This window comes from Perissodus microlepis, chromosome 10 (genome assembly GCF_051167445.1).
Source record: "Perissodus microlepis isolate ML-2025 ecotype Zambia chromosome 10, ASM5116744v1, whole genome shotgun sequence".
NCBI classification, from domain to species: domain Eukaryota; kingdom Metazoa; phylum Chordata; class Actinopteri; order Cichliformes; family Cichlidae; genus Perissodus; species Perissodus microlepis.
The window spans coordinates 3,438,453-3,582,631 of NC_140470.1; the positions used below are offsets into that span (position 1 = coordinate 3,438,453).

General features: G+C 41.9%; 1 protein-coding gene and 1 long non-coding RNA gene across 4 annotated transcripts; one reads left to right on the forward strand and one right to left on the reverse strand.

The window, feature by feature from the left end:
• The first annotated feature begins 25,256 nt into the window (after positions 1-25,256).
• LOC146378624 (uncharacterized) lies at positions 25,257-69,945 on the forward strand. Of its 3 annotated transcripts, XR_014801479.1 has the most exons (4): positions 25,259-25,812; positions 56,245-56,317; positions 68,846-68,883; positions 69,506-69,945. It is a non-coding gene; the product is annotated as an uncharacterized LOC146378624 (long non-coding RNA). The 3 variants fall into 3 exon arrangements; XR_014801478.1 differs by having other exon boundaries at positions 25,257-25,812; positions 68,846-69,945; XR_014801480.1 differs by lacking the exon at positions 25,259-25,812 and adding an exon at positions 44,668-44,905 and having other exon boundaries at positions 68,846-69,945.
• A 27,738-nt stretch (positions 69,946-97,683) lies between these two features.
• Positions 97,684-116,570, reverse strand: wscd1b (WSC domain sialate O sulfotransferase 1b). The gene is made up of 9 exons (XM_084941506.1): positions 116,314-116,570; positions 114,645-115,293; positions 108,697-108,811; positions 107,468-107,652; positions 102,278-102,399; positions 101,259-101,436; positions 100,658-100,822; positions 100,351-100,551; positions 97,684-98,500 (listed from the first exon to the last, which is right to left on the reverse strand). Exons 2-9 carry the CDS (start codon positions 115,036-115,038, stop codon positions 98,148-98,150), a joined length of 1,713 nt encoding a protein of 570 aa, XP_084797632.1. The 5' UTR covers positions 115,039-115,293; positions 116,314-116,570; the 3' UTR covers positions 97,684-98,147.
• Positions 116,571-144,179: the final 27,609 nt, after the last annotated feature.

Here is a 144,179-nt window from a genome sequence, read left to right on the forward strand (position 1 = left end):
TTTCAGAGGGTGAACTGGAAATTAAACCTCCTCCGTCACAGAAGCCCACCTGATTCGGTTTGACTGCCCCTTTTCTAGCTTCCACAAACTGGGGGCAGTATTTTAAAGCTCCACCTTCTCGTGTTGGAAATAACCATATCAGGAAACCAGTGCCAAGCTGGTATTGGCTCAACTCGAGGGTAGAAAATGATGAGCATTTAGGGCAGTTTGTAGCCTGATCTTTTGGCACATGGGCATTATTGACAGGTACGCTGACTTAATCTTTGTCAAAAGTTTAAAACATTAAATAAGAACATTCACTGCTTATGAATGACAGTCTTTGAAGTGTTTAGAACCTTTTAAGTACCCATGCTCACTTCCAAGGAAATGAACAGTCTATCATTTTTATGGTAGTTTTATTTTAAAGGAAAGAAGAAAAACACAAAGCATAAAAGATATACATTTACTGGATGCCATTAAGTAAAAAAAGTATTTTATCCCCAAGCAAAACATACAAACTTAATACTTGGTGGTGAAACCCTTGGTGGCAAGCACAGCAGTAAGATGTTTCTTGTAGTTCATCACCAGGTTTGCACACATCTCAGGGGGGATTTTGTCCACTCGTCTATACAGAAATCCTTTAGGTTTCATGGCTGCTGCTTGGCAATTTGAAGTTTCAGCTCCCTCTACAGATTTTCTGTAGGTTTGAGGTCTGCATACTGGACCAACTACTCCATGACCTAAATGTGCTTCTTTTTTAATAGAAATATCCTTTATTGTCCCTCAATGGGGAAATTCACATCTTCCAGTTGACCACTGTTGCCTTGGTGATACGTTTTGGGTTACTGTCATGCTGGAAAACCCACCATGTTCAGGGGAAAAGTTTCTTATCAAAGATTTGATGGTGCACAGCAATGCCCACTGGCTTCTCAATGCGGTGAAGTCCTCCTGTACACTTAGCAGAGAAACAGCCCCAAACCATAATCTTTCAACCTCTGTGCGTGCATGTGATTCAAGTCTTCTCAATCACTTACATATTCACAGGCAAACTTAAGACAGGCCTGTACATGTGCCTTCCTGAGCAGGGGAATCACAGGCTCCTCCTGTGTAGTTTTGTGCTAATGCTTCCTCCATGATCATCCTTAACCTTCAGGCAAGCTCTTTGATGGAGCTCCAAACTGAAGGCGACTGATATATACGATCACAATTGCTGATGGTGATGTGCAGGTCTAAAATCTTTCCTTTAACACCTCTTTGGTTTTGCACATGGTGGTGGAGAAGTCAGAATGGAAGAAATTCTATTGTCAGGTGTGCTTTATACACAAAACGAGATCATAAGCATGAGTAACTGATGGATTGATTGCAATCTGTGTACCACATACGCACACAGCCTATCTGTGTGTGTCAGAATGTAGGGGATCAATACTTATTTCACTAATTGAGTGTCCAGTCTGGGGTTTGGGTCATTCCAGAGGACCACAACATAAATATGAGAGTCTGAACAGTTTGTTGTCACTGGCAGTAGTCTTTGCACTCACAGTTCTATTTCCAAGTCCTGCTGACGATCAATGATGCTTTTCAACACTCAGCTTTAATGTCTGCTCACCGGTATGAGTTCAAAATTCAATTCAATTTTATTTATACAGCACCAAATCACAACAACAGCTGCGTCAAGGTGCTTTATATTGTAAGGTAGACCCTATAATAATACATACAGAGAAAAACCCAACAATCATATGACCCCCTATGAGCAAGCACTTTGGCGACAGTGGGAAGGAAAAACTCCCTTTTAACAGGAAGAAACCTCCGGCAGAACCAGGCTCAGGGAGGGGCGGGGCCATCTGCTGTGATTGGTTGGGGTGAGAGAAGGAAGACAGGATAAAGACATGCTGTGGAAGAGAGACAGAGATTAATAACAAGTGTGATTCAATGCAGAGAGGTCTGTTAACACATGTTGAGTGAGAAAAGTGACTGGAAAGGAAAAACTCAATGCATCATGCAGCCAGTATCATTCTGGCACCGATGTGCTAGCCAGTGTCGTTTCTCTTATATCATCGAAACTGTTAATATTAGTAGAAGAGAAAACTGTAAAGAAGATGGTTTTTGTAACCAAAAGGGAATGAGGTATGCACACTTTGAGTGTAAGGAAAGATTAAGCCACATGTGGACAGGGAAACTGCTGGGCAGGAAAAGTAATTCTGCAAAATAACTTGAGATGACTTGTTTCCACTGTATCACACACAGTGCACTACTTAGAGAAAAAGTGAAAGATTCCCAAATAAAAATGAGCCCTCTTAGGCAATAAATAGAAGCTCACACTATTTACATGAGTTTGATTGTTCTTTAGTATAAAGTGAATAATCTGATCAGGGTTTTTCCCCTTTTGCACTTTAATATATTATAGTAAGACCAAGTTTCAGTATCGTTGCTGCTCAGACTGAGGCCTGTTTGTCACACAAAACCAAATAAGAAATCAATATTAGACAGCGTGGAAATACATTAACATGCTCAAACCAGTCTGTCTAATAAACTACCATCTTTTAATTCCTCTGCTCTGAAATTTTCAGACAAGGCCACCTTGTCTGTGCTCTTCATCACATCTGATCCTCATCTCATCCCACAGTGTTTCATTTCTATGTAAAAATCAATAATCCACCTCTGTTTTTGAATACTTTAACCTCTGTCATAGGACCTGAGAAGCAATATGAGTGTCTCTCTCTCTCTCTGCTGCGTGTGTTATCCTTATTTCACCCTTGCAGAAACAGCAGGCAGGGGCTCTCATCTGCATCACTGTGCATGTGCGGTTTGTGTGTAACCACCTTTGAGTTGGCCTTTTGATTGACCTGTCTAAGTAGACCTTGTTGGGTTGCAAATGTTTATGGGGCATTAATTATCATTATTGGCAGAGGCATCCCCTAATTTTGCTCATTATTTCTATTGACTTAAAGTGGGGCATGAAGCCAAGCTCTGCTTTGATTATAGAGTAGAAACAGTGGCAGTTTATGTGGCCCATGATACTGATGGACAGGCTTAATTAGTGGTTTCAACTGGTTTTCCAACTGCATCCAAATTTAAGCCCCCACAGACCCAATTCATGACCTGCAGTTGTTAATAGGGTAAACAGCTGAAACAATATGCATGCACCTCTGCCAAGTCTGTCTAATTATGCAGTAAGGACCATAAGTATTTGGACAAGGACACGATTTTTGTGATTTTGCCTCACAATGGAGTGAAAGGAGGCCATCGAGATCTTTTAGTGGTTTGACAAAAATAATAATGTCATTTGTTGTGAAGACTCAATAATTCAACAAACAAACTCAATTATGAATCAAAATAATATTCTTCACACTTGCAAACAAAACCTTTGTGATTGCAGTGACTGCCTGAATCATGGAAATAACCAAAAATGCCGTGTTTTACTGATGGACGGATTCTCCTGTCCAGCACCCTGGCACGGATCTTCCTGGGGAAGCTGCGGAGTGTGATCCCCTTCTAGTTGCCCATTTAGAGGCACCGCCGCAGACCTCCACACAATGTTGCAGACACAAGTCAGCCAGGACAGCCCTACGGGGCCTTTAGCTTTAGGAAGCATTACTCAGCCACAGTAATGTGTGAGTCTTCCTCATCGTCCACTGACTCTGCTCCCACTACAGGTGTGTCAGTGGGATTGAGGAGATCCTCAAAGTCTTCTTTCCACTGCCTGACCATATCCTCAGTTGAGTTCAGCACCATCCCAGCAGCATCTGGTGCATGATGAAGACCAACAATAAAACACCATTTGGGTTTAGATCAGGCTGTTCCTCCCAATCACACCCCTCCAGTGTTGCAATGGAGTCTCCAGATGAAGCACTCTCCAGCCCCCACCCAGTGAGTCAAAGGAAGCTGGGCACTCTGAAGCATCTGAAATGAAACACACGGTTCAAAACAAAGCTGATACAAAGGAAGAGGAAAGAAAATAAAGTGATTTTGATTGTAAACGATAGTAATCTATTACACAAAGGCACTCAAGTCTAAGAATAAAAATAAAGCCAATGGTTGTAACAAATGTAACTAACATCTATCGTTCATCTATCTATGGATCTGCCTTCTTTATCAACATGTCACGTAAATACCAGGTTAGACATTATGCTCTTCACATTTTTGTCCATGTACTGTAAACTGTCAGTGTCTTACAAACAAAATCACAACATATGAGACTGGGTGGGAACCGGGTAGATATTTAATATAGAATTCTATGTAATTCTTCTGAATTTAGTGTGTAATCTTCAGTACTTTAAAATACTTGCTGGTTCTTAATGATACTTCAAATGTACTGTACATTGTCAAAAGTATTTGTTCATCTACTTTCATATGCACATGAACTTTAGTGACTCTGATTCTTAATCCAAAGGGTTTAACAACAAAGCCGAACTCTTCCATCAGAAAGAGAAGCGTGATTTGTCACTTTGGAGAATTCATCTCCACTTCTCTAGAGTCCAGTTGTGGCATTTGCATTGTGCCTGGTGATGGAAGGCTTGGGTTGAGCTAATCTGAAGGCCACATGAAGTTTGGATGTCTGTAGCAACTGACTCTGCAGACCTCAGCATCTGCTGACATCACTCTGTGATTTTACCACTTTGTGGCTGAGTTGCTGTCATTCCCAGTCACTTCCACTTTGTTATAATGCCACCAACAGCCTACTGTAGAATATTTAGTAGTGAAGAAATTTCACAGCTGAACTGCAGGTGACATCCTATCGCAGTACTTCTGAGGGCGAGCCATTCTTTCCCAAATGTTTGTAGATGCCGAGGTGTTTGATTTCATACTCCTGTGGCCGTGGAAGTGATTGAAACACCCAAATTCAATGATGATGGATGGGTAAGTAATTTGTCAATATGGTATACATACAGTAGGACAAGGAAGTAACAACTGGCAGTTTGTAAGAGTGTAGGAATAGGATAACTGATAACAGAACACAAACCCCTAATAATACTTGTAGTTCTACTAAAGATATGAAAAGTATCCTTTTATCTCTCGTTCTGCTTTCTAGATGTTTGAGTATTATTAGGAAAAGGTAACTTGGGCTGCTCCCTCATTTTCCAGGGGGTTGCCAAAGTGCATATTTGACTTGGCAGAGACATGACCTTCCTGTCCTTCCTGACACAGCCCTCCTGTTTATCCAGGCTTGGGATCAGCACTAGGAGTAGACTAGCTTATGACCTCCTGAGGCTAAGTTTGTGTCTCCTTGAATCAAACCGCTATTTTTCACATATAAGGCAAATGTTTACCACTACATCACGGAGCCACAAAGTCTATCTGGTGGTAGTAAAAATGACGGCCTCACTTTAGGAGAATTACTGAATAAATGGTTGAAAAGAAGCAGTGAGATGGTAAAATGGACTGATTCTTATTTAGTGCTTTTCTACTCTCCCAAAGCGCTCTGTACAACATGTCTCACTCACCCAATCAAGCACTTTCTTCTTTTTCTTTAGTGCTGTTTAGCAAACATTTACACTCAGATGGCTACATAGTATCTTACCCAAGGATATTTGGCATGCAGACTAGGGGAGCCAGGGATCGAACCACCAACCTTCCAATCAGTAGCTGACCTGCTCTACCACCTGAGCTACAGATGTGTTATGAAGTTCACTTCTTCAACACCACCATCACCAATTTCTCCCGTATGGGTCAGCGCATCCCTACATCTGCACAAGCTCTGCTCTCAACTTTGTTTGCCAACTTTTTTTTGCGTGGGAAGCAGCAGGTGCATGTCTCGAGAGCCTTTGTGTGCACGCAGAGCGTATATCTTCATTTAGTCATTTCGTACAAGCCTCATTTGCCCATTAGAGTTTCAGCGTCGGTTTATCCTCACCTTTGATGTTACCTACTTTTGTCGTTGTTCAGCATGTTGTTAAATGTATGCAGGTTAGACTAAATGAGCTGCAACCAACAGTTTTTGCTTCCCACGCTAAACATGCAGGAACTCACACACTCCCACCCCGTCGTGCTACTGCAGTGACAGTGAGTGAACCCCTGGAAGCTGATAGACAGTTTAGGGTTTAAACAGCTCGTATATGTTACGCAAGCTTCCCTCACCAACTGTGAGACTCGTCTTCCAGCTGAGTCGGCATTGTCAAAGAGTTTTAACTGTAGAAATGTGCAAAAATAAATAAATAAATAAATGTGGAGCGCAGGGGCTCAGCCTTCTGCTGCTGTAGGGCTGATTCAGGAAAAGCTGTTCCAAGATCACACTGCAGGCAATTTGCAGCCGTCACATGAATAGACAGCATCAGAGAGCATTCCTCACATCGCCATTCTGAGCACATATTTAACAGCTTTGTCCACGTAGGTCTTTAATCCCCCAAACTGAATATCAATTAACAGTCGCCTTCTTTATAGTCAGGTTTGAGAATAGCTTATGGTAAAGAAAGGGAGGTTGAAAAAAAGGGAGAAGAAGAAGAAGGGGGGGGATTTTAAATTGCTCTCTGTTCACTTAGCATTTAATGGTGCTTTTCTGAGGGTTCTGCCCTTGTTGGGTTGTGCTTTATGGTCAGATAAAAGTCGTGCAGGGGAAAAATGCCATCTGGGCTCTGTGCCAAGGGGCTGGTGTTTCACAGCAGCTCCAGCCTCTCACCAGGATGTGATGAGAAACTTGGTGGGAGGGTGAGGGATGAGGTGGGGCGGGGAGCAGCCCCTCAAGGTGCCACTTCCATGGAGACGCAGCTGGGCCAAACAAGACTTCCATCAGTCGACAAATAGGAGGTGAGGCTGCTGTCTGGCTCCCTCATTACTGAGAGCCCAGCAGCCTCTGTCAGTCTGCTGAGATGTGCTTCTTTGGGCCGTCAGTGTGGGCAACGCTTATCAACATCTCGTGGTAATGAGTGATGTTGAGTGTAAATCTTTTCTTGTGGGACTGGTTATGTTGTTGCTCTCGGCTCTGTTGCCTAGGAAATAAGCATCTCACTGTAAAGGTGGCGGTCTGCGGTCTGTTTGCCCTTTTCCTCAAATTTTTTATTCGATCGGCTTGAACTTTCACCTCAAAAGTGGACACGCTCTCCATCATTTTTCACCTCTGTTTTGTTTAATATTCTACCTTGACTTTCACGTGTCCACTCAGAAAGGAGGGAGCCATCTCACCTCTCCTGACTCTTCACGTGTTCTCTAACTACACATTGGCACGAAGAATTGAAGGCTACTTGTGTTCATGCTGGTTTGGCGCTGAAGAAGCCACAAAAGATGTATTTAAAATCAGGGTCAGGGTTCACAGGAGAGAGGACCCAAGTGTAGGATAACAGAGGCAGGTTAAATAAACAAAAAGTGAGCCTTTAATGGCTGATCCAATAACCAGTTAAACACAAAGTCCAACCTGCAGTTACAAGGAAACAGGAGTCCAAGAAGAGGCTCATGAAACACAGACAACGAGAGAGCAAACAGGCGACACACAGGTGAAAACAAACAACTAAGCTCCACTGGAGACGCACAGCTTTTCAAAATAAGACAAGAAGTAACTGAAAATGCAAAGGAACCAGAAAACCAACAGAAGACAGAGGGTAATGAGACAATAGATCTCCAGAAACGACTACCTCTGGGAACTTGACCAACAGCTGTGTCACAGACATTTGTACGGGCTGCTGCAAAGCTGCAAATCATTATGCGAATCACAACGAGCGCAAACACAACATTATAAAAACAACAATCGTGAATAATCATTAAAAACAACAACAAAACTTTACTTTTCAACCTTATAAAAACACCCTGCAAATAAATACAAAAATTGCAATAGTTTTTTTTTTTTTTTATTCAGTTCAATTCAATTCAGTTTTATTTACACAGTGCCAAATCACAACAGCAGTCGCCTCAAGGCGCTTTATATTGCACAGTAGATTGTACAATAATACATACAAAGAAAAACCCAACAATCATATGACCCCCTATGAGCAAGCACTTTGGCGACAGTGGGAAGGAAAAACTCCCTTTTAACAGGAAGAAACCTCCGGCAGAACCAGGCTCAGGGAGGGGCGGGGCCATCTGCTGCGACCGGTTGGGGTGAGAGAAGGAAGACAGGATAAAAGACATGCTGTGGAAGAGAGACAGAGGTTAATAACAGATATGATTCAATGCAGAGAGGTCTATTAACACATAGTGAGTGAGAAAGGTGACTGGAAAGGAAAAACTCAATGCATCATGGGAATCCCCCGGCAGCCTACGTTTATTGCAGCATAACTAAGGGAGGATTCAGGGTCACCTGGTCCAGCCCTGTCATGATCCAAGCAGCCAGGAACACACAGGCACAAATGTAATCTTCAAAAAAAAAAAAAAAAGGGTTTTATTATACCCCCAAAAAGGACAAGATGATTACAAAAATTCAAAATATCAAAAATAAAGTTTTTAAGAACCAAGTGGGCCCATAAAAGAGGTTAACTTAACAGAACGCTACTCAAAAGTCACTTAACAAAAACATAACTCAACAAACTGACCTCCCAAATGAGAAACAGCTCCAGTTATATAGCAAATGAATAAACCATTATATACACCAAAGGTGAAAACTAAAGAGATAACAGCTAACCATCATTCAAGAAGAACCCCATTCCCCCTGCATGATCACAATAGATGGTCCAGTCCACTTTAGTGGCTTCTGCATTTAAACCAGCTCCACCCTCAGCCTCCTCTTTCAGCCAAACCAGGAAGGACTGGAGCGGAGGTCAGGTAACTCAGAAAGAGCAGAAATATAATCAATATAACATATACCTATATAAAATAACAAACAATGCAAAGCAAAGTCTATGCCACCATTTGGGCTATAGCTTAGTGCTGTCATGCATTACAGGTAAACTCAAAATATCAAATTAGTTAACTTATGATCACAGAAGCTTTAGAGCATAACGTAAACATAAGACAAAAGACCAAATGAATATTACCTAAGTATCTCAGTTGTGTGGTTGCATGCATCCATCACACACTCCCCCCCTTCAGCAGTGAGCTGGAACAGCGAGAGAGATAGTCCGCTGTGCAGTTGTTCTTGCCTGCAATATGCTGAATGGTAAAACGGAATGGCTGCATCGCAAGGTACCATCTGGTGATTCGTCCATTCGTATCCTTCATTTTCTCCAACCACTGGAGCGCCTTGTGGTCAGTTTCCAGTGTAAATTCCTGGCCTAGGAGGTAATACTTGAGGGAATCAAGTGCCCACTTGATTGCTAAAGCCTCTTTTTCCACCGTTGAATATCTCATCTCTCTTGGGAACATTTTACGGCTAATGAAAGCCACTGGGTGTCGCTCATTGGGTGGTCCCTGTAGAAGAACAGCCCCCAGACCCCTATCAGAAGCATCAGTTTGAAGAATAAAAGGTTTCTCAAAATCTGGGCTATACAAGACTGGAGTCTTACTGAGGGATTGCCTGATGTCCTGGAAAGCTGCCTCAGCCTCCTCCGTCCACTGAATCTGGTTAGGGCACCTAGAACCTGTTAGATCAGTGAGGGGAGACGCCCTGGCAGAGAAATGAGGGATAAATCTGTGGTAGAACCCTGCCATGCCAAGAAATGATCTAAGTTGTTTCCTTGTCTGTGGCAAACTGCAGGATTCAATGGCACTGATTTTGCTCACTTGTGGTTTTATCACCCCATTACCTATGACAAATCCCAGGTATTCAGTTTCAGCCTTGGCAAAAACACATTTTGACGAATTAGCAGTCAGCCCAGCTTCTCTAAGACGCTCTAGTACCTTTTCTAGATGTTTGAGGTGCTCCTCCCAGGTTTGGCTGTAAATCACAATATCGTCCAGATATGCTGCCGTGAACTCTGACAAACCACACAGTACCCGATCCATCAGCCTCTGAAATGTTGCAGGGGCTCCATGCAAACCCAAAGGCAGGACTGTGAATTGGAATAGCCCCCATGGTGTCTGGAAGGCAGTCAGTTCCCTTGAGCGTTGAGTAAGTGGCACCTGCCAATAGCCTTTGCAGAGATCTAGAGTCGTCAGGTACTGGGCTTTCCCAAGTCGCTCAATCAGATCATCAACCCTAGGTGTAGGGTATGAATCGAACTTTGAGACGGCATTCAAGTACCTGAAATCAATACAAAACCGCAGGCTACTATCCTTCTTTGGGACCAAAACCACCGGGTTGCACCACTCGCTCTTAGATGGTTCAATGATCCCTAGAGACAACATTAAATCCACCTCCTTCCTCAATGATGTTAACAGCCGCTCTGGAATCCTATAACTCATACGTCTCACAGACGCTCCATCCTTTAATACAATGTCATGTTCAATTACATCCGTCCTCCCAGGATTCTCCTGAAACACCCCAGAGCTGCATAACTCTTTCACCTGAAGCTGTTTTTCTTCTGAAAGGTGATTAAGGTCCAAATGCTGGAGCACACCTGAAGGAAGATACTGCTCCTCTACCTCTTCCTCCTCATGAATCTCCCTTATCAAAAGAACTTCTGCTCTCTTCGGCCTCTCCACCCACTCCTTCAGGAGATTTACATGCAAAACTCTACTGGAGCGAGAGTGACCTGGAGTTGCCAGCCGATAGGTGGTAGCTCCCAGTTTCTGCTGAATCTGAAAAGGTCCTTGCCATTTAGCTAACAGCTTACGGTCATCACTTGGAAGGAGTACAAGTACCTTTTGTCCAGGTTCAAATGACCTCTCCCGAGCTGACCGATCATACCAGACCTTCTGATGTTGCTGGGCAGCTACCATATGAGCTTGGGCAAGCTCAGTCATCTTCTCAAGTCACTCCCTCATCTGTATAACATATGAGATGACATTATTAGCCCCTGCCCATCTCCGGTCACCCTCCCACATTTCTTTCAGCAAAGAGAGGGGCCCCCTTACTTCATGACCATATAACCGTTCAAAAGGTGAGAAGCCAGTAGAAGCTTGGGGTACTTCTCTATACGCAAAGAGGAGGTAAGGCAGCCACTGATCCCAGTCAGTACCAGTGTCATTTACAAACTTGCACAACATCTGCTTCAGGGTCTGGTTAAAGCGCTCCGTCAGGCCATCTGTTTGAGGATGGTATGGAGTAGTCTTTAGCCCTTTGATGCCAAGAAGCTGGTAGACCTGCTTTAATAAAGTTGACATAAAATTAGTCCCACGGTCTGTCAGGATCTCACGAGGGAATCCCACCCTTGAGAAAAATTGCACCAGACAAAAAGCCACAGACTTGGCCTTTACAGATTTCAGAGGAAAAACTTCAGGGTACTTTGTGGCATAATCAGTTATTACCAGCATGTAACGGTTTCCTGCCCTGCTTTTCTCAACAGGTCCGACAACATCCATCCCCAACCGTTCAAATGGGGTGCTAATAACTGGCAAAGGCTGAAGTGGAGCTCTGGAGGGGGTTTTGATGGAAGTCTTTTGGCACTGAGGGCAGCTTTTACAAAATTGGGTCACGTCAGCACGCAGGCCCGGCCAGTGGAAATGCTTCCTAATGCGAGCCATGGTTTTATGCTTCCCTAAATGTCCTGCCCACGGCACAGAGTGCCCCAAATTCAGTACCACCTCCCTGACTCCACTAGGAACCATCAGCTGTACCTGTGATCTTTGCCGGCGATAAAGAATGCCATCTTTCAGAAAAAAATCCTCACTGCTGTTAATATCTGGTTCCATCTCATGTCCTTGCTTTTTGGTTTTCTGAAAAAAGGGTGCTAATACTGGATCATTGTGTTGCATCTCAGTGATATTAGCTGGGACTTTAAAGTCCAAAGACATTTCAGGCTCACAGACAGGAGATGCTTTCACAATAGTATGATGAAATTTGTCTCGCCTTCTCTCCATGCGGGACTTGCGCAACTTCCCGGGTACTGTCTCTAATTCTGCCTCATAAAATGGCAGAGCACTAAGGGTCTGAGTGGCATCTGCTGGCTTCATAGCTTGAGCCCTAGTTACTGCAACATTGCATGTGTGGCTATAATCCAAAAGGTCAAACAGCACAGGTAGATCTCGGCCTAATATAACAGGGAATGGCAAATTATCAGCAACCCCAATATTCAGGAGATAAACCTGTCCTTGCACCTTGATGTATAGGTCCGCTGTTGGATAAGGCTTTTCATCTCCATGAACACAACAAACAGGAATCGTTTCAGTCATATTAATACTATTTAAGGGGACAAACTGTCTGTGTACAAGAGTCTGTGTGCTACCTGTATCAATTAGTGCCTTTAATGTATCACCATTAATCTCAACTGATGTCATCTTTAACCCTCTGTCTAATTTTATCTCAGAGTTATCATGGTTTCGAGGCACAAAGCACATTTGGGTTAATTTAGCTGAGTTTTCAGGGCACATGGGCTTTGTATGACCTTCCATTCCACAAAGATAGCATACCAAGGTTTTGGCCGGGGACTTCAAAGACCCATTAGGTGGGTGGCTATATGAAGCCCTACTCACATTGGCAGCTGGTCTTTGCGGGAGTGATTTCCGGCTGTCCTTCGTTTTCCAAGCCATGAAGCTCCAAGGCTGTCCCTTTTTCCGTGCCGCCACAAAAACATCAGCCATCTTTGCAGCCTCTGCAGCAGAGGGTGGATTATGCTCTTTTATCCACACCTGCAACTCAGGAGATAGCATTCGTAAATATTGCTCAAGGATGATGATTTCCCCAATGTCCTGAACGGTTTTATCTTCAGGGTGGACCCATTTTACATAAAGCTCCTTCAGCCGTGCATACAACTCTTTAGGGCTTTCTGCAGGGTTTACATCAAGAGATCGAAATCTCTGCCTATAGGTCTCAGGATTGATATCATATTTATAAAGAATAGCTGCCTTAACCTTGTCATAATCCAAAGAATCATCAACATCCATATGTACATATGCCCCTCTTGCTTTGCCCGTAAGCAGCGGTACAAGGTGAAAAACCCAATCATGTCTCTGCCACCGACAGGCCATTGCAATGCGTTCAAAGGTAATCAAAAAATGTTCAATATCATCCTCGTCGGTGAGTTTTTGTAACTTAGGCTCCAGAAAATGGGACTGACCTGATGAACCAGTAACTGATATACTGGGACCAGCTTGAGGAAGAATGTCATCATCTAGAGATTCTGGATCAGGTGATTCAGCTGCCTGACCTTCAGGCACTGGAGAAGTGCGGGCTTGTACTTCTACCTGTAACAACTGAAACTGGTGTTGAAGTGCTTTAAAACGTTGTTCTTGCTTTGCACTTTCCTCCTTCTGTTTAGCCTCTCTGGCCTCCTGCTGGCCCATATGTGAACGGAGAAGAGAGATCAGATCTGATATCGTTGGCTCCTTACCTTGGCCCTCAGTGCTGTCTACCCCTCCAGAAGCGCCATTCTCCTCTTGTTCTCCATCGACTTGTCCTTCTGAGCCCATTTGCTGGCTTGGTACATCTCCTCGGACTACTCTCACACTCCTTGCTCCTCTCTGCATGGTTTGATAAGGAGTGAAGAAAAAAAACAAAAAGAACTGTGCCTTTTTTGTGTGTGTGTATTTTTTTAAACTGGCTGTATCCCACTGCTGCCACCAATTGTCATGATCCAAGCAGCCAGGAACACACAGGCACAAATGTAATCTTCAAAAAAATGGGTTTTATTATACCCCCAAAAAGGACAAGATGATTACAAAAATTCAAAATATCAAAAATAAAGTTTTTAAGAACCAAGTGGGCCCATAAAAGAGGTTAACTTAACAGAACGCTACTCAAAAGTCACTTAACAAAAACATAACTCAACAAACTGACCTCCCAAATGAGAAACAGCTCCAGTTATATAGCAAATGAATAAACCATTATATACACCAAAGGTGAAAACTAAAGAGATAACAGCTAACCATCATTCAAGAAGAACCCCATTCCCCCTGCATAATCACAATAGATGGTCCAGTCCACTTTAGTGGCTTCTGCATTTAAACCAGCTCCACCCTCAGCCTCCTCTTTCAGCCAAACCAGGAAGGACTGGAGCGGAGGTCAGGTAACTCAGAAAGAGCAGAAGTATAATCAATATAACATATACCTATATAAAATAACAAACAATGCAAAGCAAAGTCTATGCCACCATTTGGGCTATAGCTTAGTGCTGTCATGCATTACAGGTAAACTCAAAATATCAAATTAGTTAACTTATGATCACAGAAGCTTTAGAGCATAACGTAAACATAAGACAAAAGACCAAATGAATATTACCTAAGGATCTCAGTTGTGTGGTTGCATGCATCCATCACAAGCCCTAACTATATGCTTTAGCTAAAAGGAAAGTTTGAAGCCTAATCTTGAAAGTAGAGATAGTTTCTGTCTCCTGAATCCAAACTGGAAGCTGGTTCCACAGAAGAGGCGCCTGAAAACTGAAGGCTCTGCCTCCCATTCTACTTTTAAATACTCTAGGAACAACAAGTAGGCCTGCAGTGTGAGAGCGAAGTGCTCTAATAGGGTGATATGGTACTACAAGGTCATTAAGATAAGATGGGGCCTGATTATTTAAGACCTTGTATGTGAGGAGCAGGATTTTGAATTCAATTCTGGATTTAACAGGAAGCCAATGAAGGGAAGCCAAAACAGGAGAAATCTGCTCTCTCTTTCTAGTCCCTGTCAGCACTCTTGCTGCAGCATTTTGGATTAACTGAAGGCTTTTCAGGGAGTTTTTAGGACTTCCTGATAATAATGAATTACAGTAGTCTAGCCTGGAAGTAATAAATGCATGAACTAGTTTTTCAGCGTCACTCTGAGACAGGATATTTCTAACTTTAGAGATGTTGCACAAATGGAAGAAAGCAGTCTTACATATTTGTTTAATATAATGATAATAATAATGGATTGGATTTATGGATAATTAGCTAAGACAGCTGGGTCTAGAGATGCTTTTTAAGTACAGGTTTAACTACAGCCAGCTTGAAGGCCTGTGGTACATAGCTGATTATTAGAGATAGGTTGATCATATTTAAGATTGAAGAATTAATTAATGGCAGGACTTCTTTGAGCAGTTTTGTAGGAATGGGGTCTAAAAGACACGTTGATGGTTTGGAGGAAGTAATTATTGAAGTTAACTCAGAAAGATCAATTGGAGAAAAAGAGTCTAAATGAATATCAGTGGTACTGAAAGCAGCTGTAGATAATATTATTATAATAATATTATAATATTATTGGTAATTTTTTTCTCTAATGATTAAAATTTTATTTGTGAAGAAGTTCATGAAGTCATTACTAGTTAACATTAAAGGGATGGTTGGCTCAACAGAGCTCTGACTGTTTGTCAGCCTGGCTACAGTGCTGAAGAGAAACTATTTCTCCAGGCTAAATGATGATCCTCTAAATTTGTGACATCCATTTCCTCTCCAGCTTGCGAGTCATCTGCTTTAGGCTACGTGTTTGAGAATTATACCACTTCTGATTTGAGGCCTTAGTTTTCACAGGAGCTACAGTATCCAGAGTCGTACGTAGTGAGGAGGTAAAATTATTAACAAGATATAATATCTTGCTAATATATATTGTCTTTTTGGTAGCGTTGTTCTTTTGTTAAATGTTGCTTGTGTGTTTTATTTAATGTTGTATTTCCTGAGATGTTTTTGTGTTTTTCTTTTTGTCGTTGCTTAATTTTGTGTCGTTGTACTTAAAATGACACCGTAATTTTGACACATTGCTAACCAACAGTAAGGTAAAACAGGCCTGGTATGAATAAAATGTGTTCAAGAATAATGTGTACAAACTATGACTGTAGTTACTTAAAATAAATGCACATCAGCGTTCAATAGTGGCAGCTGTTACATGTTTTTTCACGACTGTAATTTGCCACTTCTTAGTCACTGCAGTAAAGCACATTAGTTTTTCCGGTTAATCTCCTGCACTAAGTTTTTAATTGGTCTCTATGAGGTAAGGCTAAAGTGGCAGTGAATCCTTTTCCTTTTTAGAAGCAGCCGCTAAGAAATAAAGTCACAAATGCACAGTGAAGAGGCCGCAGTGAGTACTCCAGATGTTTAACATTCAGCTTCCCATTTAGGCAAACTCACAATCAGCAAAAAGAGCGTCTTGGCTTCCAGTCGATTAAAAGGGGAAAAAATGAAGATGCTATTAATACATGACGAAACATTTGCTGGATCCCGGGACCATAAATCATTACCTTAAGCCCTTTCGGTCCACGGTGTTCTTCTTTAATTTGTCCCCCTCCCCCCACCAGCTCATGGCCCAGATCACCGAGGAGCTCACTAAGAGCATTGTCTTCCTGCCAGCTCACTTAGCATATCTAGTTTTATTTTGAACCCTCTGGCTGTTTGGCAGGAGGAGGGAATAAGCAATGTTAAAGGTATTTATGAGGCTGTCCTTAAAGAACCTTTCTTTATATCAACAGTTTGACTAATGCATGTGACAGGGAACTTGATATTGGCAGCAGCTATGAAAAACTTGTCTGCATGACTGATGGTGGGTACGATAGCTGCCAAGCCAACATGTATTAATTATAGTAGCTTTTAAACACACTGATTTTCACTACGTTTGGGAACTACCTAAATGACCGGGCCATTAATAATTACAAGTCTGCAAGAAGCTTATAATTAAGACAAAATCGATATTTTTTTATGATGGCTTATGTGTATAAGCAAAAAACAGATTGTTGGACCATTCTGAAAAGCGAAGGGAGTTTGAGTGTTTGAGTGCAGGCACTTTTTTATGGAAGGTTTTTAGGCTATTCTGGATATATACAAATACCTAATCCTGCTCTGAAGGAATCTGGATATACTACCCAGGGCACTTTGTAGGTATGAAGAATGAATGAAGGGTGGAGGCAGAAATAAAAGGCTTTTACACAGCTCAACGGTCTGTTCTTTTTTATTCCTCTTTTTCTTCACACCGGTGAATTATTGCAACAAGTCCGCATCAGGCCAAGCTGAAGAAAACCTGAAGTTATGAAAAAGAATTCAGCTAGTGAGAAAAGAATAACCGGGACTCTCTAACTTCACTTCGAATTTGGTGATCCAAAATCAGATCCAGTAACAGGGGAAGCCGTTTTGCACCTGGCTATACCCCCATTTCAGCAGGACCCATGGCTGCACAGCTACTGTGGCCTGACACAAGTGCAGTCTGAAGAACATTACTAACAGACTAACATTTGTAATCAGACTACCTTTGACATTGTGTATCAGGACATGCAAAAACCTTATTTGGTTTTTCAGTTTTATTTATATAGTGCCAAATCATAGCAACACTTGCCTCAAGGCACTTTATATTGTAAAGTAAAGACCCTACAGTAAAACGAAACCCCAACAATCATATGACCCTTTTTGAGCAAGCACTTAGGCAACAGTGGGAAGAAAAAACTCCCTTTTAACAGCAGAACCAGTTTCAGGGAGGGGCAGCCATCTGTAGTCAACTGGTGGGGTGAGGGGGAGGATTTTTTTTGACCATCTCTGTGTGGCTGCTATGGTTTCTGATCAAAACATGTCTACAGACAGATGATCCGAAGCCTGGGTTACAGTTAAGGAACATGACAATGAGCTCAAGGCGTTGACCTGGCCTCCAAGACACACTCACGCCTCGCCAAACATGTCCAATCCTGGGAAGAGCCTGCAACTCTCAGCACATCAAATTATCCCCACCACTAATCTGACATTACGTGCATATGTGTTTAAATGAAAAAAAGTTTCCGTTTGCTTCACTAAGGTCTGACAAAAAGGTTATTAATAGGCGTAGTTATGTTTTATTCACACCTCTTTCACAGGCAGCAATGTGACTGCTGGAGTGGAGCCCATGTACGTACCTGTGAGCTTTAAATGCATTCCTGTTGTAAATATTTATAACACATAATTAATAGTATTCCACACATTATCTGAACTGCTAACAGTTACTGTCGTAGCACATTTAAATGTGTACTGCGCACACTACTGTATCATAGGTTATATATGAAGATTGTAAAATTTTTATTTTTTATTGATTTGAACATTTTTATAGTGTCTAATATTATTATCCTTTTTTTTAAATCAGGTACTAGAAAGTGTTTATTTTTAGAGATTGATGTAAAACCACAGAGGTCACTAAAGTAAAAAAAATTACTGCATAGCCTGTGTAATTGTAGATAATGTAACAAAAAATAGCCTAAATTTTCAAGAACCTATACACGCTCTGCCTTATTTATCCTCAGCACTTTCTCAAATTAAAACTCTACTTCTGCAAAAGCCCCAAAGCATCCTCTACCAATCTCCCTCAGTCAGACCCCACAGAACACCTCCAGAGGTCCCACGCCTCACGGGCATAAGTCCAGCCAGAGCCACTGAATGGAATTTGACTTAGTCAAGGACTCCGAGTCCGACTTAAACCCTTTGTGTTACATCTGAAGTTTGAATTTAAAAAGACTGGCAAATATTTTCACATGGACAGTGTACATGTGATTTCTTGCACTAATGGAAAATTATAGCCAAGCACAAATGTAGTGACTCACACATGTCTGAACCACAGAAAAGAACAAGAGAGAGAGAAAATATAGCACATTTATTTGTGAAAAAATAACTTGGTAGACAGGAGGGATGACTGAGAATGACAAAACTGCAGAATAAGAACCTCCAGGTTTACAGGATACATATTTATTTTGATTCTTAGACAGTTTGATGGATAACTGTACTATCTATGATAACTACTATCCCATTACTTGGGCTCTCTCACAGTTACATACAGCACCTTTGCACCAGGCCCTCTGCTCTGCCTGCTGTGACTGTCAGGTTGATGTATGTACCTGTTAGCCGCAGCTAACCATCTGCACTTTTCACGTCTTTTTTCAGTGTTTCCCTGCATCTCTGAAAGACTCTTAACATCTTATTATGTATCTTATTTGTTCTTTGGATGCTATTTAAAGTGTAAATTTACATCAAAATTACAATTTTATTAATTGTTGCGTTAATTAGCTTAGCTTAAAACTTAGCTAGTTTACCGGATGCATTAGCTATGGTCAGTGTTGGGGAGTAACGGAATACATGTACCGCCGTTACGTATTTAAAATACAAAATATGAGTAACTGTATTCCGTTACAGTTACCGTTTAAAAAGGTGGTATTCAGAATACAGTTACTTTGTTGAAATAAATGGATTACACTGCGGTACTTTCCTGTTTCATTTTGTCGTGGGTCAGGACTGTTTGGGTTTTGTTTGACAGCTACGTTCTGTTGTTCCAGGCGGCAGCGTTACGGTTGCCATGGTTACAGGGCGACGCTCTCTCTCTCTCTGCGACTGTGTGTTTCCTGGGTGAGAGAGCGCCTTTTCGTTGTTGTTGTTGTTGTTGTGCTAAGCTAACAGGCAGAATGCTACAAGCATAGCTCTAAAGAATGTAGCATCATGGGCAGTGTAGTCCGTGTTGCAGGGAGAATGGACTGCCATACACGTTATGGGTCTGTGAGCGCGAGGAGGGAGAAAAAGGGGAGTGGAAAGGTACGAGTTGTCATCGAGCAAAAACGGGAGCTGGAAGCATGTAAATATAATAATAACCACTGTAGCCAAGAAGAGAGCCTGACGAGCCCAGCTGTAAGTAAGCTATTAAGACTCGACTGTACACTGTGTTCGTGTTTTCCTCCGAAAACAATAAGTTCCGTTGCAGCAGTCTTTCAACGCCTCTCTCTGTCTCTCGCAAGAAAAGTTGACCCACACAACAAAGTAAAGCTATTTTTCGGCTACGAGCTGACAGGGACCCCGCCGTATTAGTCAGAGGTCCCTTTACTACAGTTCGGAGTCGCGGACCTTCAGTAATAGTAATAAATCACACAGCAATAGTACATTCACGTTGTTTAAAAAGCATGATAATATATTAAGTATTCCAAAGTATTCAGAATACGTTACTGTCATTGAGTAACGTAACGGAATACGTTACAGAATACATTTTGGGGCATGTATTCTGTATTCTGTAATGGAATACATTTTAAAAGTAACCTTCCCAACACTGGCTATGGTTTGCTTAACGATAAACTTTTATTTTATAGGTAGAATTAATTTGAAAGGTTGATACTGGTGTGTAGAGCAAAGGCCATACATTTCTACAATGAAAAGCAGCATTAAAGCTGCCAGGAAAAATGCTGCATCAGCCAAGAAAGCCTTGGATCCTTCCTCTCCCTCATTTGGAGGAAAACAACAGAGGAAACTACAGGGTGAGTTCAGCCAGCTGCTGTTAGCAGTAAAATATCTTTTTAAATAAATAAATTTTCATCAGATAACTTTTCTTTCCTTCTATTTGCTGCTATTTTTGAGTTGAATTTGTCAAAGATACATTCTGGTCTAATCAAACAAAGGAAATTTGTCTTGACTTTCTGTTTTGTTCTAATCATCTTTGTTAAGGCTGTTGAAGATTTTGGCTTCTTTAATTTACTGAGAGACAGGGTTGAGAAGTTCCGGAAAAATGCAAAATATTTTTTATTTTTGATATCTTTTCTTCCAGTGTTTTTACTTATTCAGGCACACATTCCCTTAAATGTTTGGGATTTCAGTGAATGATTTGAAATATGAATTCCCTGACACCATACTTTCTTTTAGGCCAGAACACCAAACATTATTGTATATAACTCAGGTGTCCTCAGTCATTTTCAAGAGCCACAAAAATAGAAAGAATAATATATAAATGATTGTAGCCCACGGCTTTCCACACACTGTTTGAATGTGTGAGATACTTTAAAAGCTGAATACTGAATAAAGTGAATTGAGGCACTGTACTAAGATACCACACATGACATCCTCTAATCTGCCCTCACTAAATGTCGTTGTTTTCACAGCATGGAGAGCACAGTGATGCATCTTTGCTGTATCATGGTGCTGAGCTCATCGTTCATGTAAACAAGTAAGTTTTTCATTTTTATTGGCATTTGGATATTTCCCCCTTTCAACCCTGGATTGGCTCAGTAAAAGGACAGAGAAACTTTAAGATATTGCTAATGTGTGTTTGTGAGAAACAAAGGGACAGACTGTGTAGACTGCTCCACACATTCCTTTGACTGTTTATGGATCAGGACTTGCTCTGCGTGTAGTATTTAAACACTCAGTTTTCCCATACAGCAGAGGAGGGTTGTGAGAGGTTTGAACACCCCCAATCTTAACAGTGATTGGGTCACACGTTAAGGATCAAACAAACAGATGCTGTCAGATGTTTCCTGCCCATGTTAGTGCAGGAAATTCAGCATGCTCTACATAAAATGATAATGAGAGAATAAAAATGTTAAGCACACAGTTTAGCTTCACTGTGTCCCAGTAAGGTTGGATCTGAATTATAATAGCATATCTTATATTTTTGTAAATATCTATCCAGCCCACGTGCTTTATGAGCTGTATGAATTTAAATTCCTCCAGAAGCACATGCATGTGAACAGTATTGGGACTATTTATTGCTTTTTCTCATGCAGTTGAAACACTGACTGAATTGTGTGGCTGTTCGTTACCTGTGGAGGGCAGCAGCAGGCTAGAGATATATCTGAGCTACCTCCAGAGTGAAAAGAAGAATAAGAACGGCGAAGGAGAACAAAAATCCCAATGCAGCTCTATACAACTTCAAACTTGGCCCAGCGTTTTTAATATTATTCTAAAACGCTACTATATTATTATTATTATTATTTTTGTGTGACAGAGCTGAAGCTAATCCAGTTTAGGCAGACTCGCCATAGGACAATAAGGTTTAACTGTAGGCTATGTATTAATGTCCTGCTCTACATGCTGTTGAAAAGGACTAGCAGAGAGAAGAGCGACCAGCACTTAATAAGAGGCTGAAAATTCAAAAACAGCAGAAAATTATTTTAATTTTATTTTTAACTCCAATATGAAGAAACTGACCCCAGTGACTGCTGGAATAGGCTCTGATCCCCGTGCAACTGTGAATTGGATAAGCAGAAGAAAATGGATGGATGAAGAAACTGGACATTGGTAACATTGGTAGCATCACACGAGTGCTTTCACACGTTCAGTATCTTGCATAAGGATACTTTGGCATGCAGATTGGAGCAGCTAGGGATCAAACCATCAACCTTCCAATTAGTAGATGATCTACTCTACCTCCTGAGCCATGGTCACCTATTTAAACCAACGTCCAATCATATTATTTACTGGCAAGTATATTAAATATCCTTTTATTTGGCACATATAGGAATTTTAGTACTTTCATCCTTATGACAAACACGACTTACCTTAAGTTTGTGTTCAAATTATCCTAATTCTTTCTTTATTGTGGTTAGCATTTAGAGCTGTTTTTTCTGGAATTTCCATTAAGAAAAATTGTGGGGCAACAAATAATTTTCAAAGAAGTTTACATCTGTAGGTAACATGGCACAATCCAAAGCCTTTTACTGTGTAAAGGATGGCTAGCTTTGCTCTGTTTGATATAAGGAAGTATTCATTCAGTATTCGTGACTCATGGCTGTCAGTTTGGTTTCTAGGTGAATGATGATTCTGTCAGCAGAACAATACTACTGATGTTGTGAATGAAATTATGCAGAGAAAGCAGTGAAAGTCAAGGCAGGATGAGGTCCAAGAGACAACCCAAAGTGGTTCCACCAAATTGGACAAAAGACCAGAATCTTCCAGACAGTCATCACTGGTCAAAAACACATGAAAAGGCATTAAACAGAAATGATTTTATGGGAATGTCAATCTGCTGCATAGGCTGTAAAAAATAATATCATTTTTCATAATAGTTCAGTAACCTGTAACAATGTATTTTACATTTTACTCAGAAGATGGTGATAAATAACACATTTTTTTATTGTTCTGCCTTGTGCTCACAGTTTTAAAAATGACTGTGGTCTAACACTGATGATAGGAGTTAATTAGCTTGGTCATCATATAGTGCCAAATCACAACAACATCACCCTCAAGGTGCTTCATATTGTAGGGTAAAGATCCAGAAATAATTATCACGAATAAAGTGGTCAATATTTATTATGATGATTAAAAATAAATTTAAAATTTACAAAGTTTCACAAGAAAATATTCTTGGTTTACTAAACCTGTATTAGGTCCTTAATAGTTAGCTCACTTGTCAGCCATATTGGAAGGCTTCCAGCCAGTGTATATTTGGAATATTGCCTAAATGTACTTTGATTTCAGTGGTAACCAAGACATTAAAACTGCATGCACATAGAGACAGTTTATGAAAACGTTTTTTTTTCTCCAAATAAGAAAAATTTAGAATTTAAATTTTTTTTTTTTTTTTCGGGGCTGCGTCTCCCTCTCACAAAGTCTCAGTTGTGAACCATTTACTAATAAGCAGCTTTCTTTGCTTTAACAGAAATCTTTTAAAATCCTTCTTCTGCTTTCATTGTTGCCCCGAGAGGGCTAAAATGGACTCAAATATAGTGCGATAATATCTGTTTATTTTCACAATCTCTAAATATTTATCATCACACAGGCTAACAGGATTTTTTCTGCCTCTTTGTGAAGCGACTGCACATTAGCACAACTGGCCTGCACTTAGTGAGGGCAGTGAGTGTTTTACAGGGTGACAGGGTGACATGTGTCTTCCTGTTCTACCTGGTGATTTTTCTCTTAGCAGCAAAGCTAAAATCTTTTTAGGGTTATATATGTGTATATCTATCTCTCTATCTATCTCCTTGACAAATATATATATTGTACCAAATCATTTTGCATCTGAAAACAAAATAATGGTTATGCAAGCTTCTTCAGAAATGCAAATATATGGAACCTGGGTTTTATGTAAGCATTCGAGTGTCCAATTGAGCAAGCGTCTCCTTTTATGTGGGGTCCTGTAACCTCATTAAACCTTACTTTGCGATATGAGCACAGATGGGTCTTATAAGTGGATGCATAAAGTAAAGTATGCCTTTCATCACTCAGTCAGTGCTATTCTGCTGGATGGAGACTGATGCACAAATATGAAATGTCAACTGGTAAGTGATACGATCCTTTTTTTTTTTTTAGCGTTTTGCTGTTCCATCACTGATGTGTTTGAGTGTATGTGAGAGGCTTTTCACAACTTTTCCTTGTTAACTATTCATTATAACAGCTGTTTTGCAAACAGCTCATGGAGACTTTTAGTACTTTTTATTGATAAAAGGTGTCCATACGGAGATGGAAGTCTTCAAAACAAAAGTAAATCTATAATATTTGCATTAATGCATTAAACAAACAAAAAAAAAACATCACTTAGTGACAATGGTAAACTGTCTGTATGCCCCGATGCAGTGTTTTTTGTTCATAAGCTATGGGAACTGTGTTCGTTTGAGGGATTGGCAAATAGACTGGAAGGGGGCAGGATGGACCCGTATTAATAGGAACACTTGAATGAATTAGAATAGGTTTTAAACATGCAGGACAGCCACAATACTGGGCACCGACTGGAGGACTGTACCAGCTTGTCTCATTCAAATGATGCAAACCTGCCTGATTGGTGGGATTTAAACGCTTGTTTCAGCACACTGTCCAAGCAAAACCAAGTCCACTCCAGAGTGTGTGTGTGTGTGTGTGTGTGTGTGTGTGTCTGTTTAACTGCCAGTAATCTGAAAGTAAAAAAACAAAAACTAACTTCAGCTCCAGCCGTGTCTCATGTCATCTTTGAATTGCTAAAAAAAAAGAAAGAGGGATCCCATTAATGTTTTTTTTTTTTCATTTTGCATATGTGTGTTGTTTGTGATATTTGCCATTTGGAGTGGACTTTAAACGATGAAATTATGACATACGCGTGTAAATAAATTTTCAAATTGACACTCCTTTGTAAACCTGTGTGATTGAATGTGCTTCACTCCAACACTGTGGGCTGTTCAGAAACAGCAGCTTCTTCAGATTAATTCAGCAGAGCACCACAAGTGGATGTTTTAATTTGAGTTATTTGGTCATTTGGAAAGGTCCAGAACAATTTAATACAATTAATCTTGTTGAGTGAAGGCAGTCATTGTTGCCATGTAGCAGCAGTAAGTGTTACCCTGATTGCGGCAGTGGTGTAAGTGTCCACCAGTATTATCTCTGTCAAGTGGCTGTCCAGGTATGGTTATATGATCTTGTGAGGCAAAGCTGCCCCACAGATTTAGGTACACACAGACACAACTAAAAGCTCCCCACCCCTTTAACGATATATATATATATATATATATATATATACATATATATACACACACACACACACACACGCCCTGCGTCTGACCTGCGGGTCAAGGTGCAGTGACTCTGAAGTTGTCTAACTGGGCCTCTTGAAACTCTTGCTTTGCATTCCTGCACCCAGTGGAGGGGGGTTGCCACAGACAGGGTTATTACTGGACTGAGAGACTGAAAGAAAGACTGATAGAGAGGGAGAGAAAAGCGACGGAGGGAGGGAGGGAGGGAGAGAGGGAGAGAGAAGGGGGGGTTGAAGGAAGCTGGAAGGTATTATGCACTATTTCCTTGCCTTCCTAGAAGCTCTCACTTGTTCCCTCCCACTCGGCTGGCATTCTGTGGCAAAGTAAAAGAAAACGCTGAAAACTTGAACCTGCTTATACTCGAGCTTCCTCGGCCTTCAAACGAGCTCACTTGTTTTCTTTCCCTGCCCTTCCCCGCGTATGTTTCTCGCACTCTTTCTTGCTCCTCGCCTTCTCTCTGTTCGTCTCTCTCCCTCTCTCTCTCTCTCTCTCTCTGGGCTGTGTGTAAGAGGATCACTTTGTTTCCGTTGCCTTTTTCCGCGGTGCTGCAGACACACATGGAGCAGAGGATTGGATTTGAGGAGATACTGACGAAGTGCACAGCTGCAATGGTCCCCTCCATCTCCACACCAGGACTAAGCCCCCCCACCGACCCACCCCAGTGTGTGTGTGTGTGTGTGTGTTTGACTCTCTCCCTCTCTCTGTCGCACTCTCTGCTATCCGGCTCTCCGTGGGGTGGGGGTTGCAATATAGTAACTCAGAAAAATGGAAGTGGATTGGAGATAGACAAGATAGGAAGCTTTCGTTCTTGGGCTCGGACGTCAGGATCTGTGTGGTAAGTGCTTTCCTCTTAGCACTTTTTACAAGTTCTGTCCCTAAGAAGAATCCATCTGCCTGAAATCTCAGGAGCACTCTTCATGGCTCTATTGATTCATTTGTTGCCTGCTTTAACTTCTTTAGTCGGACTTTAAACTCCGTTCCCAAGTATTAACAAAATAAGCCTGATTTTCCTTGTACTTCTTGTCAGTCTTAAATTAATTTGGTGACAGGAGAGGCTAGATCTTTGAATTTGTGTACCAATGATTTTTAATGATTTTTAAAACATTTTTTTATTTTATTTGGTGGGAGGGGGGACGAGGTGGAGTGATGGGGTGGGGGCAGTTGACTGGGGGAAGGGATTTTGAAGAGGTCAAAGAGAACGGCTCGGACAGAACAATGGTTGTGAAAACTTTACTAGTCATTTAGTTACGCCTCTGTGAAACATGTGTCCGTTTGTAGCCAGGGACCTGTGCTCGACTCCAAGGAGGCTTGCTGTGGAGGCCATTTATTTTAGCTAATTCAATTTATCAGCTGCTCAGTAGCTTCACTTTTTTATGAGTTTGGAATTTTTTAATTTGTTTTTTAAATGGGGTGGAGTGCAGTTGTGAGACACTGCACAGTATTTGAGACACCGTCAGCCTCACCAACCGACAAAACTGTTCATGTCTCGTGTATTTTAAACCGTCACTGCTTTTACAGGAACGAAGTGATGAACAAGAGAAAAGAAATGAGACAATGAGCAAATGTTTTGATACAAAATCATAGAGAGAGAGAAAGAGAAGTTTCCAAGTTTGCAGTGGATACGGTGGGCTCGATCCACATTTCATCGGCCTTTGATGAAGTGCTTGAGGAATTCAGATTTTTTGTTGTAGTGCTGTTGAAGGAATAAATAATGCAGATTACAGTGAAAGTAATACTTTACTGCAAGCTCCCCGAATAACTCCAATGTGTGAAATGTTAGGGGGACCTCACATTTCACATATGTGAGAAGCACTGGACCAACATTTATAATGATTAACATTATTTATATATTTGAGATATATTATTGCTCAATAATTAGTTGATAATAATATGATAGGAATTAAGATTTAGTTTGAATTAAAAAATCCTCTGAATTGTAATTTAGAAAGAATATTGTTACCTAATTATTTTAAAAGTAATGTTGTAGCTCATTTAAACTCACAAATGTTGGTGCAGTTAAAAAAAAAAGCTTCGTTTCCTGAATGTAAATCATCAGTTGCATGAAATATATCACTAGCATCATTTAAAATTCACATTTTATTTTACTTTAATTTTTTTTGATGTGCAAATATTCTTTAAGGGTCTGACAAACTATGTAAAGTGTCGGTTTAATAACATAAACCTTTTCACTTATTTGCACAGAGAAAGCTGTGGTTTGTGAGAGTCTTGAGAAATTATCTGAGTTAAGCAAGAAACTCATTTTAGGAAGCTACTGAACTTTAGAGCCGTGATTTATGTGTCTCACCTTGATGGTTCACTGGCAGTTTGGGGTTTTTGACCTCACTCTTTGAGGAAATCAGAACCCGTTTCTCTGACCGCCTCACTCTGTGCCTCCCTCGTTCCCTTTGTTCATTAGACATCTCAGTAACGTGGGAATTAAGTGTCTCGACTGGCTGTAATGGGCTTATTTCTCCTGTGAAAGGTAGTTTTTAGAGCCACGTTTTAAAAGGCTCAGATGTGCCTCTTTTAATTTATTTATGGCGTTCTCGGAACACAGTTGAATTTATAGTATGCAGGATGAAGCCTAGCTGCTACCACAGCTCTTTTATGCATGCACACGAGCTGTGTGCTGCAGGGTCTGGTTCTTTGTTTTGATTATGTGGGTCACAGTGTTGTGAAGGAGCACAGAACTGCACACCTTCTTGGAAAAAAAGTCTGTCAGAAAGTTGGATTTCCAGCTTCAGCAGCGTAATATGAGAGTAAATAGAAACTTAAAGAGACTGCTCAGCACTGAGGATGATTCTGTGGATCGGTTTCTTCTTGGTGAATGGCTCTTTACACACTTTCAGCTTTTGCTTTTCTCTCCCAGTGTTAGCTTGAACAAATATTAAAATAATGTAAAAATTCCAGCTGAGCTCAGAAATATTTTTTGACCCTTTTTAAGAGGTAATGGCATAATTTTTGGATTAAAATGACTTTTTTTCTTTTTTTCAAATTATAAAATGCACTTATTAAATAATAAAGTAAAAATCTGATTTGTGGGAAATGACAAAAAACTTTACTTGAGTTTCTCAGCTCCCAGAATTCAATGCTAGTGAAGAAGACTGCAGTTGTCTTCTATGACTATTAATCAGTTGGTACGGTGCAGTTCATCGTCATGTTTTCCAGTAGTATGTCTGCTGGCAATCTCCACTGCTGTTTTTTAAGCCAAGTAACGACATGTCGTCAGATAACCTCCCTGACCTCCCCGGGCCAATTTTAGCCTCTCCTGCAAGCCTGTTCTAGTTATAAATTAGCCTGGTTCTTGTGCGCAGGCAGTGAAAAGGAAAAGCTCAGTTAGGAGCAGTGATTTATTAGCTGTTAGGCTTCCACTGTCATGTGACTGACAGAGGTGTCATTCAGGATGAAAACAGAAACCCAGAACGCAGGCGGGATCCGACTGGTTCAGGAAATAGGAGGTGGTTTCCTTTTCTGCCACTCAACCAGGAGAGAAGTTGCATGATTTACATTTGAGTATTCCTGCCAAGTAGTGTTTGAGTCATTCTCAGAGCCTGTTAGTGCCACACTGTACTATTTACTATGATTTTCAAGGGTTTTAAGGTAATTGTCTGCGACGTTCCTAAGTTGTTTGTTTGTTAAAATCCATAAGATGAGAGACAAACAGGAAATAAAAATGAAATACTAAAATCTTTCTAAAACTTAAGTCTTTCCACTCAGCATCCACCTTGAATTGTCAGAGGGCATTTATCTAAATTAACTTTCATTAAGAACTGCATTCGTTGAATCCTTAGATCAAACACTTACTTATAAGGGTTTAAAAGCTTTAAAAAAGCCCTTCCACCCACGTCTTCCACCCTGTTTGCTGTTGTGCATTTTCCCACTGACTTCATTTCAGCTATGCCATGTCTCCCTTATGTTTCAGATAAATATGTTTGTACCTCATCATAATGCAACCTGTGCGAACCTGTGTGCTGGTAATCATCTATGTGATGTTGCCCGAAAACCGTGTTTTATTGCTCACTGCTGCTCACCTGGCTCCTTCTCTTTCCAAACACACCACTTTGCATGTGCTTCACTCTATGACTCGTGTGGCAGCTGTATACATGCTGTGCTATATGCTCTATACGTGGTCAGGCTCATCTAAAAATCGATTACTTATCCATTTCTGTAAATCGAGTTTTGCTTACTCCGATTACGGCCTTAATGCAAGTAAGATAATTTTGTTAAGATGTTTGTATGACAGTCCCAATAATGTGAGTATTGTCTTACTCGGGTTATGATCAAATTACTAGAGTGCATGTAAAACCAGTGAGTGGAAGCCCTGTTTGTCTCCGTTCTGTTTACCAAGCAGGCTGCTCCAGTTTTTACCTCTGACACATGAATTGTTGTAACAAAGCCTGGATATCACCAGGCTGAATTCAGGGAGGCTCGTGCTGTTGCAAGTGTGGACAGTAAGAAGTTTTTAGTCGTCATTTCTTTGTTTGTTTGTTTTTGAGAATGGCTAACTAGGAGACAGTTTCTAGTTGAATTTTGCTGACTAATGTAGGCACACAGTGTGGCGTACAGTTAATTCATGCTGTTCCAGGAAGAAATATGATCAAAATAACTCCTCCAACAATGCAGCTGTTCATAGAGCAGGAGTTCGTATCCCCGAAGGCCGAGAAGAGAGGAGCTTTACAGCTGCTTCTTAGGCCTGAGCAATGTGACGATCATGTATTGTGAACAATCTGAACTTGGCATATCTACTTTAAAGTCATAAAGTTTGCGTCATTAAATGACATTCCCTTCTCTGTGTGATGTAGACAAAAGCATGATTGGTTATGACTCCTTGGATCATTAATTAGAGTTTATTTTAAACCAGAGACAGTATGGCGGATGAAGAATAGCAGTGAGCAACAAAGGAGTCCCAAAAACAGCACTTCTGATCAGAACCTTCAAAATAAAAGCAACATACAAATTGAATGCAGAGCTTAGTGACACTGGCCTTGATTCGACTGCAAAAATAGGCCCAATCCAGCGTTTCTGTTATGATACTGATATCTGGGCTTAGGGAATTTCCTGATGCAAGCATTTAATAGTAGTTTTCTTCATTCTGAGACTCTGAATTATTCTAAATTATTGCTTTTATAACTTTATCATCTGATATGTCACAATTTATATCCAAGAATAAAAACTTACTGAATTTGTATTTGCTAGTAAATTAGTAAGTGAAAACAGGAATAATTAAAAAGTAATTACAGCATAAAAATCATTGCATTTATCACATTTCAGCTCAAAGTGAGAGTCTCTTGTAGTTATACTATTTTCCTTTTTTATGTCTCTCTCTCTCTCTCTCTCTCTCTCTCACACACACACACACACACACACACACACACACACACACACACACACACACACACACACACACACACACACACACACTGGGCGTGGAGCTGACATCCATCCATTCATTTATTTTCTTAACCACTTATCCAGTTCAGGGGCACAGGAGGGTTGGGGCCTATTCCAGCTGTCATTGGCTGAGTGGCGGGGTACACCCTTGACAGGTTGCCATCCATTCCATGGTGAAGCGAGCTAATATTAACTGAGTTGACGACAACACTTTCTGTTATTTTAAGTGGAATAAAATCTTCCCTGCAAGTGTTAAAATGAACCAAAGACCTTCTAGCTTCTGTTCGTAATTGCTGTCTCTCCCTGAAAGTTAATGAGAGAGAGAGAAGCCTGTTCAGTTGTGTCAACTGTCTTGACCAAAGTTTGCAGTTAAATAAAAAACTTTTTCAAACATAGAAAAAAAGGAGCATGAAATGGCTCCAAACTACTGCAGCGTTTCAAAGAGATTTTACTAGTGCTGGGCCATATCATACCGTTCACGGTAATACCGGTATAATGTCGGGCAATGATAAGAAAATGAAATATGGCGATAGAATATGGGTAAAATGCGCATGCGCAGTGCCTTTGTTTTCATACGCACATGGCGGCGACGCAGAATGAGAAGAGCGAAAGCGGATCGTTGAATGAAACGGATGAACCAGAACTGGTTTGTAAAAATGCTGCAACTTCAGTGGCGTGGAACTGGTTTGGCTTTCATCTGTCAGATACACAACAAAGCACTATTTTTGGTAGCGCATGCTAGCGGGCCGTCGTTATTACCGTGATTTTTGGAAAATACGTCACACTTAAAATCAATCCTTTGATTTTTCTGAAAATCGTCAGAGCCCCTTATAATCCCGTGTGCCTTATGTATGAATTCTGGTTGTGTTTACTGACCTCGAAACGATTTTATGGACACGGCGCTCGAAAATCTGTGAAATGTTTTAGTGCGACTTTGCTAAGCTACGAAGCCGCACCGCTTGATGGATTGTCGGAGCATTACGGCTATCGTAGGCGGAGCCTCGCGGAGTGATACGTACTGTGCTTCAACATAATGTTACCGTACTGTGTGTGTATAACCTCTTTTTAAGTTCTGTGGATATTATACATGGTTATGCTGAGGATATGTCGGCCAATTTCCACTGAAAATGCCTTTTGGTTAAACTGTCAGCAAGGAATTTGCATTTGCACTGTTAAATTTTTATATAACTTTAATGCACAACAAACAGCTGCTTGTTTAAGTGAAAATACATTGATGTTTTGGGGTTTTTTTCTTTTGCACTAATAAAGTTGTGGAGTTGTAAAGTATTTTGTCTCGTGTCAATTATATCGTCAGTTATATCGTTATCGCAAATTTTCAAATGGATACCATGATAAATATTTTTGGTCATATCGCCTGCTCTAGATTTTACCATTCTACTTTAGCTTTCCATCTAACTGTTACTCACGTAATAAGCAAAGAACAGGTTAGGATGCCTTTATTGATACATGATCCAGTTTTTTGGGTCGGGGATCCAAATATTCCATCTGTGAGTCCCAGCAGAGAGGACCATGTGGTCTACTGGCCAGACTGTAAAGATGGCGAAACACTACCAGCAAGTCGTCTCAGTGTTTACAGATATAATTGGTGCAATCCTGACATCCACAGAAAGACATCTTCAGTTTCTTAATCGAGCTGGTGGCTCGTGCCTCATCCCAATAACACTGTCCAAAAAACACGATCATCCATATGAGCACAATTGCAAACTGGGGTGGGACCACCGTTAAAGCCAAACTTTTAAAATGACTGGCAAACTCTGTCTTTCATGCACCAGCAGAAGCTTTTGAGCGTGCAACTGTTAGTACACCCATACAATGATAAATGAAGGGATTCTATTGCATTCTGTTCTATTCTATTAGCGCCATAGTTTCTGTCCAAGGTGGGAATCTGCTTCTCTGATTGGCTAATGTTACAAACATCACATTATGTTTCTTAAAAAGGTCACCTGCTGGATGTAGTAAAACTCTCCCGTCCTTTAGCATGTGCCCAAACTCTGAGATGCAGGTTTACTTATTTATGCATGCCAGTTTGACAAGTCTGTTTGTTTTACAGAGTTGACACTCCCTCTCCTTTAGTACACAATGCACATGTAGCCCTTCACGAGGATGATGCACCATTAAACTGTTAGTTCACATGTTAGGACGTATTCTTAGGACAGAGATTTCATTTTTAAGTCATCGCTCTGAGCGTGCAATAATTTGTCATTGGATATTTTTTTAATATTTGAGGAAAGTCATAGGGGTTGTTTACTCCTTACATATATGGTAAAAGAAAGTCATGACTTTATGGGCGATTAGCATGACTTACTTTGACAAATAGCACGAAGTGCAGGAGGATGCTAAGTGTCATTCAACACTACAATAATGATGACAGATGATATGCGTCATAAGTCACTCATTATTGAATTATTAATGACCTGAGCCAGGTCTTGAGCATTGCCAATGGAAAATAACACAGATGTTTAGTGTTTGGGATTGTTCGCTGTGATAAATTAATACCCATGGCTACAGTTTTCAGTTCAACCTATTATTACCACATGAAGAAGAAAAGTAGAACAACATGTCGGTCTTTGAACTTAAAGTGATGTGAAAAAAATATTATCTAAAAAGCAAAGCAAGAGTAGATACACACATACACATGAGCACACATGCAGCATTGGATTCTGGCACAAATGGCCCCCAATGGGTTGTTTATAAAGGGGGTGATGTCATGTCTGTGATGGAGGCTGTGTCTCTTTACCGGTGATCCATTTCTTACCCAGCTGTCCTTTGTGCTACTTAGCAGAAAGGAAGAACAAAAGAAAGACGGATATAAAGATGCAAGATTATTTTACATTCCTTTCACCTCCAGCTCACTTTATACCTGCCATTAAAAGGTTTTAGTTATTGATACGATGGGTTTTTTTCTTCATTTGTTTTTGCCCATTTGATATTTTCTGTCCTTTGCTGCACAAATGTAAGGAGGGAAATAAAAGAGCACAAGTCAAACATTGTGTTTCTACTGTATACCACAAGGCGGTTGTTGGAGTGACCGCGTCTAGGACGCTGATTAAACAGCATCCCAGTGATTACTGTGAGGTGCTCACACCAGACTGCTTCTGCAGTTTTGCTATTTGAACACCTTATTTGAAAAAGTGCTCATCTTTGTACTTTCCCTAATCCAATTTACATATTTATTATCTTATTTGGTGTTTCAGCAATTTTATTCTGGACAGTTGCCCATTTCCTGGGTCAAAGGATCATTGGCAATTTGTCTGCTTGTCTTTGAGCCAACAGGAGTTCGTTCTTCTTTGCAGACAAAGGGTCGCGGGACTTCTTTGTGGCATCGTACGTGTGTCTGCGTGTGTTTATGTGCGTGTGCGCATATGTCAGGTCTAGTGTTTCCAGCCCCTCGACTCTGCACTATTTTAAACAGCTTGGCTTCTTTAACCACCGCGCTCTCTATGGCGGGCACGCATATAAGTGCAGTGGGGGGGTTGTTGGGGGAGGGGAGTCCATATAGAGCTCAGGGGGCTCCCTGGGAAATGGTTTCCATACATTTAGCGTTTCCTCTTTGTGGTGCAGCAGGGTTGTCGCGTCAAAGCTGTGGTACAAGGAGGGGTGGAGGTGTTGGATAATGCAGACACAATGGGCTAAGGCAAACATTAGGAGTGAGACAAAGGACGCTCCGCTTAGGTCACAGGGGGGGCAGCTCTTCCCATTATCTAAGGGAAGTGATCTTAACTGAGGGACTTTTTAAACCCATCAGCAAATTAGGGGCAGCGCTGAGCTGCTGGTGTGCGTTCGGGTCATGATCAAAGCCTCGAGAGTGGGTCTGTTTAAAGAGGAAGGCCGTAAAGCAAAGGACAGCAGTCACAACACAGCACAACATGAGGCTGGGTTAGCGCTGAGAGTGCTATCATGACCGTGTTATCATTGTCACAGTCGGGGTATTTACTCATGGGAAGCAGAGGATAACTTCTTTCTCATCTGCACTAAAAACAGCATAAGCACCATATGTCATAAGGTCAGCTGAGTGTTTCTGCACCATACACGTGTTTTAAGGCGAGCCAATCTATAATCATGCTACACCTCTAATAAAAATTGGCATCAGTTATCTTTTTTATATAGAATAACAAAATTGTGTTTCAGTTTCATTGTGTCAAATTATCATCTAGGTTTTTGTAATTGTGTTTTCTTTGGATATAGTACAACATTAGGCTTTACCTATCTAGTATGACTTTTTATAGTTGTTGTCTAATCTGCTGTTCAGAGATTTGGGCTATACAGTATATTTAGCTTGAATTAATAATTTACTTAAATCATTTATCATTAAAATAACCACCAAATGATTTTTTTAACATCACTAATTTATTTAGACACTCCCATATTTGCTAACCACTTTAGAGCTGAGACGTAGGTCAGCTTTTAGTATTTTTTATGAGCTAAGCAGCTTGTCACGTTCCACTCTAATTTATTGCTTGAAAACAGAGTGTCAATTACGTGGTAATTACACGCTGTTAAAGCTACTGCTTAACTGCTGGACATTATGAACATTTATGTCTTTGTTTCTCACTAAACATTTAATTTACTATTGGGGTGTTCAACCATAAGGAAACAGTGCGATCAAAACAATTAACCTGTCGTTAACAAATTTTAAAAAATTTCACTGAAAAATCACTGAAGAAAATTGATGGAGGGAAAAGCTAGAAAAGAAAAGCAGAAATCTTTTTGCCAAAAAGCTCAACTAAATGTCTCCATATTCACTTATTGCGCTTCTCCTTTTTTTTTTTTTTTGAAACCTTATGCGTGTTTGTGTGGCTGAAGGACCATTATGGGACAGGCTTTTAAGGGAGATCTGGGAAGTGGAAACCTAATACTGCCTGACTGCTGCTCTTGTGTACATGAACCCCACAGCTGCTGGACAGAGAGGGAGAGAAACTGGGGAGAGAAAAATGGAGGAAGAAAGGAGGGGATAGAGGAGAGCACGGTGTGCTCGGTAATTAGTTGTCTGGTTTTGTATTGACCAGTCTGGTGCTTGGGCCTTGGGGACTGTTAAATTTGCAATTGAAACTGAAAGGATTATGCATCCAAAAGACATTAAACAGGAGCAATGAATAGATTGTGGGCTACACGGTGGACTACTTTCTTTTTCTTTTTTTTAATCTTCTTCCATCTTCTTAGACGAGCTCGTACTTTCCTTGTGAGAAGCTGATGTTTTACATGTTACAGGTAAATTAAAAAATGTACTGTAGGGTCATGACAGTTTTACATTGTGATAATGGCAGCCCGTTTTAAGAGTCAACCATTACAAAAACAAACACTACACTGGTTCGAGTCATCATTCGGGGTCAGTTTATTAAAAGCAGACAAAGTCTGAAATCATTGCCACATGCTACCTGCTGCAGAGTGCGATGCGGTGCAAGTCTAATGAAATGTGTTTGAATGGAGACGTGGTGACCACGTGTGGGAATTGATGGCTCTAGCCTGAGCTGCCCAGGGGGGAAGGAGGATTTGTGTCTGTGTTTATTGGTGCTGAGGTTGCTCGTGCTTGCTGCAGTGGGCCCACGGAGTAGGTAACACCTTCCAAGTACTTGCTGAATCTTATGGCCCAGAGAGATTCCCTTTAGATGCACTGCCAGCGTTGATTTATAGCGATCAAACTGGTGTGCGTCAACAGTTTAGTGACTTTTAGCAGGGGAAAGCAGAGACGGGCACAGGAATCGCTTCAAACTAAAGTGTAACGTAGCCCCTTTCTAATGACTTCCATTGTGTGTTAGGGTCCGCTGTACCTGCCGTTCTCACCCTTGGGAATGGTGCGGCTTGCCAAAAGTGACATCACCTTTGCCGGCGCAAGCCGCACTTTGGTGTCGTTTCGGCCGGCCGTGAACCTCTTAACCTGCCAACACCACCAGAGTGAACACACGAGTGTACGGTTGTGTCAGTTTTTGCTGCTGGTTTAATGAAGCTCAGAGATTCACAGACCATACAGAGGCAGATGATGATGCCACAGTTTGAAACGATGAGGCTTTGACTTCTTCTCTTCCTATAATGTGGAGCTTTGTCTGAGTGGAAACGCTTATCGTTCAGGTGAACGCTGCAGTGAGTACTCGTGCCCTCAGAGCTGGTATAAATGGTACGGCGCCGTAGCTGCAATGTTACTGTTACTGGCAAGTATAATGGACCCATCAAGCAGGCCAGACCTTACAGTGGGGAGGCAGAGGGTGACTTTTAAAAAGGCAGGCTATAATATGAAGGATCTCTTTGCTTCCATCTGCATCGAGCATTTGAACCTGCTGAACTGTGAGCCTTGAGTGTATCTTGTGGATGATAGAGGGGTGATGTCATGCTCTCTCTCACTGTTTGTGTAGCTGGCAGAGCCCGGCGTGCTGCTGGAGAGAGTCGCACACTATGACTTAGTCGAGAGCAGAACAGGCCTGTGGGACGCTGCCAGAAAGTTCCTGCCTGCTCCAAAAACTCGGTTTCTGCTTTTTCCTCTGATTCTGCTTTGACACGATGATTTGAAATCTTGTACCAACATTCCGTGTTTTTAATCTGTTCGAGTGTCCTGTGACGCTTTGCGACCCAGAGCGGAGGAGGCACTCTTTGTAGATAAAACACACAATCTGGTCGAGATCCCGCTTTGTGATTATCACAACGTAAATACAGGAGAGCCTGAGCACAGGTGGCTGATGCTGGGCTGATGGTAACCAGACCGGACTGATGTGTGCATGGAAAAGAAATCACTGCTGTAATGTCACGCATAAACAAAGGCTATTTTCTAAACCTTGCCATGTTCGCTTGAAACATCATAGAGCTGAGCGTTTTCACATTGCCAGAACAATGAGCCAACTCCAAAACAGCAGCATGGGCAAACCTTCTTTTCTTTCACATTTACGTAAATATTTTCCCTAAACTTACAAAGTTATGATTACACAGAAACATCTTCTTTAAAAATAGCACTTTTGCTGCATTAATGCTTGAAATAAAAAAATGACAACATAAAGATAAAATCAAATCTTTTCAATTGGAATTGTAGTTAAATTAAAAAATAAACCCAAATATACTGCACATGTTAGGTCTTTATTATTCTGTCATATAAATGGTTGTATTTTTGTTTTAGAAAAACAAAAAAGAAAAACCACGGCCTTCCTGCAAAGGAAAACCAGATTTAAAGTACTAGTATTTTTTTTTGTGTGTGTGTGCGTGTTTTTATTTACTTAACAAATATATTTTTGTTTTATACATCCAGAAATAACAGGAAATGCATTGCCTTATAAATAAGTGAGCCAACACAGCTCATTGCCCCAGTTATATATGTTTGTTAGTATATTTGTACTCGCGCCCCAAAGGCCCATTTCTGAGCCTGGACAAACCCTGTAATATCTTCTAAATTGCCCTAAATGTTGTGAGGATTACTTTAATTTTCTGCACTATTAAGCATTTTATCTCAAGAAATGTGTCTGAAAGGCTTTGTGACATTTATTCTGATGATGTTAAATTTCCGGTTTAGTCTGTTCACTTCATCTTCATTCCCTGACTCAGCAGCCAACTCCCAGAGAAAGTTCAGATTTTCTATATTTTTGGATTATTTCATCTTTTTCAGACCGACTGCTGCATGCGGCACTCCATCGTCTGCTCGTCAGAATGAGGCGGCAGGTTTTAAGCTCCTGTGCTCATCTGCAGTTAAGAACCTTGCCAACTGAGACACCCCCACTCCCACACACACACACCCCACCCCACCTTCTATTTGGTGGTCTCTGACTCCCCTCCCCTCATCCCTCCTGGTAATAAATGGCCTCCTCGCTTTGAGCTTGAGCCCACCTTTAAACAGCTAGACAGGACTGGGGTTTGTCTTGGGCCAAGCGGTGGAGTGGAACAATAGGAGTGTGTGACATTGTCTGGTGTGTGTTAGGAGACCGACGTCTGTCTGTAACATACGTACAAACACGTGATGGCGTTCTCTTCACACAGCTGCCTTTACCTGTGCCTGCCAGGTAGCAGAGAGGGAACACGGGACATCCAGGGTATGCACATCTGCACATTTTTTTCCTCTTTTTCTTTTTAAGCCACTGCCGTTTGTCAAACGTGGCTTCGCGCCGAGGCGTCCGTCTCTACATCACGTTCATTGCCGTTTCCATGCTTCCCGCTGTTTGTCTTTGACGACAAACCCTTTGTCTGGCTGAAGCCTTTAACACAGAGGGGCTGGGATGGAGCCTCCGTGGATCTGTTCTTATGCCTGTGTATGTGTTTGTGTCCATTCACGATAGACCATCTCTGAATATGTGTGTGTGTTTTTGATTCATAAGCTGCTAGGACAGTCTGCAGCATTGTCCTTGGCTTCGTTGAAATGTGTGTGAGGAGAGCATTTATGCATGTGTGAAAGGAGTTTTTTCTTTTTTATTATTCTGCCTAAAAGTGCTTATGATGCCACGATTCCTGTAATCTGCAGTAAAGGAGCATGTAGAGTTCTCCCTGCAAATCTGTTTTCCCTGCAGTGGCTCCATGGGACAAGGATCTTGTAGATTTCTCTTTTCTTTTCCTTTTTTTCGCTTTAGCATATTCTGCATTCATATGGAAATGGGGGGCAGATGAGGGACAGAATCTCACATCAATTTGATTGGGCCATGAATAGCTGCCAGTGTGTTTGGACTGACCCAGCACTGCCTTAAAGGCACTGCCCAGCCTCTGCTCTAAGACCGCAGAGCCGAGCACATTTTCAGCTGCGACGCACACGTGTTCGTCCACACACGCGCGCTTCCACCAAAGATGAAAAAGCAGATGCTCATAATTGTACTCATACAATTAGTTACACTCGAGCACTTAGGAAGACAGAACGCTGTCTCATTCTCTGTCACTGTCTCTGTTTTGCACATATACAGACAGCATCGCCAGATCCCAGGGAGACGTTAGTGTCGCAATACGCTCGTCTTTTTTTTTCTTCCTTTCTCGCAAATCCTTTTTTTTCTTTTTTATTAAATCCTCACTCACCCTCTTTTTCCCAGCAAAACGGATGTCATGATGATGGGCCTCCTTTAGCATTATTAAGGAAGTTTGACTTTATGCTTCCATTTAGTTTTGGGACAATGAAAGATGCTTAAAATATTTTATTACAATATTTCCCTACATCTTACAATTAAACAGGACAAATAGATGTCTGTTTACATAAATGCAGAGTTAGAGTTGCTGCAGTTAAAACACAAATATAATTTTCCATGTGAAATATAAAATATGTTCACATTAAAAAAGGAAAGAAAATTTTAGCTTTAAGGTTTTTGTGGTTTTGTGTTATGTAATACTGTAACCCTTAGCAAATGCACAGGCATCGGTTGGATTAAGGTAATATGCTTTTTCTACGCTGTCTGTGAATTAATATTGTATTTGAGGAGTCCCGTTTCTAATAAATTTTGAGTGTGTTTCCTTCCCGGGCACGTCTGGTACAATGGGCCTCCCAGACCGAACTATTGCAGTTGGATCTAGCAGCAGGAATCCATCAAACAAGATTTGTCTCGGTGGATATGCTGGTTTTGTGCTCAAGAATTAGAGCCCACCACCCATATTCAACCCTGGTCTGAGTTACTTTGTCTTTTATCAAACTAGACAGTCCCTGAAAGCGTGGCTGTAGAGTTTTAATTCATTTAGTAATGCATCGTCTCTCTCTTTTTTAAAATAATGTTTTTAAAATATGATAACTGCAATTAGGCTTATTTCAATAACATAGACATTTTAAAAAATAAAATCAAGTAGATAAAGTAGAAAGAACCGATTCATTGTTCTTACTCGGTTTTATTAGGATAATAAAAGATTTTTTCACAAATATTCAGCACCTACTTTAAGATAAATTAATAACATTTATTTACAGTTTTTTTGTGCTTAATATTTAACCTGAAATTAAACTTTTTTTGCTATTAAATTTCCTTCATGAAAGTATTTGTTCTGCTGCTGTGCATTTCATCTGCTAGATTATCTTTGCTTTCTCCCTGGTGGCTGTTTTGTTCTGTTTTCCGAGTTTATGGTTAAATTTAGGCAGAGTTAAATATATGTCTGCTTTAACACCAAGGTGCAGCCTCTGTCTGTTAAAAGAGCAATGTGTTGAAGGAGGGCCTCAGTGTGTGTGCGTGCTGTTTTGTCTCTCCATTAGCACCCATTCAGAGACAAAGAGTTAGAGGAGCAGACGATGGGCTTGTTAACACACAGGCATTAGTGAATTAGTGTGTGTCTTTGTGAGGGAGGGGACACTCCTCTAGTGTTATGGGGCTTTCACCACCGATACACTACACTCCAATACCACAAGTGTCCAGCCACTGAATAGGGAGGATTTGTTGCTGCACACCTAATTAAATAGTGCTTTGGGTAGTGGTTGTGGTGAGGGGCCCTTTGTTCCAGTCCACCTTCTAAAGCACCTTGGAAAGCTTAGTGTTTGACTTTGGTGACAGTGGAGGTTAGCCCGAGACCCAGCCTCTCTGTGACAAAGGCAGCAGCTGCCTTTCATATACGATGATCATAGCTTAAGACTGTTTGGGACCTACAGACATGCCCAGCGAATTGCTGCACATTTTTAACTTAATCACCCAATTAATAAAGTGATTGATTCATTAAAAAAAACAAAAGAAATATGAGTTTGTTTGTTTTTCCCTCCCACAGTGAAAATGTAGTGAAACAATGTGCGATAGATGACAGAGTGAAAATGTTGTGGATCTGCTTAGTATTGTAGGTTTTGAGCAGGACTCACTGCAGAGGGGTGAGGAGATTATGATGCCCTCTGCTTTGTGTAGCAGCCTATGGGCTTGACCTGAGGGAGGGAGACTTTGTGGCCCTGAGAAGGGACAACACATCTGAAGTCGGTTCAGTTAGACAGAGTTTGCACTTTCTTTTGGATAGAATCTAGATTTGAGGTGGTAACTGTTCTCTAAAGTTATATTATTACAGTTTATATAGAATCCAGTGTAATCTTTTTGTTATTGTTTGTTTCTCCCTAAGTTAATTATTAAAGTTTTTGCCATCACCTGATATTTTAGTGCCTAGGAATTGGTCACGTTTCTCCCCTTGACAACCCTAAAAGAATAGCATTAGCTAGCACACAAGATAATATGATATTTCCCTCAGTCCACCTTTAATTTATGACAGTGGTAATCCTCATTGCTTCTGTTCTCCTGTGCACAGCTGACATTAAAGTGAATGGTAGGGTTTTTTTTTTAGATATGTAAGCTGCAGTCACAATCTCTTACAGGAATATCTGACAGGGTCACTCAGCGATCGAGGGGTTTTTGGTTGTTTGGTTAGCTCTGCTGCCTCATCATGAGCTGTGAGAGCAGACGTGGTGGAGCAGCACTCTGGCATTCAGCTGCCACCGATTCCAGGCAGGACGATGGTGATGGTGGGTTGCTGGTTTACCTGTGTGTTCCAGGAAACATCTGCCAAAGCTGCTGTTTGGTTGAGTGTGTGCTGGTAAATGTGTGGTGCAGAGAAATCAAACGCATTTATTTATTGTCTCATTTACTGCCAGTTGTTCTAGTATGAACAGTGGAAAAATGATTTGCTTTTGGATTTCAGATGATAGAGAAGACACACACACACACACACACACACACACACACACACACACACACACACACACACACACACACACACACACACACACACACACACACACACACACACACTTGATCAAAAGGAATAAAAAATGTTTTTCTGTTTTTATTTCATCATGTGGTATTTTGACACACATTCCAGAAATAATTGATTTAAAGAATTCAAAAAATATTTTAACTTTAAGGAAAAATATTTAAAAGGCTTCCCTAATGTATTTATTTTCACATTGTTTCATAATTCTGTTGTGTCTTTTTAAAGATTGGATCGTGTTAGTGTGTAACACGAGACAGGAATGTTGAGCTTGTCTTTGTGGCAGATTTGGCCGACTTGTCCCCGTCACTGTGTTGTATAAAGGTTCAGTGAAGAATCCCCTCCCCTCCACCCCATGGTCCCATCTCTGCCATTGTTCCTGCTAACATCACTCAGCTCTGTTTTCTACATGCAGCCTTTTTTTTTTGTTTCATATCCAGGATGAATAATGTCCTTTTTATTTTCAGGCCTCGTCTCATCTTATTTATCTAGTTTATCTTCCCTTTTATATTATGTTTAATGTAAAAAACAATGAAATGAAAATGAATTTATGTTGCATATTTTACTCTTTTGTAATTTCTTAAAATGTTTTCTAAATAAGATTGAAAATAAATTATAATTTTTTAAAGCAATTTAATAATTTTGAAATTTATTACATTGTATCTGTAGTGAGATGTTTATCACGCAGTTAGCAGCTATTATTTGTTTCAATCAACATTTTAAGAGTTATTCTTGTTAGTTTAATTTTTTCACAACATAAACTGGAACTGAGTTTTAATCATAGAAACCCAGACTACAGAGGAGATGCACTGTTTGCAATCAGCTGGCAAACTGCTTTTTTTTGTCTGTTTAATTATAACATTTAATTTCACATGAAAGCAGATTTTTCTTCAAGCAGGGCGAGACCTCCAGCTGCTCTGGTTCTGTGCTGTTAGGATGTGGGCTCTGGCAGCAGCGGTATTTTCGGAGGAAGGCCCGGTAGTCGCTGTGGGATCAGCCTCAATTGTTGTGCGAACACAATGCCTTTGCGTCCTTACTTCACTGCTTCTTTTGCTTTCCTTCCCCTGCCTTTGAATTTGCTCATTTTCTGCCCTGTTTTGTTCCCCCCATCGCCCCCTTTGATTGGCCCCTACATAGCAACTTGTCACATGGAGCGTGTAGTCTATAACTGCTCCTCTCTGAACCTTTTGCTTTTTAAATTCAATGCTAAGTGGTACATTTGTGCACTTAATTTTTGTAACATGTTTTATCCAATTAAATGCAGTTAGAAAAATTATTTTAGCATTAACTGTTTTTAAGTATTGTTTTTAAACATTTAAAATATTTTTAAAAAGATGTTAACACAATTAAATAAAATTCAAACCACTTATTAATAATGTTAAATCAAAAATAAATTATTGTAAAATAAGTACATGAGATAAAAAAAATCTAACAATTACTTTTCTACTTTCAAAATAAAAAATAATCAAATAAAACCATAAACCCATGTGTGAAATAACAAAATGAGTTTTTCTTTATGAATCACAACAATCACCTTATATGACTGTACAATGCTGATATGTTGACATTGATCGTGCCACCTTTTACTGTCATCAAGCCTCTCACTGCCTTCTCTCTTTGGCCCAGTCAAGTGCACATATGCTCATCCATAACCATTTACTGCAGCAGTTCAATATGTAAACACACACACACACACACACACACACACACACACACACACACACACACACACACACACACACACGACGTTAATAAAAGCACATCGTTTGTATTTAATTAATTACCAGGACTTGACAGGTCGAGTGGTTTTGACTTGAAATCATATTGTCATTGGGTCTAATAATGAGCCAAGTAATGCAGTAATGTATGTGTTACTTAATTTATTTATTTTGTACGTACAGCTAATTCCTCAGAATATAACTGAGCAGTTCATATTTTTTCTATTTTCTATTTTGTATAGTTGTTTTGTTCCTTTACATATGACTGGAGTCATTCATCTAAATAGTTTACATTTGTTTTACAAATGTTGCAATTGCATTAAACAATTAATATTTAAGTGCTTTATGTCTATTTATAAATTTTAGTTGCAGATTTTTTCGATTCAACCAATTTTCCTTTTTGTTTTTTTTTTTTTTTTTTTTAGACAATAAAGTTTTTTTTTGCAGAAGTTTAATTAATTAATAACTAAAAATTCATTTGTAATCGTAGGACGCTAATATAAATATAATACTATAGAATACTATAGAAATCAAGCATGTTGGCTCATCCAGTGATCAGTGAGGGGTGAAGAAAGCAACTCAGCTCTTTTCTGCATTCATCACTTTAACAAAATACCAGACCACATCAGGAATAAACTTGGCAACAACTGCTAAAGATGACATTTTCTTTGCAAATATATATATATATATATATATATATATATATATATATATAAGGATAGATAGATATTCTTACAAGTATTAAGAAAAGGAATCACAGCTCTGGGCCCACAACACAAACCTGAGAAGAGAGGGGAAAAAAAATGCTGGCTAAGCTATCCGTTTCACACACGCAGGGACAGAAGGTTCGATATTCATTCGATCGATGAATGAAAAGGCACAATGGCAAAATCAGACAGGCTCCTTTTCAAATCCACGTCTCCAGTGTCCCCCCCCCCCCACCCACCCACCTCTCCCTGCCGCCCCTCCACAGTCTGCAGTCGCTGGGCGGCTGGTGTGGCAAACAGAGAGAGAAAGAGAGAGAGGGGAGAGCAAGGGTTACATCAAGGCTGCTCTCTGGACCGTGCAAACAAGTCTAGACCAGTGACCTGTTCAATGGCTCCTTTTGAGGAGTGGGGCAAGTTCGGTCAGAGCGAGGAGAAAGGCAGGCACAGCCTCTTTTCACTGCCGAAGCAGCTCACAGCTCGCGATCGACAGGAGGTAAGGAGGGCCGGGAGGGCAGGCATCTGCTTCCATGGTTACAGGCCGGGTATGGGGACCCTACAATTGAGGAAGCTCCGTTCTCATGCTCCCACAGAGGCAATGTCACGCATTTTAAAAATGCGTCAGGCCGGGGCGAGGACCACATCCACCAGCGGCAGAGTCGCTCTTTCAGTGTGGAAATAAAATGATAGCACGTCTGTTTGAGGGGTGCAAAAAGAGTGTGTGGGGGGGGCCTTTGGGATGGGGGTGGCAGCATGTGCTTGGAAAAGAAAGAAATGCGTCACATGATTGTGGATAAACCTAATTCAAAGTAAGGTGTTTGTTTTTTTTCCCGCGAGCTGCAGTGATTTTCACAAATGCGCCCGATGTGTGTTTTTAGCGGCTTTGGTGGTGAAATGATGTTGTTTTGTACAAGTTAGTGGCACAAATGATTTATCCTCAGAGGGAGCAAAGGTCAAGGTTTATATGGTCAGATATCTTAATGAGGATTCTCCCAAAGCAGCAGAAAAATGGAAACAAAATAACCTTTTTTTAATTTCTTCCGCAGGAAAGCCGTTTTCATTCATTTCTTTTTTTTTTTTTTTTTTTTTCCTTTCTTTTTTTTTTTTTTTGCCAGTGATTTCAAATTCAAATCAGCTCTAGTGAAATGTGCATATTTGTTACTTTAGCACAACGTGTGTGACGCTTTTGGATTGCAAACCAGTCAAATGTGAGGAGTCACATCTGTCTGTTTATTTGTTGATTTGTTTGTGTTTGGGCATAAGCTGTGTGTGCGTGTCTGTGTGCTCGTGTGCACGCGTGCGTGTGTGCCGAGTTGAATGGATGCTTTGGGCTTTTCTTCACGAAGGCGGGGTGTGTTGGAACGTTGAATTTGGTCATGCAGCTGACGCTTTACCCCTTAAAACACTCCAAACAGAATGAACAGATGGCCGGCCCTCAGGAAGGGCTCGGGGCGTTGGATTTGCTCTCAGACCGTGGGAAAGTCTTTGGCTGACTTCACCTGCTCGGGGAGCTGATGTGACTGGATTAAATGGCAGTGAAAGAAATGAGAAATTAAAACTAACACAGAGCACGGTGCACGGAGCTTTGTACGATTGCGAGCATTTGCCTCACATCTTGTTTAGGAGTGGAAAAAAGGGACAAACAGAGACCCGCAGAAACTGATTCAGTGTTTAAATTTAGAGCTTTTAAACACAACAAACATGCTTTGTATATTGTTATTTTTCTTCGTATGTGTGCAAAGGAGAGCAGGGTGGATGGGTTCAGTCTATTTTTTTCATATGTCTTTGTAATCCTAATTGGAAACAGTTGATCCTCAGTTTGTTGAGACATTAGACATGATGTTTGGCCATCTCACCCTCTGCTTTTGATCATCTCTGTCTCAGAGAGACAGCCATGTGCAGGCTTTGATTTATTGTTATTAAAAAAGAATGGGGCTGTTTGTCAGCCTTCCATCTGATTGATGCTGAGATGCATGCACACTTCAATTTAATACTCTTAAAAAGAAAAAAAAAGGCCCACGTCTGTGCACTTAATGGCTCATTAATTATGTGTTTGAATGTGCAATAAACTTAGATGGATTATCTGCACTGAAAGGTTGTGTTTTGTTCATTTCATTTAATGTGTGGATGCTGGAATTTATACAGAAGCCACTTAAGGATGTGCTGACAGGTGTGAAACTCCATTTCAGACCTCACGAATGAATCATCGAAAACAAAAATCACTGCCACAGCTGAGATAATGATGGGTGTAGCGTGATGTCCGGACAGGTAGCTCTTTATTCACCGCTCAAGGATTCACTTCCGTGATCCGATTGCAGCTTTCGGCAAAGGAGCAAAACGCGAAAAGATGGTGTCCTTAGGCTTTGTGATTACCAGCAGGATGATTTTTTTCTTTCTCCCACAGTTTTTATTGGTAGTGGTTTTACTTGTGGCAGGGACTTCAATAGATATAGAAAATAAATTTGACAAGTGTCTTTGCACATGGGTAAATATTTGCCATATTGTTGTATTTATGACACCAGTTCAGTCATTTCCAAATGTCAACTGATAACCACAAGAATCCTTGGTTGGTGTTAGTCCAAGTGCTTTGCTCTCAATGAAATACTCCATTTCAGTTAAACTACAAAAAAGTAGAGTGCATAAGAGTTCAATTTAGGCAACAGTCAAGTGCTCTCCATCTGAGAAGTGGGAAGGGAGGAGTTGTTGGGTAGTGGAGGAGGCTGTGGAGGACTAATCAGATGTGTTTATGTGCTGAGCAGCGTAGTCAGTGTTAGACAAGAAATGTGAACTTGACTCCAGAGAGCCTTTGGGAGTATAGGTGCATGTGCTCTTGAGATTTAGCCAAAGTTGGGTTATTTCTGGAAAGGGGTTTGCGCCATAAGGATTAGGTCATCCGGTTGTATATTCCATATTCATTTGTAACACATGCCCTAGCGGAGCAGCGATGATGTGACAGCGTCGACAGCAATTAAAAAGAAATGGTTGTTTCTTTCTCTCCCTTTTTTTCTTTTTCAAGCTCTCGACCCGATCGGTCCAGCTAAGCACTTCATTCAACAAGAAGTGATGTTCCAGCTGTTTTTTTCTCCCTCTAATTGCATACGTGCGAGCTCATCTCTGCCTCTCAAAAATGTCTCATCTAAATTCAAAAAGTTCAAGAAAATACATTTTTCTGTGTGACTGCAGAGCCGCGGAGCATTGATAGAGCTGGGCTCTGACACTGGACCAACACTAATTGGGTTACTAGAGCTCGTTCCCTATTCGCTCATACCCTATATATAAATACACACTAAGAGACATTTTGTGCTCCGGCCCGGCTGACCTGTTCACATCATGGTTTATTTTTATAGTGGTAATTTGCCATTGGCCTGATGGTTTGGTTTCAGAGGCCCACATCATTAATCATGGAGGGCATTACTGCAGTGTAATTACACTTTCTCTCAGTGAACCCGCAACATATAACGCAAACACAGTTAGCTGCAAAGTATGCTCGGCACAACGGCAGGAGAGGGCTGCTGTGTCTGTATTGTTAAAATATTGCACTCTAGTTTCGAATAGAAAAGAACGAGTTTAAAGGGTATCAGTGTGCTCAGAAAATGCAGTGGTCAAAATCCCTTTTAAGTGCGTTTGTAGAGAGCGGCTGTGTTTCACCAGTAACTGTTGCTCATGATTGACTACAGTGGAACATCCTTTTAAGGAATGTTGTTTGAAGGTGGTGTTAAGAGCTTAAGAGTTGACAATAATTAAAACCACAAACACGCCAGGAAACAAATGGAAGTATGCATGTGTGCTGTGGGGGGGTTCACGGGTAAGTTGGAATCAGTGACAATGCCGTATAACCCCTTTAAGATCATTATTCCGCACAAAATGCACCCCCGGGGTGTGTGACACATTTGTGAATGGGCTCTTCCGCGGGATTTAACGGGTTAACAGCAGACAAAGGGAGCTGGGACCATGTAACCCAGCAGGGGAGACCCCAGTGGAAACACCAGGCTGCCTTATAATCCTCATGCTGTCCCATCCCGTTTGCTCTGCTCTGCAATCACAGATGACTGACATGCACCCTGTAAGTCGACATGGCTCTGGGGTGAGAGGAGCCACGTGTTTTCAGCTGGTCTCAGCAGAATTTCCTCCACCAACACACACACACACACACACACACACACACACACACACACACACACACACACACACACACACACACACACACCTCCAGGCTGTGTCAGCACACCTCACGCTTTTGTCCAAGTTGTAAATGAAAAATGATAATTAAAGACAAATGCTTTGATTCCCAGTGGATGGACATGAACTTTGGACAGATGCCTGTCTTTATTGTCTTGACCAGCTGCATGTGATTTCATGCTGTAAGCCCTGATCTAGCACACATATATGGAAGCATCATGCAGTCTATTGTAGGGCAACGTGTGCTGTAAGGATCTGGTTGTGTGCTGGAGATCATAGAGGCCAAGCAGAATAAATCCAGTTCATAATACAGCGTTACAGATGTCAGTTCCACTGATGTTTGCAGTACATCTTTTGCGTGTTATACTTGGCCAGTTACAGTCTGACTTTTTTCTAATATCATAGCCTTTTCTGTCTGAATGAGCAACTGCATTCTGCTAAAAAAGATAAATTGTGGCAGCTTTATTTTCTTTGATTAGAGCCTGCAGAGATGTGTTTTTTCACTGGTAAAAGATCTCTTTGTTTTCAGGCAGTGATTCAGGCTAAAATGTGTATTTAATTCTCGTCTTTCAAATGCACGGCCATGTTTCACTCGTTTAAAACATCGATTTTCACTTTCTTTGTGAGATTATGAAGCAGTTTAGGTCAGTAATCCACATTTCATTGTTAGCAAACTATCTGGAGAGGTTCTGTTTGTCGGCTCAAGGTATTTTAACTAACTTTAGTATTCACGTTCTGCACTGTTTGTAGGACCAAGCATCGCTATGCACACATATCTTGAAAACTCAATTTGGTTTAAACCAAAGGCTCAAACGTTTGCTGTTGTGGTGGATTGTCATGAGAAATATGGTGATATAATAATATTTTGGGCATTATTTTCTATTTGGCAAGAAGTAATTAACTGCTTGAGCGTTGTTAATTATGAGAGGGGAAATGACAATCCGAAACTTGTAATGTTTGCTCATTTGAAATTATTCACCCAGAGAAACGGACGCGGCTGTTTCTCGTAGGATTTCTGGAGCGTAACGGTTTCAAGCTACTGTTTGACCTTGCTGCTCTTAAGGTGCACCGTGGGCATCTTTAGATTCGCGACATGTTTCCGGACCCACTCAGATGTTGCTCGATTACCCCTTAATGGTCATTTTCTTTGGAAGGCAGGGCTGATTCACCTGCTGATTTACCTGCTAGTCCCCGGCTTTATTTGCCACAATAACAGCCGTGAAGGCTTCCCACTGTCTGGTACCCGACTGTGAGCGAAAGTCATCTGAGCTCCAATAGCCATTTAAAAATCATCAGATATTAATTCATCTCCTCTTGCTTTTGAGTTTTCGGCTTATTGACTGGTACCTCCTAATTGTGTCTGATTGTTTTGCAAGGGCCTAATTAAGGTCTTGAATCAGCAATCATTTTTCCATAGTCCTATACTAATTCCCGTAATTTCCAGTGTTCTCCTTCCCATTGTCAGACGATTGCTTTGATAATGAGCGGCTGTGCAGGGGGATTATCTTGGAGAAAGCATTTGGTGAGGACACACAGAGAAAAGGTATCATTATGATAACTGCTTTCTCTGCCTCCTAAATGAGAAGTCATCCTTAAAGTAGTCGATTACGGTCGGCACCTCTAGAGAAAGCCTGCGCAAAATTATTTGTGCCATATAATGTTCTGAGGTTCTGTGAAATTTACACATCTGTCTCTATGATATTATGTGGCACAAAGAAGCATCTATAACTACAACACAGGACTGGATGGTCTCTGTAAGAGATGTACCAACCTCAAACTTAAACTAATAAAGAATAGCAGCGTCGCCCTTTGTGTCTCCTTCAGGGTGAAGTGTTTTGGATATTTTGTGTTTACGAGTCCCTTCAGTTATAGCTCACCTGCACTGATGTTGTGCCTGATAATTTCCCTTAGTAGCAGTAATGCACCTACATATAAATGTTCCTTTGCTTTTTAATGTTGAGCACATAGATCATAGCGCACAGCGTCTTTCTAGTGAACAACAACATGAATGACGCAATGTTAAAATGTTCTGAAAAGCCTGTAATGATCAGAGAATGTACTGAAGTACAAGTTAATCATTTTAAAGCTGTTCACACTGTGTGAATCATATTTTAAAAGGTGGCTGTACTTTAAAAACTGATTGGATTTTTTGAACCGGATTTTTAATAGACATCAACATCTGTGACAAATCACATAAATGTTCACTAGCTCATCAGTGATTAGACCATTAGGGTTCAAACATTAGTGTATTTCTTTGAATGACAACATGTTTGTTTAGTGCTCTTTCCATCAGTATGTAAATGGAACCTGAGCCTTTCGTGTCTCTATTGTTTTTACCATCTGAGCAGCCTGATAGGAGACAGCGGTAATTAAAGTACAGGGGCGGGCCGTGAGGGGAGCCAAACGCACAATAAAAACCTTCTGTGAGATTCCAGGACGAAGGTGCCACGCAGTCCGATCCATTTTAATTGTCGTTTGAATTAATTTGAGAACGCTCAGGTCGATTAAAAAGATGCATTCCTCCGGCTGCGCGTGATGTCATATTCATTGATCCGTAGAGGTTACTTTATGCAGTCGTGTAGGATACGTTTATGCTTCTGAAACTTGGCCGTTTGGAATTCATTAGCTATTGATCCCTGTTAGCGATGGTAAAAGCAGGGTCTGATAGCAGCCTTGTCTGAAGCCAGGTAATCAATTCAGTGCCATTCAGAAAACAAATGCCCTTTTACTTTATTATTGTTCTGCATCAACATTTGATACTGCAGCAAAAAAAACCAACAAAAAAACACCCACTCATATCTCTGTCACAGAGTAACTTTGAATTTACTGTTTATTTGTCGAGCTTTTCTTCTGCCTTTGCATTCTTTTCCCCTCTTGAGTTTGTACGAGGTTCGGTTGTCTCTGCACAGCCTCTTCCTCTCTCCTCTGCGCTCACTGACTGATTCTTGTCCTCCATCCATGCCTCCTTGCGCACTGATTGGCTGCCTGTTAGTCAGTTGCAGCCAATAAGCCATTTTGAAAATCTCAGTGTTTAGTCTGGTGCTAGGCAGTAGGATCAACAGACAGGTGGGTCGGGCAAAGTCATTGCCGTGGCTGGCTGCACAGAAAAGCTGCGTTAGCTTTTAAAGCAACATTACCCTAAGTTAATAGTAACACGGCAGTATTTCTGTAATCCCAAACAGGTTAGCCCATGTTTGTGAGCAACTGCTATGTTAAGCCACAATGCTCAGACGCATGTGCTCGACTCTTTCTTTTGGCTTTTCTGCCTAATTAAGCTGAATTTCTTATTGCTCCTTACACATACATGTGTTTGCCTGTGTCGTAGCAGCAGTAGCAGGTTTCACACGCCTGACCGTGTTGCTTTTAATTCACTTGTTCATATCAGCTAATTGGCTTTTTTTAAAGTCATCTTTTTCCTTTGTCAGTCCTTGTAGCTGAACGCTGAGAAAGAGGCGCCAGAGCAGGGCACAGTAAGATGAGGCCTCTCTACAGGGGAAACAGAGAAAAAGTAAATCCTGTGTACTGCCTCGACTCTGTTCGCTTTCTTTGCCAGTAATAGTGTGCAGGGTGTTTTCCCAGTATACTAAAACACTCAGCAAACAGAGCTATCCAAAAATATTCCATGCACAATGTTAGATTTCAATATTTGGACTTTTTATTGGGTTCTTGTCCTTGGCAAGATCAAGTCTCATACTCAGACACAATGAAGTGGCTGGATGGGTACGTTTCATTAATGCGAACTGCACAAACTCTGTCTGGATTAACCTGTTGACTGTTTTTCTGTCACGGCTTGAGGCAACATTAAATTAATGGCGATAAGAGCTTTGAGCCAAAAATAACCCCCTGTCTCTGGTGTGCCTGCAGAGAATAAAATAGCACAAATTATCTTCCTGCTTAGTTTTGGCTGCCAGTATGCAAAGTTTTGGTAAAGATAACAAAATGTATAGTGTTTTATACACTTTGAAAATGCCAGGTTTCTAAATGAATAGCTGCTTAACACAGCTTTTACATTTTCAAGCTTATAAAGATGTAATGCTTATTTTTTCCTTTACAAAAGGATGTCTCAGGTGGAGTCTGGTTTGGTCGTCATAACCACTGATATAGTGTTTGTGTACCTACACAGATGTATGTTGCCTTCACAGTATAACAGGGTTCCCATCAGTGTATAACAGGACATTCGATAAAAACAAACACTAGCTTTTCTCAGCCTTTCTTATATCCTCGCACATGTAAATCATGTCGTTTCCACCCCCGCTGACTTTATTGCATTTTGTTGATGACAGTGTTGATTTTTTCCACCCCTGTCTGGTTCATAATGGTGCGTTCCATACCCAAGGGAAGTCCTTCAAACCCCCACCCCTCTGGTTCTCATTTGAACTTTGACCCTGGCCTTCTGCCTTTCAGGACATGAACTGACCCCCTCATTGGGGGAATGTTTTGGCTGAGCGTGGCTGACGTATCAGATGAGACGCTCAGGTGGCCGCATGGCCATTTTCTTCTACATCGCAGAGCTAGCTGTCTCGTAGCTATGCAGACCAGTGCAAAGTATGTATTTGCACTTATTTTTCCCTTTCCACAACATGGTATGTGTGAGAGAGTTGTGACATTTTGAAATGGATATTGTGTGGTGGTTAATAAAGATGACCTAATTATGGAGAAAGATGAAAACGGCCCACAGCAGTTTCTCCAAGAAGAACATTAGGATGCTGCCTTTTCCTATCAGTAAATAGCACCGTCAGATCTAAGTGAACAGTCTGAATTGTCGACAGAGAAGTGTCGACGTTTGTGTGCTTGTTTTGCACCAGCGAGGTGTTGACTGCACACGATTTAATAAATGTAACCACATTAGATTCTGATGATAGCGTTGCACAAGTTAGACAACAGGTGTAGCACGCTGCTGTCCTTCTTCTTTCTGTTTCCAGGGATTTAATCAAGTGAAGGTGAGTTGTTTGCTACAGGCTGCTCTTGATGACAAATAATGGGGGGAAACACACATTAATCTTCAGCTCAGAACAGACTGCTTACTGGCATTACAATCCCATTACGCCGGCATCTTTGATGTTGATCTATCGGTTGGAGCCTGATCGAAGTGTTTGCTCAACATTTATTCTGTACCGTCGTGTCAGTGTGGTGTTTCTGACTTGGTCTCATTTGTCACGAGAATATGAAATGGGTAACATTAAAAAACAGATCATTTCTTGTTTTGTGTTTTTATTTGCATGCATCTGCAAATGTTTTGTGCCTCTCCTCCACCTGTGTTCTTATCACGCTGTCTTCTCTAAATTTGATTCTGTTTTTCTTCTTTATTTTAATGCCAGTTTAAAATTGTCCTTTCTTGCAGCAGGTCTACAGTTATAACTTCAAACGATGTCCTAATCCACTATGAAAATTAGCATCATATAATTTAAATAAAGGCTAAGATATGCACAGTAATATTTTATGTTGCCGCTGCATCTTACTGTCTTATCCATCCATACTGGTGAACTTTTCTTTGAATGACTGCTATACTGTGGAAACGAAGGTTTTAGATTATGTGCAAAATGTGAAGTGTTAAATTAAAGTAACACGGCGATTGAAAATACAGAGGTCGGGAGTCATTGCTACACTGATCGTTTCCTTGAAGTCATGAGCAGAGCTGAGCAAGTAAGGCAGATGCTCAACAGTCTGGCGTTAAACTGAGTGAGGAGGCCGGCGTGTGAGATGCTCTCAGCACAGAACTGTAGTGTGGTCTCTGGCGGATACCTTTCTCTTTAGTGAGTCACAGGTCTATGACATATGCTTGTGTTACGGTAACAAACCACCTGACTGTGCTTGGCTACTTTTCTGGCTAAACTGCAGAAGCGTGCGGAGAACACGCTGCTGATGATGCATGAGCGATTGATACACTATATCCCAGCGTGTAAGACAGAGCTCGTCTCGTCTGCTTGAAAAAAACATTGCAGAAGTTTGCAGAACCTTATACTACCGAGTGTCCTTTTTTATGGTTTTTAATACTTTCCAGCAAAGCCACATAAAGTGTTTTATTTGATGTATGACGAATTTGATTCAGTGTTTGTGTCTGTGAAGGTTCTCAGTCATCCAGGTCATCGTAGTCAAAGGAGCTTGCAAAGAAAAGCGTCTGGACTTCTTTAAGTTACTGAAGACTTGGGACTCTCCACCATTTGACCTTAGAACTGAAGAAGCTTCTCGGATGAGAGGTGAAACGTCTTCAAGTAACTTAAAGAAGTCCAGACGCTTTTCTTTGCAAGCTCCTTTGACATTCAGTGTTTGTGTTTACTGAAAGAGCTCACATGATTTTGATGAATAGTGTTTTAAAACAGAAGCATGTGAACTTTATTTCAATCAGGAGGTGCAGTGTGAGCGTGTCGTCAGTTTGTCATGTATCTAGACGATTTTATTTACTTTGTCAAGAAAAACGAAAAATCTGGCATCAGCACTGAAATCTTAAGCAACCAGCACGCCCATGGAGTTGACTTTGGAAGGCGATAAGCATTCCTGCTCCACTCCATATTAGCCCGCAGTGCTCGTGTGTTGGGCAGCCTGCCAGGTAGAGGTTGCTATGGCTTCTAACACCGCCCTTTACACTGCCTAACCCCCCCACCCCCTCCCAGAAGGTGCCAGATTTTGGGAGGGGGCAGGCCACGCTTTGATTTAGACAAAAGATGTCTTTACAGTGTCAGCAGAATACTAACTGGGAATGCTGTGGCTTTCTGGTAGGAAATCATGTGATCTTTCCAGCCAAGGTTTTGTGATGGTGCCAGGCGAGGCAGAGGGAGAGAGAGACTCACACACGGAGGGAGAAAAGGGGAAAACTTTGAATAATGATGCCAGCAAATCATTTTTATACAATTTTTTTCTCTTCTACTTTGTTTCGGAGAAAATGGCGGACAGCACATCGCTGAACTGAAGCCGTGTTTTCAGTGAGGTCAGTTTAGAAGTGTGCCTCGGTCTTTTCATCATTCCTCCATTTAGCAAAGTAATAAACCAATGGTCCTAGCACCCACTGCGCATAGCTCACACCCAAGTAGAAAGTGTGGATACAGAAAGATAGAAACATAAAGTCTGACAGAATAGTAGAGATGTAGGTAAGTGGCATTTTCTGTTCTCTTATTCCAGGTTTTCCTTTGTCGCACTGCGGCCATAGGAATATTCTGTTGTTTGTGGCTCTGTGGCACTGGCACAGTTAATGGTAGCTGACCGTGGCATGCTTGATTACACTGGCATCCCTCTCAGGCTCTGCTCTCTGCTATCTGCGGTCTTGACTAAGTTGAGCTAAGCTCTCACCACAGCCACATTGCTGTTGGCCAGGAGGAGGACCGCTCTGGCAATTCTGTGGGCTAGTTTGGGATACAAGTCCACAGCAGATTGTTATTATTATGGATTTAATTTTGTAGCTGGGAACTGCAGAGACATATGACACTCCCAAACTGAGGCACAGAAACTTACCGATATACACACATTTGTGTTTTTCTTCTTTCCCATGTGGATGTGATGTTGTCAGAACAGTTACTGACATGTAGCTGTGAACCTTTTTTTTTCTTTTCTCACAACGATAAGAGTCATTGTTAAAAGTGAATCGTAGCATTAAGCTGCAGGTCCTGGCAGATGCAAAGCATTGTGTGGTATTTAAAAGCAATTCTCTTTTCCTGTTTTTAGAAAAATAAATGGCCACCCTAGCGAACCCACTGGCCCAGCGACCCATCCTCAGAGCAAGATGCAGCCACGATGGGTAAGTTACCACAATGCTGTCACCATCTGTTTGATGAACTTTGATCGTGTGGGGCGAATGTCTTGCTGCTAGCTGCGGTGTATTCACTGGCACTGCCGTGATCTGCATGAACGCCAGTGTTCAGCACACGCGTCCTGTTTTTTTACGCCTGTGTTGCTATAGCTGCGAGACAGTATTAGTCCTTTATTGAATTATTTTGCTACTTTGGCCATAACCATTTGGCACAAACCCGTAGATCCGATCTTGTGGCAAATCTGACAGCACAAGCTCGCCTCTGTGGGTCTTTGTCATTGTGGTGTGATCGTCGTGCTTGAACCTTTTTTTTTCTTTAATACTTTAGGTTTTAAACTGCTCCATATATTAATATTCAATCTTTCTCCAAGCGTAAACCTGAAATGTGGTGATAGTGATGAGACACAGTTTGGCTTGAGGATGACTTTATTTAGTACATAGACGAGAGGAACCCTAGTTGAAAATGTGTGCATTCGGGTTGAGGTAGTAGGTTGTATGGTTTAGAATTACACCCTGGGAGTTAACTGTACAACCTTCTAGCTTTCCTTGGAGTACACGTATGACATCAGTTTGCAGTTTGAACATGCAGCACCTCTAAAGTGATGCTGATCTTTAGAATAATGTAACTCTGGCTCACATGTGGTTTTTGTTTCATGGTGGGCCTGCCAGCTTGGCCCGAAACCTGCAGTTAGTGCTCACTATGGCCCTGCTAGAGTTCTAGTTAGAACACATTGTACTCAGGCTTACTGCTTTTCTTCATCTGCCTTTTAAGTTCTAACATATTCAATCCTGATAAAAGATGTTAGGAGTTGCTCTAGTTATAAACAGTTGTGAAATTCAGTATGAGTTAAACAGGGTGCTAAAATATAAAAATATGCCATATTGTCTTATTTTGAAGTGCTTTCTACTCGCTGAGGTGTAATTGTGTGGTGGAACCTATTTCACACAGTGATGGCCTCGTGTTTCAAACCGCCGCTTCATCTTTGCGGCCTAGTATTACACGTCGGCCTTTTTATTCAACACGGCTGTGGCGTCTTTCTAATGTGCGCTGCGTGCCAAATATTATGATACACAGAGGGTTCGCTGTAAACACAAAGTATAAAATATAATAATCACACTTGTCATATTTAGCAGATCCTCTGTGATTGCCATTTGCACACATATTTTGAACATCTGACTCAGGTTAGGTCTAATTGACACACCTAACACTTCCTAAAACTGTCTACCAAACGCAGCCCGACTCTATTATTGCAGTTGGATGTTTATAGGTTGTTGCCAAGTCTTGTGATACATTGTCCACAGTTCCATACTATGTGCATTTGTGATATGAGGTCCAGTTTCAGGTTGAAGCTTGCCTCAGCGACACTAGAGTCTCTGTTTACTGTGGACTTGTCCACTGACTGACTGCGTCAGACTACATCTGTGTCTGGCATTCAGCCACAGCTTGTAAAATGACTCCAAAGCACCACACAAGAGAAAAACGGCCTGGCAGATCAGCTTGAGATTGTTACTCTTCAGGACGGTTTGATGTAAGCAAGCTGCCTGCTCGAGCTGGAGCTTTGTTGTAAATTCTGCTGTAGTTCTTCATCATTGTGATAGAGTTTTTTTTATTGATGACACAGATTTTACAATGTTTGGGGCTGAAGCTGAGCAGGCTGCCCTTCTGCAACCTTTGTCATTTATCCAACGAGCTTGTATCTTTTTCATTGTTTCATGCTCAGAGTTTCCATTGAATTGTGCTCATGCTTAGCCAGATATGCTGTCCCACTCTGAAATATTTGATGTTAAGATGTTGAAGAATTTCTTTGGCTGAAGGATTGTCTGCAAAGTTAGCCTGCTTTTCCAGTGTGAACAGATGTGGAAAACCCCTTACCTGTTTCCTATCAGTGCAGCTATTGAATGGAATTAATTGGCTATTTTTAGATCATCAGTAATTAAATCTGGCGTGAAACTAACACCGTTGAAATCCAGCGATCCTTATCAGCATCGCATGGCCGGTAGAGTCACTGTCATCAAACAGGTTTCTGTGTGGGAATATGATCCTGGTAAATCCCTGGAAACCAAAGAAGGCCTTTTATCTTCCATTTTGTAATCCCACTTTCAGGAAGATCACGCCTCCTTATTCAGCTACACACCACCGGGTTTCACATTGCTGCTGCTGCTGCTGCTGCTGCTGCTGTTCTGACCCACTCACAGGAAGAAGAGTCAGAAGTGTTGAAAAGTGGACAGTGTGCTGAGGAACGCAGAGGGGATCTCATGCCAGTCAGCTTGGAATGAAGAGTTAGTTCAGGCAGCACCAAATGTAGCTTCTTTATTTAATCACAAACGCAAACTTTGTTTCCTTCGTCTTTAGCTCTTACAAATTTAACAGAGTATGCAGAATCGAGATGTGCCTCACTAGTGTTTATTTCAAGAGCTGCGATTTTCTCGTCTTTCCTCACCTCTGAACCTCAGTCGTTCCTCCAGATGTGTCGAGGAAAGCATTGCCGCTGAGAATCATGCTGCCTCAGCACTCTTCTGTCCAGCTGGTCATTGGTTCCTGCTGGGCCTTCATTTATGGGATGGTTAAACAAATAAATTATGGGATTAGATAGGGCCGGTTTAGGTCGCTGATTTATTTATTTTTTTCTGTCCCCACTGCTATAACAGCCCCTTTGAGAAGTACGCTGGCAAGGAACTTCAAGGTTCTTCAGATGACTTTAAGAATTAATAAAATAAAGATTGCCTTGATTGAATTTGGTGTGCTGCAGTCCAAATGATGTACAGCAGGAAGAGCTGGCAGCACTGCGCAGACAGCCAATCATGGAGCATCACATTTGCTCTACATTTCATCAGTGAAGGCAGCCAGAAACCTAAAGAGTGCGTGTATTAGACCAGCAATAAGGAAAGTTGCTGAAACCTAGAATAATAATTCATTTTGGATGATTTTTCTTCTTCTTTGGCCAGTTTATAGTTGTTTCCTGTTGCATGTGTTCAGCTAAACACTAGCAAATGCTGCTGCTCTTTAAAGCTCCATATGAAGATAAATCTTACTGAGCTCAAAACAAAAATAAACAGTCCCTAAAGTGAATTTATGTTACCGCCTGTGGAGTGGATGCAGTGTTTACATTGTGATCAGATTGCAGATTGTCCTGCATTTTTGTTTCGATGTCAGAGAAACTGTATATTCAAAGCAAGTGACCCATCACACGAGGCTAATACACTTTGTGATACTCAAAGTTCTGTGAGCCGTTTAGTTGTATTGCAGACAGTGACACTCAGGCACAAAACACTGGAAAATCAGCCAACTGCTGCTTACATCTGTAATCTCTCTGAGAGCAGAGATTGGCTTCTTGCTTTTGACGTCACCAATGGGTGGAAACCTTGGTAACAAATCGTCTGAGACCAGAACGCTGTCGGTTCTGGCCAGAACGCTACTCTAGCTCCCCAACTCATAAAATCTCACTTCCCTATAAAAATGAGCAGCCTCGAGCACCATTTCTTCCCAAGGAAACATATTCCCTTAATGCATTCGGGTTAATGGCAAATGAATAATCATAACTACTTTCACCCGCCCCCCAAACACACACAGACACACACACAGACACATGGGGGTGGGGTGTCATCGATCTGTCTGGAGTGCGCCCCTCTCTGCCTGCTGCATCAGCCGCTCTCCCCCTATTGATACGCTCTTGCCCCTTGACCCCTGGGACAGATCGATGCAATTGATTGGAGAAGGGCAGGGACAAGGGCAAGATCTGCTGACTGGCCGACAGCAGTGTGACAAGACATGATCGTCATTAATGTCCCGCTGGCTGGCTGGCTGGCTGGCGAGGTGCTGTGCATCACATATTCCCCGCCGCCCGCTCTCCTCCCCTTCCAGCCTCCATCTTTCTCCTTCACTCTTCTCTTTCCCTCCTACTTGTGCTGCTCCATGGTCCCAGTCTGTGCTGCTTCAGCTGACTGAGATAACTCCATCAGTGGGATACCTGTCTAATGCTCGCCTGGCATCTGCCAGCACAGATATGCATCTCCAGGCTGCATGGAGATATTCTGAGCTGAGTGTAGAAACATGAACAGTGTCATTGCGAGTGTCTGCTGCATAATGTCTTTGGGCTCATTGTGCGAGCTGCTTACCAATCACAATGGAGCCGATCCTATTTTTGGTTGCTTTGAAAAGCTGTGTCTTGATGCAATTCAAAGCAAGTGTATCAGAATCTGCTTCATCTCTGTCAAAACAACTTTATGCATCCTCTGATTGGAGGTGAATCCCATCCTAGTATTATACACGCATGCCCTGATTCTGAATCTGAGAATATGTCACTGATACACAACAGAAACTCAAACGCATCTGTTTTTTCACCGTGTTTACTCTCATGGACCAGTTTCATCACGCTGCGGGATTCTATTTTCCAGTCTAGACTAGAAACAGGCGATGTTTGCGTGTATTGTGGAGGGGTGATGGGCAGGATAACTCCAGACTCGGCAGTGACACTGCTGTAATGGAGCTGATTGATCACCTATATGGCCGCCTGCTGGCCCCACTGGCTGTAGCATACAACAAAATCCCCCCCCCCGTCTCTGCGTCACCGCCACCATCGCCGAGCCGATCCACAAGGACCAACCATCCCCCATAGACTTCATCCTGGCCACGATTTTGACATTGGCAGCAGGATTTACTTGTGCACCTCTTCGGCGCTTAGCTCGCCATGTTTCTGTGTGTTTCTGCAGGACGGAAAGGTACAGACGAATTTGACATCTTTGATGAAGTGACATTTGCTGTGAGAGCCTTTTTCCTGCACTGCAGCAGAATTGGGAAGCTGATGCTTTCCATTTGAATTAAAGGGCATGATCAATCAATGATAACATTTGCAGACCTCTCTCTCTCTTTCTCTGGCCCCTCTTTGTGACACAGGGTCGTAACCCTAATCTATCCACGGTGTTGAAGGTGATTAAGGTTTGAGATTAGCGCAAGCTGTCAAGGGCAGATCTGGTTCGGGCTGAATGCGAATGAGTAAAATGTCATATTTTTAAAATGTACTCTCTACGGGTTTGTCCCTCGGTATCTCAAACAAAATATCTTAATTACATAAAGACAAATGTATGTCACATTTCTTTCTATTGTTGAGGTTTTTAAACATTAAAATGACCAAATGATGCTTTGGCTACGAACAGTGAAGAATTCTGGCAAACGCTGAAAGTAGGTTTGATGTTTTTGTGACCCTTCGAGTTAATCAGTCTGACTCGAAATGATGCTTGCTGAGCTCCATTATGTATATTTCCACATAGACATAGATGTAGTACCGGGCGGCACAGTGACACATTTCTGTATTTTGCGTGTGATCGTGCAGGATCCAAAAAACATGATCTGAAAATGTAACACTTGACAAGAACGATGAGGAAATTCTTGGACCAGATATTTGCTTTTGTGTCTGACTCAAACAGCCGTGTGCCTTATGCTGCCGCTCGCTGCTGTCAAGCCTCGGTCACAATATTGTGACAGTGACAGTTTGTGTTCGTGCTTGTGCTGACCACATTGCTGTGTGTGTGTCTGTATGTGTGTGTGTGAGAGAGAGAGAGCTAAGCAAAGCAGCTGGAGTGTCACTCTGACTCACTGTTCTCTGTCTGGTTTTTGGGGTGTGGGGGTCTTGTTAGTTTGTTGCTGCCTATGTTGTGTGTGTGCAATGCCATTTGTGTGCTCTCTGTCTGAGATGGTAATTTTGTGTCAGTGGCTACCTCTGCTGTGCATGTGTTTGGATGTGACTGTACCAGCTGCACCGATGCTACAAGACAGTGGGATAGCTACAGTGCATCCTCCACCACGGCCAACCAGTCCACTGCAGTGTGTGTGCATGCGTGTGTGTGTGTGTGTGTGTGTGTGTGTGCTGCTGAAAAAGAGAAGAAATTGATCAGCACAGGGAGGAACGTGTTCACCAGCAAAGGCTGGATGGAGGGTGTGTGTGTGTGTGAGAGAGAGAGAGAGGGGGGAGAGAAAGAGCGAGGGCTGTCGCTGCAGACTCCTGCTGCAGTATCTCACTTTGGGCAAGCAGCTGCAGACAGGGAGAAACAGACAAGCAGACAGGTACAGACCTGGAGTGATGGGAGGGGATGGGTGGTGGGAGGGGGTGGGGTGGAGATAGTAATAGAAGGTAGGGCTTGGGGTGCAAGGGTCAGATGGGGGAGGGGGATGAGTGAAAGCAAAGTAGCGGGTTCCGGCGGCAGCGGCAGCTAGAGGGAGCAAATGTTTTGGGGCTTCTCGTTTTAATTTTTTTATATCCCGTTGTTTGTTTGGCAACGGCAGCGTGTCGCGTCGGACCCGCGATGGGTACGAGAGAGAAGAAGAGGGGGAAGAAAAATAAAAGTAGAGGGTGTAGATAACAGTGTCACGACATGGCTGATGTCCCATCGTCATGAGCAGGTAGGAGGAGAATGAGTAGTTCTGGTGGTGGTATTGGTGCTGTGGAGGGGTGGGGGTTGAGATGCTGAGATGGAGCTGACAATGCAATTGGAAAGGAGGGATGCTGTGTGCTGGGGAGTAGTGGGTGGGGGTGAGGGTGAGGGGTGGGGTGGCGGAGACGTCCCACCTCACTGACCTGCGTCTGGCTGCAGCTTCCCGCGGACACCTCAGCCTTTACCGGCACCCGCGCCGCCCCCCACCATCTCCCCCTCCTTTCTTCTGCCACTGCCCTTTTTTCCCCCCTCTTTCTGTTCTTCATCATCCTCAGCTCAGAGGCGGATAACAAAAGGCGTAGTCGGTGGCAGACAGAAGAGTGAGCATGCGAGGCAACGCGTCGGGTGGCGCGGCGCATTCATTTCCGGAAGCCTCCACTTTGCCTGGCGTTCCCCAGAGAGAAGGAGACAGTCAGAGACATCTATCCGGCTGCTTTTTTTTCTTCTCCTGGTCTGAGGAGGAGGAGTTGTGGGATGATTGGGAGGAGGGGGGGGCGGGGGGAGTGGGGGGGGCATTCACTGGTGTGTTTGGGTACACGACCGGTGAAAACGATATGGGAATGTTTTCAGTATTGCTTTAGCATTTACTGCAGTTTGGCATTTTTAAGTGCAGCTAAGGTCTGGATTGTGACTGTTTGGCTCCGGCCGGGCTGGAGCTGCTTTCCAGTTAATTGTCTCGCTGAAGCGCCGTGCCTTTTGACACTGATAACTTATCGCCAAGCTTGCTGCTGTGGCGGCAGAGTTGGGCTGGTAGGTGGTAGAGTCTGGTGTCGAGGGTATTGCAGTCAGCAGTGGAAAGTGAAATATGGGAAGGGAGGCAAGTTTTGGTACCTGTGCTGAAGACGAACCCGCCCTTCTCTCTCGTCCCTTTTGTGAAAAGATGTTTTTTCTGGAAATTTACCCGCATTCTGTGTAATGCTGAGCAGCTCAAAGTGCCGTGCGTTTTTTATTTTTTTGGATTCAGTGTCTAACCGTACCTATCCGTAGGGGCTGCTGTGATGGAAAGCCAGAGGGTGAGGCTGCTGCTGGTGGCTCTCTGCATCCATCAGTCGAGCAGAGTCTGCCAGCCAGGTCCTGGTCCCGCCACCCTGGAAGCGAGAAATTTAGACTGATGATCAGCTGATGCTCTTTAGGACAAAGGCGAGCCCAGCTGCTTGGCTAGGGGGCTTTTCCTTCCTCAGCACAAAGGCTAGTTAGCACAGAGCAGGCAGTGCAGGCTTGTCTGTTTGTCTGAGCCTCTGCTTCTGCTTCTGTCTGGGCACTGCCACGAAGATCATTTAGGTCTGGCCGTCTCCGGCGAAATCCCTGCTTTGTCTTTCTTTGTCATCTCTGCTGCCTACTGCTGCTGTCTGGTGCTTTGTTGTTTTTTAGTGTATTTAAACATATGCCTGAAAATCTGTCTACCTTTGCAGGTCTTTGTGTGCACAGGAATCAAACCAAGCTGTCGAGAAAAAAAAAAGTTGTCCGCAGTGGAAGAACGGAGGAACGCTGGAGCATATATCTGTGCAGAGCTACTTTGTTTTTTAATTGCAGCCTGTGCCTATAGTTTCAACTATAGACACTTGATAGAAATTTGGTACGTTTAAGTGGCACTGGTTGACGAAGAGACAGTGTGTGTGTGTGAGTGTGTGTGTGCATTTGTGTGTGAGTGAGTAAGAGAGAAAGAAAGGTGTCAGTGCCCTGCAGCTGACTGCGGCTCCTCTGTAGACTCTGTCGTACTTCACCTGCTCCCTGAGACCCTAACTTGTGAGCTCTCTTGATGAAAAATCACGGGTTAGGCTCTTGGGACGCGGGCGGACGGCACAATCGACTTTCTGCCGAATGTTCCACATGGAATCGGAAAGCATCAGCGGCTGATTTTCTTTTAAAAATGCATGTATGGATGGGACGGTGCAGAGAATGGCTAACACACAGAAAGGAAATAGCTGAGCGCAGTAAAAAAAAAAAAAAGCAAAGCACATATGTGAAGGGTTTGTGTTCTGTTGGCTCCTCCGTGACATCGTGTACGAACCCGTTAAGGAAAACTGCAGCACTGATGCGACTACATCTGCAGGGCTGCGCTTGTTTGAAATTTTTTTGTTTTTCCCCCCAAAATCATGAAGGACGCCTTTCGTAATGGCGCCAGTACCACCGCCATTAAAGCGAAAAATACCAATCGATTCTGCACTGGGCTGTCAACCGGCACCGTAATCTCTCTTTGTGTCAACATCTGTGTTTGAATACAATTCTAGTAACACATGATCTGATTAGAAATGACAGGACACCAACCAGTCCAAACCACCACACCCCAGGCTCATGTTGATTAACCCCTGTCACCACCTCCACACAGCCAATATATCTGATCCTCCATTACCAGAGCAGTCACTCTGAAATTGATAAGTCTAGACGCTATAGGAGCAAAAGGACTAATGCCACATCTGCTGCTGCTGTTTGGAGCACTGGAGAGCTAAAACACACAAGTTCAAAAACATTTTTTTCTTTACATTTTTCATAGTTGATAATTTCACTCATCTGCTTCATAAATTGATACATTTCTCAGCCAAATGTCAGAAAGTCTTCAAATATTTTACGGTTAGAATATAAATTTTCTACATTAGCCTCAAAATAATTCTTCTAATTATAATTCACTTCTACCCTTTTTTTTTTATTTTTTTAGTTAGAAGTATGCACATAAGCCAGATACATAAACAAAAAATACTCTAATGACTTTATATCTTTCTATATTTAAATGATTTTAAAAGCTCCCGATTGTTCAAATCAGGGGAAATAAAGAAAGATACCATGCAGTATGTCAAATAAAAACCTATGGCCACGCTTTGAAAATGTGGAATCGGGTCAACAGAAATCGAGTTGCTCTCTTTATCTGAATATTTCTGTTGAAATCTGCGATTGTGGTGAGATGAAACGACCAAATTGGTTAATGATCTCAATCAATATTTAAACGGGAGGCGTAGCTCAGCGCAGACAGACATCGTAATTCATTAAGACAGGCTCTTAAAGAGAAAAGGACAAGATTGAATGCTGAATAGAAAATGAAAACACTGGACCTGTCTCTTATAAACATGACTACAGAAGTGCAATTACAATAAATTAGGTCTGCATAAAAAAAAAAAAATCGGTTCTTTTCCTTTTGTGCCAGAGAAAGGTGTGAATTCATTTACAATTACAGCTTGACCTGGTTTTTAAACTTTCAGTTTTTCCCAAGACGGCATGCTTTTCTGAAAACCTAATTTCTGCTAAATTACTCGTATTAGGAATACAGTTCAAAACAATTGATTTTCTCTCTAATGCCCTCCTCTCCATCTCTCTCCCAGTCTCCAGTCTTTCTCTCTCCCTAATTATGTTTTTTTTTCTCGTCTCCCTATTTGGTTTCATAGCGAACAATGCCGATGCCAACTAATAGTCTGTGCCTATGCCACAGAGCCCCCAGCAACAGCTGAAGGAGCGCCATGCCCCATGAATACCAAACAGCCAGGCACAGTGCGACAAGTGCTGAGCAGTCAGACGCAGCACAGGCAGAGCGGAGCTGGTGCCCACAAAACAGCCAGACAGTTTTATTAGGGTCTGTCTGACACGCAGCAAAGTCTGGCAGCACCCGAGCCCACTGATGAAACAACCACCCCCCCACCCCCCTCCAACAGTAACAAAGCAGCACGCTCAGAGCAATCCGCCAAGGATCCAATAAATATCACCCCGTAAAAATCAGCTCCCAGCTGGTTTGTAACTGCGCTCAATGGGGAATACAAACTTTGTTCAAAGTCAAACTAGTTCTCAATGAGCTACTGCTAAATTGATCTCGATTCTGCCATCCGAGTGACACACACTGCATCGGACGTAGCAGCGAAGACAGGAAGTGTTGTTCAGGAAAATGCTGCTAAAGCTTTAACGCTGTAAAAGTCGTGATTTTATTGAAAGTGAACAGATCCAAGCCTGTAGGCATTTTGAGCAGAGTGCTGAGGGAAAACATTGACACTTTAGGATTAATATGGTCGTCATTAAAAGTCTTTTATTTTGTCAGTGTCAGTTTTGTTATTACTCATTATTGAAGTGTATAAAATGTGACTTTAAAAAATGGGTTAATTTAAAATAAGAGCTCCTGATTCAAATTGTTAAAACTTTTTTTTAAATGAACTCTTAATTAGGTTGCAGTTATAGTAGATCTGAAAGTGTCTGTCAAGGTTGCACTATCTAACAGCGAGAGGCAATATTAGCTTTTCTTTTCTGTTTCTGTTTTAAAAAAACGTGTTTATGCCGAGCCAATCAAAAGACTTTTCCTGGTGCCGGTTTAAACACAGGATGTTAAATATTATGTTTGGACTGATTAAAGCGAAATAATTGAAATTGCTGCACGGATCAGCAGATCTCGTATATTAATATGTTGCGATGCGCTTTTATCTGCACTCGTGTTAAACAAACAGCTGTCGGTATGAGGTTTCTGTTCTCGCCAAGTCTTCAAGCTCCTGCAGGAAACATTGATCCAGACCTTGAATAGGTGGAGATAAACTAAAGACTCCAGCTGATGGCCCGAGTGTGTGTGAGAGATTACGCTCCATTGTTCAGAGGTGGTCATGTAACACACTCCGCCGCCGCGTCGCTCAGCTTTAAAAGCAATAAGGCCAGATTAACATTTATTCGGCACATTAGGATTTGGGCTGGAGCCGACATGGAAATCAGGTGGATTTTGTGAATTAGATGGCTTGTTTTTGATTTTTGGTTGTTTTCGATTGTCAGGCTTTCCTGTTGGAGGATCTCTTATCGCAGCAGGGTGGGGAGGAGGCGCAGGTGGTGGAGGTGGTGGTCGGTGTGTGTGTGTGTAGGTGTGTGTGTTTGGGGGTGGGGGGTATCAGGTATGCCTGATAGTGGGGCAGTACAGAATGGAGGGGGGGGAGTGTCTGAGTTTCCAGACACTGCGGCAGGAGGCCAGACAGTCACCTAAACGCACACACGTAGAAGTGCGTTAGCGACAAAGCGACACACACAAATAATGGAGAAATACACACATTTTTGTACAAAGCCTATTCAATTTTGTTTTTAATTCAATCAAGGGGTATAAATCATAGTGCCACTTGTAATGTAATTATCCTCATGCATGGAAAGCACAAAAGTTTCTTTATTATTCTCAGGGCGACGGGAGATAAACTCCATTAACTATTACAGATTACAGTAAGTGCTGTGGGAGGTGCGGCTGTCTGTTGAAAGGACAAGCGATCTGTGCTGAGACTCGAGGATTTTCGCGGCGGGCCTGTGGGCACGGAGCAGGATTGTGGAAAAGTGGGGCCGATGATTAAAAAGCAAACAACAAAGCTCCGAGGGAGCAGACTGACGGCCTGGCAGAGCAGAGGTCTCGGCTTAGCCAACTGGAATGCTCGCAGACCTGGTTTGTTGCGAGTGTTTGTGCTGTGCGCAGGTCCACAGTATTCGAGGGTGTCTCCTGGCCCTGCTCGGGTCCCGTGTTTTCTCGCCATTCTCTCTCTCTCTCTCTCTGATCTGCGATTCACTTCGGAGGCGTTGCCAGGGAAACCTGGTATCTGGCTAGCGGTTTGATGGAGTTATTGAACTGTAACTGGCTGGGATAATTACGCTCTGTCTTGCCGGCTGGCTGTCCAGTGGCTGGGACTTGAATGTGACCTATAGCTAGCCGGCATTGTCACCGCAGGCTAAATGTTTTTAACCCCTTGGCTGCCAGACATTTGGGCTGTGGTAACTTTGGCACTGATGTCCAGTTTGAGTTTACACTTACTGGAACTCCTGCTTCTGTAGCCACGTCGTTGCTTTTGTAGCTAAAGATTCAGTTAAGCCTACGCCTGTAACTCCAGCAGACACATGTTCAGCGTGCTTTCTGTTCATGCTGAAACAGGCCATGACTCGGAATTCCTCATGTGTCCTCAAGTGTATCCACTGATCCCCTGAGCAGGTGGATCCTTAGATAATAAAACTGTGTTTCTTCAGAGTTTGCATGGATGGATTTGTATCTTTCACTACAAAAGGCTTAACGTTTCACAGATTCTCTTGTGTAAAAGAAGGTTGGTGGAGTTTCTGTGTTCCTACATTTATGCTAAATTGCTATCATTATCTCTCCTCGTCTAGGAGCCCCGGCAATTGTCTGCCATTCTCCATGCTTTAAGGTAAGACAGATACCACTTGCATCTGCAACACCATCAACAAAATCCTTACTTTTCTAGTCTTATTCAGTCTAATCCATTATGCCAGCAGACAGCAGCAGATGAGAGTTTAGTTGTGTGACTGCCTTGTTTTGCTTGCAGTAGACGAGTGAGTCAGTAAAAGTGTCAGACCGCCGTAACAGACGGCCTGCGTGAGATAATTAGCCCGGAGTCATTTGGAAGGCGCTCAGCTCTGCCCAGGTGCCCACTCTGCTCAGAAAGAGACCAGACGACCTTTTACTCAGCTCCGTCCCACTGCAGTCACTTAAAACAGTGATGGATGTTTCCCTTTACTCCCCGCTCCCTACCGGCTCTCATTCTCCTTTCCTCTCCACCCGTCCCTCTCCCATGTCACCATTTCCCTCACTTCTGTCCTCTGCTTGCAGCACCTTGTTTGTCCCTTCTCCTCTCCTTGTTTTTCTACCCTCGTCTGCCTCTTACAGCTCCCATTCTCTCTGTTATTCCAAAGTGATGAGAGGGAAGAGGAGGAAGAAAGGTGTGGAGAAAAGGGGGAAGGGGGGGATTTAAAGTGAAGTGGTGAAGGAGACTTTTTTTTCCCCTGTCTTTTTTTTTTTAATCCTGCCAGTTTGAGAAGAGCAGACTCGAGCCCTGCGCCCCCTCGGATCCTCATTAGTATGCACCGGCTGTCGCTCAGGTGACATGGCCACTGGATTCCATCCCAACTGCAGGAACATCAGCAGCACGGTGGAGAGTGGGATAGCAGGTAAGGACAATGAGAACGGAACGGCGTGGAGGAAAGGAGAAGACGAAAGTGGTGGGATGGGGCATGGACTTGTATACACTGCTGTAATCCAGCTTCTTTAATTAAAGCGTCTACCACTGTGAGCTGAGCCGTGCAAGTTAAGTCATCGTTTGTAAAGCACATCCACGCAATTTTCCTCGTTAATGAAATATCCCGCACTTCTCTGTACACAGTTTGAACAATTCATGAATTCACGAGCATTAAATGTAGATGTTGGAGCGTCTGCTCTTTCTGCTGATTTTAATAAACACCTCTGTTGATTATGCTGCGTGTGTTTGGTTATTTCGAAATATAATATTTTTACTCCATGTAAGCAAACAGCGGAGGAATCCTGCAGTTTCCCTCAAAACAGTTTCATTGTTTTCACTTGTGCGATTTTGATTCCCCGTGATATGTAGGATATTGGTTTTGTTGCCAAAGGCAGCAAATAGAGGGGCGTACTACACAAACAGTCGCACTCTGTACGTGTGTGTCAGAGAAGCCAACAATATGAGAATAAGGAAGGAAAAAAAGTGCAAGAAAGAGAGTGTGTGTGTGTGCATGCATAGGTGTTTGTGTGTGTGTGAAACAGAGACAAACTGTGTGTGTGTGTGTTTGGGGAGCAGTGCGGCCAGGCTGCAGATATCATCCATCTCCCTGTCACAGGCCCAAGGGCTGCTGGGAAAGTGGCAGACAGCTCCCTGGCTATGACAACAGAGGCTGCATCCTAATTTTCCGACAGAGAATGCCTGAAAAAAGCTGCGCCTCTCCTCCCTCACCGCCCAGTACGGAAAGCCATTAACCCCTCGATCTGGGAACAAAGCACGGAGCTCGGCCCGGGCCACCGTTGGCTGCGAGTCACATTGGCTCCCATCATCCTGCAGCCGTAACTCCGAGCAGAAACGTTCCGCTTGAACTCGTGTTTCCGAAGCGCTCCGGGCCTGCAGAGGTACGGCTGAGCACGGCGAGGAGCACGGACCAGCTCTAAAGGTGTATCTGATGAGGAGCTCGCATTACTGACAGATACTTGATGACAGTGCAGTGATTTAATTTGTGAAGTGCATTTTCAAAATAAAAGAGCTCGTGGCAAAAGCTGTTCTAACTGGATTACATGCTTTCTGCTTAGCCATGACTAATTTTGTTATAAAGCTGTTGTCAGATATTCTATGGCTTTTGTTACACACGCCAGCACTCTCTAAGTGTTTCTGCATCTCCTCCCTGGTCCTGGGAGTTAAACACTGGCACCAAGATTAAATCAGGACTCATTAACATGAAGGAAGTGTGTGAACGTTAGTCTTTTTTCCACTCGTGCCGACTTTGGTTTTAAAGTTTCAGCACTTTAAGGAAAACCAAGCATTCAGAGCCAAGTTAAGACGCGCAAATGTTTAATAGATTCCAGGTCTGATGAACATATGATGACTGATCAAACGTGCTTTGAGTTAAACACACAATAGAAACGTGAAAGAATGTTAGTTAGTAAAGCCTTTTTTGTTACATAAGTGCATAGTTTAGTATCCAGTGTGTCAAATGTCTAATTCGACTTTTTTAAGAGTTAAGGTTCATGTATTAATTTCACGAGTTTCACTAGAACTTAATGCTAAAATTACACACAGAGCTTATTTAGTTATTTTTCTGCAGACATAATCACATCCCAGCTCCTAGAATTTCCAATGAAATTGTTTTCTTTGTAAGCAACACTATTGTTGCGAGCAATACACCAAAAAATGAAGTGATTTTTTCTCTCTGAAATTGCACTGCAGGATTTTGCAGTAGGAATTCAGAATTTCAGTAGGAACTAAAAATAAGTCTTTTTTAAATTTTCATTAAAACAAATAAAGCTGAGTGAAGAGTCGATGGTGCCAAATAAATGTGATATTTTCCATGAAGACAGAAGATGGTAGTAAGCAGTGTAACAGAGAGTTTAATCTTGTCCCACATCAGGGCTGATATGGGAACGTACTGTAAAGAGCTTGAATTGATGAATTTATGATCAAAGACGCGAGGACGAGGCCTGCTTTAGATCTTTGATCACTGTTAACAAATCAGTGGAACGCAGCGTCGGGATCAAACGTGTTCGGTACCGAACAAAGACTGCACATGTTGGGTGGGGGGCAGAGCGTGTTAGGCAGGTACTGCAGGGTACACAGAGGAGCCGCCCTCTCCTGCATTCTTATGTTTCAGAACTTGCTCAGTGCGTTTGCAGGCAGATGTAACTCATACAGATAGTGAGTGATGTTAAAGAAAAACACTAATATATGTGTTCAGTAACATTTACCAGTTTGTACTTCATGTAGTAATGAAGTGCTCATTTATACTCTGGACAAACTCTACTGGCTGATGAAAGCCAGCAGCTGCAGCTGGAAGCTCAGGAAGACATCTGGCACGGTAAGTGGCCCTCCAAGATTTGAAACACATTTATTGAACATTTTAGATTTATTTGCTGATGATTTTTTTTTTTTTTTAATCATTTTAACATCTTTTGAGTGTGTGAAACAGCACACACATAAATGCACTTAACAAAAAAGCCATAACATCATCTTGGAAACACATTATTATTTTGTTAATGATTCACTTATTAAGTCGAATTTTATGGTAAAATAAATCTCTGGTTCTTTATTAATAAACGATGAAAACCAGCACAGGTAAAAAGATTTCCTTCTCGGCATTGATGCTGCATTCAGGTCTTAAGGGTTAAGTAGTAAATCAGAGCTTCGTGCTTTTGGGTCATAAATGCTTCATGGGAAATGAGTTTCAGTCATACATGTCGATTGCGCCTCCCGAGTGTCAGCAACTATGAAATATGGTAAGTGGAGGGAGCGAAGTGATACATCCACCTAAAATAAACCCAAAGAACTGCATGACCTCTGTCTCTCTCTCTGCTTTTTTTCCTGACATGAAAAGAGACAAAAACACGAGCGCATTGAGCTTTCTGGATTTGTCATTTGTGGTTTACATTTCTATGTTTGGCTCGCTGTAAAACATGAACTCCCTAATCAAGCGCACATGTGAAGGAGCTTACTTTACACACAGCTGCAATCACCGCGTCACTGCAGCCTCACAGCAGCCTTTATTCCGACCGGCCATCTCCTCAGTCACGGGTGAAGTTGATGTCGCTTCGTGCGCAGCACTCCTCTGCATGTGCACGATGCTGATCGGGTCACAGGTCGGAAAAGCTGAGCCTGGGAATCCGCTCAGCGCAAATGCAACTTTGATTTGTGATGATGAGTCACACAAACATGCTTGTACATGCGATCACTATCTGCTGACTGTGTCCGTGGAAGTGGCCTCGGGGATTCTCACACTCAGACTGAGGGGTTAAAAAATTCTCAGATGTTGCTAATGAGGTCGAAAACACACAAACTCTTCGTTTGCAAAACTATATTCATGAGCGTCTATGCTCAGATGATGAATCCACCCACTTTATAGTGGTAGGAGGACTGAGTAATAGTAAGAGATGATGCAGCAATTCAGGCGGCTCATTTCCACAGAAGATACACAGTGCACAAACAAACAAACAAACAAACAATAATTTACGATATTTTTTAAAAATCTAATATTATGATTGAAAGGACATCCAATGATCACAATTGAAAAGGTGGAATTTCCTTTGCATGAAAACGAACCTAAATTACCATCTTTTAGCTTTACTCGTGTAAAACACACTGATGGATAAATTAAAATAAGGCACAGTTTCTTCCAAGCAAAAATTATGATTTTTTAAAAAAGAAGTCAGGCGATCAAATAAATGCAGCAGAGTAAACAACACAACATTTTCTTCTGAAAAAGTTTGTTTTGTAGTTTTCTGATGGTTTTCAGTTTTTGTGTATTGTTTCCAAAGTGACTGCTCAGACTCTTTTTATTTATTTTTATTATTATTTTCATTTTCATTTGTAATCCCAGTCCTTAAGGACTGGGATTACCAAACTCCTGTAAATAATATAATTATTGCCACAATCACTGGAAGACACAGTTTCAAATCTTTCTTTGTACCACTTTTGTAGCAGTGCTTTCAGCGTGCCTCCCCACAGCTTCCCCGGAGTGTAACTCATACTAACTTTAGTGATCCCTGAGTTTTCCTGTGGTGCAAGCAAATGGTTGACATTTATTATACTCAGTGAATTAGCTTAACAAACACACAGCTGCGTAAGATTTTGAAGTTATCCATGTTCATGAACTTTCAACAGAGCACCAGCATCATGAAAACCTGAGACTTTCACATGAGACACATAGCAGGCTGTTAGTACTGATGTGTCAGTGTGTGAGGGGCACATCGCCGCTGCAGCCATGTTTACAGGTAGTTTAGTGCCATTTCCGGATCACGGGGTAAATCAGAGGGGTTGTGTGGTGATTAGGATGATTAATGAGGCAGGGAAAAAAACAAAGTTCTACTTCTCAGATTTCTATTTATTTTTTCAGACATGGAGCTTCCTGCTTTCATATGAAATATCAGCTACGCTGACCTCTTTGGGCCTCAAACAGTTTTATTTCAAATGAAGGCACTGAGTGATATTGTATCTCTGGTGGAGCAGCTAACAGCTCTTAAACAGCACTGCTTTACTTATTTAGTGTCGTTTATTCCACAGGCTAAACAACACTGAACATAAATACTATATATACAGTAGATATATCTTTCCGTATCAAATAGATATTAAAGAGTAAGAAATATTGTCTCACCTAAAATACAGTGCATTAGAAGAATAAAGCAAAAATGGAGAAGAGAAGTCTAATGACACACATCAGATGCAAACAAATGTCTGCCAACATTATTATACCTGCTGAACACTGTCAGCACACAGCCTCACAAAGCTGCTAGCAGGTATAATACAAATACATAAATAAAAATAAATGACTTTTATTATTATTATTTTTTATTTTTTAATTTGGTTCTACTGAACAAGCCTTTTTTCACACTGTGATATAAAGAACACTATAAAACAACATTATAGCATCTCATTTTGTATTTCATTTCATTCCTAAAGCCTTTGGCAGTTTCTGCTTGAGTGGCACTCCTGAGTTCAGAAACCAAAATGAGCCACCCTGGGCTCTGTGGAGCAGACACGTGTGGAAATGAAGGCTTTCTGCGTCCCATCACCAGGTCAGAGCCAGACCTGAAAAAGTCCGGCAAAGTGAGATTTTCACTTCTGCATATTGAAATCAGAGCATATAACATTCAGAATAAATAGCATCCTTCAAACAGTAAACTCTACAAAATGTCACGAAGCGCAACAACTGTTCCACTTTGATGTTCGTAACACTGGCCTGCCTCTCCTGTGCTGCAGTAAGCAATCTTTTATTCATGTATGTATACAGTCTGGTACTGAGGCACCTCCAGGGAGGAACGGGACACCTCATAGAGGCCATTTTTGTTTTTTTTAAATAAATCGACAAAATTGATTTTAATCCATTTTTTCCATTCTTTTCTTTCCTGCTTCACTCTCTAAAAGGCAGATTTACTAAGATGGAAAATGACCTGTGATTGAAAATGATGTGAAAACCACGACCGCAACAACCAAGAAGAAAATAAAATCACAACATTTGTTTTAGGCCAGCAAACTCCTACAGACTCCTGCACTAAAGACACACATACACATGTATATGTCCACATGTGTGTCACATCCCTATATGTGCATGTTCTATAGACAGTGTATCTCTGCAGTGTATTGATTCATCTTTATTTCACAGTCTCACACAACAATGATGGTGGCCACGGCTCGCCACGCAGCCAGGCGAGCGTGTACCGCCTCCTGTCCTGCCACGCACACCGAGCAGCACGCCGCAGGAGTAGAAAGCTCGAATATACAGATGTTTCTGTCCCTCACAGGCTCACTGGTGCCTGCACGCAGCGTTGCTGCTGCTGCTTCTCAGACTACAGCCTGTCAGACGCTCATCCATCAGTGCAGAGACGGAGGGTACAGCACTGCGGCTCCGTCTGATGTGAACGACTGAATGAGAGGACAGACTTGTGTCAGAATTAGCTGCTGGAACAGATAACACAGAGCTGCTGTGTTCTCGGTGTGTTAAGGAGGCGCTTTATCATCGAGATTCAGTGTGAAGATGATCACGTCTTCTCTGGCACAGAATGTGACTGACAGCTCCTAACACTGCAGACCTCTGTACTCACTGAACACATGTATAGTCTGTAAACCTCGCAGAAGGCATTTCAGTTGTCAGGCATGCTAAATTTCCATATCGGATGTTCCTCAGCTTCAAATAGCGGTCATCGGTATCATAACACAGAGTCAGTGGTGTTATCTCTCAGGCCTGAGTGTTGTGAACATTGCACTGCCAGCTGATTGAGTGATAGACCTGCATTGCTGTCTGCAGAGAGCTCTGGCACCATCTTGTGGCACACTTTTCAAGGCAGAAACTGTAATAATAACAGTATTACAGTTGTAGTAGTATTTAACATGACCAAACTAGAGATGCTCTAGTTTAAAGGAAGAAGATTCATTTATGTAATAAGGAGTTATAATGACAGGCTCAATATAATGCGGAGGTCTAGCTCCGTGCTGGGATGTCCCCTGGAGTCTGTGGAGGTGGTTGACGAGAGGAGGATGTTAGTAAAGCTGACATCCCTCATGAACAACCCACATCACCCACTGCATGAGTATGTGAGTGGGCTGAGCAGCTCCTTTAGTCAAAGACTGAAACATCCTCGCTGCAGGAAGGAGCGCTTTCGCAGATCATTCATCCCAACAGCAGTTAGACTCTATAAGTCCTCAATCACGATGTCATAAGTCACTGGACACTGTGAACATCCACGATCACCACTTCATGCAAAATGGACCTTCCATGTGTATGGACATGTGCAGGTATATATGTATGTATGTATATGTATACATATGTATATTTAGTGTGTACGTGTGTGTGTACAGGTCTATAAATAGGAATAGTAGTGGTACAATAGTTATGTCAAGCTATATAGTTTATGTCTTCCATATTTCCAACCATAATCACATACTGTGTATGCTACCATTGTATATAGTGTATTATCTTACTTTTTTTTCACTAATTGTACTTATTTGTATTTTTGTATTTCCTTCTGATATCTGTACCTGAGCTGAGGTGACGCAAAAATGTCCCCGTTGTGGGATCAATAAAGTCTTATCTTATCTTATCTTATCTCATCTCATCTCATCTCATCTCATCTCATCTTATCTTATCTTATCTTATCTTATCTTATCTTATCTTATCTCATCTCATCTCATCTCATCTCATCTCATCTCATCTCATCTTATCTTATCTTATCAAACCCAGCAACACTACTGTAACCTTAAAAACGCCACATTCACTCACACAGACAGGACAAGAACTGATGATATAATCCCTCTAATATCTCAGTTTTCTGTCTTAGTTATTGTTTTATTTGTTTTTTCCTTTTTCTCTCTGTTTATGTCCTCAGTCCAGTTTATTTCTGCATTTTGTTCGTGCGATGCAAATGAGAGGTCTGCCATGAGTTAAACCTGTCTACATCCCACACCAGCAGCCAGAGTATGTTCTGAAAAAACGGCCGATAGAGGACATGCCAGACATTGGAGACTGGCCTCATATGACAACTGACAAATGGGAGCACAGAATGCTCTTCCAAGCTCCTAAAATAACAGGTCCTCAGTCATGCTTTCATTCAATTTGGAGGTTTTTCCAAAATAAGACAGACCATATCGTACATCAGTCCAGGTGCCATTGTTTCCTGAACTAACCTTATCCATGGGGAAGACAGCAAGCTATGACTATGCATGTATCTCTCTTGCATTGATCAAGGGTTACAAACCATTTCTAAGACGTTGAGACTCCAGTTATCCATACTGGGAGCCACAAGAAAACTTAGAGCTGTGGCGAACCTTCCCTGGTTCACCACTGTCTCAGAGGAGTGACCGTGACAGTGACACTCACTTCCCAGCAGTGACCGGGATTCAAAAATTACTCCAAATATAACAATGATGTTGATGCACAACAACTGCTCTTACAGGAGGTCACAAAAGAACAACATCTGAAAAACTGCAGGCCCCACTTTTCTCAGTTAAGGTCAAAGTTCACGATTCAACATTAAGAAAGAGACTGAACATGGGGGAGCTCCAGTGTACCCCAGCTCTCGCCCTATGATAGCTGGGATAGGCTCCAGCCTCCATGAAATCCTGATAAGGATAAGCAAATGAGGATAGATGGATGAAACATAAAGGTAAGCTAACCCAGATAAATATGAGGATATCTGGAATAGCACAGGCTCCCGCTGTGTTTTGGTTGGATTTTTCTTTTATTGGATGTTCGGAAGGAATTTTTGGTTCTCTTTGGTTCTTTGAAGAAGGTAAGGTATGGGGGAAAGTCATCACTGGGCTTCAGCTTGTCATTGTAGCTTGTCAGCCCAAGCAGACTCGGCTCTTTTAGACCGGTCTCTTCTAACTTAGAAGTTGACAAAAGACGTTTTGTCAACCCGCTGTGCTCCTCCTCCATTCAACTTGCGGTGCTGTTGCAGCTCCTTTTATGATGTTCATACAAAAGACATGCAACACATTTTAGCTTTAAATGTGTCAGAGAGTAAACAAGCATGCTGGGATTGTTCCCAGCTGTGGGAAGAATTGAGCGACCACAAAAAGCTTAAAGATGTAAATTAAGTTAATGTGCAGAACCGCTGTGTTTACAAGTTCAGAAGAAGAACAAGCTCTTCTTGCTGCCACGCTGTTAGCCTGTCATTGCTCTTCCTCACAGTGATCTACCAGCAGGTGACGGTAATGCACCTTTTTAAATCGTGACCGACTGCAGTGGGTTTGTTTGTCACTGCAGCTGGGTTCAGTATGCCTCTTTATGCAAACACCCTCCCAACGAGCTCGCCCTCTTCTTCAGTCTGATGTTGTGTGTATACTCTTATAAAGATGTATATCATTAACTTTGCGTCTCATCACTGATGTGTTTGTGAGAGCAGGGATTGTCTGGGAATCAGCGCTCAATCAGCACAGCACCCCGTGAAGAAGAAGGAGAAAATGAAGTGAGCCGTCACTTTGCAGATTACTGAGTATTTACTCAAAGAAGTAAAGTGAACAGTTGTTCAAAGTTGGATCACACCCCGAATCACTCCACAGAAGTCACACTGAAAGTTATACTGTGCATCTGATATCTGCAGCAAGCCTGAATGAGAATAATGTGTTGACAGATAATGGAAACTGAAATATTTCAGAAGATGAATCCCAGTGAATTCAACGATAAGCCCAACATTTCCTGTCATGGTGTTTGACTGAGTCCTGCTGATTTTCCCTCTGTCCCCAACATGATGCAGTAAACCCGTCATTTAAGAGTTTAAAATGGTAAATGGCCTGTATTTGTATAGTGCTTTTACTAGTCTCTAAGGACCCCAAAGCGCTTTACACAACCAGTCATCCACCTATTCACACACTGGTGATGGCAGCTACATTGTAGCCACAGCCACCCTGAGGCGCACTGACAGAGGCGAGGGTGCCAGACACTGGCGCCACCGGGCCCTCTGACCACCACCAGTAGGCAACGGGTGAAGTGTCTTCCCCAAGGACACAATGACTGAGACTGTCCAAGCCGGGGCTCGAACTGGCAACCTTCCAATTACAAGGCGAACTCCCAACTCTTGAGCCACAATCGCCCAGGTAATGGTAATGCTTCTTTGGTGTTCCTGTCACCTCTCTCATTTCTCACTAAGGACTCAACTGTAAAATACAGTGAGTCAGACAGTGCTTGGAGTCCCTTGTCAAAGAAATGCATTGTTTGACTGTAATAGTAGTAGGATTAGCCAAAAAAGAAAAGAAGCCATCTATGAGTTTCTCACATAAACACATTTTAGCATGGTAAATGGTAGGGGTGGGGAAAAAAATCGATACTGTGTAGTATCGTGATATTTTGTTTGCTAATAATGTATTGATACAGGGACAGCAGAAATCGATATTTTGTTACAAAAAAAGTTTTTGTGGACTGGATGTTTTATTTTAATTAAGTTTAAAACTTTTTCATTTAATGTAAAATTATATTTTGTTTTAATTTACTTTCAAATTCTTCAGTTGCTGACTGGGCTGCATAGTTTTCATAAATTGCATAGTTCAGAATAGCTATAATTGTACCAGATGGTTGCATTCAGTTAAGTTGGACTAGACTGTAATACAAACCGTTCAGTTTGTCAACAATAAAACTGACTGAAATGAGAGAAAGACTGAGTGCGAGACTTTGATATTAGATAAAATGAATATTGATAAAGTTTACCTTTATGTACAGAATCTGAATATTGCGAAATATTTTTAAAAAATTGCAATAATATCGTATCGTGCGTTAAGTATTGTGATAATATCGTATCGTGGGATGTATGGTGATTCCCACCTCTAGTAAATGGACTGGTTCTTACTTGACCACCTTTCCACTCTGCGAGCACTCAGAGTGCTCTCTATATAACATTCACACACAGATGAGCACATTGGGAGCAACTCTGAGCAACTCTATCTTACTCGAGGATACTTTTGATAACCAACCTTCTGATGGCTCTACCTCCTAAGCCACAGCCACCGCTATGGGGAGCGGTACCAGTCCGTGAGTCGTTTGGTACCGGGCCGCGAGAGTTGAGGCTCGGGTGTGAAATTTACAGCTTTCAGGGCTTTTATCGGTTTTTATCGTTAACTCGGTTTCCCTGGGTCTTTTCCTGTGTGTTATGAATAAATCTTCTTTTTCTTGGTACCGGTATTGGTTCTATTTTGTTGTATTTATCAGTGACACCTTAAAGGCAGGTCTGTGAAAATATTGTCAGACATAAACCAGTCCGTGGCGCAAAAAAGGTTTGGGGCCGATGTCATAAATAGTATAAAAGATGAATGGATCGACTGCAACATCACTGTTTGTTTGGTTGTAAAAAAAAAAGCTGGGTGTGAGTGTGAAATCACCTACTCGTCATTGATAACTCATTAGCCAATAAGCATACAGTTTCATAGCACAGATAATCCTCCATTTTTAAACACGGTATGACTTAGATTTATGAACTCATTTTGTCTATTTTCTATAGTGAGTGAGTCCATGAATGTGTTTAGTGCGATCAGGTCAGACAGCTGTTTCTCTATTGACTTCTGTTCATGTGACATCATCCACACACTGCTTTAGAGTTGTACACCTTATTGGATGAGACACAACCATCGGTTGCTAGGGAAATATATGTGTTCCCTGACTGCTGCTGCACAAAAACCTCCCAGCGTTTGCTTTGGTTACGAGCAGTTTGCACCAGTTGCCTGTAGACCAACTCGTGTTTGTCTGTAAACACTCCCTCACTGCTGGCTGAGCTGTGCCATGCAAAGAGAGAAGTAAAAGTTGCGTCTCAGTGCTGCACCCAACATCTTTCAAAAGGCACAATTTTGAACGCTTTACCTCATCTTACATTTTAACACTTACAAAATGGTGGACAACTTAACATCATGTGGTTAGCAGTCAAGTATCAGCTTTAAACCCAGGACTCCGTGTCTTTTTGTAGTGGGCTTCTCACAGATTGCAGGTTTTTAGGTGCCTCGACATTAGTTTCGATTTTTCCAGCCTGGATGCTATGTCCATGTTTCACACTGTGCATGCATGTCATCAACGTCACCTGGTAACTGTTAAGCATTTTGTGTAACATTAGCTCTGGAAATGACGGTGAATGATTTTACCATCTATCCATCCACAGATTTATTTTTTAAATGAGCAACTTTTGTTAATTTTTATAGCTACTTTATGCAACTACTGTGAGGTTTTTTTGAACCAACATTTATGTTCATCCATCACAGAACCAGTTACACTGACACTCTTTGCCAGTTATTTTTATCCTTTTATTAAGAAAAAGCTGTCATAACTTGTAAAATCCAAGACAAACCCTGTTTAGTCCTAGTATATATCTGTCAAAGACATTTATTGTAATGGAGTAGAACAAATCTTGGTTTGCACATGCATAAAACAGATCTGGTAGGATAGGGTACAAACAACCAACTTTAAACTATAACACTTAAAATTAGAGGTTTCCATCAACCTGAAGTACTGAAAGTTGGATTAGTGGACCTCTTAACCATGTTTGTTCTGTTGGTCCCTTTTGGATTATTATTTTATTATTTATTGTCTTCGTATGCTTTGTTTTTCTATCTTTACCTTACAACACAAAGCGCATTGAGGCAACTGTTGTTGTGATTCAACACTTTGTAAATAAAACTGAATTGAATTATTAATGGAACTGTGTCATGAATAATGTTACTTTCTGTGAAAACCATACAAGTTTTCATTTAAAATTTTGGTAAGTGTTTTAGTGTAGTATTTTGTTAGACAGCTACATTAATAAACAGATATGTGGGCCTGTGTTTTCCACTCAGATAGTTAGCATGCTAACACCTTCATTTAGGAATATTTAGCATGCTAACACAGGCAGCGCGGTGGCACAGTGGTTAGCACTGTTGCCGCACAGCAAGAAGGTCCTGAGTTCAATTCCAACATCAGGCCAGGGTCTTTCTGTGTGGAGTTTGCATGTTCTCCCCGTGTTTGCGTGGGTTCCCTCTGGGTACTCTGGCTTCCTCCCACCATCCAAAGACATGCAGCTTGTGGGGATAGGTTAATTGGATAATCCAAATTGTCACTAGGTGTGAATGTGAGTGTGAATGGTTGTCTGTTCCTGTGTGTTGGCCCTGCGACAGACTGGCAACCTGTCCAGGGTGTACCCTGCCTCTCGCCCTATGACAGCTGGGATAGGCTCCAGTGCCCCCCGTGACCCTGAAAAGGATAAGCGGAAGCGGATGGATAGCACGCTAACACACTAAGCTATTGTGATGATATGTGAAGAGCACCATCTTAGCATTCTTTTTTGGGGGCATTTGCCTAAAGTGCTGCTGCATTGCTAAGGTAAGCTAAAACTTAGCTTAGCTAAAACAAGCTAATTTTTAAGAGGATACCTTTGTATTAGGGGTGGGTTTTGATAATCGATTTATCGATTAAAATCGATTCTGGCTTGGATAATGTGATATTGATTCATTAAAATCCTGAATCGATTGTTTAATATAAATTTATTTACGCCAGAATCTCAGGTTAAACCTCACCAAATTTCAACAACCACCAAACAGCTAAAACAGTAAATGAGAGCAGGAACACGGATTCTGCTCAAAGACGTAAACACAAAGCGCGGACCCGCCGACAGATCAGAATCAGTGAGATGTCGCCTTTCTCACCCGACGGCACGGACACGGTCGGGGCTGAAAGCCGACAGCTCGCTGATTCTGAAGTTTCGGCGGGTCCACGCTTTGTGTTTACGCCCTTTTTGCGCTGATTCTAAAGCTGTTAGTTTTATCTCTCTCCAAACAATATTGACCGAACCAGCAGGAAAAGAAGATCCAACCTACGCTTCACAAAAACATCGTCATGAATTCCCTCTGACTTTTGCTGTTTTGCTTCCACCAGGATAAAATCACACTTCATGCAGAGCTCTCTCTCTCTCTCTCTCTCTCTGTACTTCAAGAACAGTTTCCCGTCTAAAAATCTGTTTTCTGCATTATTCGCTTGCTTGTTACGCACAAGTCTACCGCTGTTTACAGCGCTGTCGGCCGCTGTTTTTTTTCTTTTACTTCCTTCTGAAAAGAAAACCTAATTTCTGCCGTTCAACAGGCTTCTGAACAAATGTAAACTTTTTAAAATTATGCAAAATGCAAAACGCTTAGCCGTGTCTCTAATAAAACCGCTGTAACGTCAGAGGTAATGTTCATATGCTGATTAATGGTTTTCTTTCGTTTTTGATGTACTGCAGAATATTTTTATAAAATCCAGGCCAGGAAAATCACCTTCATGTTTTTCTGTGTTTTATCTTCAGCTGCTTTGACACAAAGGCATCAGCTGTGATGCTCACACCTTTGATAAAGTCTGGAAAGTGTCAGCTTCCTTTTTATAGATACAAAAATATGTAAATGTAGTGATCTGAATTATAATATTTCTGACTGTCTGAGGCAAAATTTCCCAGATTCAAATCGAATTGAATCAAATCGAATTGAATCAAATCGAATTGAATCGAATCCTGGATCGAATCGATTCGGGACCTCGTGAATCGGAATCGAATCGATTCTAGAAACCGGTGACGATACCCAGCCCTACTTTGTATATACAGTATTTGTTTTCGTTACGTGTGAAGTAGGACTACATATTTACAACAACGGGGAATGACTACTTTTTAAATTCAAAACTCAACAAAGAACCCATTACTTCTCCCAGATAGTTACAGCACTGGGGCAGCAACTAAAGTAAGTGCCAGGTTGTTGAACTTTGAACACTACATCACTGCCACCATTATTAAGATGAATAATTAATCATTTACCTTCTGAGGTAAGAAGCCAAATGTTCCTAGCACCATCTGTAGTGTCTGCATGGAGCAGAAATTTGTTTAGAACCTTTCAGAAAGTGCTGCAGGAGAGAGGTCACTTTGAAGTCAGGAAGTTGGAATGTGAGGATGAATAATGCTATGCTGCAGTTAACACATTAACCATGATTTATGCCTGAAACTTAGTTAAAGTGGCACCTCTTAAATTTCTACTGACCTTGTTTTTGTCTGTATGTAAGGTTTTTCGTTGGTAATGCAGGCGTACCTCTTCTCTAATGCAGGTCATCCTAACCTTTTACTCATGCTGGTGGAGTGCTGACGGGAATTAAGAGTAAAAGGGCACTCAGGCAGAAGGGCTTGTGTCTTCTCTGGCTTTTTTTCCTTTTTTTTACCAGAGTAAACTGGGACATCAGAGTGACGATTCAGACATTATCATAAAGCGTTGTGTTACAAGTCTAGTCGGAAGATTATACTTGAAGTTACACCGAGAGAATCTGAAGATTTTATTATTTATTTACTTTTGTGGTTTGTGCATCCCGTAGCTCCTGCTGCTTTATCCCCCGCATAAAATAAAAAAACAATAAAGAGGGAGGTCGGGTGCTGGGGAATATGGCAGCAAACAAGGCAACAAACAACAGGCCATTATCTCTCAGCAGCCTCTGGATGTTTGTCCTAAAACTTGGCACTGCTCTTGGCCTTCAAATATTCTACATCAGGTTTCAAGTTTTTCTGAGCATCAGGCAGTCAAGAGAGAAAATGCAATGGAGTCCATTAATACTGATTCTCTGAAAAGTGCATTCCTCCACGGAGCTGGTGTAGCTCGTTTCTGAAAGGAGGATAGAGAGATCAGACTGAACAAGGCGCATCAGTGTTTTTCAAAGCAGACCTCTAGATTTGTCTGTAAAAATGTGGTTTATACACAAAGATATTGGTATTCTCAACATGCTGTCAACAATAATAAATCACAAATACTCTCCATGACTCTGATTATGCATGACCAGACTCATTTAAAGAACCCAACACCAAAAATCAATGGCCTTTGTGCATCACAGTAGTCTTTGTACACTATATTAAAGTCTCTAAAATGTCATTGCATCCTTATAGTTGATGGATGCTAAATAGGTGTGTCAGTGTTACCTGATCATCTTATTCTGGCTCCAAATTTCCAAGATAGCAGCAGAAACAGGACTCGTATGCAGGACTCCTTTTGGAGAAGACAGTGGATTTATTTACAGTGCGGTAAAGGTGCAACAGTTCAATATATATATATATATATAGACGGAGCAATACTGGAAGAGCATATGTGAGAAGGACGCAACCCATAACGGCAATGCTCAGTGGCTAGTGGATCTGAGGGCAGACCATAGCGACCTCCCTGAACAGGGACCAGTAACCATCACAGTGGCAGATATCCAAGAAAGGGTCTCCAGTATGAAGAGTTGGACAGCACCAGGGCCCGACATGGTTCACGCCTACTGGCTGAAGAAGCTGACTGCACTCCACGAGCGTCTGGCAGCACAAATGAACCAGCTGCTAGTTAACGAGAGACACCCGGAATGGCTAACCGAAGGTCGAACGGTCCTGATCCCCAAGGACCCCAAGAAGGGACCGGTCCCATCCAACTACCGACCAATAACCTGCCTCAGTACTACATGGAAGCTCCTGTCAGGCATCATATCGGCTAAGATGAACAGGCACATGGGTCAATACATGAGTGGGGCACAGAAAGGGATTGGCAAGAATACCAGAGGTGCAAAACACCAGCTACTGGTAGACAGAACAGTCAGCCGAGACTGCAAGACCAGACTGACCAACCTGTGCACTGCCTGGATTGATTACAAGAAGGCCTATGACTCAATGCCCCACAGCTGGATCCTGGAATGCTTAGAATTGTACAAGATCAACAGGACCCTAAGAGCCTTCATCAGGAACTCAATGGGGATGTGGCGTACAACACTAGAGGCCAACTCCAAGCCCATAGCACAAGTCACCATCAAGTGCGGGATCTACCAAGGAGATGCTCTGTCCCCACTGCTGTTCTGCATAGGCCTGAACCCCCTCAGTGAGATCATTAACAAGACTGGCTACGGATACCGACTACGGAACGGAGCAGTTGTCAGCCACCTCCTGTACATGGATGACATCAAGCTGTATGCCAAGAGTGAACGAGACATCGATTCACTGATCCACACTACCAGGCTATACAGCAATGACATTGGAATGTCGTTCAGACTGGAGAAGTGTAGTCGGATGGTAACGAAGAGAGGGAAGGTAGTCAGAACTGAGGGGATTGAACTACCAGAAGGCAACATTGCAGACATAGAGGACAGTTACAAGTACCTGGGGATCCCGCAGGCGAATGGGAACCATGAAGAGGCCGCTAGAAAGGCTGCAACCACCAAGTACCTGCAGAGGGTCAGGCAAGTCCTGAGGAGTCAGCTGAACGGTAAGAACAAGATCCGGGCCATCAACACCTACGCCCTGCCCGTGATCAGGTACCCTGCTGGGGTAATAGGCTGGCCAAAGGAGGAGATAGAAGCCACTGACATAAAGACAAGAAAGCTCCTTACCATGCATGGAGGGTTTCACCCCAAGTCCAGCACCCTGAGGCTGTACGCTAAGCGGAAGGAAGGGGGCCGGGGACTGGTGAGTGTCAGCACCACAGTCCAGGATGAGACAACGAACATCCAAGAATACATTGGGAAGATGGCCCCAACTGACCGAGTGCTCAGTGAATACCTCAGGCAGCAGAAACCCAAGAAAGAGGAGGGAGACGAGGAACCATCATGGAAGGACAGGGCCCTGCACGGTATGTACCACCGGCAGATAGAGGAGGTGGCTGACATCCAGAAATCCTACCAGTGGCTGGACAAAGCTGGACTGAAAGACAGCACAGAGGCACTAATCATGGCAGCACGAGAACAAGCTCTGAGCACAAGATCCATAGAGGCTGGGGTCTATCACACCAGGCAAGACCCCAGGTGCAGGCTGTGTAAAGATGCTCCAGAGACAATCCAGCACATAACAGCAGGGTGCAAGATGCTAGCAGGCAAGGCATACATGGAACGCCATAACCAAGTGGCCGGCATAGTGTACAGGAACATCTGTGCCGAGTATAACCTGGAAGTCCCGAGGTCAAAATGGGAGATGCCCCCAAGGGTGGTGGAGAATGACCGAGCTAAGATCCTGTGGGACTTCCAGATACAGACGGACAAAATGGTGGTGGCTAACCAACCGGACATAGTGGTGGTAGACAAACAGAAGAAGACGGCCGTAGTGATCGATGTAGCGGTTCCGAATGACAGCAATATCAGGAAGAAGGAACACGAGAAGCTGGAGAAATACCAAGGGCTCAGAGAAGAGCTCGAGAGGATGTGGAGGGTGAAGGTGACGGTGGTCCCCGTGGTAATCGGAGCACTAGGTGCGGTGACTCCCAAGCTAGGCGAGTGGCTCCAGCAGATCCCGGGAACAACATCGGAGATCTCTGTCCAGAAGAGCACAGTCCTGGGAACAGCTAAGATACTGCGCAGGACCCTCAAGCTCCCAGGCCTCTGGTAGAGGACCCGAGCTTGAAGGGTAAACCGCCCGCAGGGGCGAGATGGGTGTTTTGGTTTTTTTTGTATATATATATATATATATATATATATATATATACGGGCAGGCAGCCCGGCGAGAGCTGTCAGACCATGACAAAAACTGACTAAGACTTCAAATTTAAAGTCAAAAAATAATGGGTGAGGTCTGTGAAAAGCTTATAAATAAAGTCATATTCATGACTTTCAATAATAATAATTTTGTGACCACGTGAATGAGGTAGACAAGTTGGCAGGTCTTGTCTATGCCTGGGGAACTGCTGTAGTTTTACTGCAGCTTCAGGATGCTTCCATTGGGGGTCGTCACAGCAGATCACCTACCACCATCTCACCCTCTTCTGTCACACAAATCCGCTGTATGCTATTCTTCCTCTGCCTGACATCTCCAAATTAGTTTTTTTTATTATTATTATTTGGGTGTTTTTGTTTTTGCTTTTATTGGATAGTCGACCCGACAAGACAAACTCAACAGTAGGGAGAAAGAGGAAAGATACACAGAAAAAGGCTGTGTATCAGACTTGAACCTGTGGTGCTGCATTTTGGCCATGTAGTAATAGTCACCTCCTCACCCACTGAGCTAAATTGCACGTTATGTTACAAAAAGTGTACTACACTATTGCAGAGTCACACTGCTGGACTATGCACAAAATGTGGTTTCCCTAAAAAATGCGTTTATGCAGTGTAACATTCACAGTTTTGGAGTCATTACCCTCATCTTCTAATTAGAAGTAATGTAATAATGCAAAATTGCACAGAGTTTATTTATTTTGGATACTCTTCGAGACATGAACTCCACAAAATCTCTCAAAGTGTCTGTGAGATAAGGCATCTAGAGTTTTGGGAAGTTCAGGTTGTGTAAGCTGCACACTTTGCAGTGTAACACGGTTCAATATTCTGCTAAAAGAGGCCGCTTCCTGCAGGGAATACTGCTGCCATGAAGTGGTGTACATGGTCTGCAACAGAGAAAGTAGCTTGTGTGAAAGTAACTTTTACTTCAGTGCTAGAACCCAGCCGCATGTCCACGGCATCACACTGCCCCAGTTCACTTGTCTTCTGCACATAGGGCTGTCATCTCTTCCTCAGGTAAATGACATGCAATTACCCAGCTGTCCACATCACCAATTACAAACACTCAAATGCAAATGCTGGAAAGATGACTCATGAAAACATCAGGAGTTACACTGAAGTGTAACAGGACAACAAACATGTATAGTACTTAATTAGTAATGAGTCATGTTGATGTGATGCAATAATACAGATGCATCCATTTTTCCTCTTTTAATGTTTATGTAATTAGGGTTAACAAATCAGTCAGTGACTTTAAATATAGGTGCCACCAACTTAGCTGGAATCTAGCAAAATAGCAGCAGAGCTCATGTTTGTCTGAAAGCAGTGCAATAACCAACACAGCAAAAAATACTGAGCTGTTGTTATCAATCTGCTTACTTAGACTTAGACTTAGGTCCTCCTGCACCGTTTGGCGCTGAAGCAGCTGCAACTGACCAAAAGTGCATTCATCATCGATGAAAGTCCTCATCATGTTGTTCAGGTTTGCATTATCTGTGGGGTGGGTTCCACATGATGGCAATCTTGGGCAGTCGATGCGGGAGTTGGTGTAGAATGTGACCTCAAAAGCACGTACGCCACTCAGGCACAGTGTCATGGAGGGGACGTGTGGCAGTGACATGGTCCCGGTAAGAGACCCGCAGGATCCTGCTTAGCCGTCGCTGTTGAGTCATATTGAGTCTTTTGGCGATTTTCACTGATGTTTTCTATGTCTTTCCAGCATGGGTATAACGATGGAGTTGAGCAGACGAATCTTCGTTGCCAGGTCGATCTTTGGGGTCGACCAGATGGGCCGGAGCCTATCAATCTGCTTACCAGTTCCAGAAATCTCTGATCATCAGCTGCAGGTTCTCTGTGGGTTCATCACTATGAGATATTCCTTTTTCAAATCTTATACTCATGTGAAGGTTAATGATGCATCAGATCAACAAACCTCACTCGTGTGGATGCACACGATGCTGTCACCATCTCGGTGGTTCTTCCTTAGTATGGTTTAGATGCAAACCACCATATAAAGGGGCCGGTCCAGAACACCTGTTGTTTTGATGATGCTCTGAGCCAGGGTCATTCTGTCGCTGTCTTTTTCCTCTTCCAGCAAATCAGCTTGAAGAAGTGGGTGTTCACTTGACAGGTGCCGTTGTAACAACAATGTTTTTTATAGGAGATTATGTATCAGAATTTCAGGAGCAGGACCACCGAACACGCTCCTTCCGGTTGTCATCTATATAGGTTCCCCCAGTTCTGCAAGCTGTTCATTCTCCTTTACGTGCCCCACCCTCCCTCCTTGTTTTCAATTCTTTAACTTCTTCACTTCTATTTAGTACACGGGGATCTGCCAGGCCCGGGAGCTGTCGCCAGTCCCCTTCGAGGCCTTCTCCAAAGCACAGCTCAATTCATGTCCAAGCGTTCACCTTTACCTACTAAAACACTGTCAAACCTAAAATGAGGACGTGGGCCCAGCTAGTGAAATGTTATATGTGTTTAGTGCATATACTGCCAGGTCAACAAGCACTGTCACTTTTTGGTTGGGAAACCCTTTTACGATCATCCAACCCAACGCTAGCCTAGAAATAAGCTGATATTTAAAATCTAGTTTTATTTTCTTGTTATTTTCTTGTTAATTATTTCTTTTGATTATTAAACCAGTTCCTCAGATTCATCTATCTAATTTAGTTTTCCTTTATTAACTGCAACTGGAATTCTCATCTCCAACTGATAAAAGTCCAAACAAACTTCTCAGAGCAGCTGTTCACACTCGTGCTTTTACTGATTCTCTGTTTCTTATTAAGTCAATTTTTTTTGTCACTGTAGAGTGAGCTGAACGGAGTGAATTAACAAGTCAGCAAAATAAAAGAGTGTATTCAGTGTGGGTCCATCCAATTAGACGTTAGGGGGCAGGATGACTTGCAGACAATATTATGTTTTGAACATCAGTACAAGCAGACACATTTCAAACTGTCCTCTGGAACAACTGAAGCTGAGCTAATGGGTGTCCGGGAGCCTTTTGGCCTGTGCTGCCAGATCAGTTGGCTGATCTAAGTTTTTCTTTAGGGTTTTGAGACAAACACAGGGAAGAAAACAAATGACAAAGTGGAAATCACAACTGTAATCCAGTAATACTGTTGATTTAATGAAGCAGCAAAATAAACAGTATTTGGAAAAATTAGGGAGATTTTTTAATGAGCTTTATGGACCTAAACGTGCTGTGCTGTGCTGGTTATGACAGTCTGCCTCCTGGAGTGATTGATATGTGTATCCAGATTTGCCAGCTGTCGCGCTTCCAGCATGAGGAGCAGGCCTTTGATTTCAGTCACACTCTCCAACAATCTACCCGAATGGATCTCATGTGAAATAAAAAGCAGCCTCAAATCCAGTCTTATGTGACTAAAACATGACACACACTTTTAATCTTGACATCAGCTTTTTTCACATTTCATTATTAATGACACGCACCAGTGAGCCTAATCCTTCTTTGAGAAAACATTCATGGATCTGAAGATGTATTTGTGCTTCCAGCTTATTGAAGACCTGCAGCTTCATACACTACGTATTTGTGCCTCCAAGGCGAGTGATGTACACGACAGAGTGATCCATTGTTAATTACTCATAACAATTATTAATTACTGAACACACAGAGACATAGGTTGCAGTCAGCTAGCTAACTGAATGAAGTGTCTGGGTGGCAGAGAGAAAAACAAATCATTAAGCACTTAGTATGTTCTTTATTATCTCCTTTAGTATGTCTGTTTAAAGCAGGCAGGTAAAAATAAATGGTTCAAAGTGTTTGACGTTGTATTTTCAACACAGCAGACACACCTCAGCAACATCTGCCATCACACTCTCTTAGGCCACGTTCACACTGCAGGTCTTAATGCTCAATTCAGATTTTTTGATCAAATCCGATTTTTTTCTCTGGTTGTTCACACTACAAATAAAATGCGACAGCAAACGCGCTCTAGTGTGAACCCTCAAAGCGGCCGCATGCGCAAAAGAAGACGTCACACGCAACGCGCTCTGTTTAGACCCAGACCGAACAGTATTGTTTGACTGATGGCCTTTAATATAAAGACTTCGGACTTTACGTTTCCCAATTTTGCTTTAAGTTATAAAGTTATTTTGTTATTTACATATGGCCTAATAATGATCCTTATTGCTGTTTTAGAGGAGCGGTGCTTCAAAGGATAGTTGCAGATTATACAGTACAAATAAAATGTTCACATTTCTCCAACGTTGTCTTCCCAACAGTTTCACTAACATCTACACTGGATGGCCAAGAAGCGTTCGCGATGTCTTCTCGGGCGCTTCTCCGGCGCTGATAATTGGCATCTGTCGTGTCAGTGACGTAAAAGACGGATTTAATGCGTCATGACCGTTCAAACAGCAGTCGCTTTCTAAAACGTCAGATATGTATCGGATTCAGTACCACATACGAAAGTGACCCAGATCGGATTTGAAAATATCGGATTTGTGCCGTTCACACTGTCATACCATGATCGGATATGGGTCGCATAGGGTCAAAAAAGTCAGATTTGATGCGCTTTCGCCTGCAGTGTGAACGTAGCCATAGATCCTAAACACACGTCGTCATCCTGTTAAATAAGCATGATGTGATGTAGTTTCCAAATTTAACTGAAAACTGATCCAAGTGGAAGACCACTTTAATCAGACCATCAGTCACCTCCCTGATAACTGTGGCCTCTTTCAGCAGGATAAGTTTCTCCCCTACAAAGCAAAAATGGCTCAGGAATGGTTTGGTAACAGTGAGTTTGAGGTGTTGACTTGGCCTCCAAATTCCAAAGATCTCAGTCCAATTGAGCATCTGTGTGATGTGCTGGACAAACAAGTTTGGTCCATGGAGACCCCGCCTTGCAACTTAAAGGACTTAAAGGATCTGTTTCTAACATCTTGGTGCAGATACCACAGCACACCTACATATGAGCTATAACTGATATCAGGATCAGCTTCTTGTACAAAATATAGAGTTGAAATACTGTGTGTAAAGTGTCATTTGAAAGTATAATATATTTAAGGATATAATAGTTACTATTGCTGAATGCTGTGCCACATGTCGAAGTAGAAAGGGCACTGCTTCCCGTGTTGACTACAAGGCTTTTATGGCTTCAGTATTTGGGTTTTATGCATTAACTCTTTTTATTGTCACAGAAACTCTTCTTTCCTCGCCGTACTTTGTGACTACACTGAAGCCTTACTGACAGTGACATTGCATGTCCTTTGAGATCCCTCATGAGCTGTCAGGACTGTCTCGTCCCACTGCCTGTGCTGGTCAAGTAACAAGCCTGATCGTGTCTGTGTGACAGGACTGAGTGCAACAGCATCTGCAGTCTGGCTGCATCTTCAGTTTCTTCTTCCTGTGGAATTTTCTGCTTTCAGTGAAATAAATCTTCTCTTTTTTTGCACTTTTAATGATTTTTATGTCTGCAAATCAGTAGGAGAAAAAGCCAATAAAGGAACTACTTCTGACATCTCATACTGTTTAAGCAGATGTTGCTGCATGTCTTAATATAACCCAGTCTAGCTGTCAGTCCATGCAGTGTTTATGACAGACAGCTGACTGTGAGGCCTTATGGCATTGCTTCGCTAATTGAGCTAACTTTCAAACTCATTCAGTCCTCTGGGAGTAACACAACTGTTACAGACAATCAACATGATGAGGCTTGTCAACTCACCACCGGTGAACTACTTCAGCTTTAGCAGCTGATTTGGTTCCCCACCAGAAACAGTCTTTATTTAACGTCTGCGTGCAACTGGATCTCAAATATTTATCAAATAACTTCACAAATATTATTTTGGCAAAAAATGGTGGATAAGCAGTGATGCTAACACCAAGGTAGGAAACAACAAAGTGGGATTTCAGGATTCGAAATATGTCCGTGTACTTCAGAAACAAGAAGCACTCAGAGAGCTCAGACCTCCGCCACAGCAGCTCACTTGCTGGGTAGTGTTTACTTTTAAGGGACAATTATTACATTTTTTTATATATTAATTTTGTTTCATCTGTTCTTTTTAGATGTAATGTAAGAAGTTTGTGGGGCAATAAAAAGCGTAGCATGACTAACTTGGCAGTCCATTCTCTTTTTCTTGACAACCCTTTCTTTAAAGATAGGACATGTTTTGGGGTCATCTTGAAAGAAATGTGATGTAAAATGTTAAAGTGAGGTCAGAGGTCAAATGTGGCATGATATTTGGATGCAAATATGACAAAATATGACCTGTGTTTGACTGAAAGCTTCCTTCTTTGGATTTGGGAGACAGACACTATCTCTACTTTTAAGATTAGGCTTAAAACCTTTCTTTTTGCTAAAGCATATAGTTAGGGCTGGACCAGGTGACCCTGAATCCTCCCTTAGTTATGCTGCAATAGACGTAGGCTGCCGGGGGATTCCCATGATGCATTGAGTTTTTCCTTTCCAGTCACCTTTCTCCCTCACTATGTGTTAATAGACCTCTCTGCCGTGAATCATATCTGCTATTAATCTCTGTCTCTCTTCCACAGCATGTCTTTATCCTCTCTTCCTTCTCTCTCCCCAACCGGTTGCAGCAGATGGCCCCGCCCCTCCCTGAGCCTGGTTCTGCCGGAGGTTTCTTCCTGTTAAAAGGGAGTTTTTCCTTCCCACTGTCGCCAAAGTGCTTGCTCATAGGGGGTCATATGATTGTTGGGGTCTTCTCTGTATCTATTATTATATGATTCACTGTGCAATATAAAGCGCCTTGAGGCGACTGTTGTTGTGATTTGGTGCTATATAAATAAAATTGAATTGAAAAAGAAGTCAAAAGTCCAAAGTAATGTGATATTTAAAATCCTCATAAATCATTTTCTATATGTTGTCAATACAATGACAGTAAGAAACAGCTTTTAATAGCTCTATATAGCATTATTATCACATTGACCTTCAGGTCAGTGAACTGACCTTGAAGAATCTTGTCAGTTTTTGACTAATGAATCGTTGAAACTTTTCGAATGTCATGCATGCAGGCAAATGCTAGTGTTAGCCATCCATCCATTCTCTTCCACTTATCAAATTCACACACCTATCCCAGCCTCTACAGGGGTGAGACAGCTATGGGGCACCGTTTGTAAACAGAAACACGCTGAAATCAACGGCAACATTTTTCCACATTTAGCTCAAAACCTTATAAAAACATGTTTTTTCGAGTCATTTTTCTTAACATTTACTAAAATGTTTGTAACTTTTTATATTTAAAACACCATAATAAATGTTAAATCTTAAATCTAAATATAATATTTAAATCTAAATGTTAAATGTTACAGGAAACTAAATATTTAGCTAACGTGCAAATTTATTGTACGGGTCAACAGAAATACCAAAATAAAAGCTTTATGAAAACCTCCGGCGCTAAAGTGTGCCGGTGGTGGTCAGCTTGCGTCTGCTCTCCCTTGACGGTCACTTCTCACCACCATGAGCTGCTTCACTTCTTGCCTACCAGCATGTGCAGCGATTTAGCTGGACATGTGCTGCGGCGATTGTGAAGTGGAGGCTGTAGCTGCTGAGGGTGCTGGACCTTTGGATGGCCGACAAAACGGCTCTTCCAATGTTTTCAGCTAAAGGAAGTTGGAGTAGGCGGACTACCTGGACAGAACCCACACATGCAAACTCCCAGGACTTTTTTAATGATGCTGAATGTTGTATGATGAACCCAGGACGTTCTTGCTTCAAGGCAGCATGGCACTGTGTCACCGAGCTGTCCCAAAACAAGTATCATATACAGAACATCATTTGGATAATTACTGAAAAGTTATTTTATAAGCCAACTATTTCCCAGTCACTGAATATTATTGATTAAGATGTCATTGACTGTTACTAATAAATACGTATTAACACTAGATGATGTAAAAAATTAACAACACTAAATGAAATTTTGAATGGATTGTTCACTTTTTTTGTATTTTAATAACTAAACATTTGATCCTCTTTGAAACAAATCAGTGAAGATGGTACACTAACACATGGCACACAGTATTCAACAACTTTACATGATTTTTTAAATCATCCATATTATTTAAATAGTGACTTTTAGATTAGTTTCCAGTGTGTACAGCTTTCTTTGAGTTAGAAACGTGACATATTCAAACCTCTGGCAGTGATGACCTCTTTGATTTTGAAGTGTCTGGTGTCATCATGCCGAGGACTGAAGAGCTCTTCAACCTGTCTGTTCATCTGGCAAAGGATACGAAAAAGAGCTTCAAATTATTTAAAATGAATAATTCCACCGTAAAGACAATCACATACAAGTGGATTGTAAATGACTGCCAATTTGTGTGAGACTGGATGTCCCAACAAATTCAGCCTAACTAGTCTACTGTTTAATGTGAAAAGAAGACTCCAGGATCCCTCATCAGGTAACTGTTAGTATCAGAATGCATGTGTCCGCGATCATAAATGCACGAGTGGTGTCCCAGAAAACGTATTTGCTGTCCAACAGGAACAGTGGAGCTGAACAACACTTTGTGAACATGGAGGTAAAGACCTGGCCTGTTGAAGTAATGCAGTCTGGACATGAAAGAGAAATTTGTTTGACCACAATAACAGCAGTCTTGTTTGGCACAAATGAAGGGGAACTATTCTGGAGAGTAATTTTGAAGCATAGACATGTTCTTGTTTGGGTTTGCTTTGCTGCCTTGGAGACTCAGCAGTTGGTTATTCATCTATGAACCCTACATCCTTTGAAAAACAGGCTAGTAAAAGCTATCCACGATGGACTGCAAGTAGACGATTCAACGGGACAAAAATACTGGTTCAGAAAGAAGGCAGAGTCATTGGCTGGTTTAGTCACAATGCAGATTTGAAACCCATCACACTGTTGGAGGGTTTGAGAGAGATGTAGCACGTGGACGGAATTTCTAAAACAACTTGCAGCAGACTGATCTCAGACACTAGCTGATATTTAAGCCACACGGTGGCTAAAGGGGACTTATTTGTTTCATAGAAGATGGATATATATGCATGTATCCACCTGAAACAGCATATTTTCTTTCTGGTGTTAAGAATACCATCCTAATCCGAACACTGGACGGACTTCTTTTTCATGAGTATGTGTGTGAATGGAACAACACACAAAGTTTCTATTGTAATGTGATGTTGGTGTGAGGCTGTGCTTTGTGTTGTCTGGAGAATCTCCCCTGTAAAACCACCTCGTTAGCAGCAGCATGTCCACCTTCTTGCATTCTGTCTCTTTTTTCTGTGCCTGATTTTAGAAGCTTTCTACTGTCTCAAATCTTCTCTTTGTACTCACCTGTATGTTCTGACGTACTGTATCAGACAGGTGTTGGTGGGGTTATCTAGTGTTAGCGGACAAAGAAGAGGTCCCGATTGTAGATATTGTCAGCAGTGAAATGGGATACTTGTTACAAAAACAAAGTTCTAAGTGGTTAGTAGTCCAAAATGAGCTCATAGAAGCAGGGACTGGATTTTGGAGTAAAGCTTACATTCACATGTGGCTGATAGAGGAGGCAAACATTTAGCTCGTTGCTGGAATCAGTTGTTTGCATCTCTGTTGCAGTGAATGAACACAGTGACAGCAGCCCTGCATGAATCTTTCATTTTCAGAGGTGTTATTTTTTTTAGCAATGTCAGAGAGGTGCTGATTGTGCTACAGTTTCTGAGCAGTCTATGGTGAAATTCATTCAATTTATGTCTCCTTGATATATTTCATATTAATATCAGATACAAGAACGTGACTCAAATAAAAAATAAAAATGTAATGGTGAATGCAGAGAAAGGAATTTGCACCAGTGTTTGTAGTACTGATAGATGCAAATTCAGCCACAAGGTGGCACTGTTCTCCCAGGTTATTCCAGGAACGATTGAAAAACATCTGCACTTCTGGAATATGCGAGTCCTTTGCTAAGAGATCTACAGCGCACACACGTGTTTGCTTTCTTTGTGACAAGCTGAACAGCAGATACACAAACCCTCCCAATGTCACCTTTGAAATGGAGACACACCTGTCCTCACCTGGTAACAATAAAGTGAGACACGTTTCAAGTGATGCCAGTGTACGCAACTGCACCCAGCTCAAAGTAAACGCATTTAATGAAATAAAATGCTAATAGAAACATTTCATACAGTTTGGAGAAGTTTTCATTGTCATCACCATATTTCTGAGTTCATGTCCATATAACAGCATGCAGCAGCTCTGAAGGACACACAGATACATCCAGATCTGCTGGCTAACAAATCCTTTCTGAGTAATCATCATATTTGCTGCTTGCATAGAGGCAGTCCTGGCCTTGACGCTTTCATACCTGTTCTCTGTAGAATTTCACAATGAACTGAAATGTTTCTCCAGTGACCTCTAAAGAGTTTCTCTGATTCTACGGGCATTCACAGTGTGACTGGCTTATTAAAGAGTCAGGTGGGCTTCTTACATTAGCCAGCGTGTGTCTGCTCCCCACGTAGCACTCGGTGGAAACCTTTCCTCTCACACACCTCTGCTGTACCAGTCATTTAAAGAACTACCTCGTGACCTTTTCACATCATCATCTGGGGAGGTAATCTTGTGGAAGTCCGCTAAAGTTCCTGCTCTGCAGCGCCTGGTCAACAGCATGAATGTGGGAGTCAATCATCTGTCTCATGTCGGGAGTGAATGGGTCAAAAGAGGGCCGCTGAGCCCCTGAGCGTTTGAAATGCCCATCTTGGTTGCTCTCTGCACACAGAAACCTCTCCTCTGTCATAGTGACGTTTAGAAAGGCTGTGATGAGCCGGAGCTGGGGGAGGAGATCTCGCTGCAGCTCCTCATAATGCACCACCAGGAGGCGACGGCCAAACTTCAGCCAGCTCACAGCATGAGATGCCCACCAGGGGGCATAGCTGGAGACAAACTCTGGCCATTCTGCAAGTGAAAGAGGGTACAGTTGGATTATTTATAGCTAATTTGATCAGGAATCACACATAGACGTTGGATTTTATCAATATAGTGCATGCTCCTCAGAATTTTCATTTTTGTGTCTGTGTCAGTGTTGAAGGAACTGATTGCAGAACTAAGTAAAAAAAAATGTACGTGTCCAAAATGATCATCTGAGTGAATGTTTATCTGTGTGAATGTGGAAGATGGGACTCAGCTGGTTATGACACAAACTATGGAAAAAAATATGCGTAAAAACTGTGGAGAGCTCCACTGTGTGGATATCAAACGGCAGTACAACTTCAACATAGTTACTCCCAAGGTGAAGACTATAAATCAAATGATTTCATGCACTGCAATCAGATGATAAACATCATTCATCATTGTGTGAAAAAAAAGAGAAACTGGAATGTCAGCCAGGAAGCAGGCAGAGAGGAGACAATACAGCATGTGTGTGTATATGCCTGTGGTATAGACAGGCTGGCTCGTTGTTGGATCTCACTAACTGGTTGTGGAACTGGTGTTTTATTTTGTTTGCGTTTTTTGTGTAAGAGCAGCCAATAGCCACATACAAGGGTTGATGAAGCGCCTTGAGGCGACTTTTGTTGTGATTTGGCGCTATATAAATAAAATTGAATTGAATTGAATTGAATTGAATTGATGAGCGCATCGAGGTGTTTTTAAGCTTGGGACTCAACTGTGACTGAAATGAGATATTTTAACTTTTTTTCTATAACATTCATTACGTTCTTAAACTATACATGAGACATTGTAGTTACATTTTGTAAGAAACAAAGAAAAAACTGTCAAGAAGTAATGCGGCATGGTGATGGTTTAGCAGCATGATGCCACAGCAGCAGCTTTCAGTCCACACTCATCTGTATTCTGCATTATCCTCAGAACACTCTGTCAATAGCTTTCAGTGGGACCAAGAAACTGCTTTTTCACTGTCTTTTGAAAATGAAATATTTTCAGTGCTGTGAGCAACATGAATGTTGTCTTCTTTAACCCCACGGTATGGAGTGGAGACATTTAAAAACTCAGAGCAAATAAAAACTATTAAATAGGTGAATGTAGTCCCCGTAAACTCATTTCAGTTCAAGCGACTTGTAAAAAAGTTGAATTAAAACCTGTGAGGAGAGATATTAAAGAGACGATGTTGAGATCTGTTAGAAAAAAAAGTGAAAAGCATAAAGCTACGACCAACCAAGAACCTTCTTCCTGTGAAATGACGACCCTAACCGCAGCGGCGCCAATAACGAGATTTACGATCCCGCAAAGGTCCGCCTGCGTACACGTTTACGGTTTCAACCACTCCTATCCAGCCCTCCAAGATTCCCATTGCTTCTGATTGTCACAGGTAATGCAAGCATCTGCTTGGAAAGCGGTCTCCTGGCTGGAGTGGACAGTGAACACATCACCTATGCTCGACCATAAATCTCGCTATACCGCCCAAGTATGTGGGAACAATATGACCATGCAGAGACTCGCCCAAAAAGCCACAAACGAGACACAATGAAGGGTGTGATCTGATGTCTGCTATGCCTGAATGCTACATTCCATTTTTTAGACTTTACTCAACGGATAATTATTTAGTGGGACAAAGTAAAAAGACAACTTTTGAACAAAGTTTAGACAAAGTTTGACTTTTCTTAAAGGGTGGCTGTCTGGTGCTCAGGAGTGAGTCTTGAGTGCTGGCCTGTAAATATAAAGGTGTTTCACGACGTTCATCTCTTGTCTACTCTTGTTGTATCATCAACAGCAGGACATTATGCAGCAGTAACTATAGCAACCTTCAGCTGAGCCATAAACCACTTCATTCTATTGGACTACATCACCTTTACTCTTCCACTGGGCATCTGTGGCGTGTCCTAAGTGTCCGGCGCACTTGCGGTTGAATTCAGCCATTAAGGAGCGGTAAGGGTTGCGAATCAGCAGGATGGCAGAGTCAAACATCTCAATTTCTTTCTGCCCACTTTCATGGGTCTTTACGCAAATGCTGCGGCCACTCTTCCAGTAGTCCTTCTCGCCTTTGAAACCTGGTACCAATGAATAAATGAATAGATAACAGTCAGCTGTAGGGCAATATTTCATCAAGCACCCACTTAAACTCTCATTTCAGGACACGGACTGTGCTCTCCACACCTCTGTTGTACAGCGTGCCATCGAAATAGAAGCTGCCAGTGTAGTAGCCGGTCACAAGCTCGATCAGGTGTCGTACCCAGGTGTTGCCTGCCCCGGGAAAACTAGAGAGAGCCACAAGGGAACTGGATCTTTGAGGCAGAAACATCCTCTCTTTGCACCTGGAGTCTGGAAGCACAATTTTTTTGTTTCAGCTGTTGTATATCAGCAGAATATCAGAATATATCAGAATATGTATGAGAATATATAGTATGTATTGTAGCAGAGAGCCTGAAATGGAGTTTTTTCTTTACGTGGCACAAATTGCAGTAGGATTGCAAGTCACAGATCAGAGCTGAAATTTGGGATGAAGACTGTTTTCATTTTTACTAAGCATCTGACCCCAAGAAAACAACACAGTAGTCACAGAAAGTCTCTCAGTTGGGACTTTGTTCCTTTTAGGAACCTTTTAGAATTAAAGCAAGACTGGAACTTTAGCTACACTGCATGATCAGCAAAAAATGACTGACACGGCACAGTGGGATGGGCTCAAAATAATACGTTTACAAATAAAAACACGTGCAGATGACTGACACATTTTTGCATTGTGTAACAAATATCTCACCAAGCACAGGGGTATGGTAAACTTGGTAGTGGTCAGGCTCTGCGGAGGCCGTGAGTGCAGAGGCGATGGTGTGGTTCCCCACACACTGCTGGTTGTCCGACTGCTGGTTGAGACTGAAAAGAGATGACGTCCATGTACAGAAACAGTGGGGTTTCTTGAACACAGCCAGTGGGAGCTCCTACAAACCAAAAGCACAAATGTTCTTCAGGTTGTCATATGACTCATCACACCAATTTTTCTCTCCAAAGACTTCTAATCTAGCTAAGGGTGATCTGTCATCTCAGCTCAGATGCCACCTGACAGGTGGCAGAGCAGTTCAGCCACTAACCAGAAGGTCGGTGGTTCGATCCCACGCTGCTCCAGTCTGCATGCCAAATATCCTTGGGCAAGATACTAACCCAATGTTGCTCTCCGATGCATCCATCGGAGTGTGAATGTGTGTGAATGTTAGATAGAGCACTTAAGAGCTTAGAAGAAGTGCTTGTGTGATTGGGTGAATGAATTCATTGTATAAAGCGCTTTGAGTGCTCGGACAGAGTAGAAAAGCGCTATATAAGAACCGGTCCATTTACCATTTACTCAGCTGAAAAAATCCGCAGAACATCCCAACTCTCTTATTTTTCCTCACTCTGCCAGGTAACAGGAGGTTAGAATGCTCAATGTCACAACACGAGGAAACTGGAGCGAAACTTTTTTGGAAATGATATGCATGCATAAACACACACCGCACGGTGAGAATTAATCATATTGCAGTCACTGCCAATATTTCTACCATCCATATTTCTGTTTTTTTGGAGGAGACACAGCTGCACAGAGTAAGATCTCAGTGCAGGATGCAGAGTATCTACATCTCATTACAGACACATTAAACCTAAAATATTCAGCAAAAATCCAGAGAGCTCTGTGCTCCTACATGTGTTCTCCAGGGAGAGAAGACAGCTCCCTGAGTGGAGAACCACAAGTAGAGTGTGCAATAAATTGATCATCATTTCTGTAATTTGCAGAGGAGAAATTCAAACCTTATCAGTGCACGTCTCGATGCAGGACTGCGTGGTTAGGTTCGGCTGAAAGGAGTAGACGGGGAAGGTGCCGATGATGCTTTTCAGCAACTTGAAGCAACCCCGGTAGTGCACATTTCTGACTGCAAGGAGGAAAAACGCACACGGGGATGATAAGGAATAGCGCTCTGCTAGTGACTGCAAAACACATTTGAAGGGTTTGCCTTGCTTTGGTCAACATTGGGGAGCATTTATTTCTATACAAACAAGTAGCAAATGTCAGATTTTCAAAGAAATGTACATGCAAAGGGTTTCTGCGATAATTATCTTTCCATACTTGGCTGAATTCTGGTACACAGTGTAATACATTCACAAGTCAGCTGCAAATCTCCAGAGACGCCGAAGCTTCCAGTCATGAATATTAATATTGTTTATGATCATCAGCTGCTTATATAATAGATTTGCCCTTGACTGCAACAGGAAGAGGGTGCAAATCTTTACACAAGTGAAAACAGTTTTTATAAGAAAAAGTTATGGATAATCATTATAGCTGGATTTGTCGTGGTCATTGTGGGGCTAATACACAATTAGTTTAGTTCAGTCAAGAGTTTAGTCATAAAACAAAGAAGAGTAATGAGCTGTCAAAAAGGTTTTAAAAGGAAAATGAAGCATTAAGGACCATCCAGAACAGCAACACAGGTTAAAAGCTTGACATTTTAAAAGTGGCAGATTAACTTTGTGCAACATCCTGCTAAGATAATACAACTTTAAGTATTTACTTAAATGTAAATGTCAAATAATATACAGTCAGAGGTTTATGTACACTCATCATGGGCATGAATGTCATGGTAATTTGAAGCTTTTAATGATGTCTTTGAACTGTTTGTTTTTCAGGGTGGAATACAGGATACGTCTTTAATGACTATAAAAATAAGTTTACATTTATTTTGGATTTTCCCTAATGCACACAGACTCAAAAGTACACATACAGGCTGAAGTACGTAGATATATACTCTTAAATATTTTAATAAGTGGTGCTAAAAGTTCTATGCTGATTTTTAACTTTTAACAAGACCAATGTAATTAACTCTTTGCTAGCAATCATGGTAGACTATACTGGTAGTTTCTCTTTGCCAGCACAAAAATGATTTAATTTGACAGACGTGACTGGACTGACCAAAACTCACAGCGATAACAGCAAGAAGGGGAACTGTAGATCAGCATGAGTAGCATGGTCTCTTACAACCATTTCTAAATAACTGCACATTCCAAGATCATCAGTTCAAACAATTTTATGTACAAGTTATATAGATGTGTCACCACTTTGCCAGGATATGGAAGAAGACCTAAACTCTCAGCCTCACCCACATAGCAGACAGGTCTGGCCCGGATCTGGTCTCAAGCCGGCACTGCTGGCTGACTTCTGGCATGGTAAGTGGTATGTCATCCAGATATGGGCCAGGCCCATGGTTTGGTTTATGTGGCCCAGGCTCATAGAAAGCAGATCTTCCCCAGATCCGGCATCAAGCTGGCACTTCTGACTGACTGGTGTCATGGCAGGGTGTATGTCAACCAGATGTGGGCCAGGTCTGGCAATGATGGCGCTATTTATGTTCCTATTTTAGTTAGAAGACCCAAATGCCATGTTGCAATACTATACTGCTATGGTATGGTTTCAAATGCAGGTTTGACAGGCTTGTGAGTGTACACTTTATCCAAAACCTAGTGAGGGTTTACTCATGTTCATCACCAGGTAGCTGTAGCTCAGGAGGTCGAGCAGGTCACCTACTGATCGGAAGATTAACGGTTTGATCCCTGGCTCCTCCAGTCTGCATGTCAAGAGTGTGAATGTGTATGAATGCAGTTAGGAAGCACTCAGTTTAGAGAAAGTGCGTGATTGGGTGAATGTGGCATGTTGTATAGAGCACTTTGAGTAGAAAAGCGCTATATAAGATTCACTGTCATGTTACTTTTGCACTATTATGTTCTGGCACATGTTGTTATCATATGGGCTGATTAAAGTACACATTAGGCTGACATCTGAGGCCAGAGCTGAAACTGTTCTGGGCCAGCACAGGACCACCAGTGTGTCTGCAACTGGCCTTGTGCTGGCCAATGTGTGGGCCACCTCTGGCAAACCACATCTGGGCCAACAAAGGGCCGTCATTCTGTGTGGTATGTGGACCATGTGTAAGCACATTGTGTGGGCCAGATCCGGGCCTTTCCAATTTTGCTATGTGGGCATATGAGAGGAAATCGAATGGGTGTATTCAGTAACCACCAACGCTCAAACCTGTCATGAACTGAAAACCGCTGGAACACCAGCGTCACTGTCTACAGTGAAGCAAGATTCACATTGCCATGGTCTAAGACGGTGTCGACCAGGAAAGAAATTCTTGCTTCTTCAAACTGAAATTTGCAGATGATCACAGAGATAAACTATTATGGTCAGATCAAAACTTTTGCTATTTCGCCATAATGAAAAGAGACATGTTTGGGGGTGACAAACCCAAGAACTGGACTTGACTCCAAAAAAATATCACCAGTCAAATTTAAAGCTACACTTGGCATAATACTGCAAAGAAGCAAAGGAGTGGAATAACAACAAAGCACAGTTGCCAGTTACACAGTAACACAATTTTGTCAAGATCATCTTCCCAGAGGAAGCAATGGCATGAAAAATAACAAAGAACAGGATGTTGCTGCGTTATATTTTTCTTATTATTTTGCATTACAAATACTACAACAATACCAGAACCAACAGGATTTGTCACTCATGCATGTCTGAACATCAACAGATGACAGCTCGCAGATGGCTGTCGCAGCAATGCAGCCCGCTTTCTAGGTGTGCATCAGACAAATATGATGACCGCAGGAACGGCGATGGAAGGATTTGTCAATTTAAACATCAGCCAAAGAAATGCTGACACATCTCAGCCAGTCTGTCACACAGTCTGAGATGACTCAGACAAGTGGAGAGTAAACACTATTACATGCTTACATTTTCTTACGGAAGGAGTTCAGTGCATTTTTTTTTTCTGTTAGTAGCATATTAAATGTTTGCTCATTATTTATTCATGGTTTAAATATGTGCTCGCTGTTGCTCCATTTATTACTTAATTTAGTTTGCATTAGGTGTAAACCTAATACAATGCATCATTTTAGTCACAAGTGGTATCGGTTCATTTATGCAAATCAGCTCAAGCTGTTTGTGTGTGTGTGTGTGTGTGTGTGTGTGTGTGTGTGTGTTGATGTACGGGCTGATAAATACCTTTTTATGATAATCCTTCTTGAATAAAGCCCCCACCGTTTCACACACCTTTCCCTTTCCTTCTGTAACACTATGCACTAAGACAAATCCTCATCCTATCCTGCTGTGCTTTTCATTGTAATTCACTTAACTTTCTTCTTTGCTCCTAGCTGTGAATCCCAAAAGTTATCTGATTCTTTGGTTCATATCAGACGTTTTCATTTTTCCGGAGTGGTTAGGTTAGACCAGAGATGGGCAGTAACGCATTACTTGTAATGCGACCACTTTTTTCAAGTAATGAGTAAAGTAAGTGATTACTATTGGAATAAAGTAATAGATTACTGTTACTTTCTAGTAAGCACGCTGCATTACTGCGTTACTAAACCATGATTTTGTTTGTGAAAGTGTCTCATGACAATGGCGTACGAGCGTGCGACGTCCGTGGCAGGAACAGCGAAAAATTAAACTTCAAATCTGATCAAGCACCCAGCACGCCACCACGGGAATGTGAAATTCCCATTCCCCTCCATGACATGACCGCTGCGGCTCCGGGCAAACCTCCACAGGCCCCACTCCTGCTAAACAACTGAAAACAGATTCAAGAGCGACAGGACTTAGTGCAGCTGAATCTTTGATTTTATTTATTTTCTGCTGTGTTTTACACAAAACATTATTTTATTGTATATCTTGGAAAATGCAGAAAATAGGTTTAAACGTTATATGCAACAATCAGAGACTGTTGGATACAATTTAATTTTTGCTTGATGCATAAAAGTTTAAAACTAATAAAACAATTTTTTAAAAGTGACTTTTCCATTTGATTCAATTTTATATGATGGATTATGCAGACAAAGATCGATTTTGGTTGAAAGGCCTAATGCTTTATTACTTATTCAGGTTGTGTATCATGTTTTTAAAAAGTATCTAAGTAATAAAGTAACTAATTACTTTTGAAAATAAATAATCAGTAAAGTAATGGGATTATTTTCTTGGAGATGTAATCAGCAATTAGTAACTAAGTACTTTATTCAAGTAATTGGCCAACACTGGGTTAGACAAAGCAAAGTTATGGTTAAGTATATGTAGATACATTTAGAGGAAGTAAATGACGATAAAACCTTCAAAATCTGAGTAATGTTGGGTGGTTCCAGACAAAAGATGATGAATGTGAAAGATGCTTCTCTGGTTGTGTCTCCAAAACAATCCTCCCTCATCGCATCGACAACGCATCCTCACTGACCAACAAAATATGAATAATGCACCGTGGAAGTGACACGCTGACCAACTTGACAACATCTCTAGAGCAGGGGTGTCCAACTCCAGTCCTCGAGAGCTACTGTCCTGCAGCTTTTAGACACATCCTTGTTCCTACACAACTGAATCAAATGAATGACTAGTTACCAAGCCTTTGCCAAACTTGATGGCATGCTGAAGAGGTAATCCAACAATTTGATTCAGCTGTGTGGGAGTTGGACACCCTGCACTAGAGAAAAGAAAACAACAAAAACTGATGGCAGTATACCTCTGAAACGTTGGATTCACCAAAGAAGAAAATGTTGAGTTGAGACAGTAGAAACTTTGGATCCTGTGGTACTAAATTCAGTTCAATTTAAACTCTGTTGTATTCATACAGCACCAAATCACAACAAAGTCCTTTATGTGGTAAGGTCAACCCTTACAATAACACAACTGCTATCTATACCAGTCATCTGATTGTTGGCGCTTTCTCTAAGTTAGTTCCTGGACAGAGGAATCAAATGTGCTGTATGTATAAGGCTTTGGTTGCACAGCGGCATGTGGCAGCGTTATAGATGGTGGTGTGGGGAGTGCATAGCTTTAACTTTTCTGTGTTGTTGTGTTTTGAGAATTTAACTTCAGTCATTTCTTCACTCATCTGCGGAGCCCGTGTAGGGTATAAATAGTAAACGGTGCCGTGTCTTCCCTGAGGGAAATCGACTCACATTTTCTGTGACCTGGCAGCTGCTCCTCCACCTTGTATATGGAGAGACGGCCCACGCCGCCACAGGGAGACCCCCTCTCACCCCGACACACCAGACTACAATCCTCTTCCGGAGCCCGAGGGCTGCTAATCCGATTCCCACAGTGGCACTCGGCTCCGTACTCCAGACCTGCAAACTGGTAACCACTGCACACACATACACACACACACACACACACTGATAGTTATTGCCCTAGCCAATGGCAATCCATAACCTGAAGCTATTGCCCTCTGGCTATGCTTTCCCACAGGACTTTCGATAACATTTCAAACTTAACTCAAAGTTTCCGGGCTTACACACACAGTTTCCCCGTGATAGCCATCAGTGCTTTTCATTCTGCACTCTCCTGACTGTGTAATGCCTTTTTCTGGCTGCAGTGCAGTCACCTCTGATCTGTACTTTACATATCAAGGCTCTTGTGACTCATCCCCCTTTCCTCTTCCTTTATCCAGGCTCCTTGGGAAAGACAGAGACCTCATCAAAACTGACCTTTTCATGTATGTCCTTTGAAGCTTGCTCATAAATTGCCTTGACTTTTTACTTTTGCTCATTGCGGTAATTGGCTCGCTCAGGTAACGAGACTGCCTTCCATGTGGACAGGCAGAGGGCGGGTTTGCATTTGAGATGGAAGCGCCAGCTATCCGCCTGGCAGCATCCATCTGTCCTCGGCTGTTCCCGTTTCACTGGGGATGCACTGCTTCCTGGCTGCTAACATATAAAAAGGAATAATTCAAGCAGGTCATTCTTTGAGTTGTGTTTGAAAAATTCCACCTGTCTCTACATGTTTAATAACAGGTTTGTTGAGGATGTGGCAGCGCTGATTACTCGGCTCACGCTGACCCAGTCAGAGACTTTCACACCACAGCACGTCCACAGGAAAAGCACATATCTAACCACTGATTTATTCACCGACTGCTGGACTCAGCTCATTAAGCGTTCTATAACACACACACAAACACCTCCCTTCTTCCTTTTTCTGCAACAGATCGAGCCTTCTGTCCTGGCCTGCTCTTCATTCTCCCCTCTCTCACTCCTCACCCCCTCATCTTTTACTGTCATCCAGCCACCTGGCTCTCCGCTATAGCTCAAAACACAGGAGGCATTCATGGAGGAGACTGAGATCCAAAGCATTTACTCACACAGCGAGCTTTCTGTGGTCCCTTCACAGGAGCCCGCTGTGAACGCATTACCTTTCCGAGCAGGTGTCTTGACACAAAGAACTGGTCATTTTGCGCAGGTCGTAAAGCATGGTCCCTCCCAGGGCTCGATCGCTGGCGTTGTGAAGGAAGCATCCGATGTAGGTTCCTATATGAAGAAAAGAAATGTGAAATTAAAATTCATTCAGGCAGAAAAGTCCTGTGGTGGCACTCAGCGTGCGCAATCACAAAACCAAGGCAGCTGAATGAAAAGTGCACATTTATGGTCAAATCTAATAATAAAACAGGAATCGGGTACTTGTCATTCAAGAAACGGACGGATTTCCAGCAACGCATTTTTTTTTCTTTTATTTGACCTTGGAATTTTCCCTTAGTTTTCGCCTATCGTCCTTTATTGGCCAAATTAAACTGAGTGACAGACTCATAAGGTATAAAAATAATCACCATTAGCACCACTGACAAACTAAATAATGTCCTACGTAGTGCCTCGCAAACTTAGAACACATTTGTTTTTTAAAATCAAACAGAAATGAGACAAATTGTGTATGTCCATGTTTGTGTTTGGTCCATGTTGCACACATACACACACGTTGACACACTCCTCTGCAACTTGATATGGCATCTTCGGTTTGGCTCCGGACACATTCTCCAAGACTGGCAGAGCCAAAACAGCCTTTGCGTCATCACTTACTCACAGTTATTATGCACAGCAGCATGTATCGTGAGCCATAACATCCAACTAAATTATAACATGGCAATGCTTGATTTATCCAGCAATGTAGATGATTGGTATTTCTGCATTACTGTGAACCTATTTACTTCCACTAGAATAAAAATCACCCGTGCAGAAAGAAGGATGTAACGCATAATAGGCTACAGCAGACTATTATGATGTGCTGACAAGATTAAGGCACCATATAAGATGTAACCCAGATTCAGTCTTTGATGTAATCCCTGTCTTTGCCACATTGCAACATCAAACTCTGCTCAGCTGACACATTAAAGTTTTCTTTATAAATTTCATTTTCAGCGTGCGAGGGAGCTGATGCATTTCTTTGTGTGCAGATTTAATTTCCATCTTCCTCCTCAAGTCTGACACTATTATGTTTTGAGGCCACATGCTAGATGTTGTTAGTCCTTTAGGAACTGAGTTTTTGGTGGATGGAGTGCGTGCACATACTTGGCTTTTAGGTTTATTTTGCAATCCCTAACATGAATTTACGTGTATCGATGTTTATAGGTTTTAAGGACATGAAGGGCTTGGCTTTCTGTTTTCACTTTACTACCAGTGGCGAAATAGGCCGATGCCAACTGGTCAAAGAGAGGATTTAATAAGTGTTAGAGGTGCATGTGACGGGGACTGATGGAATGTGCAGCAAGGTGAGCAGACAAGACGGAAACACGCAATAGGCTGTGAAATCTCTGGCAGGCCAAGCATCACCGTATCCAGCCTGTTGTGCTGGAGTCAGGAAGAAACAAATGCAGGAGTACAACGGTAGCTGCTGCCTCAAAGTACTGAAAGGCTGGGACCACCAAAGAAGAAACTCAAATGGCATCACCCAAGGTGATGCCCCCCTATGCCTCTCAGCCACCCGGCGGTGCAGGTCATTGTTTTAATCAAAGTGAGGAAGAGGCCCCGGGCAACAGCAGCTCAGGGTTAATGGAGGGAATCAGCCTGAATTCCCAGACATGATAGAAACGACTGCACTTTTGGCTTGCCACTGTGCTGCTTTCTTAAACACCAAGACAGATGGCTGAGCTGGAGCTGATTCTTCCCCGCAGGATTGGATGGAGGAGGCTAATGACAGGATGGCCAAGAATGAGGACATGTGCTGCTGCCACGGGTAGCAACTGTGTGTGTCCATTAAAGTCTGCTGAAGGGGGTTCATAGCCTCGCTGCTGGATCTACATACTAAAACCCTCACAAGTGTGAGCAGCGTCATAAAAAAAGGACAACAAAGAGGGTTTCGATGCATTACAGGCTGACCTGAGACAGGATGAGAGGAGGATCATCTCAACGGGGTGTCGGATGCTGAAAAACACAACACTCCTAAGACTGTTAAGACTTTTTCACACACACACTGCTGCCCTGAACTTGTCTAGACATTATGCGGAGGAGCTGCGTGTCAGAATGATGCATGCTCTATACAGCCGCCACTGCTCGCCTGAACCAAACCGAGTGTTTGCAGTAGTGAGAAAGCATTTAACAAGGACAAAATCAAGTGCAGCATTAATTCAGGGAAGCCACAAAGTCAAGCTCAGCTGCAGATTAACTGATTTCAGTAGCAGCACACATCCGATACACTTCCACATATCCAAATGGTTATTTCATAGAGGGCACGCTATTTAAGCTCCTTATCTGCAAACCCACCTTGTAACCGACCTCCTGCCCGGCTCCTCTTTTTCTGACTTAATCTCCTGTTTCTGTTTCTGACTTATTCGGTGTCATATCTGTTGTCACTGACGCCAGCTCTGTTCTGAACTGCTCCTCTGCCTAACTCAAACATTCCACATACCCGCATGGAAGGCTTCAGGAAAGAGCCATGGTGCAAAATATAAATTACTGCAGATGGAAATAGCTTTTCTTCTTCGTCTGAAGTTCAGAGTTGCCAGTCACATCACAGAGTTAATGCAGAGACCTATTACGTTCACATCAGACTCCCAGCGAAACCAAGGGGCAACTTGGACTCTTCCGTGTGCCTTTGGGCTTTGGGAGGACACGGAAGCATGAGTACAGACCACTGCACCGCTGCCACCTGTGTGTACAAATCACTTACAGCACTGAGTGAAACTTTGCCAGAGACTCAAATACTTTGTAATATCTCCATCTACACATCTCTCCTTATTTGTACTTTACATATAAATACATTTGTCACTCATTCCTGCAATGTGTAGGGTTTCCAGCAGCAGATACAAAGTATTATACATGTCTGACGTTTATTATAAAATGTTTGAACAGGTAGAGCTCCTGAATCCATGGATATATGAAACTGAAAATGCATGTGCAAACTTCTCCATCTGGCTGTGTGATGTTATTACTGCTACACCCTCTGCGTGAGAGCAGCCACTGAATAAAGATGGGATAAAGACTAAAATCATGAAAATGCCTTTTGGGATTTTGCACCTTTTTGGAAGTCCAGAGCGTAGCGGCACTGATATGTCAGCAGATTACAGCCAATAAATGAGCTACCATAGAGAGATATGTTTAACCACCTACACCTAGAAGAGTGTCTTGTCCTCACATTTGTTATTAAAATAAAAAAATCTCTTTTAAAGGATTTTTATTGTAAGTATTTGTTTTCATTATGTGATTAATACAAACAGGGGACGGTAACTCATGATCACATTTTTAAAATTCAGATAATGTGTGCTGGCCTGAAGCTTTTGGGCTTCAGTCCAGAGATTTAAGCCGTGAAATTTGGATAACGAGACTGTTTTGGATGGGTAAGAGCTGTTTAATGGCAGCCTACCTTGGCTGAACCACCTTATGATAGTCCTGATTTAGCTTCTTATTACTGCTTGACTCACAGTAAGTAGCAGCATTTCCCCTCTCCATTACACTGCCTATTCTACTAAATAGGAAAGCGCTTTTTAAATAATTTTAGACATGGTGCTGCAACTGATATTGATGTAACACTGTCTCTAAGACTGTACCTACTTTCATTATAATTTAATCTTTCGATTAACTCATTTGCTACCAAGTCAATTAACTGTCATAGGTTTTCTTTATTCAGCAAGTAGTCCAGTACACAAACGTTCACAATAGCAGCAATCACATCTCATTTGAGGAGCTGGAACCAGCACATCTTTCTGCTTTTCTATTATTTTGACGACACATTTAAAGGTTTATGCAGAAATATTTTCCTTTTGCAGAACTTTAGATGAAAATAGTGATGCTTGTTTTATCTCGCTACACTAAATATGAAGGTAAAGACCGTAGGCTGCTAGATTAGTGTAAAAACAGCTAGCATGGAGATTGCTACTTTGGTTCTCATTTGAGGTAAGAAGGCCAAATATCAGTAAAGTCTCCAGTTAACATTTTTCACCTTTCTGTGTGTGTGTGAATCTGCCATCATGGTGGAGTTTGTTTGCTTAACACAAAAACTAAATGGTGACTTTGTGGGGTGCCATTTACAGAAATGCTTTTTGATCAGAAGCAGTGACTTCTTGGAATCAGTCCACTAGAGGTTCAGTGAGATATTTCTTGCCTCAAAGTCCAGCAACAGCAGCTGGAAGCTGCTGACAAGACCCACCAGCGTCTGGTTTTTATGTTAAGCTAGGCTAAAAATGTGTTAGTCATGGTGGGAAGTGACTGCAGCAGACGGCTGTCCATCCACGAGCCTGCTTGTGCTGGAGGTTTCTTCCTGTTGAGAGGGATTTTTTTTCCTTCCCACTGTCACCAAGTGCTGGTTCATAGGAGGTTGTCTGATTGTGGGGGTTTTCTCTGGATTACTCGAGGGCCTCTTCCTCACATGATAAAGCACCTTAAAGTGACACTTGTTACGATTTAATGAAATATAAAGACAATTTAATTTAAATGTATTTATTAAATATTGCATTTACATGTAAATGATTTTCATTTCAGTGTCAAATACATGTTGTGGAATTCGAGTGATTGCTTCATTATTATCTGGACTGATATCCTGAAATAATGCATATACTTGGTTTAGAAACGGTGTCAAAAATACGCTTTTTTCTAAGCCCTTCAACCGGCTACTTTCACAGGGCCTGTGGCACAATAGACTTGGGTAATTGAATTCTGTGTCCTGGGTAATACTTTTTAAAAAAGACCCTTTGCCAGATGGCTGTTACTGAAACTGATCTCTTTCTTGCCTCAAACATTTTTCATCTGTATTACCCTACTTAGTGACTGAATGGTCATGTAGTGTCTGTTTAAAAAAAGGATTAAGAGCTTTTACGGGATGCTTTTCAAGAATGGGCTGAAAGAACAAATGTTCCACCGAAGGTAATTCCAATGTATTTATCATTTCAGCAAAATGGCAAAGGCGCTGACAGGCACAGTTAAACAATAGAGTAAATCTCCATGGATATCTCAAAGTACTCAAGTAATGGTGAGGGCTCCTTAGCAGAGAGTGCAAGTAAGAAATTATATCGTTTTTTTAGCTTCATAATTACTAATTTATTTTCTGGAAGCTACTTTAGTGCTCGCCTGCCTTTTTTTTTTTACTCTTCTGGTTTCGAGAGGATCAGTGAGCTCTATCTTTCATCTACAAGATCTGAAGCAACCAAATGTAAAATGTTATATAAATGTATAATGAAGCTCTTCTAAATGTTCTAAGGTCATGATTAGCTGTTCATAAATGTCGAATGAAGCTTGTTGTGAGTGCACTATGTGAGTCCTGTGCAGAGAGTGCGGTTTCCCAGCCCCTGGCCATCTGAACAAAAAAGAAAGCCCAAAAATAGAAAATAAACGTGCATATGTGCTCCTGATATGTTGTTCACGGGGAAATCCGTCGGCTCAATATGCTCATAGGGTATTTTAGTCACTTTTCCCCCAGAGTGTTGTCATAGACTTTGTAATATATGTTTTTAATTTAATGGCAGAAGAGTTGTCCAAGCTTGGCCACGGTCACCTGTGTGGCCTTCCTACAGTTTGTGAGAAGGCCACACAGGTGCAAGTCAGTGACATAGCAGAGGTCCCGGTGTTTTAGAAAAGCAGATCTAAAATGTGTTAGAGTGTTTAAAATCCCAGCTCTACATTCTCAGCAGAAGTCATTGGAGAAGATCTTTCTCCACGTAAAGAATCGTGCATTTGTCATGATGCACGTTAATGGCATTAACACTTCACTGGCACACTAATACATCTAAATAGGGCGATGCAGTGACCAGTGCTTGTTTTGTCTGCTGGCTAGTTAGCTATACTAAAAACAGCAGTGAACCTTGTCAAGCCACAAGTGATAGAGGCAGGACAGTGTCAGCTCAATGTGCAGACAAATTCATAGCTGTGCACAGTTATTTACCTTTGTGCCTGCTGCTTCTCTGGACAGAGACTCTTTGCTCTGGACTCTCTGGCAGCAGACTGTGAAACCAGCGATGATGCAAGTGTTGGACCCCCAGGCTTCGGGAAGCAGTCCAGTGTCGCCCTCCTGCCTTGGCTCCCCCTCCAGACGCAGCCTGAATGGCAACCCATCTGGAGCGTGCCCTCATGCCCAAGCCTGCAGTCCTGAGGGCAGTAGGAGGTGCAGAGAGGGACCACAGGGGGGGCAGGCTGGCCAGGTTTGGCTGAGCCACTCTGATGCTGGAGCGCTGTAGAAGCAGGATGCTGCCTGCCATCAGATAGGCGATGCCCAAGCAGAGCAGCAGCATTTGAGCCCGCTTCAAGAGGCAGTGCAGCTTGTAGAAGGGTGCCACCATTCCTATACCGTTTACTGTCTCGCAGCTCAGTGGAAGGCCATTTGACGAGTAAGGAGAGAGAGCAGATCTGTAACCTACTTAGAACTTCATAATAATGACAAGACCTGTAGGATCTAGCAGAGGTGCACACATTGTCTTGGTCCTTTTGGAGCCACAGAGTCTGAGATCAGCAGTGTAACAATGGATGTATCACACCAGAAAGATTTAATATCCAATGCTGTGGTCAGTGACTCCAAGGGGATCCTTGGGTGTAAGCTGGGGGGAGAAAACAGAAAAAATAGCAGCAGCTAGATTTAATGCAAGCGTATTTCTCTATATGTCAGCACAATGAAAAGGAAAAGATGAACCCGACTGGTGAATTAGATTCACGGCTTATGTTGACATATTGGCTTGTGTTTCTGTCTTGCAGCGTCTTGCAACAAATCCCATGGTGCTGCTCCATTGCTTCCATTGTTCGCATTTGTTTTTATATCATATTGCTGCCCAAAGTTGCGATTCCTGATTTTAAAATGACACCGAACTTTTGTGGTTTCAAAGTGCATTCTTGACCTTATCTCCCAGCTTCCAAATCTCAACTATCTCACTGAAAAAAATATCATGTGATTAAAACTGTCTGGAGAGCGCATTATGGGTGCTTATGAAATGGGGATTATCATAGCAGTGTGCGCAGACAAACTCTTGCCTCATCCGTGGAGAGATGAATAAGTGATGAGTGGGGGAAAACATGCAAAGATGAGATGTTGAGGATCGCTGAATATGTAGGCTAAAAACACTGTGGTGTTCGCAGTGTTCTCTGAAGCCTGACACTTTGACTGAAGAGTGGAGCAGTGAAGTGAACATCCGATGAGATCCATTAATGCCTCGTTGTCTCGGTGGCCGTCACACACCGTCATGCCCTTCAGCTCTACTTTTCATCTCAGGCCTTCTAAGACACACTCCACCCCCCCTCAAAAAAGTAGGGGTGCGGTGATGCTCCCTATGATAGAAGCAACAGTTTGCTCAGTGAACAGTCTCCGATCGTGTCCAAGTGCCCAAGTTATGTTCAACTCCACGTTTTTACGCGTAAAATAACTCGCGGTTGTGTATTCGAGGTGAAAAACAAAGACGCGTGGCTGAATTGATTTAGTGGAACGGGATGGCAGGTTGAAAGGCAAATGAATCACAAGCGAGAGTAAACACGCATCACCTATTTAAGAAGCCGAGGTCTTCCATCTTAAAAGCCCCTCACTGTGCCTCCACCATTTACAGTATTGAATGTTGGACCATGCGGCTTACCTTCAGCACCGGAGCGGCGCGGCATCCTTCCACTGCGCGATCACTAATCAGTTTATAGCCGTTAAGATCGCTGTTTTCCTCGCTTTATTGTGCACCGAGTGTGTCCTCGGCGTTTCCCAGAGCTGTTATATAAGCTCGCTCTCCCTCTCTCTTTCTCTCTTTCTCTCTGCCAGCGCTGCTTTCCGTCGCCCCGAAAGGCTGGCACGGCGATATAAAGCGCAGGCAGTACGTGTGTATGTGCTTGTGTGTCAGAGAGAGAGAGAGATACAGAAAGAGGAGGTGATGGGGACGAGAAGGAGGGGTAGTCGGTCTCATTTGCATTGGTGATGTGGACGCGTCACAGCTCCTCCACCGTGCAAACGGGAGTCGTGTCCAGCAGTCCACAGGCTTTACTGCACATAAGGAGGGCCTTAAAAGGCGTGCAAAGGCTATGCTGAAGCCCATCTCCATACACTGAGCTCCATGCCCACAGTGCACTATGTATTGAGGTACAATGCAGAGGGCGGCGGGGCAATAAAAGCCCACGCTTGAACCATTTGAAGGACGTTTCTGAAAACGCCACAGAATAATCAGATCCACGTCTAAATAAACAAACTAGGACTGAATCTGACAATATCAGCATTGCTCAGAGATCCAGAGCACAAATCACGCAGTGGTTCCCGCGCGTGTGGCCCTACAGGTTAGGCTCGTTGAAGCACTTAAAGAACTGCCGTGACTCACGCGTCAGTCAAGCGTGGATGACGTCCTAGCACTACAGCAGCACAGTCAGAGCCTGGCCTCCGTGTTCCTGCCACCAACAATGCAGAGCAAAGCAGTACTTAAATGCCACGGTAGCTGTGTTCACGACTGAAGGTAAAGAAAACAACCACACTTACCCGTGAAGTTACCGAGTGATCACATAGTGGAAAGCTATTTCGTGATTTATTAATGAATTATGCAATAAAATATGAATCTGCAATTTCATTTACAAACGACCTTTTTATTATCTACACATTCATAAAGTAGGCCAATTCATTATTTGATCATTTAACTGACAATAAATAGAAGAATTATATATACATAAATTCCTAAATGAACTAATAAATGAATTAATAAATACTTTTTTTGTACTTGTCCTCCATCATAATATGTTTATGTTCTTACAAATGGTTTTTCTGTCACATCAGCTTCTTCTTCAACTGGAAGGAGGTGTGTTTGTTAAGTAACAGGTGGATGCTGGTGTCTGTAGTTGCTAGCTTTGCTGGCTTTACAGTACCTCTATGATTTGCTTGTTGTGCCGTTGGTTTTTTCTAGATCATATTTATTGCAGTTACAATGCAGTCTGTTATCATTTAGACCAGGGGAACTCCAGGCCTCAAGGGAGGGTGTCCTGCAGGTTTTAGATCTCACCCTGGGTCAACACACCTGAATCAAATGGTTAGTTCATTACCAGGAATATGGACAACTTCAAGTCATTTAAATCAGCTGTGTTGGATCAAGGACATATCTAAAACCAGCAGGACAGTTTCCCTACCCCTGATATAGATGGTCATGAATGCAGCTTGAAAACCTGGCTGGCTAGCTTTAGCAAATAACTTAGCATTGCACTGTCTCACCCAAATATGACTGCTTATGGGGACCAACATGAGAGCAACAAATGGTCATCTGTAAATCTTTGAAATGGCGCTTTACAAATCAGACGTCAATTGTCTTCCACTTTTCTAATTTGGGAGGCAATCGCTAACCATTATAGGGCGAGAGGCAAGCTACACCCTAGCCAGGTAAGAGTCTATTATAGGGCTAACAGAGAGAGAGAAATCCATTCTCACCTACAGTCACTTAGAAAGCATCAAATCACTTAATTACCCAGAGAGATCTTGTAAACCCGCACAGAAAGGGTCAAGCCTGATGGTGCATTTAAACCTTCAATTCTAACCCAGGACCTTGTTGCAGTGAGGCAAAAGTGCTAACCACTACGCATCCATGCTGCCCACGTCACAAAAGATTTGGGAATTTTGATATGGTCTATGCTCTGCCCAACCCAAACCATCACACAATGGCAGATACTTCAGTCATGAGAGTGCTGGTAACATATGAGTTATAACAGCTTGTAGAAGACAAATCACCCACAGGGTCACAGGTTGTTTGTAGAAAGAGCAGTATTATATATTTTGGAAACATCCAGTTGTTAAGACACTGTTGTCATCAAGGCATAATGAGGCCTCTAACACGATGAAGAATATTTTGCAGTGCACTGGGATTTAATGTCTCTTGGAGATATGTAATGTCACACCTCTTAAACAATTTTCCCAGTAAAATGTAATAGCTGCTCCGATGGACTGAATGGAGCTGAAATATTTGACAGAGCAGGTCTATCTTGTTCAGCTGGGGTTTTTTTTAATTTTCTTTTAAATTTAATCCTACTTTGTGTAACAGATGGATTTAGACAAATGCTGGAGTCTGACTATTTGTCTGATCCAAGATAAAGTCTATCTCCATGCGGTTTATCAGTGTCTTGTAGAGGATGTTGTTATTTGTGGTGTTTGTTCTTGTAGTCATTTAAATAAATTCTCATGCTCCAGTTTGTATGCACTTGGTTGTAAAGCACATTGAGCTGACTGCAAATTAAATGTGTTATATAAGTAAAATTTCATTGATTTGACTTCAAACTACTGCGTGCTGTTTTCTTGGTATGTTCTCTAGTGGGAAAAAGCTGTAGTAAGCCGTTAGCTTGTTGTTCCCCTGAGTTGTCAGGTGCTTTGCTGGAGGTTTGTTGCACATCCACTTTATAAAGAGCGACAGTGCCTCCCCCACCGAGCCAGGCACTCCTGTTATTATTCCAATCAGCATTAATATTGCTTGATCTCAGGCTTTCTCCCTGTGGTTATAGCTGCTGTTGAGCTGCAGACTTGTGCAACTCGTCCTCTTTGCATGGACAGCTGCAACCCCCCCCCCCTTATAAAAAAAAAAATCCACAGGAGTCTGTTGAGGAAGGACAGAGTAAATCCACGGCAGTCTGCCTGCTTGTTTTCATTATTTTTTTCCCTTTCAGTGTCCTCATCCGTCTCTTCTCCCAGCCCCTGCTTGCTTTTTCTGAGACACAGAGCCATCTGTCCCCAACATTGCAGTCGATTTAACCTTATTCAACCCTTAAGGTCAGCTCGCTTTCACTCAGACCATCACAGAGACAGGATGGTGGAGCTGTCAGTCAGCAGTCCAGACAGCGGAGCTCATCTCCCTCATCTCTGCCTTTCTGTGCTGCCTCACAGGCATTGATCACCTCAGACAAGACAGAAACACTTGCTGCTGTCTCTCTGCAGCACAATGCCTCAGTCTCTGCTCTATCCTATAATTCTGGCTCTCTGTTCTAGAACACTGCCATTCCTCTTTTTCAAACAGACAGCAGTGTTAAGTCTTAATTTGAAGCTGTTGCTTTATAATCATGGAATCTTTGTTTTTTCCTACAGGTACTTGAAACAGAGTCTTGTAGGGAAGCATTTGTGTATGCAAATGGATTTGCTGTAGCTTAAAAAGCAGGATAAAATGTGCACAGATGCATAGTAAATATTTAGGTTTTAGTATGGATTAGTGTCTGCCTTTAATGGAGGGTTTGAGTATTTCAGATGATTCAGCAAGAAGAGTTTTAGGATCAGTAAACCAATGTCAGAATGGTGGATTTTCTACTTGTGTTTTCCACTTTGAAAATATGGTTTTAGTTTTACAGTAGGTCCATAAACAAGCAGCATTTGAACACAGTCCATTATTCTGTGCAGTCTCTGTGACTTAGATCAGTCAGCTTTACTTTGAACAGTGACATTTTTGTGTTTTTATCACATTGTTGTGTATCTACAATCACAAACCTGTAATAACAATAATATTCATCCACCCTCTACATGCACATAAATCAGACATATAGGTTTATGGTTTCACTATGGTCTCTGTATTCTAAATAATGGTGGCACATATTTGGTTTACACCATTATGTCATCAATGGATATAAATGGCAACAGTTACTTTTTGTCTGTCTTTTGAGTTACCCGTCTGCTACATCAGTCCATCCTGGATTAATATAAGAGGAGGTGGAGCTGGTTGAAATGCAGAGAAATGGCCTGAACCATCTGCTGCGACAGCATGGGGGAATGAGTTTCTTTGTGCCGACTTTCTTGTCCTTGTGGTGTTTTTCCCTTCGTGTTAATAAGGTTTTGCACCACTGAGTTCTCTCTTCCTTGGGCAGGTTATTGTTATTATTATTATTTTACATCATTTTTGTCTGTTTGAGGTACAAGAAAACCCACTTTTCGAACGTTACTCCTGTGCCTGAGTGGTTGTTTATTTACAAGAATTAATGACCAGCATAAAAATTAATGTTCATATATCTGTATAGCTTAAGTCATATGTGCTACATTCAGGTACACTGTCATTAACAGTCGTGGCCTTTGCTCTGATGAGTGTTCCTTTTCCATATGTTTCTCATGCCCAGTTTTTAAGTTATTACGTTTTTGTTTTATGAAATTCAGCCTCGTTGTATGATCTTGCTCATAGAAAGGCACATAGACATGCAAACAGGACTTTAGGCATCTCTCTACCTCAGCCTCAGCTACTGCTTGGTGAAAGGATAAAAACAATAATGAATATATTGTAAATAATACATGAATAAGTATTATAGTACTACTTTGCCATCATTTATTGAACATTCTGTCTCATCTTTACCACAGTCTTTAATTTTTCATCTTTGATTTGATCATCTTTCTATTAATATTAAAAATATCATCTGACATTGTATTCAGCAGTTTGCCACCAATTCCTGTGTCAACTTAGAATTTTAATCTGGCTTTACTTCACAGCACGTCTCCTTAGCAGAATCTGCGGGCTGTAGAACTCCTCCACAGACTGCACTCCTTCTTCATTAGCCATCCTCTGTTCTTCTTTTGACCTTCACTGTCATGATTTCCTTCCTGAAGCTTGGCTGTCTGAAAACCTTGCAAAATTAATTGTAAAAGCCTCCCAGCTGCTGTCACAAAGAGGCAAAAAAGCTTGGCTCAGCGGAAATTTTCAGCAAAAAAAAAAAACCCTAAAAAACTAAACAGCATTTTTGTGGAAACTTGCCTCCATCTCCTCCTTTATGCACTCTGCCCCGCTCTTACACGCCAAAGGATTATGTATGCGTTACATCTGGGGGTTCTTTTCTCCTCCATCCTTGTATCCTCCTCTGACCCCGGTGATTCAGAATGTTTCAGTGCTGATCTCAATCTTTCCTCATCCGCTATAAGGTTTTGAAATCTCAAACCTTAGTTGGGGGAAACACATCCACTCTTGACTTCCCCCAGCCCTTCAGACAATCACTGCCTATCTGCTTCTTTTCCATTAAGGTTCAACTCAGTGTGAGATGATGTAAAATCAGTTCAAACATAATCTGGAGGTCTAACACTTATCAACAGTGCCCTCTAGATTGTTTGGGAGAAACAATTTGATTTTTTATGTCCTTTATTTGCCTTTGTGCTTCACAGCTTTCATTTGGTAAACAGACAATACGTCTTGTTAAAATGCACTAGTAAAATTTTACGAAAAGCAATTTGTTGATGTTTTTGTATAGCAAGGAGAAAATTACAGCATCTTATAGTCTCCCACTCTCTCACGGCACCATAATGTTTGGGAAATTTGTGTGGTGATTATTTAGGTGTGTTGAATTGCTTCATTAGCAACAGCACAAGAGAGCTGTAGCCTACCTTCTGATTTCTCAGCTCATGCATCCTCAGTGCCTCTCCTCATGTATTAGTCCATCCTCCCACATATGCGAGTGGTTAAAGCGAGGAAGAGGCATGAGGAGATAGTAGACAAGGCAGCAGGTATTTTACAATTTTAGAAAATGAGACATCCTTGTTCCCAAGCTGTCATTTTGAAACCATGTCAATGACATATGACATTTGTTAAAACTATCACCTCTTCTGTTACAGCCTAATGCTGTATTTTATGATCCTAGATATGAGGTGAGCATAACAGTGTTTGTGATACTATATATTCACATTTACATTGAATGAAATGTCTAATTATGCAGTTGGTTTTACAGTAAATAACCAAAACAACTAATAAATACAGGAATAAAACAGCTGTGTGTTTTCTGTCCTCCAGCGAGCCTCCTCACGCCTCTACCGGTCCATTTTAGGAAATCATTTAAGATATTGCACAGAAATTGATTTCCAGGTCATCAGGCAGGAACGAGGAGGCCAGAGGAGATGAGGAAAGACTAATTAGAGAAATGAAAAAAAATCCTAGGGTTGCTTCTTATCTTTGTGTCACCTTTGATTCCAGAGCTGTAGTTAGACTCTGATGATCTGATTCCAGTTTGCAACAAAAATAGATGTTGGACAGATGTGAGTTATGGTGAGAAAAGTGTGGAGGAGTATAAACCGATCCAAAGACACCTCTTCCGTTCATCATGCTGGAGGGCTGTTGCCATGGTCTACATCATCATGATTGGTTAGTTTTCTGAAGTTGCTCAGAAAAATCAGTGGCTGATCAGTTGACCATAATCTGGACACATTAGTTCCTGTTGATAGCTGATCTAGCATCTCTAGTAAAAGATAAGCTTATTAATATGGAACTCCAAAGTGTTCAAAATTAAATAAATAAATAGGACATGATGAAATAAATAACTATGATATATGTAATATATGTAATATATGTAATGTGAGAATGATATTGTGAAACTTTTTTCAAAGTCAGTCTTTATTTCAAAATCCCGTTTTTCCCAATGGCCTATTTATTTCATAATGTGACTTTTCAGCAGAATGACTTTGTCTGTCAATCAGTGTGACTGGGCTGGACCTTTGCGCCTATTGGCTTATCGTTTACCATCGACTAGTTTTCCTGGATACCTGCTCCGCGGACGGCTGCCACAGCTTGCAAAAACGTGCTAGGTCAAAAGTCACGGAGGATGGCGGACTGGTGTGAACTTCAATCAATTCTGCTCATTTTAGCAGATCAGATAGAGAGGGATAATTTACCTGTAGATACTGTTTTGAGTCGTTTAGATGATATTTCTGAAATGCTTGGGATGATAATTGCTCTTCAAGATCTTAGCATCGATGACAACATTGTCGAAAGTTTAAGATCAATTCAGCGCCGTGTTCGTTTGGAATACGCTGAAGAAGAACTGTCTTCAAATGTTGGTCGTCCACGTCTTGAAATCCCGGCTGCAGCACTCAGGACTTTAGTGCTGTCCGGGATAACCATCGGGGTAATTGCCGATATGTTTTCTGTGTCTCCGAGCACAATTAGGAGGAGAATGACGGAGGAATGTCTAAGGTAAGTTTACGCTGTAATTTAACACCTGTGTGAGTCTGTACACAGCATTGTTTAGATGTTGACCTTAATTATGACGTTTGACATTGAAATATTATCGCTTGCTTTTTTATTGTGACTGTCTAAATAAGTGGGGCAGCTATGGCTAAAGCTATCGGCGCCATCTCGGCGTTGAGACACGTTTAGCTGACGCAGTGTTAGCTGTTAGTGTGTTAACTCGGAGACTGGGGCAGTGGAGCCTGTAGGAACCTTTTACACAGAGAGTAGACCCACAAGCTTTCCACAGTCTACTTACTTATCACATCTTGGTAGACAGCAGGGTCATTGGTGCTTTAAATAGTACATAGTTGAATTGCTGTTTGCAGCTGATTGTTCTCTGATAACACATAACAAAGTTGATGTTAAATAGCGAGTTTATTGAGATAGTTTTGTCTATTACAGCAGCGTTTTAAATATCATACTTTCTCTGGTGTCTTCAGTAAAGCTAAAACAAGAATACATTTACGTCCTTGGTTCTTTCAGTATTAATTGGAAAACTTTGTTGAGATTTGCTGTTATACTAAAAAAAAAAAAATTATGTGCAGAAAATCTGATAGGTATTCTTCTATTGGCGATGAGGACTCGGATGCAAAAGTGCTGGACATTCAGAGTCATCACCCAAATGCCGGCTGCAGAATGATGATGGGACATCTACGATCCAGAGGCATACACATTCAAAGTAAGCTGATATTGTTTGAATATCCAAACACCAGTTTCTGGCCTGGAAAGCATGTGTCAGTGTGGCCATGATGTGATATTTTAATGTTTACATCAAAAATGACTAGCATGTTCTCATCACTGTTATGCAGTTATGTTCCTGTTTGAACCAGTTTGTACACGATTCTCTCTCCTCAGTAAATCTGTACAGCACCTGGATACTTACCTGAAGCAATGAAGATCTGTCCCATAAGCATTACAGTGTTTACAATACAGTCTTTTTGTAGTTGGTAGTACTAAGACATGATCTGTTTGTTAATCAGGATTTCGACTGATGGATTCAATGAGACGAGTCAATCCACAAGGGGTCATGATGAAGGTGCCTAAGAAGTACAGGAAGCTGTCCATACCTGAGGCCTTGGAAACTGCCAAGCAAAGACTCACAGCCTTGGCCAGCCGCTTGAGGAGGTACACCAGAGAGATAGAAGGCAGGAGAATAAACCAGCTGTTCTCCACGGAACCAGCCAAGGTGTACTCTCAGTGGCAGGGGAACAATATGAGAACAGCACCACCAAGGCTGGAGGCAGAACAATACTGGAAGAGCATATGGGAGAAGGACGCAACCCATAACGGCAATGCTCAGTGGCTAGTGGATCTGAGGGCAGACCACAGCGACCTCCCCGAACAGGGTCTAGTAACCATCACAGTAGCAGATATCCAAGAAAGGGTCTCCAGTATGAAGAGTTGGACAGCACCAGGCCCTGACATGGTTCACGCCTACTGGCTGAAGAGGCTGACTGCACTCCATGAGCGCCTGGCAGCACAAATGAACCAGCTGCTAGTTGACGAGAGACACCCGGAATGGCTAACCGAAGGTGTCCTGATCCTCAAGGACCCCCAGAAGGGACCGGTCCCCTCCAACTACCGACCAATAACCTGCCTCAGCACCACGTGGGAGCTCCTGTCAGGCATCATAGCGGCTAAGATGAACTCAATGGGGATGTGGCGGACAACACTGGAGGCCAACCTCAAGCCCATAGCACAAGTCACCATCAAGTGCGGGATCTACCAAGGAGATGCTCTGTCCCCACTGCTGTTCTGCATAGGCCTGAACCCCCTCAGTGAGATCATTGACAAGACTGGCTACGGATACCGACTACGGAACGGAGCAGTTGTCAGCCACCTCCTGTACATGGATGACATCAAGCTGTATGCCAAGAGTGAACGAGACATCGATTCACTGATCCACACCACCAGGATATACAGCAATGACATCGGAATGTCGTTCGGGCTGGAGAAGTGTAGTCGGATGGTAACAAAGAGAGGGAAGGTAGTCAGAACGGAGGGGATCAAACTACCAGAAGGCAACATTGCAGACATAGAGGACAGTTACAAGTACCTGGGGATCCCGCAGGCGAATGGGAACCATGAAGAGGCCGCTAGGAAAGCTGCAACCACCAAGTACCTGCAGAGGGTCAGGCAAGTCCTGAGGAGTCAGCTGAATGGTAAGAACAAGATCCGGGCTATCAACACCTACGCCCTGCCTGTGATCAGGTACCCTGCTGGGGTAATAGGCTGGCCAAAGGAGGAGCCACTGACATAAAGACAAGAAAGCTCCTTACCATGCATGGAGGGTTTCACCCCAAGTCCAGCACCCTGAGGCTGTACGCTAAGCGGAAGGAAGGAGGCCAGGGACTGGTGAGTGTCAGCACCACAGTCCAGGATGAGACAACGAACATCCACGAATACATCACGAAGATGGCCCCAACTGACAGCGTGCTCAGTGAATACCTCAGGCAGCAGAAACCCAAGAAAGTGGAGGAAGGCGAGGAACCATCATGGAAGGACAGGCCCCTGCACGGTATGTACCACTGGCAGATAGAGGAGGTGGCTGATATCCAGAAATCCTACCAGTGGCTGGACAAAGCTGGACTGAAAGACAGCACGGAAGCACTAATCATGGCAGCACAAGAACAAGCTCTGAGCACAAGATCCATTGAGGCTGGGGTCTATCACACCAGGCAAGACCCCAGGTGCAGGCTGTGTAAAGATGCTCTAGAGACAATCCAGCACATAACAGCAGGGTGCAAGATGCTAGCAGGCAAGGCATACATGGAACGCCATAACCAAGTGGCCGGCATAGTGTACAGGAACATCTGTGCCGAGTATAACCTGGAAGTCCCGGGGTCAAAATGGGAGACGCCCCAAAGGGTGATGGAGAATGACCGAGCTAAGATCCTGTGGGACTTCCAAATACAGACGGACAAAATGGTGGTGGCTAACCAACCGGACATAGTGGTGGTGAACAAACATGAGAAGACAGCCGTAGTGATCGATGTAGCTTTTCCGAATGACAGCAATATCAGGAAGAAGGAACACGAGAAGCTCGAGAAATACCAAGGGCTCAGAGAAGAGCTCGAGAGGATGTGGAGGGTGAAGGTGACGGTGGTCCCAGTGGTAATCGGAGCACTAGGTGCGGTGAAACCCAAGCTAGGCGAGTGGCTCCAGCAGATCCTGGGAACAACAGCGGAGATCTCTGTCCAGAAGAGCAAAGTCCTAGGAACAGCTAAGATACTGCGCAGGACCCTCAAGCTCCCAGGCCTCTGGTAGAGGACCCGAGCTTGAAGGATTGACCGCCCACAGGATCGAGTGGGGAATTTCTTTATGTATATATATATATATATGTGTGTGTGTATATATATATATCTATATCTATATATATATATATATATATATATATATATATATATATATACACACACACACACACACACACACACTGATGACGGCAAGCTACATTGTAGCCTACATTGTGCCACCTGAGCTACAGCCACCCCATATATATATATATATATGTATATGTACATTTGGTGCATGCTGTGATAAAAAAATATATTTTGACAGTTCTGCAATCGCATTTGCCAACGTGAGAAGCAGAAACAAATTGTAAACACAAAATTACATATCTCCTTCTAAACCTTTTCTAACAATTGCTTACATACACATTCAGAACCATTATTACTCATATGCAGTCATTTTTCTAACCGGCTGACAGCTAAAGTGATTTGACACATAGTTGAGCTTAGCTAGCTATTTGAACTAGTTTATTAATACATGCAAATAACATATTCTGACCCTAGTCATTACTCACGTCTTCCAAATCAATACTTTTCTGCAGTGGCCTTATATTGATCAAAGCTTGTCCAATTCCACTCAATGGACTGTGGAGATATATCCAGTGTCTGGGCTTGGGATTGTGCACAGGTTACAGCTTCGTGTTGTACCCGAGATTCTCAACAGTTCAAACCCTCCTGTGTCTTTTAGCTGAGGGAAGGTATCCTCAATCTTCATGCAAAACACATGCAAAAAGACAGTTTTGCAGTTGCTTCCACCAATGAGAACAATTGTAACACTGAAATTTAAATTAGTATTAATCATACTATTCTACTAATCACATTACTGTAGTTGTCTCTAATAATGCAACTTTAAAAGAAAAAGTTGTCCTATGTACTTACAGATTTGTTGAAATGTCAGGTACTGCAAGCTGTGTGATCAAAGCATAACATTATGACCACTGACAGGTGAAGAACACCAACTGTCTCTTCATCATGGCGTTTGCTAGTGGGTGGGATAGATTAGGCAGCAAGTGAGCAGTTTGTCCTCAAAGTTGATGGTAGAAATGGTAAAATGGTAAATGGCCTGCATCGAACCTGTAACTGTTGCTACTTCAGTCATGAAACTGATCAATGATCAGCTGATTGTCTTTTCAAGTCTCTCTCGTTTGTTTATCGCCCACTTTGCTCCAGAAAGAGGAACCCAGCGGAAGTCGCGTTAAACAACAGCAGCACGTTTAAGCTTGATCAGCTGTTGTTAGAATTTATTTAATATTAATTTCAAGTATCAGCTGATGTTTGCTGGAGCCACAGCTGTAAAAGCTGCTGGTCATGATATCAGTTTGGTTATCTGGTGAGAGGGAAACATGAAGATGAAACCAGGAGATGTCCTTACTGAATCATCAGAGCTGAACAGGTGATGGAGAAACAGGTTTACCTTTTAGGTGACATGAATGAGTTGAAGGGAAGTTATGAACTGTTTCTGAGAGACAAATAACACCAGGATCCTTTTCTGTGTAGCTGACAGCTGGTAACTGTGCAGGGGCGGGTATAGCAAAGTGTTGCCAGGGGGGCAGGTAGGGTATTAACAGGGAGAGGGGGGCACAAAGAAATACTTTCTTATTCTCATTTAAAATGTCTAGCTTTTAATAAATAATTATCTGAGTCTTACAACAAACGATTGATAGATTAATGCATATATACCATCAAAACAGTGTACATCACTGTCACAACAGCGTTTGTTTTCATTCAAAGGCTTTGTTTTTTCCTATAATGGTGGGCCGGTCTCTAGTCAAAATGCCCGGGCCGATTTTTTGTCCCAGTCCAGCCCTGTATGCAGCTCATCTGCAGTCTGGTGTTGCCTACATCTTCCTATTCAGAAGACAGAATTTCCGAGTTCTGAGTACAATCGAAAGCACCACGACTGCAGTTTTCGTGTTGGATGTAAAAAGCGCACAGGACGCTGTGACGTAGGCTAGAATCATGTTGGTGGTCAACGACGGTCCAGGCGTGGGATTTCTCTCTTGGAAATATGTATTTTATTTTTTCCTTTCTATTGGTAGGTGGCACAGTGCACTGTGGCAAGTAAGCAAGCTAGAAGACTGGCAAAGTTATGGAAGCAACACATTAACAAGAGAATTCTGAGTAAAACCAAAATTACTTTCCCTAGTAACTAGTTACTTTGAAAGTAACGTGTAACTTGAAGTAACTTGCTTACTTTTGATAGAAGTAACTAGTAATGTAACTAAGTTACTAATTTAAAGTAACTTACCCAACACTGAGTATGACACAACAAAACCCAAGGCAAACTGAGGGCTTAAAAAAACACACGGGGCAATTAGGGAGCGAGAACACAGCTGAGTAAAACAAGACAAGGGTGAACCAAATCAAACTCATGAGACAGAGGGGAAGCAAATGTAAACAAAGCACACAAGACTAGAGACTAGCAAAATAAAACAGGAAGTAACCAAACATGGGACACAGAAACAGACTTGACACCAGTAACACAGGAAACCTAAAATACACTGAAAGAAGGAACACAATACAGCCGTACAACAATGAAAATAACCCAGATAAAATAACCCAGGATATAAATATGAAGAAACCAACCCATAAATATCTCTAAAAAAAAAAAAAAGTACAAGGCTCAAAACAGAAATGTTCAATAAAAAATTGAAAGTGCAAAGGTCACAGACAAATACAGTGTGTTACAGTTGCCCCCTCTTACTATTCCACCCAGTCTCCCCTACTGTTGCTTTCAGCAGTAGACCTCCACCTCATCAGGTTCACAGGTCTGAAGAAAATGTTATCCGCAAGTTGGAGCATAAGTCTGTCTATGTAAGAGAAGTATGTCTTGCAGAAGTGACCTCAGCTCAGGCTGTTTTTGCTTTGAACCATATTAGCCTCAAGTGTCCCTTTTCATGTTTGCTCTCCAAAGAATCTTTTTCGATTGACTTTCCTAATCTGCCCTCACCAGGGTCTATGTTTTCACACATTATCCCAGGGCTCTAGAATCCACTCGCATTCATCTTCTCCTTGACTCCACTGTGACATAAAATTGCAAACGGAATTAGTAAGCACACCTTCAGCTCTGTACTTTTCAATTCTATGACTCCTTCCTTACAAATCTTACTCAGTTCAGTCTAAATGAGGCAATATTACCCTTGGGCTTCTTAAGGCCACCCTTTCTTTTAATTGTCAGGATTTGAGAAATCCTGCAACAGCATGTGCTTTTGAGCACAGCTAATGCACTTGTTGGTGTAGATGTCTCAAACAGAAATACAGTCCTGTTTCTAAAATGTTTGGATACTACATAAATTGCCATTAAAAATAACCAGCAAACCATTTAAATGCTGTCTTATTTACATGGCATTTTCAATTTTTTTGAGTGCTTATGAGTACTGACAGCAGAAGTGTCAACAGTAACAATGGCTACAGCAGAAGTCTGTGGTATATGTTATGGAACAAAGTGGTTTTTGTCCCGGTCATAGAACACTGGACCAGCTCTTCACCCTCTCAAGGATATGTGAGGGTGCACGGAAGTTTCCCAACCAGACTACATGTGTTTTGTGGACTTAGAGAAGGCATTCAACCATGTTCCTCAGAGTGTCCTGTGGGAGGTGCTTCAGGAGTATGGAGCGCCTGGCCCGTTGCTACGAGCCATTCGACACCTATACAACATTTGCAAGAGCTTGGTCTGCATAACCAGCATGCCAGGGCTGCCCTTTGTCAATTCTCTGTTCATAATTTTGATGTACAGAATTTGGACAGTTGAAGTATTTCAGTCTTCTGACAAGGATGCCTCCTAGGTGAGGTGTTCATGGTGTCCCACCGGTAGGAGTCCTGGGGCAGATCCAGCACACGCTGGAGAGATTATATCTCTCAGCTGCACTGGCAACACCTCGGTGTTCCCCCGGACAATCTGGAGAAGTTGGCCGGGGAGAGGGAAGTCTGGGCTTCTCTGCTTAGGCTGCTACCCCTGGGACCCGGCCCTGGAAGCAGAAGATGGATGGATGGATGGATGGATGGATCTAAGACTGTAACAGTACATGACAGAGAAAACATGGCAAAATGAAAAATGTTATGTTTATAGCTGACAGCATGATAAGAACATTCTTCTTTTCTCCTATCAATTCGCATCTTAAGGTTTGCACCTCTGCTTGGTGAACATCTACAGCTGGATATCTGCCAAACACATCAATCCAAGACAATTTTTTAAAATCCCTATACAAGACCGCTGTTTCACTGACAGCTCCACACTCTCTTCTGCTCAGAATAGCAATAATCTTGGTGTGAACTCATACACTGTGCAACCACTGCTTGTCTGCGTGACGACAATTCCCTCCTGGCTGAGCTCCCGGCCGACCTTTCTCCAGCCTCTACAACTCATACAGAAGGCTGCAGCCTGTCTCATTTTAATCCACACTAAATTCTTCCATTTCAGCCCCCGCTCACTGTCTCCACGGTTCCTCATATTGAATTCAGCACCTCGGCTCTCTTTTCCCTGTGTTCCCAGTAGCGCAATGACCTCTCCACCCCTGACAGGACTACATAGTTGCTCCCTATCTCCAAGTCTGAACTGAACGCTCTATCCCACTGAAGCGTTGCACATCCACCTTTCCCCCTCATCTTCCTCGTGTATCTGCGTCAGAGCTCGCTGTCTTTGCTTTAAAATGATTCATGTGAGACTTGTTTTTTTTCTCCCCTACATTTCTTGCTTCTAATTCTCTATACCTCAACAGTCAGCCAACATGAATATCAATGTGTGGGTTGAGCTCAAGCTTTAACATTATACATCTAGTTTCCACTGCAGCCAGATCTTTCAGACAGCACGAATATAAATTGAACAGTATAGATTTGTTTCCAGAGCTCATTAACATGGGGCTTGAAGCAAGCTTGCGAGGTCTAGTAAACATTAATGAAAAGTTGGATTTTCATATTACACTGCAAATATTCCTCACGGATGCTGGTGAGGCCATTTCCACTGCGGGAAGCATCTAAGCTTAATGGAATAAATACTTTGAAGTATACTAAAAGAAACAGTATATTCAAGTCCTGACTGTCTCAGTTTCATGTTCAGCTGCCTGACCTACTGACGAATGATCAGCCACTGACTTGCCAGTATATTAAGTATAGCCAGCAAGAGAACTGTAATGCTGAATCAAAACAAAGCCAGTAGCAAAGTGAGGAATGTGCATATAATAACTGATACACAAACTCTCTGTACCACAGTTGGAGGGCTAAAAATATTTTTTAACCAAAAAAATTTACATCATTGTTATATATTAAATAATAAATTTCACCAGAATTTGAGTTACTGAAGCATGTGTTGTAGATGACTGACTTCTGAATTCTAACTATTATGCTAGTACGGTATTTTTAGAAAAATTGTGGGAAAATAAATGTGAACATTAGATATGCATCTGGGGCATAGGGTAGTTACAGAGCTAAACCCTGACAGGTACACAGAACACTTACTCGTGCACTCGTACAGAACTATACTGGTTACAGTGTAATGATCAGTCTGGAAAGAATCATTTATATGTAAACCTGATTGTTATGTATGATTTTGGACACGCACACACACACACACGCACACACACAGACACACACATACATTTTCATGGTCATATTTTTTGGGTATGTGATTGATTATTACCAAGTTATGACATATCATAATTTGATGATTTTCATAAAAATTATAATATGTCGTAAACATTTATTACTTCCCAAGTCATAAAAAGTTGGACAGTAGACCATAAATCACTGGTATGACATAAGGGGTATATTATCCCTCCTAGTCTTTAAAATAAAACCTAGTCTGGTCCTTTCTATTGACATGTTTTTATTCTTGGACTAGATATTTCATAGGTCAAAGTAATTCTTATTTACTTTATAGTGGGTGGTTTGGTGTGGCCCCTCAATTCATCCTTTATTTAAAAGAAGCTGTTTCAGCTCTTTTCCTTTTAAGCCAGCTTTTATCTGATTGGCTGAATCACAAACTGAAGATGTGAACAGCAGGTTGGTGAGGCTTCTGTGCTCACAAGCAAAGCTGCAAGCCTGAGATGTCAATATTAGCAATATCCAGCTATATCCAAGAGCAAAAAGAAGGGGCCTTAAACTGAGCGTTTCGAGTCTAATGCCGAAGCTTTTGACACATGGGTATTACTGAACTTATTTATTTTTTTTATGTTGTTAATTTATCCATTTATTTATGTATTTATTTTTAACCTCCTAAGACCCGAACTCTTCCACAACATGCATTTTTCATTTCTCTTTGATATTTGTGCATATTGGGGCCCGATGAATGTAAAAACAAAGAATTACCAGATTTTTTTTTATTTTTTTTAGAAAAATAAGAGCCATATATGAGGATATTCGTTTAAAATTTTGATAGAACAGTAGCAGTATAATGTCCTCGTAAGTGGATATCAGGCCCATGTAGAGCAAAATTGAGTATTTTGGTCTAAATAACCCAAAATGTGATGTCCACATATGTGGACGCCAGGTCCTAGGAGGTTAATTATTAAGGTCAAAGTGCTATCTAAACTTACCTGACCCCACCTGGTGAAAATGTATTTGCACCCTTTGTTAAATCATGAATTAACTGTGTTTAGTTCAGTATTACTGACCATAGGGTTCATCTGTTTTACAGATTATTACAAAAGTAATGTAATTACTAATATAATTAATTACTTTCTCCTTGGAGTAATTAAGTAACATACTGCATTACTTTAAAGAAAAGCGTGTAATATGTATAATAGTGACTTATTTTTGAGTAATGACCCCAACACTGATCACAACAAACAGGGGAAATTCCTTTAAAATGCACAAACATTTGACCCCCAGCATGCAATTACTTTGCATGAATGTAAAGTCTTTGATATGCTGCTTAACAATGATGGTAACTCTCAAAGCGGAGCCAATTGGAACCCAACAAGAATTGATAAGGAATCAAATTGTGATATTGGTAAACGAATTGGAATTGCACAATTCTTACCTGTTCCCATCCCTAACCTTATTTTTTTCTTTTGAAAGAAATTGACCTGCATAGGTGTATATAGCACTGAAAACAAGGAAAATCTTATTTCTAGTCTCTTTTTCATATAATTGCTTTTTTTTAGAAGATGCACTGGGGTCTGGGATGCGGGGCCTCCCTGCTACTGCAGATAAGGAGGTGGTCCGCTTGCCTCCACCCCAGAGAGAAGGGTTACATCTCCTGGGTCTAGGTGCGGCTTGCCCCTCTGGGGGCGGGGGTACCTGGACCTGGGATATAGAGTATGTTTGGGGAGTGTGACTGTCTGTGCAGTGTCTATTTGTGTCTGTCTACACGTTGGGTGAGTGCCGAGTATTTGGTTGTGTATATGGGGGTGGGAATGCACGTCTGTGTCCACGTGCGCCTGTTCGTCTGTGTCTATATGTCAGGTTGGGTCTTAGACTCAACCTCTCTGGGTACATCTCAGGCCCTCTAAAGTACGGAGGCCTATCTCCCCTCACCACACTCCCTGCCGGTGGTGATGCCCTCAGGCGTTGGTGTGTTGGTGGTCCTTGTCGTCTGGGGCTGGGCGCTCATGCATGTACCGCCTCACTCCTGGTGGCCGATTGGCGGGGCCGGGCGCCTGTGGCCCGGCTGGGCTCCTTCCGGGGGGTGGGATGCCCTCAGGCCTCTGGCCTCTGGGCCTGAAGCTCGGTCCTCTCTGGCACAGCTGGCTGCCGGCAGAGCCCGCGGGCACGCCACTGCAACCCCCTCTGGCCTCTGCTCCGTAGCTGTGGGGTGACCTCTCCTTTGGGGCTCTACTCAGCTCTTCCCAGGAGGGTGGCACGGTTCCCCCCCCTTTGGTGGTCCTCCTCGGGTCCTTGTACTCTGGGGCCTCTGGATATCTGGGGCCTGGATCTCCTCCATACCTGCTTCATACCCTGGTGGACGGGGCTATGGCTCCCCACACTCCCTAGCAGATCGTTACATGGAGAAACCTTTGGAATACAAGCGTGCTGATCCACACAGGTGTGCACACAGGTGTACACACGGGTGTTCACAGACGTGGACTACACCTTTCTTGGCTGCTGCCTCAAAGCACATTGTGCGCTGTCTATCTTGCGTGCTGCACAATATCGTTTATTATTTAGTATCTACTGTTATCTACTGCTAGCTAGTTTATTGTGATGGTGCTGTTTTTATTATGTTGCTCTTTGTTGTTTGCTTTCTCTTCTGTTTTTTTTCTCCATACAGGTGATCCAGGCGTTTTGTTTGTTTGTTTTTTTCCTTTCTTACCCCCTTTCTCACCGTCTCTTCTCCCCTCTGGTTTTCTTTCTCTCCCTCTCTTTCTTTCATTCTTTCTCCCTGTCCTATCCCCCAGTCATGTCTGTCCCGTTTGTAGCAACCGAAAATAAAATAAATTCATAATTATAATAAAGGTCAATCAAATGGACCAATATGGCAAGGCTATGATGATCCACTTGGTAAAATAAATCCGCTTGGCATCTTTCTTGGCCTTAAGACAACAATTCTGATGGCTAAAGATCCAAACGGGACACAAAAAAAACAAAAAACAAAAAACAAAAAACGTTTGTGCTAAATTGTGCTGTAAGTGTAGAATCTTCGACAGTGAGATCAAGAAGAGGAAGAAACAAATAATAATATTTATGAAAACGATAATAATAAACTCTCTCATACGTTGTGTAAAAACCAGCAGTCATTTTGTAAGGTGTGAATTTGTGTCACCATATGCTGTGTTGTTCTTTGAAGTATTTGTAATGATCTCAGTGAAGCACATGCAGGAAGTGAAATCTGCTTTTTGTTTTTTTGTACTCCTCATCATCAGACTGCTGACTTTAAGACTGTTAAAGTCAGCAGTCTGACTTTAACCGACCGCGTGCTCAGTGAATACCTCTGGCAGCAGAAACCAAAGAATGAGGAGGAAGGTGAGGAACAATCATGGAAGGACCCAGTGGTAATCGGAGTACTAGGTGTGGTGACTCCCAAATTAGGCAAGTGGCTCCAGCAGATCCCAGGAACAACATTGGAGATCTCTGTCCAGAAGAGCGCAGTCCTAGGAACAGCTAAGATACTGTGCAGGACCCTTGAGCTCCCAGGCCTTTGGTAGAGGGGCGAAAGGGGAAGTAAGTATATATGTATATACTATTATATCTTACAAGATTTCAGATGTAAATGCTCATTGTTTATAAAATGCTAATTTCTTTTACGAATTTCAAGTGTATTGGATACTTTGTCATCATTTGTATATAGCAACCTGAAAGCGTTTGATTTCTCACACATTTTTTTGAGCCTACGAGTTCAAACAAATAAACCAAAATAAGCATAAAAAAAAAAAAAAAAAAAAAGAAGATGCACTTAAGACTGATGCACTTTAAAATACAGCCTGACGTCTTTAATACAAAATCAGAATAGTGCATTTTTCTGTCAAATATAGCTGAAACATACTCTGCATAATTACAGACTGGAGAAAAATTGATATGATCCAGTTTCTTTTGTGAAGTGTTACATGTTTCCCTCTGTTTTCAGTCCTCATGCTAAGCTAAGTTAACTTGTATCTATAAGTGTAGCTCTGCCTTATATTAGTGAACACCCATATGTTTTATATACAGTGTAAGGAAGCAAAACACAGTTTGCAGTCTTATCATGATTTCAAAAACCAAAACATCTGCCTGTCTTCTTTCCTGTGATTTTTTAGGTACACGTGGTGAATGCAGAAACAGCTGAATTCACTGGCTTAATGTTTTGCAAGCACTATCCTCTACAAGCTTGGTTATAGCTGGGCAGGAAGAAATGTTGCCATCTGCCCCGACTCCCTCATAAGGGCCTCACAGTGGTTTCTGCCAAGAGATGAAGGGGTGCTAAAGCTTGAATTCACAAGAGCGACTAAACAGTGGCATGCTGTGCCTTTAAATCTCCCTCACCAATGTTTCACCTATCAAATATATTCTGTGAGTTAAAGTTGAATAAGAAAAGAATAAATCACAGAATCTCGTGGTTACATTTGGTCATTCAAATGTCACCACAAAGAATATTATTTCATTTTTTTTAATTCAGGGGTTGAAAGAAGCAAGTTTATGTTAAAAAAAACCCCACAAAGGACAAAAATTGTGTTACACCAGTACACAAAGAAATAAAGCAAAGGGATGAAACAGTTTGCACTACTTTTTATTCTCACACTCATAACCATGCCAGCATCTCTTTTGAGCCTCTCTGCTACAACTTGCATTGGCATTCTTATTTGTGGGCAGAATGTGTCTCTATGAAGATAAAGCGGTATTGGCAGATTCTTCATGCAGATGGTTCCCCATCTATCCGCTGTTCGTGGTGCCAAGAACTCTTCTTTCCTATGAATGATAACAAGACAATGACAAAGGAATTTGATTTTTTTCACGATTTAACAACTATATAAGCATTACTATCTAGCTTTTCTTCATACTTCACCACTCCTTCATAATATTTTCTGTTTTATTAACCCTTTCTGCATGATTAAAAATGCATCACAGCACTATGTATGATGAAATCACTATTTTATGATTTGCTGTAAGAAAAGTTGACTTGCAACCTGCCCAGGCTTACTGCGGTTCTCCCTCTGTATTACTAGTGGAGAGCGCCAGACCTGCAGGGCCTGGTCTCAGTCATAATCAGTAGCAGCTGTCTGTGATCTGTTTGAATCCACAGCTATGCCATTTACTCTGACATTGTAATACTTACGTACTTCATAGAACACAATAGGATTCCCCCTCTGGCCTTCACCACCCAATCAAGTTAGCACTCACAATTCCACCAGCAATGCGTTTTCAAATGGTCCCACAGTGGGATCTCCTTTCCACATTCATAAAATTCCTTTTAGTAAGCAATGCCACCAAGTCTGCCAATCTAGAGGCACCTCCCCAGATCTCCATATGACATGTCAACCAAGATGACCTGCAACATCCTGGACTTTACAGAACTCAAGGCAAATATTCTCCACCCCAGATGCCACGTCAACAAGGAACTACCTCAGCGACCTCGCCCCCAGTGATGGACGAGTTGTCTCCTGTGTCCCCAGATCCTGCTTTCTCTACAAAAGACGTGTCTATATCCTTAGCTGAAGTCAGCAGCACCAGACCTGTAAGCATCCTCTCCTACCATCTGATCCAGCTAACCACCACATGTTTAGAACATAGGGCCACTGATCTGATGATGCAATTCTAAAATCAATCATCGGCCTGCGATCTAGGATCTCCTGATGACCTACACGCTTATGTTTGAACATGGTGCTCACTTGATTTGCACAAAAGTCCAATAACAGAATACCGCTTGGGCTCAGATCAGACAGACTATTCCTTCCATTTATGCCCCACCAGGTCTCACTGTTGGTAACATTATTGCTTCGCAACACCGTCATCCATCAGTAAAAACCCCACATACAGGCAATAAGCTGAGGGGATACATGGATACTCACAAATATCCGCCTCCTCTCACCGACGGCAACGCCAGACTGAACAGAATCCAGCCCCTCTGTGGTTCCAGAGCTCACACTGGCTGACTGTATCTAACTTTCATGCACCAGCTTAGACTCTTTCTCTACCAGAGTGGTGATGTTCCATGTCACAGTAGCCCTTCTCAACAGCTAATGATCGGACCACTAGGGCCTCCACCCCTGACTGCCGTCAGACCATAGCTGGACTGGCCATCGGGCATACCGGGCATTTGCCCGGTGGGCTGATGGTGATTTTTCATTTTTATGGGCCAATGATTTTTTTTTTTCTGGTAACGGTATAAACAATGAAAGGTGGTGGATTGGTCAGGTGCTGGCCGGTGTGTAAAAATAACTCAGTTGTTTGGTGGTGGCTATCGCCGAGCTTCCACAGATTCAGTAACATTAGCAAGTGGTGGAGGCCAGCAGGTGGATGAGAGAAAGGGGAGGCAGGAGGAGGAGAGACCCGAGGCGGCCGCCGGTCCGAGTGTCAGGTGAACTGAACTTCAGGTAAGAAGTTATGACCTGCAGTCTATCTGGGTCAGATATAAACCAAGTTTAGGTGGAGTTTATTTTCGTTGTGTTGACTTTTTACAGTCAGTTACAATAACTCTAGCTAGCATGACGGAGTTTCTATACAGCTGGGTGGGTGCTATGATGTTACTGATAGTGAACTTTATTTTATTCATAAGGTTCGTTAGTAGAGTTGCCAACCGTCCCGTAAAAAGACGGAATCGTCCCGCATTCAGAGAAAATATTACGCGTTTCGTATTGAGGTGAAAAGGAGCACAGTTTGTCCCGAACTTCAGCTAGAATGGAAAAAGACACAAAGCTGGAGTTATTCTGTCTTTACGCTGTCAGCTGCCTCTTCTTCGCTCATTCTTTCCCCTCCCTCTCCTGTTTCTACTTCAATGAACATGATCATTAAACTGATCAATGATCAGCTGATCAGCTTTTCTCTCTTGTTTGTTTATTGCCCACTTTGCGCCAGAAAGAGGAATCCAGCGGCTGTCGCACTAAACAACAGTTGCATGTTTAAGCTTGATCAGCTGTTGTTAGAATTTATTTAATATTAATTTCAAGTATCAGCTGACCCATATGGAAAAGAAATAGTAAAAACTTATATGATTTACTCATGAAAGTGGCCACTTTCTCATTACTTTCATATATTGTTTTAGTAAGTATCCAAAACATACAAGTTTCATTATATAATTTTTCAAGGGATCTTATATGTGTTTTCACTCTTGTATGCTTTTCATACAAGTTTCACACAAGACAGATACAGACTTTATAAGATTTATATATATCTTTTCCATATGGGGATGTTTGCTGGAGCCACAGCTGTTAAGCTGCTGGTCCCAGGAGATGTCCTTACTGAATCATCAGAGTTGAACAGGTGATGGAGAAACAGGTTTACCTTTTAGGTGACATGAATGAGTTAAAAGGAAGTTATGAACTGTTTTTGAGAGACAAATAACACCAGGATCCTTTTTTACACTTACAGCTGATAACTGTGCAGGGGCGGATCTAGCAAAGTTTTGCCAGGGGGCCAGGTAGGGCATTAACAGGGAAAAGGGGGCACAAAGAAATACGTTCTTATTCTCATTTAAAATGTCTCGCTTTTATTAAATAATTATCTGAAGATTAGAACCAAAGTTTTTATCTGACGTAAAATGTATAGAAATCATACATATACCAGCAAGACTGTACATCACTGTCACAACAGCGTCTGTTTTCATTCAAAGGCTTTATGGCTTTTCCTATAATACCAGGGGGGCCGGTCTCTAGTCAAAATGCCCGGGCCAATTTTTTGTCCCAGTCCAGCCCTGCGTCAGACACACATTGTTCCTGACTTCTGTGGCATCACCTGCAGGTGTGAGCCTAAAGGAGGGCAAGCCTGGCCGGGTCCCATGTGCCTGGCTCCAGGGTGGGGCCCTGGTAACCCTTTTTTTGGTAATATTGTCCTTTTTTTTTTCCTTTCATTAAAGGGTTTTCTGAATCACTTTTTTCTGAGAATGATGTCACCTTTTTTGATGATCTTCATTATTTACCCCCATGTTGGGCCCACTGATTAACCATGTGACTTCCCAAGTAGTTAAAAATGGCTACTTATGAAAAAAAATGTATTTGCTGCTGTTTTTGTTTTCTCTATTCATGCTGCTTTTGGATAGCGCAGATACTCTGGCTCCTGCTAATTTCTACATCCTCTCTGATTTAATCTACAGGTTTTACTTTTAATGAGGCAGTTATTTTTCCCTCTCAGGTCTCCATCTCTTTGACATGGCTCTGCCAAAGAATGGTTCATGCTAACCAAGCACTCTTATTATTTACTTGTTCAAGGTCACAGAACAATCAAGAGATTGACTATGAGCAAGCTCACTGTTTGTGCGTCAGAGGGATAAACTGGATTAAGGTACTGGAAGAGCCGTGCTGTTAAAGCTTTAGAAATGGCAAACACAATCAGCATGTTTCTACATGCCTCGCATTTTTCTATCATCTGCAAGGAATCGTGGCACGAATGGAAACCCCCAGAGAGCAAAGCAGCAGCAAAATATGATCCCTCTCATACATCTCTTATGGACATGCGTGCGTTGAACCAAGAGCATCATGACACTCCGTTAATATAAATATTAAAGGTGATGTTCTAAGACACCATTACTCTCAAAATCTTTCTCTCAATATGTAAATATTGCATGAAACATAAAGTGCATCTGAGTCTTCCAGGGCCTGAAAGTGTGCCGATCACACCTGAATGGAATATTTTAACCCCTGTAGTATTTAGAGTGCAGTAAAATGTTTTTCTTTATTTATAGTTTTTGGGTTTTTGTCCTGCATATTTGTCACACTTAAATGTTTCACATCATGAAACAAATTTTTATATTAGACAAAGACAGCAGAGTAAATACAGATACTTCAAATGTTTTCATTTATTAAGGGAAAAAACCTACCCAGACCCACCTGGCTCTGTGTCAAAACCTAATTGTCACCCTTAACCTAATAACTGATTGTCCCACCTTTGGCAGCAAGAACTACAATTAAGATTTCCGATAACAAGTTTTTCACATCGCTATTGTCGAATTTTGACCCATTTTTTTTGTTGCATTTTTGAATTAATTCAATTCAATTCAATTTTCTTTTCTTTTCTTTTCTTTTCTTTTCTTTTCTTTTCGTTTCGTTTCGTTTCTTTTCTTTTCTTTTCTTTTCTTTTCTTTTGCTTATGCTATTTGTATATGTACAGCACTGTGTGAACCCTGGTTTTATGTTAAAGTGCTTTATAAAGCTGGTATGGTATGGTAACAAAGAAAGAGGAAAGAGGAGGTTTTTTGAATAGAATAGAATAGAATAGAATAGAATAGAATAGCCGTTGTTATTGTACATGTACAACAAAGTTGTGGGTGCTCCACACCAACTGTGCCAGAGTAAAATATAAATAGTAGACAACAGGAATAAATAGCAAACAGGAGAAATATATTCAATAAAGAGGGATATATACAAAACAGCTATAACTGTAGCTACCAGTGAGCATGAAGGACTCTGTTTAAGCTGATATCAAAGCATCTTAGTTGGATTAAATCCAGACTTTTTCTAGGCCCCTACAAAACCTTCATTTTATTTGTTTTTGAGCCATTTAGAGGTGGACTTGCATCATTGCACTGCTGCATAATAGAAATGCACTTGAGCATCAGGGAATGAACTTATGGTAAGACATTCTCCATGGTTCCATCAATCATAGTAATCCATCCAGGTCCTGAAATATAAAGCAGAAAAGCAGCCCCAGACGTTCACACCACCACCATGTTAGACTGTTGAACTTGAAATGCTACGTTAGTTTTACACCACATAGGATGTCACAGGATGCAACCCTTCCAGAAAGTCCATCACTCCACAAAATGTTTTCCCAAAAGTCTCAGGGACATTTTGGAAAATCATTTAAGACAATCATTTGTGTTCTTTGTAGTCAGCAGTTTTTGCCTTGGAACCATTCCATTAATTCCACTTTTGCTCATGCTCTATCAAAGACAAGCTAGGATCATAGTTTATGCTGTGCAGTGCAGACCTGTAAAACATAAACTGTGTTGGACCTCTACAGTGGAGAAACCAAACAGCCTCCCCATAAATGCATGGCACAACATAGAAGAGCCACCTTGACAGGACAAGACTCAAATGTACATCTGTACCTGAACTATGCCAGTGTTCACATTTTGGACTGAGAAGACAGATGGTGGGAAAGAAGAATAAAATAGGCCACTGTGAACAGAGGTGGTGGCATATGACACCAACTGTCTGCCATGTACAATACAGTCTTGAGATTCCTTCTCAGGACTCACAACTGCCATGATTACAAGCATGATTAATAGTGTGTCAGTGATCACCTCCTCCTCAACCTCCACTAGGGTTTAAATGCCTGCACTCTACCTCCACCTTTTGGTTTTAGAGCCAAAGAAGCCTCTATGATGAGAGGTGGAACATCTTCAAAAAATGTCTGAAATCTCTTTTTTTGTTGTTGTTGAATCATGAACACTAAACATACTCAGTTACCATATAGGTAGTTGCAGTATTCACATATATATTGTCTATGCAACCACTCCTGGCCATGGCAAAGCTGTTTGACTAAGCTGTCTGAATGTAATTATCCTGTATCTTATCTTGTATTCCTACTGGGAAATCCAGTATCCAAAGTATATAAACCAGTCATTAAAAGTGCAGAAGCATTTACATACAAGAGGATGCCCCATGGCTCTTTCCCCTGTCCTTGTGCGTGTATGCTGCAACAAAATCTTCTTCCCAGTGGTGACCCATTTTCTTCTCTGCTGCTCACACGTGTCTCCTCATGTCAAACATGCTTGTACTCACAATAATGACCAGATGGCTCTAATGAAATATCAGTCATGAAGCTTCGTGTCAACAATTGATGCCTTTCCGTCAGACATTACAGCAGACAGCTTTAATTAATCTACTCATACACAAAGAAAGAAAACACAAATGCATTCAATAACAATGGATTACTTCACAAAGATATTATTTACTATTTCAACTGCTATGGATGTTTGGGAGAAAATATAAATTACACAACTACATGATTCAAATAAAGGAGTTAAAATATAACTGGTATGAGCATCTCAGCACCTAACAATGTGATAGCAGTGGAGGATGGTTCAAGGTGCAGGTCTTAAAAAAGTCAATATCCTGAAAGAAATCTGTGTTATGGAATGCAATCGATGGAAACATGGTCTGTAGTGCAGTTGTGAAGGATTAAATCATAACTGAGAAATGGAATCATGCAAGCTGAATAATTTACCCAGAGACTCAGAAAAGTTAGGATTATTCTAAGGTGTGCGGTCTGGAAGCTTCTTCTGTATTTTTCCATTGTGCAGATGAACTGACACAGGATGGCGAGAAATACTAATCTCACACCAAGTAAGAGGAAATTCTCCTTTATGAAATAAAAAAACAACACGTAATAGGAATGGTTGCCTTTGCCAGAAGCACTCACACAGAGCTCTCCAAAATTACAGAACACTGTTTATGTATATTGAGTCTTGCCTTGTATGCTTTAATTCACAGTGTTTTACAAAGAGTATTGAAGAGAATGAAGCTGAATGACACTGAATCTAGAAAGATAGATCAAAGTAAAGTTGATCCTCCTCCTCAAAACACCCCCCCCCCCCCCCCCCCCACACACACACACACACACACAAAATTAAGGCACTACTTACAACTTTACACTTTGCTACAATTAATTAAAACATCTTTGCAGACTAATACAATGTCTAAAAATCTGTGGATTGACAGAAAATTGAAGCTGTTTGAATAGGTCTGT

Coding starts and splice junctions, on each gene's coding strand:
- wscd1b (XM_084941506.1), bottom strand. CDS start 115,038: ATGGTGGCACCCTTCTACAAGCTGCACTGCCTCTTGAAGCGGGCTCAA. Junction 108,812..114,644: donor GAGAAGCAGCAGGCACAAAG/GTAAATAACTGT, acceptor TTCTTCATATAG/GAACCTACATCGGATGCTTC. Junction 102,400..107,467: donor GCTGCCAGGTCACAGAAAAT/GTGAGTCGATTT, acceptor TCCTCCTTGCAG/TCAGAAATGTGCACTACCGG.